Source organism: Biomphalaria glabrata, chromosome 1 (genome assembly GCF_947242115.1).
Source record: "Biomphalaria glabrata chromosome 1, xgBioGlab47.1, whole genome shotgun sequence".
NCBI classification, from domain to species: Eukaryota; Metazoa; Mollusca; class Gastropoda; family Planorbidae; genus Biomphalaria; species Biomphalaria glabrata.
Genome location: NC_074711.1, coordinates 80,036,339 through 80,167,021, shown reverse-complemented (window position 1 = coordinate 80,167,021; position 130,683 = coordinate 80,036,339). Strand labels below are relative to the sequence as shown.

General features: G+C 37.4%; 3 protein-coding genes across 7 annotated transcripts; all 3 read left to right on the top strand.

The window, feature by feature from the left end:
• Positions 1 to 9,620: 9,620 nt before the first annotated feature.
• Positions 9,621 to 76,515, top strand: LOC106079033 (glycoprotein-N-acetylgalactosamine 3-beta-galactosyltransferase 1-like). Of its 3 annotated transcripts, none has more exons than XM_056017712.1 (7): positions 9,621 to 10,030; positions 43,690 to 43,961; positions 45,878 to 46,019; positions 47,841 to 47,976; positions 58,629 to 58,750; positions 61,289 to 61,547; positions 67,143 to 76,515. In XM_056017712.1, exons 2-7 carry the CDS (start codon positions 43,721 to 43,723, stop codon positions 67,290 to 67,292), a joined length of 1,050 nt encoding a protein of 349 aa, XP_055873687.1. In that variant the 5' UTR covers positions 9,621 to 10,030; positions 43,690 to 43,720; the 3' UTR covers positions 67,293 to 76,515. The 3 variants fall into 3 exon arrangements, with proteins under 3 accessions (XP_055873687.1, XP_055873704.1, XP_055873694.1); XM_056017729.1 differs by lacking the exon at positions 9,621 to 10,030 and adding an exon at positions 18,429 to 18,595; XM_056017719.1 differs by lacking the exon at positions 9,621 to 10,030 and adding an exon at positions 32,262 to 32,414.
• A 12,719-nt stretch (positions 76,516 to 89,234) lies between these two features.
• On the top strand, positions 89,235 to 104,848 carry LOC129924055 (glycoprotein-N-acetylgalactosamine 3-beta-galactosyltransferase 1-like). 2 transcript variants are annotated; one of them, XM_056017750.1, is made up of 7 exons: positions 89,235 to 89,309; positions 93,037 to 93,314; positions 95,457 to 95,598; positions 97,141 to 97,276; positions 99,225 to 99,346; positions 101,419 to 101,677; positions 104,022 to 104,848. In XM_056017750.1, exons 2-7 carry the CDS (start codon positions 93,071 to 93,073, stop codon positions 104,160 to 104,162), a joined length of 1,044 nt encoding a protein of 347 aa, XP_055873725.1. In that variant the 5' UTR covers positions 89,235 to 89,309; positions 93,037 to 93,070; the 3' UTR covers positions 104,163 to 104,848. The 2 variants fall into 2 exon arrangements, with proteins under 2 accessions (XP_055873725.1, XP_055873716.1); XM_056017741.1 differs by having other exon boundaries at positions 89,262 to 89,352.
• Positions 104,849 to 108,614: 3,766 nt separating this feature from the next.
• LOC106064835 (glycoprotein-N-acetylgalactosamine 3-beta-galactosyltransferase 1-like) lies at positions 108,615 to 126,691 on the top strand. 2 transcript variants are annotated; one of them, XM_013223460.2, is made up of 7 exons: positions 108,615 to 109,329; positions 111,000 to 111,225; positions 114,511 to 114,658; positions 122,276 to 122,411; positions 123,795 to 123,916; positions 125,138 to 125,396; positions 126,229 to 126,688. In XM_013223460.2, exons 2-7 carry the CDS (start codon positions 111,018 to 111,020, stop codon positions 126,358 to 126,360), a joined length of 1,005 nt encoding a protein of 334 aa, XP_013078914.2. In that variant the 5' UTR covers positions 108,615 to 109,329; positions 111,000 to 111,017; the 3' UTR covers positions 126,361 to 126,688. The 2 variants fall into 2 exon arrangements, with proteins under 2 accessions (XP_013078914.2, XP_055873744.1); XM_056017769.1 differs by lacking the exons at positions 108,615 to 109,329; positions 111,000 to 111,225 and adding an exon at positions 112,827 to 112,933 and having other exon boundaries at positions 126,229 to 126,691.
• Positions 126,692 to 130,683: the final 3,992 nt, after the last annotated feature.

Here is a 130,683-nt window from a genome sequence, read left to right as displayed (position 1 = left end):
TATAACATTTCCTAAACATACCCGTGAATTTAAGTATCTCTGTTAGTCACCTTTCGCTGTATATATAAAATAAATTTTTTATTTTGGTCGAAACCCCCTGCCCTCCCCCCCCCCCCCCACGTTCTTCTTCTTATTTTTTTAAAAATTCAATGCATTATTTATGATAGTTTTCTGAATGCTTGTTTAGTTTCATGACTGCTCAAGTAAAACTATTTAAAGAAGGAAGAATAATGTGTTCAAAACATGCATTTTAATAAAAATTCCAAGACACTATCATCATATTTGTTTTTCGGATAATGTGTATACATTTCGGTATATTTAAGACACCCCGGATTCTAAACTAAACTCTAATGGGTACCTGATATTAGTATTGGAAAAGTAAAGGCGATTGGTTGTTGTGCTGGCCACATGATACACACATTAACCGTCGGCCATTAAAAACACTGCGCTATAGATTGCAAGGTCTGAATGGGGAACTTTATTTTATGAACGTCGAAGAAAGTATAAATTTCCATCCTTATATCTTTACTACAGAATCTTCATCTTTTAAGTCTTGCATCTTGTGGCTAATACGTCTTTTGAAGTTCTGCTCTAATCAACACATCTGAGCACATGTGTTTTGTAAAGGTAAGACTGACTTCAGCGTCCATTATTCAGTTAATACAGGGGCCAAAAACCCAAGGTAGGTGAAAAAATAAAGACTGCATAACAACCAGCAATCCACCTACTTCAGACCTAATAGAAGAGTTTTCATCTGTTCTAGTCAATGTCTCTAGAGTTTCTATACATTTTTTTTAAAGAATCTATAATTATATTAACTTCTCCTCTGGCGCTCCAGCGCATTTTAACCAAGCTTTTAAAGTTAGTTTCAGTTATTTTGTTGAGGACGTCCTAGCGTGTGCTGAAGTCGATAAAAAGCTGTGTAAACGGTCCAGTGTACCGAAAAATGTTACTGAATAGATTTCAGCTTGAGCCCGAATTCCAGCCAAACTCAGAGAATGGTTCGAGCAGATAATGAATGAAGATGATGTCAATGAAAGACTACAGAATTTGCACCCGGTCGTTATCCATGACAAGTAACCTCAACATTTTGAAAAATTGATCCAGTTTTGTGATGTCAGGTAAACTGTTAAAATATTTGGCTCATTATCATCCGATATCACAATAGGTTCGTTATGTATTTGTGGAGACATGTACGTGTTTGGTCTGGAACTAAGCTTAAGTCGAAGCAAATGTTCTCTCAGGCGTGGATCATAGACTACTTGAATAGTATTTCACAGACCCCTAGAAAGGACCTAGTTTGTGTCTTTGTCATTCTTCTTCCACTTGTTCGCGATGCCCATTAAGTGCCAGGTTCTGCTAGTTTACAGTCTACTCTAAGACATGTATTTATAAGCTCTAGATCTAGATGAAACCAGCGTACTGAACTATTCATCTAGATGAAACTAGCGTACTGAACAATTTGCACAATGTGCACCAGCGTGTAAAAGTGCATTGCCTTAAGAGATTTAAACAAATCTAGTAAATTTGATTCGACCTGGTTATAAGCTTACGTTTAATTTAAGAAAGAACTTAGGAGATTGATTAATTAATTAAGTAAATTAATTTCTAGCAAGCATTTCAAATTCAGTAGTTTATCTGTTCATGCATGTACAAAAAATTAGAAAATGTATCCTTAGTTTGATGCCCCTTCACTTAATGCCCCGTGCGGCCCGCACCACTCGCACATGGCTTAGCTACTCCACTGTCTGTGTGCATGGTGGTGTATGCGTGTGTGTGTGTGTGTGTGTGTCAGAAAGGGAGAGTTAGAAATTTCTTTCGCGATGGAAAAAAAAAGTTGCTCAACGAGGTTTTCATGATATTGTTACACGTGGATCTAGATTCTAGAGTCACTCTTTGTGCGCAGAGGTTTCAAACAGAAGAGAGCGATACGAAAGTGCGCAGAGGTCATGGGATAATATTAGAATTCTTGGCTCCTATTCTCAAATGCAACATACGTCTCTCTCTCTCTTTCTCTCTCTCTCGGGTTACTGGGTCACCACGTTACTACAGTATTCGCTCGTGGGGTGGGTTGGATACAACGATTCCCTACCGTTGAGTTTCGTCTACAGAGTCTTGGATTTCAGCAGCACAAGGAATATTTTTTTTTTCTGACGCCTCTCCAGTGGCGTAGCTAGGGTGGGGGAAGGAGGGTGGAGAATTTGAAAATCCCCCCGGGCCCCCACTTGAGGGGGGGGGGCTCAAATGAGTTTTGAAATATTTTTTTTACATTAAATATTAAATATTACACAAAATGCAGGGGCCCCCTAAGAGGTCAATCCCTCCCCCCGGTCCCCAAATGATGGTAAATTCCTAGCTACACCTCTGAGCCTCTCTCCAGAATCAACGTATGAGCGGAGCAATGGAGACTTAGATCATTCATAGCAACGACTTTTCTTTCAAGTTTTGTTTCTGTTGCCAACTTTAAATCCGTGTTATTCTGGTGTAAGGCAACAGCCTAGTCACATGTTATGTGTGTTTTGTCATTTTGTTCCTGGGGTGTTCATATAGGAGAAAAAAAGAAACAAGTAAGGAAAGATAATAATGTGATTTTTTTAAATTCTGTAACATCTATGGACTAATATTAATGCATAATACCTTAATTTATATGTATAATTAATACAATAAAACAGTTAGCTACAAATTGACTGCTTTTTCAAACAATAACATAAAAGAAAAAGCTGTCTACATAAAAATTCTGCCCCTTATTTTCTAACATTTAATATGCACATTAGGACTGAATTATGTACAGATCTCCTTTTCAGACGAGGTCCTGTGCGCCTGCAGTCACCCCTGTCTATCTTCAGCTAACTACGCTGTAAGTTTTCTAATAAGAGGATTCTATCAACGTGTAACTGGGGAGTAAGCTAAAAATCAGATTATTTATTCCCGCCAAGACCTGAGCCAGTTTGATGAAAGTTTCCCTGAGATCATGCAATATAGGTAAGCTCCCTTAGCTTAGTGACCACTTAGTGCATTTAGTGGATACAATCGGACGTTTTCACATTTGGACCATACGATGGTTTCAACAATTCTACACCGAAATATTTATTTTTTTTTAACATAGGTCTTACATCGAAGAGTAGAATATATATAATAATTTAAATTTGATAAACAAGGGCACGAACTCGACAACTAACCCCAGAGCCCAAATGCTAAGTTACGTCCCTTAGAGCTTTCCTTCGGACTACAAACGAATGGAAGAATGATTTCAAGCTATTTTTAAAGTGAAGGTTTGGGATGTGGTGAAGGAAGTTATAAAAAAATAAGGGGTGGGGGGGGGGGGTGAGAGTACCTTATCAGTACAGGGGAATGAGAAATCATAATGTATATATTCTCTTCAATACAAGTGCATTAAGCAATAGTAATAAATTTAAAAGGATGTCGAATACGTGAAACAAACAAAAAAGAATGATTTTACATTTAATCTCCTTTCAGCCCCTTATTTTCTAACATTTAATATGCACATTAGGACTGAATTATGTACAGATCTCCTTTTCAGACGAGGTCCTGTGCGCCTGCAGTCATGCGCTGTCGTACTTTTAAATATCAAAGACGGACACAACACAAATGATACATAGATCTAGTTTTTTCAACTCAGTCATTAGGTGTCAGTGAAATAAGAAATTATACAAAGATCTAGTTCTTTCAACTCAGTCGTTAGGTGTCAGTGAAATAAAAAATTATGCATAGATCTAGTTCTTTCAACTCAGTCGTTAGGTGTCAGTGAAATAAGAAATTATACATAGATCTAGTTCTTTCAACTCAGTCGTTAGGTGTCAGTGAAATAAGAAATTATACATAGATCTAGTTCTTTCAACTCAGTAGATAGGTGTCAGTGAAATAAGAAATTATACATAGATCTAGTTCTTTCAACTCAGTAGATAGGTGTCAGTGAAATAAGAAATTATACATAGATCTAGTTCTTTCATCTCAGTAGATAGATGTCAGTGAAATAAGAAATTACACATAGATCTAGTTCTTTCAACTCAGTAGTTAGGTGTCAGTGAAATAAGAAATTATACATAGATCTAGTTCTTTCAACTCAGTAGATAGGTGTCAGTGAAATAAGAAATTATACATAGATCTAGTTCTTTCAACTCAGTCGTTAGGTGTCAGTGAAATAAGAAATTATACATAGATCTAGTTCTTTCAACTCAGTAGATAGGTGTCAGTGAAATAAGAAATTATACATAGATCTATTCTAGTTCTTTCAACTCAGTAGATAGATGTCAGTGAAATAAGAAATTATACATAGATCTAGTTCTTTCAACTCAGTCGTTAGGTGTCAGTGAAATAAGAAATTACACATAGATCTAGTTCTTTCAACTCAGTAGATAGGTGTCAGTGAAATAAGAAATTATACATAGATCTAGTTCTTTCAACTCAGTAGATAGATGTCAGTGAAATAAGAAATTATACATAGATCTAGTGCTTTCATCTCAGTAGATAGATGTCAGTGAAATAAGAAATTATACATAGATCTAGTTCTTTCAACTCAGTCGTTAGGTGTCAGTGAAATAAGAAATAACACATAGATCTAGTTCTTTCAACTCAGTAGTTAGGTGTCAGTGAAATAAGAAATTATACATAGATCTATTCTAGTTCTTTCAACTCAGTAGATAGATGTCAGTGAAATAAGAAATTATACATAGATCTAGTTCTTTCAACTCAGTCGTTAGGTGTCAGTGAAATAAGAAATTACACATAGATCTAGTTCTTTCAACTCAGTAGATAGGTGTCAGTGAAATAAGAAATTATACATAGATCTAGTTCTTTCAACTCAGTAGATAGATGTCAGTGAAATAAGAAATTATACATAGATCTAGTTCTTTCATCTCAGTAGATAGATGTCAGTGAAATAAGAAATTATACATAGATCTAGTTCTTTCAACTCAGTCGTTAGGTGTCAGTGAAATAAGAAATAACACATAGATCTAGTTCTTTCAACTCAGTAGTTAGGTGTCAGTGAAATAAGAAATTATACATAGATCTAGTTCTTTCAACTCAGTAGTTAGGTGTCAGTGAAATAACAGCCGTAGAGTGCGAAGCTTTAGACTTGTCACAGACATATTACCAATCGATATCCGTTTGGAGATTTATCACCAACTGGCGCTTTTCTATCACGCTGCACGTGACAGTCACGTGTTTGTCTGATGACGGACTCCGCAATCGCATACTACATATTTACTGAATGGTCAGGAATGTTCCTCTAGTTCAGCGGTTCTGAACCTTTTTGGCTCCGCGACCCCCTAATACAATTTTTCACCAGGGGGCGACCCCCAACCATAAAAAAAAAATTGTCATAGGTCTAGGTAAATGTGATTTAGCTAATGATATGGTTATCAAAATGTATAAAACTTATATCCATGATGTTAATTTAATTGTTACAAACGTAGCCTATTTATTGAATGTACAATAAATTTGTTTTAATATAAAAAGCAGATTTTATGATTTTTATTTATTTATTTTTCATGGCGTGTTTATCATATTCACATTACATACATACTTTATAATTTAAAAAGTATTAAATCATGGAAACTGTTAAGACAGTATATTCAAACACGTCAAAGTTAGTGCGAAGGTTGAGCTTGTTTTTATTTCACTAGTTTAGGAATTCACATCCTGTATTTAGAATTGATCATTGACAGGCTGAAAAAAAAAACCCATGTTTCACAAATATACAATGCTGGAAATGGAAGAGGAAGTTTTGAAAAATTGTCATATAGAACAGAATGACTGCAAACACTTGATCCAGAATTGTGTCACTGACATTGAAGAGAAATATTTGGATGCATTGCTATTGACTTTGATAATATATGTTGATGAATCATTCATGAGTTACAATGGATTCTTACGGTGACTCATTCTGTAGCAAACATTGACATCCAGGCCGACATCCTATGATACTTAGAGTACCATCTGTGTGACAAAGTCTGTAGCAAACATTGACATCCAAACCGACATTCTATCATACTTAGAGCACCATCTGTGTGACAAAGTCTGTAGCAAACATTGACATCCAGGCCGACATCCTATCATACTTAGAGCACCATCTGTGTGACAAAGTCTGTAGCAAACATTGACATCCAGGCCGACATCCTATCATACTTAGAGCACCATCTGTGTGACAAAGTCTGTAGCAAACATTGACATCCAGGCCGACATCCTATCATACTTAGAGCACCATCTGTGTGACAAAGTCTGTAGCAAACATTGACATCCAGGCCGACATCCTATCATACTTAGAGCACCATCTGTGTGACAAAGTCTGTAGCAAACATTGACATCCAGGCCGACATCCTATCATACTTAGAGCACCATCTGTGTGACAAAGTCTGTAGCAAACATTGACATCCAGGCCGACATCCTATCATACTTAGAGCACCATCTGTGTGACAAAGTCTGTAGCAAACATTGACATCCAGGCCGACATCCTATCATACTTAGAGCACCATCTGTGTGACTCAGTCTGTAGCAAACATTGACATCCAGACCGACATCCTATCATACTTAGAGCACCATCTGTGTGACTCATTCTGTAGCAAACATTGACATCCAGACCGACATCCTATCATACTTAGAGCACCATCTGTGTGACTCAGTCTGTAGCAAACATTGACATCCAGACCGACATCCTATCATACTTAGAGCACCATCTGTGTGACTCATTCTGTAGCAAACATTGACATCCAAACCGACATCCTATCATACTTAGAGCACCATCTGTGTGACAAAGTCTGTAGCAAACATTGACATCCAGGCCGACATCCTATCATACTTAGAGCACCATCTGTGTGACAAAGTCTGTAGCAAACATTGACATCCAGGCCGACATCCTATCATACTTAGAGCACCATCTGTGTGACAAAGTCTGTAGCAAACATTGACATCCAAACCGACATTCTATCATACTTAGAGCACCATCTGTGTGACAAAGTCTGTAGCAAACATTGACATCCAGGCCGACATCCTATCATACTTAGAGCACCATCTGTGTGACTCAGTCTGTAGCAAACATTGACATCCAGACCGACATCCTATCATACTTAGAGCACCATCTGTGTGACTCATTCTGTAGCAAACATTGACATCCAGACCGACATCCTATCATACTTAGAGCACCATCTGTGTGACTCAGTCTGTAGCAAACATTGACATCCAAACCGACATCCTATCATACTTAGAGCACCATCTGTGTGACTCAGTCTGTAGCAAACATTGACATCCAAACCGACATCCTATCATACTTAGAGCACCATCTGTGTGACTCATACTGTAGCAAACATTGACATCCAGACCGACATCCTATCATACTTAGAGCACCATCTGTGTGACTCATTCTGTAGCAAACATTGACATCCAGACCGACATCCTATCATACTTAGAGCACCATCTGTGTGACTCATTCTGTAGCAAACATTGACATCCAGACCGACATCCTATCATACTTAGAGCACCATCTGGGCTGACACCACAATAATGTTTTCAAGAAGACTTTTACTTTTTCAGATTTAACCAACTTTGTCAGTTACATCACGCGCTGTAGAGGTCGTTTATAGAGGTTTGTACATAAAACTTATCTTTAAAATCGCCATTACGTATATATCCTAAGTATACATGAACTAGTAGTTTTGAACAATTTACAACGCCTGTGGATTCATCAAGCTGGATGCTAAATATTGTAAAAAAAAGTAGACATTTTCTTAATATCAGAACTTATCTCCTGTGTATATTGTCATCAGGTATGGAAATTGCACTAAATGTATTAATAATTTACCTCCAATCATAACGAGCAATGTCTTTGGCCCCTGAAAAGAACTCCTTGGTCATGGTGTGAGGTTTCAGAACTCTGGCAATTCTGAGAGCCACCAAAATAAGAAGCTTCATAGGCTGATATGTTTTAATTATGGTACTTGCCATCTAAGTAAAGTCAGGATTCATAACTAAACTACTGAATGTCGTTATCGGCAAAGCTCAGACGTTTGTTCGGCCTAAATACATACGTCAGAGAGAACTTCAGTACAAATGCTGCATAGTGGTCTCTGAATTCCTTCTTGAACTATTGAAGTAAAACTTTACCGCCAAATGATCGTCATTCTCTTTTCTTTTATTATCTTTCTTTTGTTCGAAGTCCGTGAGTTGTTCCATAATGATTAATTTTACATTGACTATAACACGTGACGAGATTAGATCTTCACCAAAGAAATAGTGATCCTGCAATGTGGTTTCGACGCATTGATGGACAGTCAATTCATTTGTTAAAAAATGTATTCTGCAACAACGGAGATGTGGTCTGTAAGCTAACATCTAGTTTTGAATAACAATTATACAAACAAAAAAACAACAAAGAAGAACCAATTAAAAAAAAAAACATGTCTACTTTCTAACAAGGATGATACATTGACTAAAAGTGCCCTCGGTATCCTCTGGCAGTATGTCTTTGTTTATATTTGTCACCCACACTTTTTATTTATTTATTTTTTTCATTCAAGCTTGACGATCGTTTCATAATTTATTTGGTAACAATATAATTTGAGTAATGTCCTGTACCATTACCACTAGTTACATAAATCAAGATCCACTATGGTACAAAATACAAATATGCTTGTTATAACACATTAGAAACAAAAAGATGCAAAAAAAAAAAAATGCCAACTATCCCCCCTCCTCCAATTTTCCAATGGTCATTCGACCCCCAAATGGGTCGCGACCTACAGGTTGAGAACCCCTGCTCTAGTTATAGATCATGTTTCTTAAAGCTAATACTTTAAAATCTAGTTCTCAAAGAAAAAAAAATAGGAATACTTGTAGCGGCTCTTGTTTAATAGTGAATATTAGAATGCCATTTATTGTGTTACATTATCAGTGGCGTGGCTAAGGATTATGGTGCCCGGGAAGCTTGACCTCTTTAGGGGCACCTGCATTTTGACATTCGACACAATGACATGAGATAAAGGTGTAATATTTAATGTAAAAACAAATTTCAGACACTCATTTGGAGGCCCTCCTCAAGTGGGGGCCTGTGGGGATTTTTAAATTAGGACATTCCTCCACCTACCCCATTAATGGAGATATCACGAAGGTATGGATTTTATTTGTTTTTGTCAATGAACTGTAAGCTGGATATGGAAAAGGTTTTCATTTGCTTCCTTAATTTCTAATTTTTTATATATTTTTTTATTTATCCTAAACGTTTCTGTATAATATTTAGTGACAGTGCTGCCATGATGTCTCAATTAAAAGTATTTACTATTATCTGTAACGTAAAGATGTTGAAGAGGCAGAGACACTAAGGTCGAGGTAATTGTACCAAATCGAACGTTCTTAATTACCGTTACTAAATCTATTATCTCCCCCTGTTTTTAATTTTTTTTTTAACTGGTCTGTTTCCCGCGTAGTTCGAATCTGCATAGAAAAAACAAACCAGGATATAGCAGTGTTTTATTCTAAGCAGTGCAGTTTTGGGAGTTAGGTCGTGTCAAATGAACCTGTCTAGTGATATGGGAGAGACTAAAGATAAAGAGAGAGTGAGAGAGAGAGAAGGAAAAAAAAAACGGTGTGGGGGGGGGGAATGTGCAGTACTGTGTTGAATACTAAGTCCAATTTTTCTTTAATTTTATCTTGACTTTTTCTTTCACTTTAAAAGCATGATCTAATGCCCAACTAGAAGACGAAGTTAGCTCGCTGTGTGTGTGTGTGCGTATCCACTATCGTCTGCTCGACATGCAGCTCTGTTGACAAATTGTGTTGTTTTGTTTTTGACCGCTACCTGAGGGAGAAGTAAAGAGATAAAGAGTGTCTTGTAACACACTATCTCTCGATGGACTTAGTTCAAAACAGACCAAACTCACAATGCCTGCTGTGGTAGTACTTGTTGGAAGGAGATAGGTACTTCGGAAGGTTCACTAGACTTCAGTGTGGCTCAACATTCTTAGATCTGGATTAAACTTGCAACGTGTCCAGCCCACTGAGGTTTTTTTTCAACACGGTAAGTCAACATATTATATAGGGCGTAGAGCAGGGGTTGAATATCCAACGTTATGTCAACAGACTATACAGGGCGTAGAGCATTGGTTGAATATCCAACGTTATGTCAACAGACTATACAGGGCGTAGAACAGTGGTTGAATAGCCAACGTTAAGTCAACAGACTATACAAGGCATAGAGCAGTGGTTGAATAGCCAACGTTAAGTCAACAGACTATACAGGGCGTAGAGCAGTGGTTGAATATCCAACGTTAAGTCAACAGACTATACAGGGCGTAGAGCAGTGGTTGAATATCCAACGTTATGTCAACAGACTATACAGGGCGTAGAGCAGTGGTTGAATATCCAACGTTAAGTCAACAGACTATACAGGGCGTAGAGCAGTGGTTGAATATCCAACGTTAAGTCAACAGACTATACAGGGCGTAGAGCAGTGGTTGAATATCCAACGTTAAGTCAACAGACTATACAGGGCGTAGAGCAGTGGTTGAATATCCAACGTTAAGTCAACAGACTATACAGGGCATAGAGCAGTGGTTGAATATCTGTACAGGGCGTAGAGTATTAGCGGCCCATTCAACGGGCCGCATTAGCGCAAAAAAGTCGACTCCAATATATCCCAATATATTCAAGTCAATCCTAGTGTATCCCAATGTGTCCCAGTGTATTCCAGTCAATCCCAGTGTATTCCAGTCAATCCCAGTGTATTCCAGTCAATCCCAGTGTATTCCAGTCAATCCCAGTGTATTCCAGTCAATCCCAGTGTATCCCAGTGTATCCCAGTCAATCCCAGTGTATCCCTGTGTATTCCAGTCAATCCCAGTGTATCCCAGTCAATCCAGTGTATCCCAGTGTATCCCAGTCAATCCCAGTGTATCCCTGTGTATTCCAGTCAATCCCAGTGTATCCCAGTGTATCCCAGTGTATCCCAGTCAATCCCAGTGTATCCCTGTGAATTCCAGTCAATCCCAGTGTATCCCAGTGTATTCCAGTCAATCCCAGTGTATCCCAGTGTATCCCAGTGTATTCCAGTCAATCCCAGTGTATCCCAGTGTATCCCAGTGTATTCCAGTCAATCCCAGTGTATCCCAGTGTATCCCAATGTATCCCAGTGTATCCCAGTGCATCATGCCAAAGTCGGATATGGCCCTCGGGTGGTAGTACGTACATCACTGCCGTAGAGAGTTCACATCTGGTGGCGTCAGAGCTCAATGGACCTGATTCACCAATCGTAAACAAACAGCATTTAGTCACGTGATAATATTGATAAAACAAAGGAAAAAAAACTGTCACGTGATAGCCATTGTGTATTAAAATTAGATCGTAATTTGTATAGAAGAGATAGAGAATCACGTGGCTAAAAGTTGTTTGTTTATGATTGGTGAATGAGGTCCATTCGTGTATGTGGGGGGGGGGGGGGAGGACAATGGGAATGAGACTAGTTACCTTGTGAATGACACCACACTTTGCCTTTTGCTAGTTCATTCATGTCTCTTATTAAGCGACCCATCTCTTATGTTGCTAGTTACACCCAGGCCTGGCTTTGTCTTGAGTGAAACACTTGCGACTACTAGACCTATAGTGATGAACAGTATTGCATTTCAATAGAGCCTTGACAAAACATTGGGGACTATTTATACACTGTTACGTTTTGGTTGTTCCAATTATACTTAGGGTTCGTAAAATATTTTCTCTCCAAATTTATTTCTCACCCCCACGGCCTATTTAAGAAGACTCTTATTAAATCTGTTACTGTTTTGTGGCTTAACTATGGAAATAACACACACACACACACACAATCTTGCAAAATAAAAAATACAATTAAAAAAACATGGAGATTACGTGTTTACAGGAGTAATAGTTGAATACGTGTTTACAGGAGTAATAGTTGAATACGTGTTTACTGGAGTAATAGTTGAATACGTGTTTACAGGAGTAATAGTTGAATACGTGTTTACAGGAGTAATAGTTGAATACGTGTTTACAGGAGTAATAGTTGAATACGTGTTTACTGGAATAATAGTTGAATACGTGTTTACAGGAGTAATAGTTGAATACGTGTTTACAGGAGTAATAGTTGAATACGTGTTTACAGGAGTAATAGTTGAATACGTGTTTACTGGAATAATAGTTGAATACGTGTTTACAGGAGTAATAGTTGAATACGTGTTTACTGGAGTAATAGTTGAATACGTGTTTACTGGAATAATAGTTGAATACGTGTTTACATGAGTAATAGTTGAATACGTGTTTACAGGAGTAATAGTTGAATACGTGTTTACAGGAGTAATAGTTGAATACGTGTTTACAGGAGTAATAGTTGAATACGTGTTTACAGGAGTAATAGTTGAATACGTGTTTACAGGAGTAATAGTTGAATACGTGTTTACAGGAGTAATAGATGAATACGTGTTTACAGGAGTAATAGTTGAATACGTGTTTACAGGAGTAATAGTTGAATACGTGTTTACAGGAGTAATAGTTGAATACGTGTTTACAGGAGTAATAGTTGAATACGTGTTTACAGGAGTAATAGTTGAATACGTGTTTACTGGAATAATAGTTGAATACGTGTTTACAGGAGTAATAGTTGAATACGTGTTTACAGGAGTAATAGTTGAATACATGTTTACAGGAGTAATAGTTGTGTGAATGTGGGTGTTCCGGAAAGGATGTTGTAATTGAGACAGTTTTGGAAATGTGTGTGTGTGTTTCGGAAACGATGTAATAGCTTGGGTAATATGGATTGTGTGCGTGTGTGTGTGTGTGTGTGTGTGTTACAGAAATATTGTAATATATGATTTGTGTGTGTATGTGTGTGTGTGTATATGTGTGTGTTCCAGAAATCATGTTGTAGTCAGGGTAGCGCGTGCCTCTGATGTAATCCTATGTAAAGCCAGGCGGATAATACTGTTGTATAGGTTGGATGGATTTCACGAGGAGCTCTTTCGTACTTGGGGTTATAAATAAGGAAGTGACAAATCAAACGTGTGTGTGTGTGTGTGTCTGGGGGGGGGGACAAACGAGAGTCGAGGAAATAAAGATGTATTTTTCAGTGATTTGTTTTACACATCCTTATTTCCCTTGTGTTTTTACGTACATCTAATTAGAACTTGAAGCTGTGTATATTTTTTAAAAGCTACATAAATTTTTGTTCAGATAGAAATTTGCTTAAAGTTTATTCAACTTCTACTATGAGAATTGAATACGCCTACTAACGATTTAGTTTGTACTAGCTGTTTGGAGCTACAACCCAACGACAGTGTATCAACACGATTAAATATTTTGTGTGTACTGAATGTTGGAGGCGCGGTGGCTGAGTGGTAAAGATCTTGGCTTCCAAACCGGATGGTCCCGGCTTCGAAATCTTGTGAATCCAACTTGAAGACTGGGATTTTTAATTTCGGTACCTTTAAAGCGCCTCTGAGTCCAGCCAGCTCTAATGGGTACCTGACATGAGTTATGAAAAAGTAAAGCCGGTTGGTCGTTATGCTGGGCACATAACACTTTCGTTACCTGTGGGCCACAGAAACAGATGACCTTTACATCATATGTCCTATCTTCTTATCTTCTATGATACAGACGTTACTTCAAAAAGATGATTACCTCCTACGCGTCATGCATTTAATCATGCCCTATAGACCGCATGGTCCAAAAGGGGAACTCTGTATTGACTGATGTACAGAAACTAAGATGCTGTTGTTAGTGCCGGGTATACAAGAGGAGAAAGTGCAATGAAAGGCAGAGGGAGACGATGTGAGACTCTACTGAATGGTGAGAACAATTAGAGATAAGTGAGACTGATGTACATCTTTTAACATCTCGTGATTTCATTTTGTATATTCTACGCTGTTATTGCAAGCCTGCAGATATGTGTACACAGAGAGGACAGAGTGAAATGGAGAAAGACGGTTGACAGTTTTTGTATCAGGCCCTAACCGTCCTAAAGACTAAGACAAAGGTGAAGGTGAAGAAGATATTCATTTTTATTTTACAAAGCTTCACTCTGTCTTCTGTCTGGTAACAAGTTTGTAAACGTTATGTCTACGACACCCAATCTCGGATAAATCTGTAATTTTGAGAAATTATTACTTTTACCTGACAACACAATAATCAATCGAAAACAGCTAATTAGCTAATTAACTTTTAGTAATTAATTATTTTGTTTGGTATCATAAACAAAGTAAAGATTTTGTACTTGACTAAAGTGGCGGTATAAGCTGAATTAGTCCCCTTTATAGGTCGCCGCTTTAAAGTTTGAAACAAACAATACACAACTATAAAATCTTCTATAATCATAAGCACCTCATTAGCAGAGTGGTTAGTATACTGGCTTGAGGAGGCGTCAGCCGTAAGTTCGAATTCAGGTCGTTCCCCCCTCCTTTTTTTTTTTTCGTAAATGCTTTTAAAAAACATATTGCGGAAAAATTCAACCAGCTGTCCATTCTTTCTTCACCCCACCCCTTTCTATTGTTCCAACTGGTCCAGATAAGCGATAGAAGCATAGCATATTGAGAAAGCTAAAAGCATGAAATAGCGCTGAACAAAAACAATTGGTAAAAATATTTCTAATCGTTTATGTATTGTTGTTGGCCTAGAGTCTAGATCTATTACAAATTTAAAGAAAATCTACTATACACAAAAAAACAAAAACACAACACAAAATAACATACTTATAGATACAAATGTAAATGACACAACACAAAATAACATACTTATAGATACAAATGTAAATGACACAACACAAAATAACATACTTATAGATACAAATGTAAATGACACAACACAAAATAACATACTTATAGATACAAATGTAAATGACACAACACAAAATAACATACTTATAGATACAAATGTAAATGGCACAACACAAAATAACATACTTATAGATACAAATGTAAATGGCACAACACAAAATAACATACTTATAGATACAAATGTAAATGACACAACACAAAATAACATACTTATAGATACAAATGTAAATGGCACAACACAAAATAACATACTTATAGATACAAATGTAAATGGCACAACACAAAATAACATACTTATAGATACAAATGTAAATGGCACAACACAAAATAACATACTTATAGATACAAATGTAAATGGCACAACACAAAATAACATACTTATAGATACAAATGTAAATGACACAACACAAAATAACATACTTATAGATACAAATGTAAATGACACAACACAAAATAACATACTTATAGATACAAATGTAAATGACACAACACAAAATAACATACTTATAGATACAAATGTAAATGGCACAACACAAAATAACATACTTATAGATACAAATGTAAATGTCACAACACAAAATAACATACTTATAGATACAAATGTAAATGACACAACACAAAATAACATACTTATAGATACAAATGTAAATGGCACAACACAAAATAACATACTTATAGATACAAATGTAAATGGCACAACACAAAATAACATACTTATAGATACAAATGTAAATGGCACAACACAAAATAACATACTTATAGATACAAATGTAAATGTCACAACACAAAATAACATACTTATAGATACAAATGTAAATGACACAACACAAAATAACATACTTATAGATACAAATGTAAATGGCACAACACAAAATAACATACTTATAGATACAAATGTAAATGGCACAACACAAAATAACATACTTATAGATACAAATGTAAATGGCACAACACAAAATAACATACTTATAGATACAAATGTAAATGGCACAACACAAAATAACATACTTATAGATACAAATGTAAATGACACAACACAAAATAACATACTTATAGATACAAATGTAAATGGCACAACACAAAATAACATACTTATAGATACAAATGTAAATGGCACAACACAAAATAACATACTTATAGATACAAATGTAAATGGCACAACACAAAATAACATACTTATAGATACAAATGTAAATGACACAACACAAAATAACATACTTATAGATACAAATGTAAATGGCACAACACAAAATAACATACTTATAGATACAAATGTAAATGGCACAACACAAAATAACATACTTATAGATACAAATGTAAATGGCACAACTGCACCTATTTTTACCCTGCTCTTTTGACGTGGTATTAATATTACACATAGGACTGGTCACCAGAATGTAAACAATGTGTTTGTTATCAATGTGTGTCATGTTGAAGACTGCTAGGCTCGTGCATCCTGGAGCTACACTTGACACGTGACATACATAAATAGCACAGATTGACTGGACTCCATCTTTAGCAGACAAAATATATATATTTTAAAAATACTACAGTATACTGCACTTTATCGTGGCTACATCAAGATATCCAATTTGAAATATAACTACGTCGCATAACAGATTTCAAATATACAAGTCTTTTAGAATAAAACTTCACTACTAAAATACGTCACAGCGGGTAACAATAAACTTCAATAATACGTGTCCAGCTCAAAGTACAGAAAACAACTATTGGAAATGCGTGTACTGTCTCAAGTCCAGAGACGACTCTACTCAACTGACTTAAGGTTACTACTCCCCTCATCTGACCAAAAGTTACTACTGACTAAAAAGTCAATTTAGTCTTCTTACTTCCTCTTTCTATCTCAGAGGTTTCACGTGCCTTTTCACCCTTTTGACCCGAGGGGAACATATAACAGGCAATGCCTACCTAGACTGTGACACTACAGCAGGACTCCATTTATGGACGAGGATAAAAAAATATACTTTCCTTTTTATGAAAGGCTAGTTTTTTTTTTTTCAATATTATTATTGTGTAAGGCAAAAGTTCCAGAATTTGAAATGTAATCTGCTAGATTGAAGCGACAATAACCACTGATTCATCGATCACGAAATCTCTCAAACTGTCGGACGCATGAAATTTCGTACACAGGTTCCTTTTACCTCCTAGGTGCTCACTAAGAACGGTTTTGGAAAGATTCGCAACCTGAGGACCGCTATTAAAAACAAAAGGAATGTTCCTGCCAAAATTAGCAATATAAAGCCTGGGGACGATTCCTGCCATTATAAACAATAGAAAGCCTATCAGCGGGTGTAGCCGGTGCGTACTGCTAGTCTATTGATATTAGAAAGTTGTTCATATTTTCTTTTGTTGTTGTATATGCCTCAATTCTTTCTGCCCCCACCTCTACTTCTGTGACTGGTTAGTCTTATGCCATGAGATCGCTAAGAAGGTCAAGTTCATATGAGATAAGAAACAGACCAAGAAGAATGCAAGCTATGGTTCGTATGCCTTATTACATATCTAGCCAGCTTTGAAATCTTTCTGTTGTCTTTTTTGTTGTTGTCAGAGAAGTCTTTCTTCTGGCGTGAAGATTGGATCCTCCCTCTCGTTTAAGGATTTAGATCTACTCCTAATTGACTTAATTTTCTTTAATCATACGGTAAGAAGCTAATGTCTGAATAGGTTCTTTCTTTCTCGGAAAACAATAGATTTGTTTTAGAGAGTTTATAGCTTGGGTCCTTATTGGGCCATGAATGTCAGATTTATCAAGGAGTTTATAGTTTAAAAAATTTGGCGCACACACACACACGCACGCACGCGCACACACACAGACAGACACACACACACAGAGGCAATGATATTTGCAAATAAAGGACAAAAAAACAACAAAAAAAAAAAAACACACCTTTTCTAAACAGTTTAAGTGTTGGATTCTCTCCCGTATCAAACCCTTATTCCAAGAAGTTGTAAGTAATGAACTTTTCTTTATACCGCGTGAATAAAACTTAAAAGTTTATCACAACCTACAAGACGGCGGGGGATGTCGGCGGGCAGGGTGCGAACCCGGGACTATCGAGAATACAGCTAAGAGCGCATACACGACCAGGCAGCCAAAGCAACTTAACTCTTCTAACATACCAATTAGACCCCAACAATGATTTAAAAAAAAAAGTTTTTGTTTGACTTTGATTCTAGCTTTCGACTTTTTTTTTGTAGATTGAGAATAAATATCAGTGCGTATTGCAGTCATTACACTCCAAGGGAATGAAATTCTATGTTTAAATACTCAGAATAAAATTCCTACACACAGAGCGTGTTTGTTTTAGATCAAGAACACGGCCCGGCAAGTTGGGTCATTCAGGGGAAAGCGTGAAAACAAGGGAAACGATTTCCTACTAGACCGGACAAAAAGGGGGTCACGAAGGTCATGTTTCCACTTTTCCCCAGTCTCACTTATCAGCATAAGCACCGAGGCGACCTACAAGAGAGGAAGGTTTAGTGTGTGTTTGTGGGGGTGGGGGGACTGTGGAACTCGCATCATTACCTTCAGACATCTCGTAAGGTCGGGCTTCCCAGTTTCCTAGTCTTCACTCTGTACATATCTCAATCAAACTATCACCCCCCCCCCCCGCCTCCCCACATACTCCATTTTTTTGTGTGGCTACAAGTTACTCGGAGCTGTTGAAAGTTTGAAGTATCGAACTTGACAATATCATTGACCACTGGCTAATCAATGTGAATTCGATAGAACTGTCTCATAGGCTTGTGTACCAAAGTGGGTTTGTGGATAGATTTTAGAGTTGAAGGTAATGTTGTTTTTTCTTTGGTATATCGCACTGTTCGTTATTGCTATTTTAATTTAATAATTAAACTAACTAGTATGTGCTAACAGTGCTTACAGCATCAGTTGTAGAGACTCGGACATTAGGTCTACTACACCGTAGAGACTCGGACATTAGGTCTACTACACTGTAGAGACTCGGACATTAGGTCTACTACACTGTAGAGACTCGGACATTAGGTCTACTACACTGTAGAGACTCGGACATTAGGTCTACTACACTGTAGAGACTCGGACATTAGGTCTACTACACTGTAGAGACTCGGACATTAGGTCTACTACACTGTAGAGACTCGGACATTAGGTCTACTACACTGTAGAGACTCGGACATTAGGTCTACTACACTGTAGAGAGTCGGACATTAGGTCTACTACATTGTAGAGACTCGGACATTAGGTCGACTAAATTCTATCTATCTATCTATCTATCTATCTATCTATCTATCTATCTATCTGTCTGTCTGTCTGTCTGTCTGTCTGTCTGTCTGTCTATCTATCTATCTATCTATCTATCTATCTATCTATCTATCTATCTTATCTTATCTTGTCTTATCTTTATCTCATCTCGTCTGTCTGCCTGTCTGTCTGTCTACCCGTCTGTCTCTATGTGTGTTATGTATTGGCGCGTGTTAATAGAATTTAATCGCACACAGCTTTATACATGTTTAAAGCTTTCTTCCCAAATACAATCTTTCGAAGTCATGTACATCTGAGAAGATTTTTGCTGTCATTTAGGAGGCGTTCTTGCTGCACGGTTACCACATCTCAGGGGAGATAACAGTGAAATTGATATCTCTTTAACGTCGACCCTGACTGTGTGACAGAAACATCGTGACACGGGGATAAATACTAAGCTGTGTTCCATAGAAATACAATACCTGGGTGAATCCATACAATACCCGAAAGAAATAATCAGCCCCATACTTTTGAAGATTAAACATGTCAAAGACAGACATTTGTGGTGTTTGCGTTCAATAAATTGTTATAGCTTATGTTGTCTATAAGTAAATCCATCACTGCACGGGGCCACCACGAGTAAGTCTTTCGGGTGTTGTTGACAGATAAGAATGCCTTAAAAGTCCACAGGTTTTTTTTATTATCTCCCTTGTCTATTACAGTGGATTGCATTGACAATTTTTTTTTTAGGGTGAAAGGTCCTCAACCTTTTTTGGCCTTGGGGTCACATGGTACACGTGTCACAGGCCGCACCGTCGCAAAAACAAACAAACAAACAAACAAACAAAAAAGGACGTGATCTAGTCGAGTCCTTTGTGTGCACAGTAGGCCGCAGGTGATGTAAAGGTCATCTATTTCTGTGGCCTTCAGTTAACGAGGGTGTCATGTGGACAGCACAACGACAAACTGCCTTTACTTTTCCCTAACTAATGTTAGGTACCCATTAGAGTTGGATGGACTCAGAGGCGCCCTAAAGATCGCGAAATCAAAATTCCTAGTCTTCACCAGGATTCGAAACCGGGACCTCCGCTTCGGAAGTCAAGCGCTTTACCACTCAGCCGAGATAAATCACTAAGTGTGAAATCTTTGCTTAAAAAAAGATCACATTTTATTTTTGCTTCCAACTTACACCATTTTCCATCCATAAAAAAAGTGTAAGCGAATTGGAAAATGTAAAAGACACAATTTGACAGCGCCTGAGACGTAGATAGTGTTGTATTGACTTCTTTCCCCTGACACTGAAATATTGATGTGATGAATGATGTTTCAGATGTAATGAATGATGGTTCAGATATGATGAATTATGTTTCATATGCGATAAATGATGTTTTCAGATGAGATGAATGATGTTTCAGATGTGATGAATGATGTTTCAGATGTGATGAATGATGTTTCAGATGTGATGAATGGTTCAGATGTGATGAATGATTCAGATTTGATGACTGATGTTTCAGATGTGATGAATGATGTTTCAGATGTGATGAATGATTCAGATTTGATGACTGATGTTTCAGATGTGATGAAGTTGGGGAAGTTTTTGGTAGTGACTATATAGCATGCTCTAGATACCAAACGCTGAACGGGGAGGGGGAGGAGTCGCTGAAGTCTGATACTTGTGTCATATGTATGCAATGATCAAGCTGAATGGCGGAAGTTAGCTGAGAATGGCAGATCACATTTCATGTAAATATCTGCTGGGGTAAAGTAGTTTGAATTCACTTGAAACAATTTTCCTTTAGTCTTTATCAAAGGTAAGAAGTATACACCGACTAGCCCGTTGATTTATTCCCATGATTTGATTTTTTAGGCCGGATCATCCCCACCTTTTCTTTCTTTTTTGAATCTTCAATAAACCGACACATTTTAACGATTTCCCCCTAACAGACTTTTTAAACCCCGACTTTGTGTATCAGACTACTGTAAACCTTTGATGGTAAAGGATTATAATACTTTACCTCGGGATTTGACAGGGAACAAAATTGTTATTAGATGATTGGAAATGTATCTATCTTATGTTAGTTACTAAAGTTATTGGTCTTTAAATATAACCTTGCTTTCTCAACTAGAAATATTTTTTAAGGTATTAATTATATTACCTCATATTGCCCCCCCCCTCTCCCGATGCACACATGAACTTATTTTTTATAATGATATCTGCAGGTTTGTCTAAAACACTTCTTTAAACTTCTTCAACGGCTGACAAAACCAATGCCACCCTATAGTGTGGGTTTTACGGATTTGCTAGAGAGTAAACCGATAGCGGAGATATTATAAGACGCTCGCAGACTTTTACTCTCTCTGATGTTAAACCTAACACTTTGTCCCCTGTTGCTCTATTCTGAACTTTATCTTTGAGTGTTCCGAAGTATTTCAAATCTTTATCTATTTCACCAGCGTGCCTTCTTCTCAATACACCCTGTAACTTCGATAGTTTCATAGCGTCATTACTTACATAGGCACATAGGCTATGAAGCCAAATTTAAAATATAGTTCCATGTATACACTGTACTATTGAACTTTCTTTTTGAATTTGACAATGTTTAATGTTAATTTCATGTAGACAAAATGAAGATATTTAAATAAAATCTTAACAGTTACAAATAAGAAACGATTCATTCTAATAACAGGGTTGCAATTAAAAAGATTTCATTAGGAACACATCTTATGTGTATGTTTGAGTCAATTCAATTAATAAGTAGTTCATTTAAAAGGAGATCCACTATCTCAATCATTTTTTCATTCTCGTAGACCCCTGGGGGTATATAAAAACCACTTTGGGAATCACTTTGGAAATCCTTGCTTTAGCCTGCGAATCTGTCAAAACCGCGTCTTAAGAGGTAAGAGGTGAAGGGACCTGTGTACGAAACAGGACCGCCACGCACCTGGCATAGGAGAGGGAAATATAACAAAATTCATTAGGTACTGCCAGCCTCCTTTCATTTTTATTTCTACACAGAAGATGGATCACAGTTGGGGGGGGGGGGCACAAAATATAAATATAAATATAAATTTAAGATACGACCCATTTGTGCTATAAATTTGTATTACTAATATATGCAATGTGCAATAAGCGCCATTCTCAGCAGACTGAAACACCCGCTAGCCTAGCCCCCCCCCCCCCCAGGTAAACTTAGGGTCTCCTTTATATCCCGAATTCAAATATTCATATCTCACTAAATTCAAATTTGGCTAGCAATCCTCCAGTTCTCACGTGTCATGCTATACGTGTACACCAGTCTTGCAGTTTCACACGTCACGTGACGCACAAGTATCATCTAAATACATAAAGTCATCCATACTTGACAAATATCAACACCTGGGAATCGCTTTCTTCAAATGTTAAGAAAATAAACAGTGGAGGATAATCGGGGGCTAGGTGGCGAAGGAAGGGGGCTAATCCTGTCGGTTTTGAACCTTGGTCTTTTCAATAGAAGGAATATGATCTGCACCACAACCATGATTGGCCGTGAACTAATTGTAGCCACAGAAGCGGATGCGCGTTTGTGAGCAGGAAGATAAATGATATAATCCAAGCGGTTTGGGGTTACGGTATTCTTATCGTTCAGCACAATGTTTAACTTAGGGACTATTGTATTCAGAAGTCTGAATATACAAGTAAACAAAGGTCATAAAATAATGCGCTGGATGAGGATATAATTAACCAGAGGGCTTTTTGATTTAAAGACATCAAATTTTTTTTCTCCTTCTGTGTTCTTATTATTAGTTTGGAGGGTTCAGCCGAGAAGTTTGGAAGTTTCAGCAGAAAGCAATGGTCATAGATGGCATGAACACTCACACGCAACGTCGCAACCCGTGGGCAGGATTGTACAACGCGGCAACGAGCTAATGGTCTCCACTGCCAACAGGTTGTGACGTCGCAGGTCAGTGTTCAGGCCTGCTCTAAAGATTGATCTGTGTTCAGCTAACCAGTCGTGTATCTAAACTGTGTAGGGGTTTCCAGACCAACTCCTCTTGCATTTTTGTTTCCAGAGGGGGGTGTTTTCGGACCATTATCTTGATTGGGGCTCCTGGTTAAGTATGCGGCTTTGAAGGACATTATCAGCATTCTATGGAGACACATTAGAAGGATGTTTCACCCTAGATCCATTATTCATCTTCCGGACCTTGTGTTGTGAAAACTTTTCGAATCATAAAGAAAAGAAAAACGTGCAATCCAAATTAAAAATGGTGTACCGTTCCTGAAAAAACATTAAAATCATGTATATTGCTTTTATTCAAAAACAACAGAACAAAACAAAACATTTCGCTTGTAATCGACTTCAGTTCATTATGGTTTCTTTCATGCTATTTCTGTTGAGATGTTCTCTGCAGAAAATTAACCGATACTTATTGTCAGTTGTATTTTATGTCACGACTGTGGAATTCTTGATCATTAGTATACACTGGCCTTACAGTTTGATTCTTGTGACGCTAAGATAATCGTAAATCATTGTTTTTGGTCGAACTAATAAGTCCACCTAGGTCTTCCCGCCTCTGTTAATCAAGACAGTGTAGAAAAAGTAAAGGCTATTCATTGGGTATTAGAGCATGGAATGGGTTGCTTGAGCCAGCCAGGAAAACCAGTGACTTGAAAGAATTTAAGTCATTGGTTAACATGCATAACTAGATGCATGACGAGTAGGACCTAATCATCTTCTTTTTAAATTAACATCTGTATTATATAAGATAAGATAAGATAAGGTAGTTGTTGAATCACAATGTTTTTTTTTGCCGATCTGTTATTTAAAAAAAAGACTTCACTTTTTACTAGACTTGTTTGATAGTTAGAAGCATAAATGATAGTACAACTATTGGAACAACTGATTGAATTAAAAGTAGAATAACTATTGGGAAAACTATTGGGAAAACTTGCGAAATACAAACAAGAAGAATCATTTTGTGTGGCAATAGGGGGATAAGGGTTAATAAATCCAAGGACTAGCTGGATAACTAGAAGGATATTTCACAGCATTGACTAACCACGATTCAAGATTAACCATCATTTTAGATTTAACATCTAACAGATTATACATCATTATAAAGATATTAGATTTAACTTCATTTAACATATTAGATTTAATTTACAGTATTTACTATTTAACATCATATGACTTATTAAATGTAATATAAGAATGATATAAGAATGATGATTCATCTCTCATGCTGGTACAAAAGAGATAGAGTGAGAGAGAAGAAGGAGAGGCCAAACATAAAAGCAGTTTAACAAATCTGTAAGATAACCCATCAAACCTAAGGATGTGCTTGCTTTGCTAAAAGAAAGCACCTCAGAATTCATGGCAGGGTTGGTAAATAATGTTAGAATATCATCTCTTTATCTTGAATTGAAATGATGACATTAGACTTTTGACTGTAGATCATAAGACTTATATAGGCCTATACTACTCTAGACTGGACATGGAGATTTTTTAGCACTACAAAAAAATTCGTCAAAATTTTTTAGAAAGTTGGATCAAGGCGTTGTTTTGTAAAGTAGTTAAAAGAAGTAAAGTCTTTTTTTTTCAACCCTAACCTATGTAACATATAATTTAATTTTTAGATCTAGTAATTGAACATCAAAAATAAGAGTACTCTCGTCTCATAATTATTACTTTACAATGTTCAGATACATAACCTAGAAAGATCTAGGTAAACGATCTATTTAAATGTACATAAGATGATTTAAATCAACATGAATTATTTCGATCTAGGATTTTTGAAACATTATCTCAATGGAAACAAACAGGAAATGGCTTTGTTTCATATATTTGCGTGAATATCCGAGAAATGATTTTGCGTTATTTCTAAACTTTGAAAACTAAAGATCATTACTTTATCTAAGACAGAAAATATTGATTGGAGTGACTCCCCTTAGAGCCTGAAAAAAGAGCTTACGTACATAAAAATCTATATATATATATATATATAAGTCTGTGAATCGATCAGTCGCGGATAAGAATTTATTTCCAGTCTAGATATAATATATAAGTCTATGCTGCAGATATTTTTACTAGCAGTGTTTATTTTTGGGAGTCGCCATACAGACACATAAATAATACAGAAAGAAATACCCAGAGAGAGAGAGAAAGAGAGAGAGAGAGAGAGAGAGAGGAAAGATGAAAGGGGATAGAAAAGTGTGGAGGTAGAAAGAGATATGAGATAGTGTGAGATAGTGTGAGAAAGACAGAGAGGAGGGGGAGCAAGTGAGAGAGAGCGAAGGCAGTTAAACAGAGAGAGAGAGAGAGAGAGAGAAAGAAGGGAGAGAATGAAGAAAAGAGTGGTCACTGCCAGCTGAACCCACTAGAATTGATAGGGGATGTACAATTAGTAAATTGAGTATAAGTAAATATATAGTCAATTAAGCACCTTTTCAAGATAAGCTGATAAAGGTGTTTAAACATAAGGCTTTGTTTAGTTACTTCAGTACATTAGATTCTGTACTCTCAACTCATTGTTCTCTAAGCAACTACAGACCTTGTTCCGATGACAGTGTATTTCAAGCCTTTGTTTCATTGTTCCGATTACATAGTGTATTTCAAGCCTTTGTTTCATTGTTCCGATTACATAGTGTATTTCAAGCCTTTGTTTCATTGTTCCGATGACATAGTGTATTTCAAGCCTTTGTTTCATTGTTCCAATTACATAGTGTATTTCAAGCCTTTGTTTCATTGTTCCGATTACATAGTGTATTTCAAGCCTTTGTTTCATTGTTCCGATGACATAGTGTATTTCAAGCCTTTGTTTCATTGTTCCGATTACATAGTGTATTTCAAGCCTTTGTTTTATTGTTCCGATTACATAGTGTATTTCAAGCCTTTGTTTCATTCTTCCGATTACATAGTGTATTTCAAGCCTTTGTTTCATTCTTCCGATTACATAGTGTATTTCAAGCCTTTGTTTCATTCTTCCGATTACATAGTGTATTTCAAGCCTTTGTTTCATTGTTCCGATGACATAGTGTATTTCAAGCTTTTGTTTCATTCTTCCGATTACATAGTATATTTCAAGCCTTTGTTTCATTGTTCCGATGACATAGTGTATTTCAAGCTTTTGTTTCATTCTTCCGATTACATAGTGTATTTCAAGCCTTTGTTTCATTCTTCCGATTACATAGTGTATTTCAAGCCTTTGTTTCATTGTTCCGATGACATAGTGTATTTCAAGCCTTTGTTTCATTCTTCCGATTACATAGTGTATTTCAAGCCTTTGTTTCATTGTTCCGATGACATAGTGTATTTCAAGCTTTTGTTTCATTCTTCCGATTACATAGTATATTTCAAGCCTTTGTTTCATCGCTCGTGTTTCGGTGTAATATTTTTTTTTTGGTAAAATTCTCATCGTATTGAAGCGAGAACAGAAATAGCACTATTAAATTGACGGTTAATATTGAGCAGGACAGTTATCACCATTTACCATCAGCCCTCATCAAAATAAAAAGCTCGATTTTTATTTCTCTCCCTATGGTAGCCTTAGGGTAACGTTACAAAAAACATAATTCATTTGTGTGTGTCGCTCAAAGTGAAAACTTGTTGATGTCATGGTTAATGTATTTGCATTTTTATTACAATACCTCTATTTAAGTCAGATCTTCATGGAACCATCAGAAACCTGGATCCAGGAACCTGGATAGCTGATCTCAAAAATGGCTCTAACGATTTTCCTCTAACGATTTTCATAGAAATATAAGTTTGTGTATATCGCTGAGAAAAGAATTACTATCTCGTTGGCCACACGGGGAAAACTCTAGTTCTTGTTACCTAATTTTTCAAATTAAAAAAAAAAGATAAATGTAAATTTGGCTAGATACTATATCTAGGTCTTGAGCCAACATGGTGTAGTCATTCGTATTACCGTAATTATGCGATAACAGTAAATTTAAAGTCGCTTCACTTTAATTGAATTTTATAAGAGTTGCTTAAGTAAATTTAAAGTCGTTTCACTTTAATTGAATGTTATAAGAGTTGCTTATATATATATATATATATATATATATATATATATATATATATATATATATATATATATATATAATCTTCTTATCTTATTTAATACAGACGTTACCTCAAAAAAAGAAGATGGTTACGTACTACTCGTCATGCATTTAGTCATGCATATTAACCAATGACTTAAATTCTGCCAAGTCACTGGTTTTCCTGGCTAGCTCAGGCAACCCATTTCATGCTCTAATAGCGCTAGGGAAGAAGGAGCATTTGTACAAATTGGTCCTAGCATATGAAGGAATGCGCCTTTATCTTTGTGTCTTTCTGAGTATTTTATTAAATTTTGTTTTTGTATTTGAAGACTATGGTTCAGTATTTTATGTATAATTGCTACTTTACTTTTGAGTCTTCTGTCCTGAAGGCTTTCTAAATTTAGTGATTTTACTAAAGGTGTTACTCTAGTCAAGTGTGAATATTCGTTTGTTATGAATCTCACTGTTCTATTTTGTGTCTGTTCCAGTTTCGGTTTTCATTAGTATAGCGCGTCTTCCAACATGTCACATGCTCAGCGCGCTATTGTTCAATCTATTTGTATGTGCATTAGTGTGTGTGTGTGTGTGGGGGGGGGTGTGGGTGTGGCTATCTGGGAACTGCCATCACGTGTATTTAACGTGAACTGTACATCACGTGTATTTAACGTGAACAGTACATCACGTGTATTTAACGTGAACTGTACCCCACATGTATTTAACGTGAACTGTACCCCACATGTATTTAACGTGAACTGTACCCCACATGTATTTAACGTGAACTGTACCCCACATGTATTTAACGTGAACTGTACCACACATGTATTTAACGTGAACTGTACCACACATGTCTTTAACGTGAACTGTACCCCACATGTATTTAACGTGAACTGTACCACCCATGTATTTAACGTGAACAGTCAAACACATGTATTTAACGTGAACTGTACCCCACATGTATTTAACGTGAACTGTACCCCACATGTATTTAACGTGAACTGTACCCCACATGTATTTAACGTGAACAGTCAAACACATGTATTTAACGTGAACAGTCCAACACATGTATTTAACGTGAACTGTACCCCACATGTATTTAACGTGAACTGTACCCCACATGTATTTAACGTGAACTGTACCCCACATGTATTTAACGTGAACTGTACCCCACATGTATTTAACGTGAACTGTACCCCACATGTATTTAACGTGAACAGTCCAACACATGTATTTAACGTGAACAGTCCAACACATGTATTTAACGTGAACAGTCCAACACATGTATTAAACGTGAACTGTCATTCAGTTTTTAAAAATATGTGTGTTTTATTCCTATTAAAAGACACCTGCTGTCATATAGCTTCGTTAAAACATTGCCTCCAACTGAATGTTTGTATAGATCTATTGATATGCGTTAGTTTGTCCTACTTTTCTATAAATAGATCGTTCTCCGCTGTATGTGGACTCTACACCCTAACTTTTGAGGTGTCGCCAATCTAGTGTCCGACCCCCTTAACTTTGAAGTGTCTCCAATGCTGGTGTCCTCACTTGAACAACTTTTTCAGACATCCTAGTACTAATCGCGTCCTTTAACTCTACAATAAAACAGAAGACTAAAATGTAGAAAGTCCAGGTCCGAAAAAAATACTTAGAAAAAAAAGGCTTATCGAAGGGCAAGAACTCCACATATACAACCGTATTGTATTCTCAATATTGTAAGATTTTTTTTCCCCATGGCGATATTTAAAATTAATTAATCTCCACTATTTAATTTACTAATTTGTTGGTTTCTGATTGATGATTGTTTTGTTAGGAGCAATAAATAATTGTGCAAAGTTTCAACTTGGTTCCAAATTTAGAAGTGTCAGAACTAACGTGTACAAAATCTGTTTTCAGACAGACGGAGCGAGTTGATAGAAGCTTCCTAAAGATTAAACAAACAACAAAAAAAAAAAGCACATTTCCATATTACCAACTAGCAGACGTCTGTCACATGACTGGCACGCTTAAAGCAAACATGGGGTCGGTGTAATGAGCAGACAACTTTAAAAAAAAACTTAGGACATTTCAATGCTACTGTAATCGCTTTTCTTAAAGCAGGCACATTTTCCCTTGAATTTTTAGATTGGACTTTATTGTTTGAGCTACACTGTTCTCTTGTATCGTATTAGTGTTTATTAAAAAAAAATAATCTCTCTTCGACTCTATATACACGTGTAATGCACAATGATAATCACCATTATCATTTCAAACTGTCGTTAGATTTGATAGGCTATTGAAACTCTGGACTAGAAGATTCAATCACAATATGTGTCTACGTATCACACCACTATTTCCAGTGTCCCGGGAACTCCGGACGCTCGTACAAGAAACGAGTCTGGAAGCCGAGTGCACCGTAGACACCCACCATTTTCCTTCTCTATACCACGTTAACCGTGCTATTAAAAAAAATCTTTCAGGATCGAGATTCATTGAAAGGGGAACAAATTCGTTGGTTCCTTAAGAATGCCGTCTGCGACATTTTCTAATGGTCTGGCAGCAACAGTACTGCCTTATAACAGGTAATGAGAATCTTCCTAGGAATATTAAGGGTCACCATGTACTTGCAAAAGACACAATGTATTTCAAGAAGACAGACTGTATTACTAGAAGACACACTGTATTGCTAGAAGACACACTGTATTACAAGAAGACACACCTATTTCTAGATGACAACATGTACTTGCAAAAGACAAACTGTATTTCTGAAAGACACCATATATGCCCGAAAAGACACCATACACTTCCAAATATTGATTTGGTTAAAGAAAAATAGCTTAACAATCAAGGAAAGTGTATTTAAAAATATCCTGCATGGTATAACCTATTGGATAGTCTAAAAGCTTTACTCTTGAGGCAAAACAGTGAACATGCAGTAATCCTTGCTGCGCTCCCCACCCCCCACCCCCCTTTACCTCACATTAAAAACAGACTTTATTAATAGCAAGAAGGAAGCTTTACCCAGCTCGTCATTACATTGTCCAACCAATGAATCAATTTATTGGCAGTTTGTTAGTTCTCTGTAGTTTGTACAGTATGTCGCATTCACTCTCAGCCCACTTGCGCTGTCATGGACATTGATGCTATCGCTTGGGTACTCTGAAAAGCCTCTTCAAAAGTCTACCACCAATTCACTGATTGCTCTTCTTTGCCACAGTTTTTTTTTTCTGAAGTGCTATAACGATTTTGATCTCATACCAGATCATAACAAAAGTTTCGATTCTGCCAGAAAGAAACAAAAACAACAACATTCCTTTATTTTTTACAAAACTTACATCAACTCACTCTGTCTGTCTGTCTGTCTGTCTGTAAAAAGTTTAAACACGTTATTTCTTCCTCACCCAATCTGAGGGTGAAATGAATCTGAAATTGTGCACATATCTATATATATAGTTCTCTTCATGGCTCAATGGTTCGGACAAGAAGTAAAGGAAAGATCACTCTTTTATTTCTGCAAGTCGAACTAGAGTTACCCTACGAAAAAAAAAAAAGAGGGGGGGGAGGTGAGAACAAGTAGTATTCACCCGTCACTAAATATCAGGGCCGGACTTAACCATTGTGACCAAGAAGTCATGGACAGAGAATAAGTAATCTACTCTGTATTCACCCGTCACAAAATAGCAGGGCCGGACTTAACCATTGTGGGCCCAATGCGAAACGGATTTGGGTAGGGATAAGGATAATAAGTGAAAATTAAGAGTTTGTATTAGAAAATATATTAGTCTTTGCATTTTATTCATTCTTTATTACGCACAGAATTACTTTACGAGCCTTGCGTGTAGCGAAGTCATACAGTATATCATAAGAATTATGTTTCCTACATCATTGGCCTCCTTCAGTCGTAGAACGACTATGGTTCATCTCAGAGCACACTTCCTCTTGTGGCTGTGGAGCCCTATTTTGGAGAGACACTATCGTCCACAAATATCGCAGGTTAAGGTGGCTTTTTGCTTCGGTGGTAGAGAAGCTGGTTATTTTTCGCATTGTCCGTTTTTCTTCCGGGGCTGAGGCCCATGTTCTTTCGCTATCCATAGCTTTCTTGGTCACTGTCTCTCTCCATCTGGTGCGGTCTAGAGCTATGTCTTCCCAATGGTCAGCATTGATGTCCACTGATTTGAGGTCCCGTTTTATTACATCTATGTAACGGAGGTGGGGGCGACCAGTTTTTGTTGAGCCAGACGCGAGTTGTCCTTAGAGGATGACTTTCGGGATGCGTTTGTCCTCCATCCACCCTTCCTTCCAACATAGATTACGCTAAATAGCAAGAATTACCAAAATGTTTCAATCTATCTACGAGATTGTTGACCTCAAGTAATTCTTCATTAGTTTGAGGCGCTAGAAGCTTCTTTCTCTAAATTCCACAGTTACGGGTATTGCATAATGCCGTTTTTTTTATCGCGCGTAGGATTGTCGTTTTTCACATTGAATGACATCCCAAAATGACAATTTTTGTCTATATATTTCAGGATATATGTATGAGTTTTCTAAAGATTTAATAATTTCCGGATATTTCCAGGACTTTTCCGTATATTTTGCAATTTCAGGAGATTTCCAGGAGCTTCTGGTAAATCGACAGGAATTCTGATATAAGTTATAAAATGGTTTAATTTAATGATTTATACATCTAGAATTAGCGCGGGTCCTGTGAAAGTGCGGGTCCTATGAAAGTGCGGGGCCCACTACAGTCGCATAGGTTGCAGTGGCCTAAGCCGGCCCTGCAAAATAGCGGCGTATGCTACGCCGCCGGTCGACCAGTTTATTATGTTCAGCTTAACCATATATATAATTACATAACTGATCCAAACTAATTAATACAATTACACTTAATGAAACCTTTTTTCTTTATTTTAAAGTATTTTGTATATGTTCCTCTTGTTCCGTCTCTAATGGTCAAGCATTATGATCGATTCAATATTTTAAATGCGGTGCAGCTCACTGGAAGACATTTCTTAACGCTTACTTGAATTTGAGGTAACACATTATCACCTGGAATGAAAACGATTCTCTTTTACCGCGACGATGTCGAGAGGGTTGCGCTAGTCAGAACATAGGAGAATGCTCGGCCACGCACAGCACGATGCGCAAACGCTTATGAAATAAATGTTCACAAAATAAAATGCGCATATTTAATTGTAAGGCGACTGGTTAAAACTGGTTCTGAACGCGAGTAGAACAAACAAAGCCTCTAATTTATACAACTGTGTTCTGCAGCTGCCATATTAAATAGCGTAAGGCACAAGAACGTCTTAAGTTAATGTTTGACTGATGCAAATGAAAGTCTACACCGAGTAATTTATTTTTGTTTCACAATTTCAAAACAAAGGTAGGCCTAAGGTTAGAATGTAGAGCTAGATCCAGCTATCTGTGTAAACGAAGCTATTTGCTAATTAACAAAAGAATTTATTAGATCTAGATCCTTTAGGCTTTATTAAAGTTAATTCTATTTACGGCGTTTACGCCAGTTTAGAGCAGGTCCGATGTAGACTGTGTCTGGAAGCAAGTGTGCATCCTGAATGTAGGGGTGGAGGGTTGGGGCGAGTGAGGGACACGGATAACTAAAATGCAGATGTAAATTTACTTTGTAAAAGTATCATTTGAGTAAAAGTATAATTTGAGTAGAAGTATAATTTGAGTAAAAGTATCATTTGAGTAAAAGTATCATTTGAGTAAAAGTATCATTTGAGTAAAAGTATCATTTGAGTAAAAGTATTATTTGAGTAAAAGTATAATTTGAGTAAAAGTATTATTTGAGTAAAAGTATCATTTGAGTTAAAGTATCATTTGAGTAAAAGTATCATTTGAGTAAAAGTATCATTTGAGTAAAAGTATCATTTTGAGTAAAAGTATCACTTGAGTAAAAGCTGTTGCGTTCCCGCTTGACACGTGACAAGTTGTTTGTTTAAACTTTCCTGACATAAGAGTGGCACGTAGATTACGTCAAGTAACTTAATAACAGGAACACTATAACCCCTGACTGTTCTGAGCCATTAAATGACAGTGATTTCTAATACAGCAACTGACACTTCTGAATCTTTGCAGTAGTTTCTTATGACTATAATAAATCATTGGCGACATTGCTGTGATGTCTATTTTCTAATTGATCTACTGCCTAGTCTGAACCAAACCTTCGTTAAGTGGTTTGTTGACACTAAGAAATTATTTCAGTTAGGTTTAGTTGGACATTTCCACTCCCCCCTTCACCCGCCACTGTAAATATATTATGTTAAAAACACAAATATATATATATATCACAGGAGGTCCGGGAAGGGGCGGAAGGGGCGATGGCCCCCCCTTCCCACTCGGCCGAGTTCTGAACCCAAATATTATTTTCCTAGTCACCTTGTTCCAACCTTTACTCATACTGATATTTTTCTATTGTATCAAATAATTTGAGACTATACCTCACAATATATACTCGAAACCTAAAAATGCAAACAATATAGAGTAGAATCGAGTTGGTCCACTTTATTTCTCCTCCCAGTTCAGAATTTTGTTGTTTAGAGCTTTGAACTATAGTTCTGTAACAAAACAAAGTTACAAACATGCCCTTTGAACAAAATGTATTACTTAACAAATGAGTTGTTTTTTTTAATATTATTTTTCGAATAATTTTTTTTTTTTCGGCGGCGATCCTCAAGGTCTTAATTTAAATATGTGGAGTATCTTATCTTGTAAAGGAACAAATCGGTTGTATTTGCAATGTAGTAAGGGCCTGTAAATTCATATTAGAATATTTTTCAAGTAAAACATTATTCAAAAGGCCCCCCCCCCCCTTTTTGAATGGAATTAAAAATAAGAGACAATTAAAGATTTATAAATTCTTTATTAGAACTAATATGATCGAATTATTATTGCCTCGTGGGTTTCTGGTCATCGTTAAGTGACTTCCAAACATGACACTCACTTCCAAAGTACTTGGACATTTTTTTTTTGACTTAACGAAAAATGAAAATTTAATTTCCTGATTTGTCATTTGATAACCTAAACCCTATGCCCTTATACTTCTACATTCCATTACGTTTTTAGGGGCGTGGAGAAATTTTTCAATTATTTTCATTTGGATCTCGTTTTTAGTTACGGAAATGTTACACACATCAATCAAAAAATTAGTTCATTAATCGTTGGTGATTAATTATTTTGTTTGATTTCGAAATAATGGAAATAAATGCTACTTGATGAGAGATGTAGATTTGAATATGGATTTAGTCCACTTATTTCGTGTTGACACTTTTTTCGTCACTTCCCATTCTCGGAGCAAGTGGAAATTTGGAATAATTATTCATAACCATAACAATACAAGAATCAATCTAAAATTAACAATTAGTTAATCATTTAATAATAATTAATTAATTTTGTTTTATATAGTAAAAAGCGAGACAAGCACAGTAATTTTCAGATAAATGGCAGTACTTAGCGGTTCCTTCCCTTCTAAAATGTATTAATTTTTTTATTGCTTGTTACATAATACGTTCTGTAATTTTCTGTTGTGTAACATATATTATAGTATATAACTTTAAATTAACTGTTTTATGAACCACTAACAGGTAATAAATGTACCTACTGAGTTATCTAATTCTGTAATTTGTTTTCTACTGGATAGTTTCTTACTTCGAGGCGCGGAAGCTTCTTTCATCAGATTCCACAATTGCGGGTATTGCATAATGCCTTATTTTTTATCGCGCGTAGAATTGTCGTTTTCCATATTAAATGACACCCCGAAATGACATTTTTTAATCTATATATTTCAGGAGATTTGTATGAGTTTTCAAATTTTTTAAATAATTTCGGAGATTTCCGCGACTTTTTCGTATATATTTCAATTTATGGAGATTTCCAGGAGCTCATGGTAAATCAGGAAATCTGTTATAAGTTATAAAATGGTTTGATTTAATAATATACACATACGATCAGCGCGGGTTCAATGAGAGTACAGAGCCCACTCGGGTCGCATAGGTTGCAGTGGCTTAAGGCGGCCCTTCAAAATAGCGGCGTATGCTATCAAGGCCGTGGGTCGACTAATACTTTTTATTCCCTAAGTCATTTACTGGAAACTTTGAGTCTTCTGGGATGTGTTCAGGACAAAATATCTCGGTCTTACGCTATCCGCAGTAGCGTGTCAGAAAGAAAGTGCATCAACTTTGAAAAAAAAACAAAACAACAACACTTTTCTACTATGAGATCCCTCTGAGGTCCCCCGAAGAGCGATCACGGTTTATGACTCACTGCGGCCCACAACAGGTGTTAGACTCAGAGCGGTCATTTATAATGTACATGTCTGGGGACATATTTATGCTTGTACATGTAAATCTATCTCACAAGCCCCCTGGTTGCTTAACTCAATCAATGGGGATTGAATAACTTTCAAAAAAAGGAAATTATGCATCCACGTGTGCAGTAAGAATTAAGATTAAATCGTTCATTGAAAACGATATTTTTGTTTAAAACGTATTTCAGTACGACCCTAAAAAAATCTACGAAAAGGTAAATATTGAAACATTATTTCTTAGGGCGTGCTGCATTCACTTGGTAAAGCAATGAATAAACTGTAAAGAAAAAGAAAAAATAAACTTTTTTATATTTTGCGGTCTATAGGGCAGACGTTGTAATAGTCGTCTGTTTCCGTGGCCCGCGATTAACGAAGATGTCACGTGGCCAGCACAACGAGCAACCGGTTTTACGTTACTCAACTAATGTCAGGTACATATTACAGCTGGGTGGACTCAGTCGCTCCCTGAAGATCCCGAAATTTAAAATTTCAGTCTTCACCAGGATTCAAACCCGGGATCTCTCGGTTTCGAAGCCAATAGCTTTACCACTCAGCCACCGTGGCTCCAAAACGGTAAATACGTATGCTAATTTTTCGTGGCATCAAATTAAAAGGTTGATAAATTATTTATCCTCTCTTTTAATTATTATGCTGTGACTAATATTGTCAGATTCCCACTAAACTTGTAACCAATATTGACAGATTCCCTCTAAACTTGTGACCAATATTGACAGATTCCTTCTAAACTTGTGACAAATATTGACAGATTCCCTCTAAACTTGTGACCAATATTGACAGATTCCCTCTAAACTTGTAACCAAAATTGACAGATTCCCACTAAACTTGTGACCAAAATTGACAGATTCCCACTAAACTTGTGATTAACTCAACAAGAAAAATAAGCACATAACGTAACAAGAAAAACATATAAATACTTTTGTTCTAAAAACAGTGTTTCTATTGTAGATAATGTATCAATAGATAATGTATCAATTAATTTGTATTAGTCATGTATGTTATTAAATGTGTAAAAGATCTAGACTTACTGTAAAAAGGCATATATATAAAAAAAGGGGAACAACCTGAATTCGAACTCGTGGCTCAAGCCTTCTCAAGCTTCTATTACTAACGTACCAACCATTTTGCTAGTGAAGAGCCTATGAATTTGAAAGATTGTAATGATTCTATAGTCTTGTCCTATTTTTCATGTTGACTAGACTAGACGACGATGTATAAAGGGAGCTAATTCAGCTTATATCACCACTTCAGTCAAGTACTAATTCTTTCCCTTGTTTGAGACACCAAACAAAATAATTAATTACCAATAGTTAATTAACTAATTGGTTAATTTTTTAAATTGATTCTTGTGTTGTCATTTAAAAGAAATAATTTTGCGAAATTCCAGCTTGATCCGAGATTGGGTGTGGGATAATTAACGTATAAACGTTTGACCAGACAGACAGACAGACGGACAGACAGTGAGTTGATATAATCTTTGTAAAAATCATTGAGCCTATGTTGATACATTACAGCCTGATGACATTTTTAAAAATGTCTAACCAGTTTAGTTAGACAAAAAAATGTCCTTAATAACTAACCATTTTTTTTTTATACCCATTGTCCTTGCGTGCACATCAAGTGATAACTTTGTTTTCATTATCCAACTCTGCCGTGGTTGGACACTGGGGATAGATTCTAGTACCTTACATTAATTTCCCGCGTCCATTTAGGATCTTTCCGTTCTCAGCAGGGCCGGATTTGTAGTTAATAAGACCCTAAGCTATGGGACACCGTCACACCCTGTAATCAATAAGAAAAAAATAAATCTCCATAAACAAGCGGGTGCCCTAAGCTATAGATTATCTTACCTATAAGGTAAATCCAGCATTGGGTTTAAATCAGACAACAGCTCTCTTGTGAAGTTTTACACAACAATAGTTTCATTATCTCTTGTTCTGTTTTAGCCACTTCAGTCGTGTTATCTCAGTTACTGACCTGCTCTGTTCCCAATCGTTCATTTCACCTCAGATTATCTGTTCAGGTTATCTGTTCAGGTTATCTGTTCAGGTTATCTGTTCAGGTTATCTCAGCTCTCTTCGAGGCCCGTCAGAAGCTATCGAAAAGGCTTTTAATCAGCGGTCGGTTTCATTGAACTCTAAGATTCAATCTAGTCCGTCTGAAGAAAATAAAGAAGCACCGACTTTACAAAGAGATTCTTTCAGGGGCGGACTGGCTATATGGGCATTCGGGCAAATGCACAGTAGGCAGTTACCCAAATGGCACGAATTGTTTAAAGGTTTTATAACTATCTCTAATAAACCCTTTCAGCGTCGTTTTATAAAAAAAAAACAAGAAGATTCTGCAATATAATACTACTTTAAATTAGTTAGATTAAATTAGTATTACACTGAACACATTTTCCAAAATAATGTAACGGCCTACATCCGTAGAAAGTGCAACAAGTAGACTTCATCCTACATACTTATCGAGTAAAAAGCAACATAAGGCCTATACATCTTATAAGGATATAGTGTTCGTATTATGCATCTGTACATTTATCGCTGTACTATAAAACATATTGATTTTGAGGACCTTATGATATACAATTTATCAGCCGGATTTTATAGAAATGCCCGGGCCGATTTTAACACCCAGTCCGCCCCTGGATTCTTTGTAAAGTTATAAACAAAAGGCGTTATGTTTTTTTTTAACTCAATATAGATTTATGATACATGTTTCATCGATTCGAAAAGGGAAGTAATTGCAATCTTAAATCATTCTGCTGTTACAAACATACGACCTATTATTTATTTTTAATGTCTCTCAAATCTATTGGATGTAAACGTGAGCAATGAAGGGAATGGATTAACTTGAAAACAAAACAACAACTTGATTTTCTTTTAACATATCAACAACATGAACTGATAGATTTAGTCGCACGATCTAGTCGAATGATTCAGTGGAATGATCTAGTCGAATGATTCAGTGGAATGAGTTAGTCGAATGATTCAGTGGAATAATTTAGTCGAATGATTCAGTGGAATGGGTTTAGTCGAATGATTCAGTGGAATGGGTTTAGTCGAATGATTCAGTGTAATGATTTAGTCGAATGATTCAGTGAAATGATTTAGTCGAATGATTCAGTGGAATGAGTTAGTCGAATGATTCAGTGGAATGGGTTTAGTCGAATGATTCAGTGGAATGATTTAGTCGAATGATTCAGTGAAATGATTTAGTAGAATGATTCAGTGGAATGGGTTTAGTCGAATGATTCAGTGAAATGATTTAGTCGAATGATTCAGTTGAAAGATTTAGTCGAATGATTCAGTGGAATGGGTTTAGTCGAATGATTCAGTGAAATGATTTAGTAGAATGATTCAGTGGAATGGGTTTAGTCGAATGATTCAGTGAAATGATTTAGTCGAATGATTGAGTTGAATGATTTAGTCGAATGATTCAGTGGAATGGGTTTAGTCGAATGATTCAGTGAAATGATTTAGTCGAATGATTCAGTGGAATGGATTTAGTCGAATGATTCAGTGGAATGATTTAGTCGAATGATTCAATGGAATGGGTTTAGTCGAATGATTCAGTGGAATGGGTTTAGTCCAATGATTCAGTGGAATGGGTTTAGTCGAATGATTCAGTGGAATGATTTAGTAGAATGATTCAGTGGAATGATTTAGTCGAATGATTCAGTGGAATGAGTTAGTCGAATGATTCAGTGGAATGGGTTTAGTCGAATGATTCAGTGATATGATTTAGTCGAATGATTCAGTTGAATGATTTAGTCGAATGATTCAGTGAAATGATTTAGTCGAATGATTCAGTGATATGATTTAGTCGAATGATTCAGTTGAATGATTTAGTCGAATGATTCAGTGAAATGATTTAGTAGAATGATTCAGTGGAATGGGTTTAGTCGAATGATTCAGTGAAATGATTTAGTCGAATGATTGAGTTGAATGATTTAGTCGAATGATTCAGTGGAATGGGTTTAGTCGAATGATTCAGTGGAATGGGTTTAGTCGAATGATTCAGTGAAATGATTTAGTCGAATGATTCAGTGGACTGATGTAGTCGAATATCGTTTAGAAATCACGTCTGCCTTCAATATAGTCACATTAGTGCCTACGCAAAGGCGATACATTGAAATGCATATTCGTATGTAGACCTGGCATTGAGTAAATGTTAGGACGTAATGTTACGTACATGAATACATTGTAGGACGTTACATACATGAATACATTGTAGGACGTTACGTACATGAATACATTGTAGGACGTTACGTACATGAATACATTGTAGGACGTTACGTACATGAATACATTGTAGGACGTTACGTACATGAATACATTGTAGGACGTTACGTACATGAATACATTGTAGGACGTTACGTACATGAATACATTGTAGGACGTTACATACATGAATACATTGTAGGACGTTACGTACATGAATACATTGTAGGACGTTACGTACATGAATACATTGTAGGACGTTACGTACATGAATACATTGTAGGACGTTACGTACATGAATACATTGTAGGACGTTACGTACATGAATATATTGTAGGACGTTACGTACATGAATACATTTTAGGACGTTACGTACATGAATACATGGTAGGACGTTATGTGACGTACATGAATAGATTGCAAGACGTTAAGTGACGTACATGAATACATTGTAGGACGTTAAGTGACGTACATGAATACATGGTAGGACGTTTAGTGACGTACAGGAATACATGGTAGGACGTTAAGTGACGTACATGAATAGATTGTAAGACGTTAAGTGACGTACATGAATACATTGTAGGACGTTAAGTGACGTACATGAATACATGGTAGGACGTTTAGTGACGTACATGAATACATGGTAGGACGTTAAGTGACGTACATGAATACATTGTAGGACGTTACGTACATGAATACATTGTAGGACGTTAAGTGACGTACATGAATACATGGTAGGACGTTACGTACATGAATACATTGTAGGACGTTAAGTGACGTACATGAATACATTGTAGGACGTTATTACATGAATACATGGTAGGACGTTAAGTGAAATACATGAATACATGGTAGGACGTTAAGTGACGTACATGAATACATTGTAGGACGTTACGTACATGAATACATTGTAGGACGTGACGTACATGAATACATGGTAGGACGTTACGTACATGAATACATTGTAGGACGTTACGTACATGAATACATTGTAGGACGTTACGTACATGAATACATTGTAGGACGTTAAGTGACGTACATGAATACATGGTAGGACGTTAAGTTACATCCATGAATACATTGTAGGACGTTAAGTGACGTCCATGAATACATGGTAGGATGTACATCTACGTTCTCCCTTCATGTGATTTCAATGACTTATACAGCAACGTCCCCGCCTAACACCAAACATTTTTTGTTCCAATAGTTTTAGTTCAGAACAAACAGAACATGCCCAAGAGCTGGACAGTCGCTCCTCCCCTCCCCCGATAGGTCAGTGTAGTAAGATCATATCGACCTATGGTTTTCGATGTCAGAAAAGGCTTCCCAAAGCATGTACCCCCCCCCCCCCCCCCAGATCTCAAGTCCTGCTAGGGCCGGCCCTTAGAAGAAAGTCATTAGATTACTTTCAACAATGATGCTTTTGTGTTACCTTTGACTTTGGTGTTATGATTGTCAAATCGATAGCGCACGATAATTACAATGTATCTAGCCATACATCTGTTGTAAAGTGTGTTTAGCTGTCCAGCACATGATTGAAATGCACAGTTTCCTTCAAGGAGTACCTTGTTTATATTCCTATGTTTATATTTCATGGTCCCAGCCACGGGCGAAACATTGTCTTTTTTTTTTTCAATGGATTTTTTAAATGGATTGCTGTTAGTGTTTCGTTTAGTGATCTCACGAAAAGCCTTGGGATAGCCTAGTAGGGTCACAATGCGTTGTCAAAAAGAATGGCGTCTAAGAGCTTTCACATTGGTTATGTGTCGTGTTTAAAACTATTTTAGTCCCGAGTAAACCACACTGCTGTGGTCAGGTTTCGCCCTCAGTAATTGGAAATATAACTCAAGTGCTTAGCTATTTGACGATAACACGTACATTATTTTAGGTTGTTAAACCTCACTATTTTTTTACAGCAATACTAATAGCCCTCCTCCCCCCTTTAAAACACAATTGAACAATACACTTACACAGTATTTTTTTTAAATTTTTTTTGTTTACATTTTTTCTTACTTCTAGCCAGGCTTTTAAACACACAGCAAACATTAAAATACGCAAACAAAAACGGATGTTGATATGTTTAGAGTGTAATAAAGAAACATGTCTGTTTAATAATGATGATATATTGTGCCACTCGTGTCCCAAACGAACTCGTCTATAAATTCCTTCTGTAAACCTTTTGACATTACTCTTATCTAAGATAATGTATCAATTTTATGACAATTCTTTTCATCCCAATGTATACATTTGATTACACAAATATACCAATGAGTTAGTGTCTCAAGTGTAAGAGACAACCTTTACTGCAATAAACTACCTCTAATCATACCTACGTACTCTTTCATTTCATCGCGTTCAATTTTCTTTCACCTATTGAACTAAAATGAGGAAATCTGAATAGTGGGGAACAAAACGCAGGCTCCATTATAACATCAAGACACGACTGGTCGATTTAGTCTCTACACGTGTTCTGATTATAACACCAAGACACGACTGGTCGATTTAGTCTCTAAACGTGTTCTGATTATAACATCAAGACACGACTGGTCGATTTAGTCTCTACACGTGTTCTGATTATAACACCAAGACACGACTGGTCGATTTAGTCTCTAAACGTGTTCTGATTATAACATCAAGACACGACTGGTCGATTTAGTCTCTACACGTGTTCTGATTATAACATCAAGACACGACTGGTCGATATAGTCTCTACACGTGTTCTGATTATAACATCAAGACACGACTGGTCGATGTAGTCTCTAAACGTGTTCTGATTATAACATCAAGACACGACTGGTCGATGTAGTCTCTAAACGTGTTCTGATTATAACATCAAGACACGACTGGTCGATTTAGTCTCTAAACGTGTTCTGATTATAACATCAAGACACGACTGGTCGATTTAGTCTCTAAACGTGTTCTGATTATAACATCAAGACACGACTGGTCGATTTAGTCTCTAAACGTGTTCTGATTATAACATCAAGACACGACTGGTCGATTTAGTCTCTAAACGTGTTCTGATTATAACATCAAGACACGACTGGTCGATTTAGTCTCTAAACGTGTTCTGATTATAACATCAAGACACGACTGGTCGATTTAGTCTCTAAACGTGTTCTGGTGCCGGCTGTAGTACAGGTTTGGTATTTCGTTTACTCATCTAGACCCCCCCCCTTTCTGTGCCTGAGGCTTGCTTTAAGCTGATTGCAAGCAGCCCAACATTGTTACCATCAAGCTAATGTAAGATTACAGAGACCAAGATGCTATTGTTGGTTTCGCCTTACATGTTTCGGATACTCCTTTAGATATGAAGATTGTAACATCCTAATCCTAACCCAAACCTCACGTAGGACGGCAGGGGATGGCGACGGGCAGGGTTTAAACTCCGGAACCGAACTCGAGACCATTGAGACGACAGTCCAGAGCGCATAGCACACAATCAGCTAGCCTTCCATTGCATGTGCCGATTGTTAAAAAGGTAACGGCCAATGAAAGTGCAGACACGTGAACGCAGCAGTATATTTAAATAAAGTGAGAGATTTGTGTCGTTCGACACGGACAGCCTGTCAATACTGGGTTGTTGGTTTTTTAAAATCAAGCGGTTTTCTTGTGCATCAAAGATTTTGTAGTGTTTGGTTTTTGCTGTCAGGAGCTGTATGTCAACATAGATGTCCAGCAATACAAAAAATTCAATCCTTACGATTACTTTATTCCACTTTGTATTTCATTACATTGTTTCACTTTACATTGTATTTTATTACACTGTTTCACTTTACATTGTATTTCATGACACTGTTTCACTTTACATTGTATTTCATTACATTGTTTCACTTTACATTGTATTTCGTTACATTGTTTCACTTTACATTGTATTTCGTTACATTGTTTTACTTTACATTGTATTTCATTACATTGTTTCACTTTACATTGTATTTCATGACACTGTTTCACTTTACTTTACATTGTATTTCATTACATTGTTTCACTTTACATTGTATTTCATTACATTGTTTCACTTTACATTGTATTTCATTACATTATTTCACTTTACATTGTATTTCATTACATTGTTGTCTATTTCGTTACAGGTAGATACAGTTTTGAACCTAACTCGAGACAATGAACGCACCCCCAAAACAGTTTCTACTCGGCCTGCTGGCCGGATTGTCCTTGACTTTTCTGATCTACAGCTATGTCCACCTCAGCTACCGAGAGCCACCACACCCGACAGAATTCCGGTCAACTAGCCTTCTAGACAGCTTGTCAAAAAAGCAGGACAGCCACGAGCAATTTGATCAGGTCATCGCCCGTTCCGCTCTTCCGGAAGTCCATCTTGATGAGGATAAGCACATGCATCATGGTAATACTGTGGTATATGTGGTCATTTCTTAACAAATAGATTATGGTCATTTCATTCTAGTTGTTAAATAGGTTGTGGTCACTTCTTTTAACTAAAAAAGATCGTGGTCATTTCTTGCTAGTTAAAAAAATCGGGGCCATTTTTTTAAAATATAGATTTCTTATGAATGTTTTTCTTTGATTATACTTATTTTAAAGTGAATGATGAGTTCATGGTTGGTTTTAGTTTTTTTCCCCCCAAAATCAGTAATCGCATTAAGTAGACCACTATTTATTTTGATGGGAGCATCATTGCATGTTAATATCATGGGCTCAGGGAGGACTCTGACATTTCTTAGAATGTATGTTTTACATGTTACGGATGTACCCTTAGAATTGAAGATTATCACACCCTAGCCCCCAGCCCAAACCTCCCTCAGGAATGCGGGTGTTGAGGCGGGCAGGGTTCGAACCCGGGACCGTTGAGACGACATGCCCCGAGCACATGTCACACGGCACACTACCTGGCATCCAGGCATCTAGAGTTCGTGCTTTTATATATTAACGTCAGAACCTCCCGCACCAAAACGGCGGCGCCAAATCGATCATTGTGACAAAAAAAAGGCGGCGCCAACCTATGACGTTGCAACAAAGCTATTGGTTTAAGCTGCCTTCAGGTTGCGACGTTGCAGGTCAGTGTTCAGGCCTATAACAAATGGTCTCGGGTAGTGGCGATGTACGTAGGTCACAGATGGGCCTGCACTCTTCTAGAGATGGGTCTGCACTCTCCCTTACATATGGGTCTGGACTCTTCTAGAGATGAGTCTGCATTCTCCCTTACATATGGGTCTGCACTCTCCCTTACATATGGGTCTGCATTCTCCCTTACATATGGGTCTGCATTCTCCCTTACATATGGGTCTGCACTCTCCCTTACATATGTGTCTGCACTCTCCCTTACATATGTGTCTGCACTCTCCCTTACATATGGGTCTGCACTCTCCCTTACATATGTGTCTGCACTCTCCCTTACATATGTGTCTGCACTCTCCCTTACATATGGGTCTGCACTCTCCCTTACATATGGGTCTGCACTCTTTTATAATCTCTGACATTTTTAAATGTTAATAATGGAATAAAGAATCAATTGTGGAGACCTTGCTAGTTCTACTTCAAACTTTATAAATACATAAAATACACACACGGAAACAACGAAACAAATGTTAACAACAAAATTAGAAATGACTAGCCCTAGGCTAAATTCAATTTATCCTATCCAATACTTTAATCTTTCATTGCAATACCGAGGGAAACAGATCACAATTAACGGAGAGATCACAGAGATAAATATTTTTTTTAAAAAGTAGTTTGAAAATAACGAAATTAATATTGTTTTTTCTTTAATATAGGTATATATTTGCCGGTACATGAAAATACGCAAAATTGTACAGTGTACACTTTAAAACACAAAAAACAAAGCTTGTACGAAGTTTGATGGTAACAACTAGTTTGGATCAGTCTTGTCAATAACAAGTTTTAATTGAATTTGTAATAGATCTACACCAACAACAATACATTTGTGCGATTAACACTATTTTTAACCAATTGTTTGAGCACTATTTACATGCTTTGAGATTTCTTAATACACTATGATCCTATCACTTGTGTGGACCAGTTAAAAGAATGTGTTTTTTTTTGCCAGCACTACGTCCAACCGTCTTTACTTTCCCCAACTTATGTCAGGTAGCCACTGGAGTGGAGTGGACTCAAAGACGCCATAAAAATATAAAAATTCCAAGTCCCAATCTTCGCCGAGATTCGAACTCAACACTACTCGGTTCGGGGGCCAAACGATTTACCCTCTCAAGCACCATGTCCCCAGAATTGGAGGGGATGTAACTCTGCTTTTTAATTATGATTTCGCTACATTCTTTGCAGACGATGACAAGGAGGCCAAACAACTTGCTGAGAAAATTAAAGTTCTGGTCTGGGTCATGACCAACCCAAACAATCTGAAGAAGAAAGCCAAGATCGTAAAGGAGACTTGGGGCAAGCGCTGTAATAAGGTGATCTTTTTCAGGTAAAGAGGGTTGTGCATAGTTGATTTCTGACAGAAAAAAAAATTTGTATTTCGTCTTTAAAGATAGTAATACGCTGGTTAATAGAATCTGACTTGTAGTGCTTAGCTTAGTGCTGCAGTTAATGTGGTGGTCAATGCAGTGCTTCGTGGAGTGCCTTTAATATAGTGCTTAATTTAGTGGTCAGTGTAGCGATCAGCGTCGTGTTCAATGAAGTGCATAAGTGTAGCAGCCATTGTAGTGATAAGTCTACTGGTCGGTGTAGTGGTAGGTAGTGCAGTGAACAGCGATAGTGATTCGTGTATGGAGATCTTAGTGTAATGGTGTGATGCATAGTGTAGTACTTAAGGCTTAGTCTAGTGACCAATGTGTAGTGTAGAGGTCAATGCAGTAATGGGATGATTTTAAAACCCTCTCCGAAAGGGAGGGGGATGACGTTAAAACCCTCTCCAAAGGGGGGGGGGTGACTTTAAAACCCTCTAAAAAAGGGGGGGGGGGTGGAGGTGACTTTAAAACCCTCTCCAAAAGGGGGGGGGTGACCTTAAAACCCTCTTTAAATTCTTTTTTTTTTACCTTAAAACTCCTTATTCAAAGTAAGACTAAAGATCTCTGGATCAAATTGAAACTTTACACAGTTATTCATTGCCCATAACAAAACATGAATCAATAAAAAATTAATTAATAGATTACAGGTAATCAATTAATTAATAAATAGGTATATAAAAAAAGGGAAATATTTTTTTTTTCCATTTTGAAAGCTATGTCTGTAAGTGTGCAGTTCTTTCCCTTATATAAGCTTTGCTTCTAAAAGTTTTTTATTTTTAATTTGGCTTTTTGTTACCGTTCAGAACAGTACCACAGCACTACATTGAAATGGGCGCTGTTGACCTGTCTGACCAGACACTTCGATTAAAGGCACTTCAATTCAGGCGCGATAACAAAGGACTCATTTCATCGATCGTATCGTTAGCCTAAAGTGTGTGTGTGTGTGTGTGGGGGGGGGGGTGTTGCAGAGGAAACAAATGAACCAAGCCGAGAATATTGAGGGAACCAGACCGACCGAACTACAAACATTTAACTTATTTAATCAAAAAAGCTTGGATCAGATATCTTCCAAAGGTCGTGAATAATCAGTTTAATCTTAGAATTATTTGATCTTCCTTTTAAAGTCGGAGTATTACAAAGGATACAATTTGAGATTAATAACAAAATATTCTAAATTATGAAATGTTCATGTCTATTCTGTGTAGGTGTGTCAATGTGATTGCCTAAGGGCGTCAGTGTGAATGCTTGTCACTGTATATCCGTGTCACCATGTGTGTCAGTGTGAGTCTGTGTCACTGTATATTCATGTCACTATGTGTGCGCGTCACTGTGTCTGTATCAGTGGGAGTTTGCGTCACTATGTTGGTGTCTCTATGTGTGGGTGTCACTATGTGTGAGTGTCACTATGTATGCTTCAGTGTGACTGTGTGTTACCATGTGTGTCAGTGTGAGTGTATGTTTATTGTGTGTACTATCCTGGACGCATGTAGATGTTGACCTATCATTGGTCATTTTCTTTGATCTTCGCCATTTAACTCACTGAGATTTATATGTATATATATATATATATATATATATATATATATATATATATATATATATATATATATATATTTAAAAATAATGTAACCGTCAAGTTATAGAATTTAAATATAGAACTGATAACAAAGAAAAACACTTTGGGCGGTTCGTTGTAACAAAGGGTGAAAAAAAAATTAAAACATAAAAAAAAACTCTAAGGGACAATTGACTATCTAAAACTGTTATTCTCTAACTAGCTCAGAGACCAACAATGACTTTCCAACTATTGGATTGGACGTACCGGAGGGACGCGAGCACCTGACAGCCAAAACCATGCGCGGCTTCCGGTACGTGTACGAGCACCACTTCAATGATGCTGATTGGTTCATGAAGGTGAGTGACGTCAGCTTCTAAATCAATTTCAGTCGTTATTGTTTTTCCCTTTTCCTTGAATGGATCTATGGAGTCGTGTATTCGTGCGCCGTGCTCTTCATTCAGAAAGAACAGTGTTTCCCAAACATTTGACTTATCTGTACCCGTTTCATAATTTTTATAATGTTGAGTACTCCTTGCGCCCCCTCCCCCATTCCCACTCTGATCTATTAACAGAACATAATAAATGGATATTTGAAAAATCTACATAGTTAATGGGGTGCAACGTGTACCCCCTCCAAAGTTTTCCTGTACCCCTGGGGGTACGCCTACCCCACTTTGGGAAACACTGAACGTCTCAATTTGTTCCAAATTATATAAAAACACTATTGTCAAAACAGTCGTAGCTTCAAACATTGCATTATTTAAAACTTGATACTATATAAAATTACTTATTGGCCTTATTTTTGAAAAAAAAAATAATTGTGGCCCTTTTTAAAAATTGACCTTTTAGTTTTCAGCTCGCTACTAACAAATGTTGCACATCAACGAAATTCTGGCCACAAATCTGAGCGATTACAGTGACAATGATAAAATGTTTTTATTCAAATAAAAAAACAACTTTCTCAAACTAGCACGTAGACTATGTGTTACAGATAAGACTCTGTTGTTAAACCTGCTTGTGTCGGCTGTGTGACTGCAAATGTATCCACTTAAGTAATTTGTCTTTCCTTGACCTACTAGTAGGCTGCAACTGTGACAAGAGTCATTTAAAGTGTCGCTTAGCATGTGATATGTTCTTTCTCTGTCCTCCTCTTTTCTTCTCTCTCTCTTTACCACTTTCTCTCCTTTTCCTTCAAGTCTCTTGCCTTTCTCTTTCTCATTCATCTTCTTTCCACTCATTCTTATTCTCTTTCTCCTCCTCTTTCTTTTCTTTTCCCTCTCTTTCCTCTTCTCTTTCAACCCCCCCCCCTTTTTCTCTTTCTTCTCTTCCCCATCTTTCACTTTCCTCTCCATCTTTATCTCTTTTCCTTTCTCTTCCCTTATCAATCTCGTACCTTTCCTCTCCTATTTTCCTAGTTTTACTTCTCATTCCGCCCTTTATCCACATCTTGCTTCTCTCTTCCATTTTTTTCTTCTTTTTTTTTTCTTCTCTTTATTCCTTTTGAAGTGTTCGACTTTTACCCTGACCTCTTTAATAAGTAGGACTTTTCTTTTTTCTTTCTTTTTTCTTACTTCCTTTTTTTTTCTCACAGAATTTATTTCAGTGTTCATTTTATTTCACGTCTCTCTCTCCCCCTCTCTCTCCCCCTCTCTCTCTCCCTCTCCCTCTCTCTCACCCTCTGTCTCTCCCTCTCTCTATCTCCCCCTTTCTCTCTCTCTCCTTCTCTCTCTCCCACTCTCTCTCTCCCCCTTTCTCTCCCTCTCCCCCTTTCTCTCCCTCTCCCCCTTTCTCTCTCTCCCCCTTTCTCTCCCTCTCCCCCTTTCTCTCTCTCCCCCTTTCTCTCTCTCTCCCCCTCTCTCTCTCTCCCTTTTTCTCTCTCTCCTTCTCTCTCTCTCCCACTCTCTCTCCCCCTTTCTCTCTCTCTCCCCCTTTCTCTCCCTATCCCCCTTTCTCTCTCTCCCCCTTTCTCTCTCTCTCTCCCTCTCTCTCTCTCTCCCTTTCTCTCTCTCTCCCTCTCTCTCTCACTCTCTCTCTCCCCCTTTCTCTCTCTCCCCTCTCCCCCTTTCTCTCTCTCTCCCTCTCTCTCTCTTTCTCCCCCTTTCTCTCTCTCTCCTTCTCTCCCCCCTTTCTCTCTCTCTCTCCCTCTCTCTCTCTCCCTCTCTCTCTCTCCCCCTTTCTCTCTCTCTCTCACTCTCTCTTTCTCCCACTCTCTCTCTTTCCCACTCTCTCTCTCTCTCACTCTCTATTTCCCACCCTCTCTCTTTCCCTGTGTGCTACCGTGTGTCTTGACCTCGTCTATGCCATATCTCGTGTCGTCAGCAGCGTGACATGCTTCTGTCACTGAGCGTGGGCCACACATTCTTATCTCCCTTCCCCGACATTGCCAGCCTGGCCCTCCCAGGGCTTTCATCTTTTCATCTAGGGTAACAACGTAATACATACTTTGAGAAACAATGACGTAACGGGTTTCGGGAAAGCTTTGAATGATGTCATTACTCGTGCTGCTGATGTAGCTATTTTCTATCTTCAAATAGATGTAGCCAGCTTTGTCTGAAGTAGCGAACTAGTTTGAAAAATTTCACTAAATGAAATAAACCTACATAAGTATACTTTCAAATAAAAAAAAAACCGCTTTAAAAAATATACAGGACAAGAACATTGGTTTCAACGGTAAGGCCAGACGATCAGATCTGTCGTAGCTGTTGTATGTGTCTGCAGTTTCGTTTCGTTTCTATTTAATTAAAAACAAAACGTTTAAGGTATTTGTCGTTTAATCTCGCTATCAAAGTGAATCACTCCAAATGTGAGGTTCTACCCCCAATGTGCCTGGTATTCGACTATTCGGGGAAATATTCACAGGCTAGTTGGTTAAAAGAATGGACACTATAAAATATTTAACAATGGCAATTGAAATATGAGGAGGTGCGGTGGCTGAGCGCTTGGCTTCCGAACCGGGGTCCCAGGTTCGAATCCTGGTGAACACTAAGGTTATCAATTTCGGATCTTTGGCCGCACCTAAGTTCACATAGGCTCTAATGGGTACCTGACATTAGTTGGGGAAATTTAAGGCGGTTGGTCGTTGTGCCGGCCTCATAACACCCTCGTTAACCCGTGGGCCAAAATAAACAGAAGATCTTTACTTTATAGATGGCAAGGTCCTAAAATGAACGTAACTTCATAGAAATATCAACTTCAACTTTCCCTTCTGTGTCATTTTACGTCTCGAGAGACGATCTTTTCCCTTTTTGAAGTACTTGCGAGGGTGCAATCCAGGCTGACGTAACTGACCAACTGAGAGTAAGTTTCACAGTAGAATATTGTCTTACACCCACCTCCAGGTGTTTTTCTGATAATGCAAACACTGCAGCCTTTAGTCTTTCTATTTGGGAAGTTAGCTGTTAGTTTTGTTTAGTTTCTGGTCGAATTCCCCCACCACCCGGCCCCGCCTCTGATGCTGTGAAAAACTATCTTGGTCTAGCAATTTTATTTATATTTAGAATAATTTCATGATTATCATTTACTTTCTGCTTTTAAAAAAAAGTAATTTAAAATTTAGGAATCAGGAAGTGGAAAAATTTTTGTTATATTCAACTTAAATTCGATCCTAATTATTATGGTCCACTGGGTGGGACATTCGACCAGAACGGGAATAAAAACAATGTCCCACCCAGTGGGACATTTGACCAGAAAGGGTTAAAATACAAAGCCTCATTGATGTTCAGTCAATAGAACAATACAAGAGCTACGCTTCTGATGAGAAGTGACTGGTTCTGCCTGTACAAAGCTAGCTATTTAAAAAGAAAGGAAATCCCTGTTAACTTTAGACCACACGCCAGGTAATAAAGTTCCCAACTCATGAGGCCTCATTTACAAGCAGTGGCGTCACTAGAGTCGGTGTCACCCGGTGCTACCCGCATCCCCCCTCCAGTGACGCCACTGTTTTAAAGTTCCTTTATGTGGGCGAAAAGACGATTTGATTCACGATTCTACCATTTTGACCATCAGAGAGATTTTTATTTTACGCTGGCAATATTATCATCGTGCGTGGTGTCTGATTTCTATGTTGCTTGGCTTCCCAACCGAGGGTCACGAGTTTGAATCCCGGTGAATATTTTGAGCTGATTTTCAGGACACCCCTGAATTTATTTATTTTGCTGGCTGCGTGACGCCCTCGCGAACTGTCGGCCATAGACGCATATGAGATTTACATCCTCTGTGCCCATAGATCGCAAGGTCTGAAACGGGTTCCTTTTAAATTCAAGATATAAAAATAAAATAAGCACTATCGTTCCTAGTTAGCGAAAAAGTCCTCTCTGAAGTCCTCTTTGAAAGTCCTCTCTGAAAGTCCTCTCTGAAAGTCCTCTCTGAAAATCCGCTCCGCCCCTGCACACCTTTGTGTTCCCCAGGTCCCCATATGTTGAGCTCTACGAGTGTTTGCCCAAGTGTTCACCTGATACTGACCAAAAGGTTTGTTTCGTTTGCTTTACGTGACCAGGTCTTTCATATGTTCCCGTTTTTGTTTGCGCCACTTGGTTACATCGAAGGCATGTATCTAGGTATTTATATCGCTGACCTATCGATCTGGGGGATGAGAAGACCGGTCTATGAGGTACAACAATAAAGTCGATCTGTAAATAGAAACTGAATGACGCCTTTTTTTTTTACTTAGCTTACATCAATTCACTCTGTCTCTCTGTCTGGTAAAAAGTTTGAATACATTATTTCTCCCACACCCATTCTCGAATCAAGTTGAAACTTTGCACAATTATTCATTGGTATAGACAAGACATGAATCATTTTTAAAAATTACCAATTAGTCATTTCATTACTGGTAATTCATTATTTTGTTTCATAGCAACAGGGGAAATTAAATCCTTCCGTATTCACAGATACGGTTAAATGTAGAGTTTAGTCCCCTTAGATAATTAAACACGTTATTTCTCCCACACTTATTCTCGGATGAAGTTGAAACAAAACATGAATGAAATGAAAAAAAACAACATTTGTCAATTAGTTATTTGTAATTAATTATTTTGAGTTGATATCAATTTGGAAAATAACTTTTACATTATTGAGATATATAGTTGTAAGTGCGGAGCTCTTTCCCTTAGATAAGCTTTGTTTGTTTTTTTAAAGAATTTTGAAAAATATATTTTGATTTTTAGATTTTTGTTTTAGCTATTGCATTGGGTTTAAACCTAAACTGTTGATTTTTAAACTAGATTGTTGGGCTTAAACTTAGATTGTAGCTGTGCTGTTCACATTGCTTACTTGAGGAGACATCGGCGGATCTTGAGAAAAAAAAAAGGGGGGGGGGAGAAGAGTTACAAAATGTGTATATAATTAGTTAATAATTTACAATATGCATGTATATGATATTTAAAAACAAAATTTTTTTTAAACATCCCCCCCCCCCTTTTCCATTTCTCAATCTAAACACTGTCTACGTTTCAAAAGTAAACTCTATTCAACAAGAAAGAGGCAACAATTTTGTTTTAAACCGTGAGCCAGTGATGTCCAACCCAATTTGGCCTGCGGGTCATTTTAATATCCGACACTAACCTCGCGGGTCGGATGACAGAAAAGATATAAACAATGAAATAGACAAAAATTAATCATTTTTATTAGAAACTTTTGTATCCAGTTGTTACATTATTTAAGGGGTGTCAGAAGTTGATCAGAAACTAACTTTTGAATTTCCCGCTGCATAAATAAGACTCCGAGTCGTCGAATTGAATCTGGATGACGTAATAACATAAGATGGTAAAAGTTTGTATTTTTTTTTTTGGACGTGGGGAGGGGGGAAGACATTTAGAACAGTTTCTGCAAGCAACAGGGAGTCTGCATCGCTTGAAATTTAACATGTCTGACTTTATAAGATTATCGGTTAAAGTGGCAGATCCGTCAGAGCATTTTGCCATACTGGCCGCTTATGAATTTTCGAATAGATTTAATTATTTCAATCGTCAAATCATGAATATTCAAAAATCTTTCACTGAACCTTCGATGTTGGCTTCAAATGCATTCTTCCTTTCAAGAGCCATTTCTTGCATCGCTGCTAGCAAGCAATCTTTTTATGCATTCTCCGTCAGAAATGGCTTCATTGCTCTATTTAAAAATGTAAGCAATTCTGTAGCGTGCCTTGCCTGATATTCTTGTCTCTTCTCGGAAAATAGGTTCGTCAATCCTCCAATCTTTAGGCTTAACATGGCAATCTTGTCTTCGCTCTCTAACACAAAAAAAAAATAGCGCCATATTTGTTGAAGTCTTTGGTTTCATATTGCCGTTCAGTGCTCCGTTTCTCAAACACAGCCATACTTTCTAAACAATCAACTATGTTGGCTTATTATCATGTGCACAAAATGGTAAAGATCTGTCTTCTTTTTTTTTCGGAAGTTTCTACTCTCAGAGATGCACTTTTCGTTTCTTCGGCTCTTTCATTCCATCAACGCATGAATCTTAAAAGGCATTGTACCACTTGCGCTAATACCAACAGAACACCACCCACAATGATGTAGAAATGATGTCCTTTGTTACACACAAGATGTTAAGGGCAGGCTACCTCAAGTCAGAAACGTAACATTCTAGGAGCCAAAAGTAACTGCCAACTCGTCTCCGAAAAGATCATCATTGCTTTCTTACCAGGAAAACAAAATTTATCTGAATAGACGAACAAAGATTCGACTGAAATTCAACGAAGAAAGAGATATAACCCTAACATAGGAAAAGAATAATTTTTCTAACTTTTTTTTTGGGGGGGGGGGGATTTTCTACACGTTGTGCCGTCGTTTCGAGTCGTAAGCTATTCAATAAAATATAATTTTAAGTATTGAATAATGACATTTAAAACAGTTTTAGATCTTCCTCCTCTTTCTTTCCCCCCAAATTAGTTTTATATTTGTTCTCTGATTCATTCGCAGTTTATATATATATCTCCTCATCAAACATTCCAGATGCAAAAATCAAACATCTTTCTAATCTGTTACATTCGCAAGAAGTTCTATATTTCGACATAGTTAATTCAATATGTTCTCCCATTAGTATAGTCGTCCCCTCTAGTGCTGCCTTTCTTTATATCTTTATATATATATGTAACACATCATTCATTGTTTCACATTAGTAGTTTCATTGTTAGCTTTGAAACCTTTCAGACCATCGTTGTATAAGGCACTGGCGGATCCAGGGGGGGGGGCGGTAGGGGCGATCGCCCACCCCCCACTCGGCCGACCTCCCTCCCCCGAAGGGGGGGTGCGGACGAAATTTAGTATAGAATTAAACACAATTTGTATACGAATTTATTACTTATGTTAATAATATATACTAATTATTTATATTTCAACTTTTTTAAAGATTATTTCGCCCCCCCCCCAGTATGTTATGGAAGGGGGATGGCATCAATCCCGCCCCCCCCTTCCATAAATTTTCGAGTGGGGAGGGGCGGTCCAATTTATTTGTAGAAATCAAAGCTTGCTAACAATATCAATTAAATATCTTTATGATTAAAACTTGTTATTAGTGTTTTAACCAATCTTTATATTATGTCGTTCCCCTGTTGGCCGATTTGGGGGGGGGGGGGGGGCGAATACTTCTACTGCCCTTCCCACCTAAACCCTTTGAGTGGGGGGGGGCGGTCCTACTTTAATGGGGATATCATAGTTTGTAAACAAAATAAGTTGAATATCTATATAATATAAGCTACATTTTGATATGTGAACCCATTGTATATTATGTCGCACCACACTCTAATATCAAATTTTATCATTAGTAAATATAAAATGAAAAAGGTTGTACCAGGTGGGAGGGGCGATTCATGCAATCACCTTCCGCCCATCGGACAAAACAATACTTTTTCTTTTTTTTTGTTTTATAGTTAAGATATTACAATTTTTTTTATAAAATCTGTCACTAATATTATTTATATATGCTATAAATTTAATTCTTATATCGAGTCGCCCCACCCCTATTCTTTAATGCCAAATGCAATCAATAGTAAATATTATAAAAAGTAACGAGGATTAATCGTTTTCACTCTACCGCCCCTCTTTTTCCAGACGAAAACGTGATGTTTTAAAACAGAAAAGTTAAATATTTTTTTATCATAATTTTTTAAGGAAAGACTTTGCTTTGGAAAATTTGGAATTCATACCAAATTTCTCAGTAGAAGAATAACGATTGAGATGAGTTCTCAACACAAATATTCTTTTCCAATCCGCCTTTTTTCAATCTTTACTCAATCTGCAATTTTTCTAGTTAAATTTGGGACTATAGCTCACAATTTATGCTTGAATCCTAAAATTGCAAAAAAATTTAGAGTAGAATCTAATTGGCCCACTTCATTTCTCCTCCCACTTCAGAAATTTATTTTAGAGCTTTAGATTATAGTTCTGTAACAAAACAGTTACAAACATGCCTATTGAAATAAATGTATAACTTACAAATGAGCTTTTTTTTATATAAATATTATTTTTCGAACTTTTGTTTTCGGCGGCGATCCTCAAAGCCTTAATCTAAATATGTGGGGCATCTTCTAATAGTTTTATTTGCAATGTAGTAAAGGCCTATAAATTCATATTAGAATATTTTTCAAGTAAAACATTTTTCAAAAGTTCCTTTTTAAATAGGATGAATAATGAGCTGTAGATGTCATGGAAATGCGTTTCTGCAGTGAAGAATGCAAGAAATCGCTTTTGGCGTCGGGGCTTCGCCCCGAACCTCACTGATAAGTAATGAGATGTAGATACCATGAGAATGCGTTTCTGCAGTGAATTATACGAGAAAACGCTTTTGGCGTCGGGGCTTCGCCCCGAATCCCACTGATTACTAATGTAATCAGGTTGTCAGGAGAATGCGTTTCTGCAGTTGAGAATCCAAGAAAACGCTTTTGGCGTCGGGGCTTCGCCCCGAACCCCAATAATTAATAATGAGCGGTAGATGTCAGGAGTATGCGTTTCTGCAGTGAAAAATACAAGAAAAAGCTTTTGGCGAACCCCAATAGTTAGTAATGAGCTGTAGATGTCAGGAGTATGCGTTTCTGCAGTGAAAAAGAAAACACTTTTGGCGTCGGGGCTTAGCCCTGAACCCCACTGATAAATAGTGAGATGTAGATACCAGGAGAACGCGTTTCTGCAGTGAAAAATACAAGAAAACGTTTTTGGCTACGGGGCTTCCCCAGAACCCCAAGCTATCAAGAGAAAGGCCTCAACATGACTTTTTTTTTTTTTTTTTTTTTGTTAAGAAACACTGCTTTTTTTTTTTTTTTTAATGTTCATATATATATATATATGTATATACACACACACACACACACATATATATATATATATATATATGTATATATATATATATATATATATATATATATATATATATGCTGTACGCACGTTTATGCATAGGGTTAGGGTTTACTGGGCTTTAGGGTTAGGGTTTGGAAAAAAATCGCCCCCCCCCACTCCGAAGTTCTGGATCCGCTAGTGGTATAAGGTCTATATAAAATATCAGACTTTTCAAAAGCTGTAAATCCGCCACTGAGCCCAGATGGTGGTGTGGATTATGACTCCATTGTTTACTATTAAACCCTCAAGTGGCTCCTGTAGAGACAGCTGTAAAGACAATAAGATGATGCATGGAGAGCTTATCTCGATAAATTGAGCTTGTGAACTCAAATGTGAAGGCGTGTGTTGAAAATACGAGTGAATTAGATTGTGTGGGCGTGTATGTGTGTAAGACTAAAGCGAGAGATTGTTTTCTACCCAAAGACATATCCCACTACAGATGATAAGGTCGTGCCTTTTTGTTATTCTGTGTTGCAAACTACCACACAACTGTTATAAAAATTGTCTACTTACTAACAGAAATTGAAATGCTTTAAAACAAGCAAAATATCAAAAATAAAAAAAATAATAACTTGCCATTTCTCTAAATACTGCAATATTTGTTTTCCTTTATCTGAATATCAAAACATTAATTAATCACCACTAATTAATTTACTAATTGGTTAATTTTTTTGATTGATTCGTGTGTTGTCATCGACAAGGAATAATTGTTTTCAATTTAAACTTGATCGTAGAATGGGGAGTGATAGAAAAATGTGTAAAAGAATCCACCCAGACAGACAGACAGACAGACGGAGTGAGTTAATATAAATATATGCTTTAACAAAAAAAAAACTGTATTAGTTTGTATATACTATAACTATTAAGAAATTTAGTTCCATATAGCTGATCTGTTATGAAATGAAGCCATGCGTCACAGATCACAAGAAAGATGATGCCTATTGTAAGCTATCCCGACAATAGATCAACGTCTAATCTTTCGACTCAGGTCCGGACACAACAGAATAAAACACATGTACCAGAAGCTCAAAATTGGAATCACTGAAATCTGCCCATGTGGAGTGTCACCAGAGAATGCTGACCATGTCATTCAAAACTGCTTTCTTTACCAAGAGGCCCGAACAAGATACTGGCCCCTAAACACCCCAACAGGAAGAAAACTATATGGAGAGCTCCCTGATCTGGAAACCGAGTATCACCAGAGAATGCTGACCATGTTCTCCAAAACTGCTCTCTTTACCAAGAGTCCTGTACAAGACACTGGCTTAAAAAAAACACCCCAATAGACAGAAAACTATATGGAGAGATCCCTGATCTGGAAACTGAGTATCACCAGAGAATGCTGACCATGTCCTCCAAAACTGCTCTCTTTACCAAGAGTCCTGTACAAGACACTGGCTTAAAAACACCCCGATAGAAAGAAAACTATATGGAGAGATCCCTGATTTGGAAACCACTGCACAGTTCATCTCATGTATTGGTCTAGTCATCTGAACACTCCAATATAAAAATGAGAATGAGAAAGAAGAAGACAGATCTGTTTATACATTTAGATTGTATTATTCCATAGAACAGATGACATTTAAGTCACACATAACGGTTATAATCGATTTAAACTTGTGAACCAAAGTTGTAAAAAAATAAGATTTAAAAAAAAATATATTTTCTTCTCACAGGCTGACGATGACACGTATGTAATCGTAGAGAATCTCAGGTACTTTTTGTCTGACCAGAACACTAGTGAACCCATTTACTTTGGACATCACTTCAAGACCATTGTCAAACAGGGCTACTACAGGTGAGTCAAAGGGACAAATCGGAATTTATGTGCGTATTTAATTGCTTTTATATAGAGCATCGCCTATATCATAGCATGAGCTCTGGTCCAATCTCTCTTTTCTGGACAAGTGAGGGGAGGGGGGTATCTGGGAGAAGGTTTTCGCGCTGCCTTTAGTCGATCATCAAACACAACTTACCTCGGGATTTGAGCTCAGCCCTCTTGATAGGTAGCGAAGCGGTTTATGACACTCATCCACACTTAAATTGTGTTTGTATCCTGTGGTCGGAATAAATTATAGAGTTCCTATAGGTCAGTGTTTCCCAAAGTGGGGTACGCTTACCCTCCAGGAGTGCGGGAAGACTTTGGAGGGGGTACGGGTTGCACCTCATTAACTATGCTGATTTTTTTTAAATACCCATTTATTATTGTTCTGTCTAATAACAAGTTTTCACAGTATAAATGCCTTAAAACACACCCACTTATTCTCACTATAAGTTCTAAATAAATAAACTCTTAAATACTGATAAGTAAAACAGAGAACTTTAAAACGATTCGAACACTTACACGTATTCAACAGTTTAATTTTGAAAACGATTGTTCGCTACTGATCACTGACACTGATGTAGTTAGAGAGATTCGCACTACAATTACTTAATTTGAAAAAGTTGCAGTAGCGTAGCTCGGAATTAGCCATCATTTGGTGGCCCCCCGGGAGGGGGGGGGGCTTGACCTCTGAAATTTGACATTCGACATCAGATAATGGCTAAATATTTAATTTATAGAAATAATTCGAACACTCATTTTGAGGACCCCTTCAAGTGGGGACCCCGTGGGAATTTTCAAATTCTCCTCACGCCACTTAAAAGTTGAGAATAAATGATTATTTACAACTATATTCCAGTACTTCAATGAGGCCCAGTTCAGGTTTCAAATCAATGTGTATTGCTCTCAATTCTTTATAACGTTTTTTTTCATTACTATCTGATTGCCTTTCAGTGGGACAAGCTAGATCTGAATGTACAATTCAAACATGTTTCTGCAAAACTTCGTTGCTGCTATTTTTAACGCTGCTTAGTTTGTTATTGTATAAAATTTCAAAAATGTCCGTAGGCTATGTTTAACATCTCCAGTATTTCATCTAACGCATTTATTCTTCATCAAATAAGGGAAGGAAAAATACGTTTTAAAAATGGATTTTATGGCAATGAAAATAGATTGTCTCTGGTCGGAAGAATAAGTGTAGTGATGACTTCCCCTGATCAAGCTGAAACTGCAATAGAAAACTTCAAAAGACAAAAAGCGCTTGGTTCATCAGAAGTCATTAAAATGGGTTTACTTCTCTGATGGAGAGTATATGCTGGGACGCAACCATCACATCTTTGTACAAACAAGCAACAAGTGGGACAGCTCTAATTGCCATGCCATTATTGTATTGTCATTCGCAAACTAAAATCCCATCCAGAGAACTTGTTGATCCAATTCCATAGTAGGCCCAAACGATGTACTTTCTGAAGCCAATTTGATTTAGATCTAGTAGAAGTATATCGGACATGATTTTCATTTACCATAACTCTTGAAATCAGACCTGAATCTTTTTCTTAATCTAGAATTATTCTAGATATTTCGGATTGTGTACATTCTGTATCAGCGTCTATAACACAAGCCAGATATCTTGCTCCCATATTAATATTATCGAAATTTTTATAGGATCTTAAGTCTACAAAATAATTTTTAGTTTTTTCATTGCTGTTAAAAAATGAATTTTGGCTGCTGTAACAATTTACAGAGGACGTTGAGTGTATTTTTATATACTATGCCAAACAACAACAACAAAATATTTCATTATGTTACACGTTGGTTCAATAAGTAGACCATTTGCCACTGTATTTTTTTTCAAACTTTTTTTTAAAGGATTACATTTACATAACTTTTTGGCAGCCCCCAAAATGTGGCCCCCATGCGTGCAATCCACATTTGCACAATGGGTAGGGGCGGCCCTGCTCGAGGTGTCTCTCATACTTTATATTTAGTAATTGTAAAGAAATGAAAACAATGGTCCCTGCTATAAGCCGAAGAATAAATGTAACTATCTCCAAATTCGGTTTCTTGCCTCCCTTTAGTTACACTGTATTGCCTCCCTTAGTCCCAATGTATTGTCTTTCCTTAGTTACATCGTATAGCCTCCCTTTAGTTACACTAATTTATTCTACAACATAATTAAGTAATCTGTAAATTGCAGATTGCTAACATGGATTGGTACTTGATATCGGAACTAAAATTTGTTACATCTAGAAACAATATTAAAAGTTACCAGTATCAATATAAAACCTTTATTTTACATTATTTAATACTTACAAAATGTCGGAACGCCGTGTCCTGTATAAAATAATCCATTTATGGCTTTAGTACCCTAAAGAGATTTCTATATTTTATTTTGCTCCAACTTTCTTGTGAAATCTAAATAAACCATCGAACAACGGAAGTCATTGAAATGACTAAATTATCCATTTATCACAAGGTCCCACTAATCTAATTTGACTAACTCACTCTCCACAGTGGCGGAGGGGGCTACGTTCTTAGCAAGGAGGCCCTCAGAAGGCTGGCCGAGAAAGGAAACGACTCCAACACTTGCAGGCAGGATGGAGGCGCAGAGGACGCCGAGCTTGGGCACTGCATGCAGAAACTGGGCGTGAAGACGGCCAACAGCACAGACGCTCTTGGCCGGAGCAGGTTCCATTGCTTTGACCCCGAGACACATCTCTTCGGTGGTTACCCGGATTGGTATTACCAGTATGATGCCAACGGAGCTAAAAAGGTAAAAGGTTTACGTAGTCTTTTGGGGTCGAGCACAAATTGTGTGCATAGATCTACCATGGCGTGAAGCGCAAAATATACATGGAAAATTTAGAAAGAAGAACTTTGATAAAGGCACATTCCTCGTTCCATATGCTAGGACAATTTTGTACAAGTGCTCTTTCTTCCCTAGCGCTATTAGAGCATGGAATGGGTTGCCTGAGCTAGCCAGGAGGCAGAATTTAGGTCATTGGTTAATATGTATGACTAAATGCATGACGCGTAGGACGTAATCATCTTTTTTTTTGAAGTAACGTCTGTATCATATAAGATAAGAAACGAAAAATGTGGACATTGATAATCGAAATCACTTTCAGACAACTTGTTGGTGTCAGAAAAGATTCAGAGTATGTGAGTTTGGGCTACATTTCTTTGGCCCAATCAAAATGTTTCTCTCTGATCAAAGCTCTTAGCAGATGTTTCTGTGTAGGTCTTAGATCTACTTTAAATGAAAATGTCTATTCTTCCGTTGTTTCTGATTGGTTTTCTTCTGGATAAGTCTTTACAGCAGGGGAGGACTGGGCGTCAAAATCGGCCTGGGCGTTCCTATACAATCCGGCCCACAAATTAGATGCCACATGAAGGGCATACATTACACCTGTCCTTAACAGCATTGTGTAAAGTTTAACAATGCATCGAAAGTAATTAGCTATATGAGTAATTTATTAGATGATTTTGAAGCTATCCGATGAGCAATATTTATAAATGAATGAAGTATAACAGTTGAATTGGTGAATCTCTTAATGTGAACGAATTCCTGCTACCATACAACGAACAGATTGTTTATGATACAGTTTCACTCCTCGCCATTTAGTCAGACATATGGACTTTTTATTTACAAATACCACTCTTCAGCCTTTATTATTCAACTGCCCATCTCACAAGGATATGGGTGGTTAAGCGCTTGGTTTCTAAACCTGGGGTCTTGGGTTCAAATCTGGATGAAGACTGGGGTGTTTGAATTTTTGGAATTTTAGGGCGCTTCTGAGTCCACCCAACTCTAAGGAGTATCTGACTTTAGTTGGGCAGGTGGTAAAGGCGGTTGGTCTTTGTGCTGGCCACTTGACACTCTGCTGGTTAACCGATGGCCAAAGAAACGTATGACCTGAACATTATCTGTCCTGTAGGAACTTTACTCACAAGGTCATATACTGCTTTCTCAATAACTTGGAAACCTAGTTTGACTGTCTGCATCTTAGAGCGGACTACACACACACCACAGAACATGTTCACACACACCACAGAACATGTTCACACACACCACAGAACATGTTCACACACACCACAGAACATGTTCACACACACCACAGAACATGTTCACACACACCACAGAACATGTTCACACACACCACAGAACATGTTCACACACACCACAGAACATGTTCACACACACCACAGAACATGTTCACACACACCACAGAACATGTTCACACACACCACAGAACATGTTCACACACACCACAGAACATGTTCACTTCTTTGAAGGTAATATAATATCATTACGTTCAGTAAAACAAATGCTGTCAAGTTCTGTTTCATATTTAAGCAAAGCCTCTTTGTATTTCAACATTAGTCTATATCTTTGTCGTCTTGGCATTAGTGTTTCTTGAGGCGTTGAGCCTGTTCATTCATTAATGCTGTCATCATAATGTTGGTGAATCTCTAGTGCTTGCGAGAAAACAAATAATTTTACTACATTCTTTAGCACAGGATTCCAGCCTTTCGTCTTTGACTATTTTCTGATCCTTCTTTTTTGATTCTTTTACATTATGATTCCAGTCAACGCATTGCTACACTGTTCAAGATAATAATTGTGATTTATGAAGGACTTCATAGTGGGGGTCAACTGGAGATCATTCAACAATTCCACTATACCAATAAGAACTCGTATGTGACTGGACATGTCATCTATTCGACTTGGAACAGTGTTGTTGGTCCCTTTATAGATTTATCCGAATTTACTCACACTAACTTCGATCTCTATAAGAAATAAAGGTTTCTTGTTTAGTATGTATAAGAAAAGCACTAGAAGCACTATATACGGATTTAAGGTATTTACGACAATGCTTTAAATTAGTATTACACTTTAAAATGAATGTGTTTTTCTAAAAATCTCTTTGCTCAAAGTGTTGCTTTTAAACAGACCAGTATACAATCTTAAAACATGTGGCCCTACCGGCCCAATTGGGTACCGGCCCACCGGGCATTTGCCCGAATGCCCATACGGCCAGTCCGCTCCTGCCTCAGAGTAAAGACAAGAGCCAGCCATTAGTCTTTATCTGATCTTTTCAGACAGCGTTGTGTTTATCTTGTGCTCTAATCGGTTTAGATTTCACATATCCCAATCTGTGACTGGTATCACGTGACATAATCTGAGCTCCGAGTTCTAATAATTTTCTACGTTCTTTTTTTGTCTTCGCGGTACGTACTTTGGGAAAGTTATTAAAATGCACTAAGAAGATTATGAAATATAGATGTAGTTACTACTGGGAAGAAACAGAGTACGTTTATATTTCTTCATAGTTGAAGTCATATCGTATTCTCAGGCATTGATCTGTGGACTTAAACATCGAGCACCTTAAGTACTACAAACAGAGGCACATATTCGATGTATCGCATTACAAAGCACACAAGCGTATATCAACAACGTGTGTCGACAACGTATGTGACGCTCGTCCAGTCGTGTTTCCTTCAACGTAATAGACTATTTAAAGCTATCACAGCTTTTAGCCCAGGCTGGCGTGTGTGTGTGTATGCGTGTGTTAAAAAAGGGTGGAGGGGGGTTTAAGTATGTGTATGTGTGAAACAGCTTAGCATTTATCCCCCTTTTCTGTCCCATGATCTTCACGGTCCTCGTTTTTTTCTATCCTTTAGTATCTTTTTATGTATTTTTGTGTGTGTTTATTTTGCTCTTTTTATATAGATATTTTGATGTTGGATAATTTCTACCTCTTGACCATCGGCATCACTCTTTCCGGTTCCTTTCTATTTTTCTATTTCTTTAAATAATTTCCCCTCCTCCCTTCTCATAAGATACTGTCTGATGTGATCATTTCTCTCCATCTTTTTCCTTCTATCTAAAAGTATATCTTTGGAATTCTTTTCTTTACTTCTCTCATTGAATCCAGATAAAGTGTAGTCTGATTCTCTCCTTGGACCCTTTCCATTTCTAGCCTCAAATCATCAAGCTTCATTTCTCTCTTTTGATCCATTCCATTTCTAGCCTCGAATCATTAAGCTTCATTTCTCTCCTTTGATCCATTCTTTCCATTTCTAGCCTCGAATCATCAAGCTTCATTTCTCTCTTTTGATCCATTCCATTTCTAGCCTCGAATCATTAAGCTTCATTTCTCTCCTTTGATTCATTCTTTCCATTTCTAGCCTCGAATCATCAAGCTTCATTTCTCTCTTTTGATCCATTCCATTTCTAGCCTCGAATCATCAAGCTTCATTTCTCTCTTTTGATCCATTCCATTTCTAGCCTCGAATCATTAAGCTTCATTTCTCTCTTTTGATCCATTCCATTTCTAGCCTCGAATAATTAAGCTTCATTTCTCTCTTTTGATCCATTCCATTTCTAGCCTCGAATAATTAAGCTTCATTTCTCTCTTTTGATCCATTCCATTTCTAGCCTCGAATCATAAAGTTTTTCTTCTCTCCTTTGATCCATTCTTTCCATTTCTAGCCTCGAATAATTAAGCTTCATTTCTCTCTTTGGACCCATTCTTTCCATTTCTAGCCTCGAATCATTAAGCTTCATTTCTCTCTTAGGAGCCATTCTTTCCATTTCTAGCCTCGAATCATTAAGCTTCATTTCTCTTTTTGGATCCATTCCATTTCTAGCCTCGAATCATTAAGCTTCATTTCTCTCTTAGGAGCCATTCTTTCCATTTCTAGCCTCGAATCATTAAGCTTCATTTCTCTCTTAGGAGCCATTCTTTCCATTTCTAGCCTCGAATCATCAAGCTTCATTTCTCTCCTTGGACCCATTCTTTCCATTTCTAGCCTCGAATCATCAAGCTTCATTTTTCTCCTTGGACCCATTCTTTCCATTTCTAGCCTCGAATCATCAAGCTTCATTTCTCTCTTTTGATCCATTCCATTTCTAGCCTCGAATCATTAAGCTTCATTTCTCTCCTTTGATTCATTCTTTCCATTTCTAGCCTCGAATCATCAAGCTTCATTTCTCTCTTTTGATCCATTCCATTTCTAGCCTCGAATCATCAAGCTTCATTTCTCTCTTTTGATCCATTCCATTTCTAGCCTCGAATCATTAAGCTTCATTTCTCTCTTTTGATCCATTCCATTTCTAGCCTCGAATAATTAAGCTTCATTTCTCTCTTTTGATCCATTCCATTTCTAGCCTCGAATAATTAAGCTTCATTTCTCTCTTTTGATCCATTCCATTTCTAGCCTCGAATCATAAAGCTTTTCTTCTCTCCTTTGATCCATTCTTTCCATTTCTAGCCTCGAATAATTAAGCTTCATTTCTCTCTTTGGACCCATTCTTTCCATTTCTAGCCTCGAATCATTAAGCTTCATTTCTCTCTTAGGAGCCATTCTTTCCATTTCTAGCCTCGAATCATTAAGCTTCATTTCTCTTTTTGGATCCATTCCATTTCTAGCCTCGAATCATTAAGCTTCATTTCTCTCTTAGGAGCCATTCTTTCCATTTCTAGCCTCGAATCATTAAGCTTCATTTCTCTCTTAGGAGCCATTCTTTCCATTTCTAGCCTCGAATCATCAAGCTTCATTTCTCTCCTTGGACCCATTCTTTCCATTTCTAGCCTCGAATCATCAAGCTTCATTTTTCTCCTTGGACCCATTCTTTCCATTTCTAGCCTCGAATCATCAAGCTTCATTTCTCTCCTTGGATCCATTCCGTTTCCATTTGACTCTGGATACTTTCATTCCCATTCCTTGGATTCTCTCTGTATCCTCATTTCGCGCCTTTATTTCCATTATTTTTTTATATTTTTTTTTTGTTGTTGTTCTTTTTTTTTTGTTGTTGCAATGTAACCTGATCATGAACTACTGTAATTATCGACATTTCATGGTTGAATCACTGTGTACAGGCCTCAGTAGTGACTTCCTCGAAGATGTAGGTCCATTTTGTGTATTTACTGAATGAGCGCGTATATCACTGATGGTCACATGTGGTATGAATTGTGATGGCAGTAATAGTAGTAGTAGTTTTCCAGTAGTAAATTTTAAAACAGGTGAACGCTTTTCTACGTTTAAAAAAAAAATCTTTTTCTCTATTTTCTTGGAACAAAGACAAAATTCAGCTCTTATTCTCTGACACGAAATGGAACGGTGGTGCCTTGTGTATTTTTAATGTCTGTCAAGCGGTTCGTAATTACATAGGTCATTGTAATCAAACACTGGGTAAATTGTTATTCCTCTACTGCAATTGTGATGGTTCGCGTTAGCGTATAGAAAAGAACCGGGAAATCCATACAAAACGGGTAAATATGTTACTGCATAAATAGTTTCCACTTAGGTTTTTCTGTAACATTAATTCATTTTTGTTTCTTTCTCATTACTTTGTATCCAGGGAAGGGAGAGTATCAGTGACTACGCCATCAGCTTTCACTACGTCCCACCAGAGAAAATGCTGACGTTGGAGTTTTACATCTACCACCTGCGTCCTTACGGAATTAATTCTGGAAGGCAAAATTTGAATCGCAAAGCAGACGGCGGTTGAATCGGGTGCAGCAGAACTAGTCAATCAAATTGTTGCCTTTTATATTGGTTTTTGTTTTCAAAAAGTATGTATGTGATATTTTAATATATATTTTGAAGTCCATAATTCTGTTTCAGTAAATAGTGGCTATCTTTAACGCTTGACAAAGTCATAGAGATTTCGTATGAAAGGGTATCTCTATAAGAGCACAATTCTGACATTATCCGCTTTCTTATAAGGGTAGTGGCTGATAACAATATAGGTTTCTAGTTAAATGGTTGAGAATGTGACATTAAACTATTGAAAAGGGCAAGTACTTCAATGTGAGACACAAACTATTTTTTTTTGCATTGCTTAATTGGCATTCCTAAAAGATCGCGATATTATAACATTTTGTGTGACGTACGTAATTCGGGATTTATTTTGTATTATTTTTTGTTGGGGGGGGGGGGGGGGGAGCAGAAAGGACGCTAAAATTTTCCGCGTATTATATCATACGATTATTAGGGATGACAAAATAATGAAGTTAGTAGTAGTGGGATAATACTTGGCTTTAGTTGCACGGTGTTGAAACACTTCCGGTGTCTTTATGTCCACGATACAATGAAGACAACGCCTACCTGATCATCTGCAGAAGTAGTATGTTTAGTAAAAAACACCTAACTATGACATACATTGAAACCTGCTGATTGTTTGTATTTATCAAAAGTCAACAAGGTCATCTTACTGCCTTTAGTGGTTTTATTTTTTCTAACTCTAAATAATTTGTTAATATTGAAAGAGATGTATTTTTGTAAAAAATAAACATAAAAAAAAAAACAACAATCTAACCAAACAAAGGAAAAAAACTATTTAAGTCTAAATTGTAGAACTAACTATGTACTAATCCCACAATGAACTGTGTAAAAGTCTAAATTACCACTTCAGGGTTAAGTTTCTTTCTGTCTTGTAAAAATAAATAATATCTCTTTACGTTTCACATTCCGCCATGGGTTGCTATAATCACGTGACAGATTACTGAGTGCGGTTAGCCAGTAGACCCATAGAAGATTAGCAAGTTTTTTTACGGTTTGAGACTTTTTAATTTTTATTTTGGCAGTCTCCAAACACGGGCCAAATGTTGTTTTTTGTAGATCTAGATTTAATCACGTCTCACGAATTCAATGAAGATAATTATGAACAGCAAAACTTTATTGCTAGACTTTACTTCATTTAGGTGGCAATGAAATAGTTTTAATTTTATTTTTAAATGTGTGTATACCTTTTCGAGACATTCAAAACTTTTGAAGCATGGAAAAAAAAAAGGACCACCAAATAGGTGTGATCATCATCATTATATGTTGTATGACTTTCGTCGTAGGGGGCAATGGCACAGCCAGGGATTAAGGGGCCCGGGCCTTGACCTTTTTCGGGGCCCCTGCATTTTGACATTCGACATCGTGACATGAGATAATGTGCTTAATGTATCATATCATCTAGATCAATGCTTTCTAGCATTTTTTTTTACTCCACGTGAATAGGAAGATTACATGGCAGTGATGGGCCCGCCTCAAGTGGGGTCCCGGGGGACTTTCAAATTCGGACCCCCCCCCAACCCTCCACTGGTAGAAGGGATAGTAAGGGCCCTCCCCTCAACATTTGATCAATTATAGTTATTTAACAGCAATAGTGCGGCCCCAAGGAGTAGATTTGTAAACCTAATGTTTGAACAATAACTACGAACTGTTCTAGCTACTTCTAACTTGTAGAGTCCACAACTGTATGGGACTTCACAGTTGAATTGACCAACAAAGTGTAAAAAAGCTTTGTACTTAGATTTTAATGTACATTCAATGTTACATATCTACTGAGCTTGCGGGCGTGCTTTCAAATCAATTTGCCTTCAAATTTGGGAAGGGGGGGGGGGGTATGCAAAGAAAGTCAATAGGGCTTCAAAAGAAGAGGACCCATTCAAAGCAGAGACACAGAGACAACAAATACCTATTTGTGTCAACTCAGTTGGTTTCAGATCGAGTCCCGAGACGGTACTTAATGGGAAAAAAAAGACAACTTTGACATAATCTTTCTTTTCAACTTTTTTTCTTTTAAATGGTTCAGTAAAAGTTGGTGACTCTGGTGATTTGTTCACTTTCTCCTTGTACCGATCACATTGAATGACTGAGTGCACTAGGTCCACCTAGACTCGTCATTTCGTTACTAAAGAAATAAGGCACTAACGCATTCAAATACAGATATTGACTTTCTCAAGTATCATGGTCTCAAGACCATTCCTACATTCACAATTTTAAACTGGCAATCAGACAGAGCAGCAGTGTCAGCGGCGGCCCCATTTAGAGGGAAACGACACATAGACGTTGGATAAACGTAATTATGCGAAGTGAAATGTTTGCATGATGTTGGTCTTCGCTCTCAAGTTTAGGTGGAAACTTTCAAATTCATGCAGCAATTAAACAAACACTTGGTGACACGACTTGATATTCACAACTTTCTGGAGAATTTCTTAGTCTGAATCTGAGTAAGAATGGACTCATGATAAAGTGTAACTAAACATACTTAGGGTGGCTGCCTGAAAGTGTAGTATGCGCTCGGACTGTTACGATGACTCTGCCGTCCTGCAGGATATTTAGACTCTAGGGAAAAATGTCTCTGTCGGGGGAACTTGTAAATGTTACACGAGTCAAGTCACACTTCTTATAAAGCACAGAAGTTACTTCACAAAAGAAGATGATTACTTCCTTTGCATGTACCAAGGTGAATCTAGTCCTGCATGTTAATCAATGACTTAAACTCTGCCAAATCGTTGGTTGTCCTGCCTGATCCAGGCAACCCATTCTATGCTCTAATAGCACCAGGAAAGGAGGAGTATGTCCATAAATACTCTTTGTTCTTGAAACTGAAGGATGTTTCTATTTCTGCGTGTCATCTAAATTTAGTTGTGTTTTTCTCTTTTACACCAGACTATCATTATTGGTTTAAACATACATGACCGGTGGCGAAAGAAACATGATCTTAACATTATCTGCCCTATAGACCGCATGGTCTAAAAGGGGAACTTTTTACACCTGAAAGATAAAGGAAAAGAATCCCCCCTTTTTCAGATCTTGCAAACTATAGGGCAGATCTTCTGTTTCTATAACCATGGTTAACGAAGGTGTCATGTGGCCAGCACAACGACCAACCGCTTTTACTTACACCAACTGATATTATGTACCCATTAGAGTTGGGTGGACTCGAGGTCATCCATAAATTCCCGAAATTTGAAATTTCTGTCTTCACCAAGTTTCAAAGCCGAGACGCCTAGGCTCAGAATCCAAGCGCTATACTACTCCGCCACTACAATCTTGCACACCTGAAAAGCAAATTCGAATATGTGTTTTCCGTATGCGTGCTTGACTTGAGAGGCACGCTTTAGAAAAAGTCTAGGTATTGAGAAGCCTGAATTAGGTCAACAACATAAGCAACATTTGTTTTCACCACCAGCGACATCGTTTATGTGTTCACACAATACAGAAGTTTACAAACAGCTCTTCGTTTTCTAAGCTGACTTGCTGGCCTTCTAAAGTGTGTATTATTTCAAAGTCACACCGCCCCTAGAGTAGCCATGTCTCTATGTGAATAGTTTAGCATGCATTATCATGTATTATTTGGATTCAGACAGGTGTATGACGGCTAGTAGACCGGAACTGATTCACCACCTCTAGTGATAACATAGTGATACCCTGTGTGAACTGGTGGGACGCAGTGAGTGCTTTGGAGTAATGGATTCTTATTTCAATATGGTTGCCGATATGACATTCAATGGTTTTCTTCTGCGTGTTGCCTTATATGCTCTCTCTGTGTGCCAGGAATAGGCTGTGCTTTATGAATAGCTTTTTGTCTTTCTCTGCCTAGAAAGGGACGTGTCATTATGAGATCATTTGATTATCTGGGATTACTTAACACGGTTGGGTCTTGGTTTGAGTCCCACATGTGTTCGGTATAACTGTAGTTTAGGATAGGTGGATGTGTTTGTATGTCAGTGGTTTTGAGTGTTTGTGTGTAGGTATTTATTGACATAATTAGATCTAGAGCGGTGAGTATTTGATCGAATGATTTCGATTTGTTTGTTACAGATGACCGACCATCAGGGGCGGACTGGCTATACGGGCATTTGGGCAAAACCCCGGTGGGACGGTACTCCAAAGGGCCTAAAGCGCCTCATGAATGCCACTATGGCACGCATTAAATTGTTAAAGGTTTTATAATATTCTCATATATAAGGGGTTATATCTTTTTATATATCAATCTTTTACAGACTATAGTGTAATACTAATTTAATCTAACACATTTTCAAAGATAATGTACTAGGCTACATCCGTAGACAGTGCTATTAGTAGGCTTCATCCTGTTAGGGCCTACAAACCTAACGATTAAAAAGCAACCTAAGGCCTATATTTCTTATAAAGATATAGAGCATGCATACAGTTATCGATACATAAACAAAAATAACATAATAATTTTGAGAAAAGAGAGGCCTATAATTGAAGGCCCATCATATGATATACAATTTATGAGTTGTACTGTATAGAAATGCCTGGGCCGATTTTGACATGTAGTCCACCTCTGCCGACAATTCATATTTAGTTCTCATTACGTATTCGTGGATGACGTTTCATAATAAGTTGACTTAAGTTGACTATAACTTACAATTTACCCATTCTTTTTTTTTAGCTTACAGCCAGCGTGTGGGGAGAGAGAGAGAGAGAGAGAGAGAGATGGAATGGTGTGTATCTCTAGCACAGTACATATATCTTTGTAGACATGCATAGTTTGTTTTATGGACGGCTACTTTGTCATCTCAAAACAATGATGATGTCATTGTCATTTCATTCGTTTGTGTCTTGATACCATGTCTTTGCAAGTTTCTGTCTTGATCTGATGTGTCTACAAATTTGTGATTGTGTTGATAAACTGTGTCTAGAAGTAGGGACTGTCTTGATATGATTTGACAGCAAATGTGTGATTTTTGTTGTCACATTGTGTTTGTGATTGTGTTGATATAATGTCAGTGTGTCTAAAAATGTGTGTCTTGATTCAATGTGTCTAGAAGTTTGTGTTCGTTACTATACAGTGTTTCTAAAAGGTAGTGATTGTGTGATACAATGTGTCTACAAGTTTGTATGTGTAATAATAGTCTGATACAGTGTCCACAAGTGTGTGACTATGTTGATACAGTGTGTGACTATGTTGATACAGTGTGTCTACACATTTGTGATTCTGTTGATACAGTGTGTCTACATGTGGGATTGTGTTGATACAGTGTGTCTACAAGAGTATGATTGTGTTGATACAGTGTGTCTACAAGTGTGAGATTGTGCTAATACACTGTGTCTACAACTGTGTGACATTGTGCTGATACAGTTTGTCTACAACTGTGATTGTGTTGACACAGTGTGCCTTCAAGTGTGGAATTGTGTTGACACAGTGTGTCTACAAGTGTATGATTGTGTTGATACAGTGTGTCTACATGTATGATTGTGTTGACACAGTGTGTCTACAAGTGTATGACTATGTTGATACAGCGTGTCTACAATTGTGGGATTGTGTTGACACAGTATGTCTTCAAGTGTGGGATTGTGTTGACACAGTGTGTCTACACGTGTGAGATTGTGTTCACACAGTGTGTCTACAAGTGTGATTGTGTTGATACAGTGTCTCTACAAGTGTGTTATTGTGTTGATAAAGTGTGTCTACAGGTGTGTGATTGTGCTGCTACAGTGTGTCTACAAGTGTGTTATTGTGTTGATACAGTGTCTCTACAAGTGTGTTATTGTGTTGATACAGTGTGTCTACAAGTGTGATTGTGTTGATACAGTGTCTCTACAAGTGTGTTATTGTGTTGATAAAGTGTGTCTACAGGTGTGTGATTGTGCTGCTACAGTGTGTCTACAAGTGTGTGAGTGTTGTTACCATGGGGTCAGAAGAAACCTGTCCCTCACACTTGATTTCGTTCCAAATGTTTACTCAGCGGTTACATGCAGTGGCGGCAAGTGTGTGGACTAATGAAGGGGTGGCGAGGGTCAAATAATGTCCACATGTGTTTGAATGTGTGTGTGAGAGAAACGTGACCGCCCTGGCGAGGGAATGTTGTCCCCTACAAGGTAACCAAAAGTAGACCTTCTTGATTTTGAACTAACATGAACAACCCAACGACTTTGTTAGAAAAATGTTGAACTTGCCATGTTGAGTCCCAGATAACCGGTCCTTGGTTCTTTGTTTATTTGTCCCTCGACTTACAGACAGCAAGCGAATTACACTATAAACAGAGGCGGCGCTAGGATTTTAAAATAAGGAAGTTATACATTTGAAGAAGAAGATAAAAGTGTTTCGTGGGAACTGTCAAAATGCCCCAGAGTATTTCGACGAGCAGAACATAATAAGAAAAAGAAATATGGACTACAAAATTGAGACAGAAGTGTCTTCTATTGGTGCCCTCCTTGATCTCTAAAAAGTATCGACACTGTAACGTTGAAAGGATTAGAATAGTTCTGTTTTAAAGCACATATCCTGGTCAGACAGAGGACGGAGCTGTTTGCAGTTCGCAGCTAAACGAGTAGAGGGACGGCGTTGGTTTACGCCAAACGACTGCCTGGGAAGTGTCAATGACGAGTTTCTATGTTAGGGTCAGTTTGGTCTGCTTTACAATGTTTGAGGTTAGAGGTTAAATGCAATAGATTCCCCAGATCCTCATAAAGAGAGAGTGTTGTGAGCTATTGTATGATTTGTTTAGAGGCGTCCCCCCCCCCCTCCCCTACTTTCTACGTGGCTCCTCATCGAGCTACAAACAGTGAAGTCCATCAGTCACTTAAAAGATTGTTCATTCCTGCACTCCATCAGTCACTTAAAAGATTGTTCATTCCTGCACTCCATCAGTCACTTAAAAGATTGTTCATTCCTGCACTCCATCAGTCACTTAAAGGTTGTTCGTTCCTGCAGTCCATCAGTCACTTAAAGGTTGTTCATTCCTGCAGTCCATCAGTCACTTAAAAGGTTGTTCATTCCTGCACTCCATCAGTCACTTAAAGGCTGTTCATTCCTGCAGTCCATCAGTCACTTAAAGGTTGTTCATTCCTGCAGTCCATCAGTCACTTAAAGGTTGTTCATTCCTGCAGTCCATCAGTCACTTAAAAGGTTGTTCATTTCTGTAGTCCATCAGTCACTTAAAAGGTTGTTCATTTCTGTAGTCCATCAGTCACTTAAAAGATTGTTTATTTCTGTAGTCCATCAGTCACTTAAAAGGTTGTTCATTTCTGTAGTCCATCAGTCACTTAAAAGGTTATTCATTTCTGTAGTCCATCAGTCACTTAAAAGGTTGTTCATTCTTGCAGTTCTGTTGAGTACATGGAGTACTGAAACTTTGGTGTCTGTGTTCAAATCTGTGTTGATACTATTTCTTAGAACATACACATTTTTTAGAATACAAAACTACACATTTTTTAGAATACAAAACTACACATTTTGCTGAAATAGAATAAAAATAAATAAACTTTAAAATAGATAGGTCTTAAATCCTAGTAATTACAGTACATAAGAATACATAGATCTTAAATCCTAGTAAGTACAGTACATCTCACGTAGTACATTCTCCGTATGTCATATAAATCCCTTGTTAATAGGGCCTCAATGCTTATAACTCTGTCACTAGCGTTAATAAATTAGCCAAGGCCAAGGCTCTCACAATTTCTAAGACCATTTCACTCTTACAAACTATGTTTTATGAAATATCAATTATGCTATAAAAGGATTAACACGTGATCCATGTTATAAAATACGTACAATATGTTTCCAACTCTACTTCGCTCTAGACGTCTCAAAATGCTGAATTAGATTTAAGATAACAAAATGTAATGGATTGATTGATTGATGGATTGATTGATTTACTAACAATTTCAACGTTGAGTAGTTGTTTTTCGTCTTCAATTACAGCCCCTTATAAGTCTGATCTAAATAAATCAGTTGGTTTGGTCATGAAGTTCTCCTCAAAACAAAAGTCAGATCAAACATTGATTTATACACACTTGCTTTACATGGGTCCTGGCGAAACCAAACTGTATTTAGCTCTTATGGCACGACGTTTTCCCCCTCTTCTTAAATTGTCCCTGCATTAAGGGGGCGTTCACATAGGAGAGACAAACACGCCGGTAAGCTCGTGTGAACGTGGACTAATAATGCGTCGTTACACTCTTATTTCGCCTTTTTGCTCTGTCAGTCTCTTTATATTAAATATGCTGTTATGTGACGCTGTCAAAATTATTATTTTGTTTTTGTACTACGACGAGGACACATTTTTTTGTAAAGAGTGGAAATATGATAAGAAAAGTAGATAGTATGTAAAGAGATTTGATGAACACCTCCCTACCGCACCTGCCTCTTTCTCTCACCGCCCCCCCCCCCAAACAAAAAAAAAAGCGCTCAGACATGTGACCGAACCCCTATAAATAATATTGTGAAGTTCTGATGCCAGATTGTGCTTTGTCAGCTCTATGCATAGTACACAAAGGAATAACGAAGCGCTCAATGCCTTGGATTGCAAACCAATCAGCAGTTGAATATTTATCTTATCATATCTTTATCATATGAACTATGTGTACTATGTACATGACATTTTTACTTGTATGTTGGTTGTTGTTTTTTTGACCTATTTATTTGTATTCCTCCGCCGTGACAATATGTAATCATGCATTTATCTGAAATGACGGTGTCGATTTTTTTAAAATTTCATTTCATATGATAAGGTCGTTACCAACATGTAATCATCTCAGATGCCATTCTGTATTCATATAACACGATAACATTGTGTGTTCATCTAATTTTATGAGATCTTTATGTGTTCGTTTGACACGCGGGATAAAATTGGGGATTTCTCTTGCATAACGACTTTGCACAGAGGTTAAAGAGCTTACAGCTCAGCTCCATATAGCGGAAGAAGAAGAAATATTAGATAACGAAAGTGTTAAATATAACCTTGTAAATAGATCACTCTAGAAATGTATGAGTCACGTAGTGCTAACATGATGTATGTATCTCATATGATGACAGCATTCTGGGTGGATGGGCCAATACGTGTACACTACGTCTGCAGTTTTAGAAATTAGATTTGGCAGTGTGAGATTTTGAGACATTTTCTCCCATGACATTTGTTGTTGTCATTGCTATTGGTGTATGTTGAAATTTGAAATAAAAATTCTATTTTGAGTAAATGAAACTTTGGAATTGAGTCATTTCATTTTATCTTTCTGTAAGTCACATTAACAAATAGCAATATTTATCAGTTGAGCTCGATAAAGTGTCAAATCTTTCTTGGTCCTATTGGTCAATGAAGAAGAAGGAACTTGTCAATGCTCAGAAAGCGGAAAGGATTAGGACAATGTTTAGATAAAGGAAAGGTACGTGTCAAAGCACAAGAAAGGAACAGAGAAAAGAAAGGAACATGTCAATGTTCAGAGAAAAGAAAGGAACATGCCAATGTTCAGAGAAAAGAAAGGAACATGTCAATGTTCAGAGAAAAGAAAGGAACATGTCAATGTTCAGAGAAAAGAAAGGAACATGTCAATGTTCAGAGAAAAGAAAGGAACATGTCAATGTTCAGAGAAAAGAAAGGAACATGTCCATGTTCAGAGAAAAGAAAGGAACATGTCCATGTTCAAAGAAAAGAAAGGAACATGTCAATGTTCAGAGAAAAGAAAGGAACATGTCAATGTTCAGAGAAAAGAAAGGAACCTTCTATTTAAAAAAATCACAGATCTAATTAAGTCTTATAAGAAGAAAGCCACACTGGCCCTTTCTATTATGTTAGAAACAATGATTTCCAAAGTGGTCTATATAGACCCCCAGGGTTCTACGAAGACTTTCAAGGGGTCTACGAAAGTTAAAAAGGGAAATGGGGGTCTATGAGATGTGCACGGGGGTCTACGATAAAGAATCTTAATTCAGCATGAATTTAATTTTGACAATTGGAATTTCTTTCATACACACATTTATGATTTGTACCTAAGGAAATCTTTAAAATTTTTAGCCTGCTGATGGAATGAAAAATTGTTTTATTTAATTGAATAACTATATTTGAATTCTGTAATTTTGTCTAGTTATAACTTTAACAAATAGAAATGTAGACTGTACAGTGTTAAGTATTTGAAATTGAACTTCATTACTTCATTGTCAACAAGCGAGTGTTAATGTGCCATTTTTTTTAATGCTATGAAACCAATTAAGCTGGTGGATCATTTGAGATGATGCCACTCTGATAAAAGATAAAGGTATGCAAAACTTTCAAACACTCAAAAGATAAAGTCCAGAATACAATCACAAGATCTCTCTTTGACCTGACATTGAGAAGATGATGATGAGTGAGCGTTTTACTATATCTCTTTACTTCTAGCAAAATACTAAAAAACCTCACACGATAGGCAAATTATTGATTTCAGCATTAAAAGAATTTCATGTTTGGGTTTTGTGGCCGGTGCCTTGTTTAGGGCCACTTGATGAAGAATGCTATTTTGAAGACATGGTCGGCATTCTCTGGTGACACTCCAAAAGAGCTAATTTCAATGGTCCCAATTTTAGCTTCTGGAACATACGTTTTCTCATTATGATGTGTTCGGTTCTCATGTGAAAAATTAGAAAGGGCCTTAGTGGATAGTTTATAATAGGTGTCATCTTTCTTGTATATCGAATGAGAGCTTGTCCACTTCTCGTTTTTACAATTCACAATTAGTTTCTTCATTTCTTCCGATGAAAGGGCGATGTTCAAGTGTGTATATGTGTGTCAGCCTTCTATTTCCTTCTGTTTCAACATTGGAGAACAGTGTTCTTGCAGCTGTTGTTGAGCTTTACAAGGTCACACAATTATGTCTTGTACAAAATCTTTTGGATGTTCCTCAGATTATGTGGATAATTACATCCTAGCCCAAACCTCCCGGCGGGCGATGCAAGCAGGCAAGGTGACCACCAAACGTCAGTCCAGGCATCATGAGGCATTTAGGAGTTATCAGAGTTTGTCAAGCTTTGAAGGACTATTTTTATATTGGTCACGATAAAAAATTAACTGTTTTGGCGACCTGGGCTGCTTCGCTAGCATGGTAGCTGTCACACACTGGGTTGGACACCCCCCCCTGGATTTAACAAACTCCCTCCACTTGGCCCTGAAAACCGTAGGCGGAGGAGCTCCCAGTTAGCCAGGTTACTCTTCAGTGTTTCTTTATTTCGTATTACAATGAACAATGACTCGAAACTGCAAGGGAGTCTCGGGTGAACTAGAGAGCGACATTGCCTGACATTCGATCATCATAACTAATTGACCCGTATCCTCAGCCCGTTAACTAAAAATTCAGTTGCACAATACATCCACAGGGCCTTACACCAGGACATAGTGTTGGATCGGTCTTAATGTTGGATCGGTCTTAATGTTGGATCGGTCTTAATGTTTGATTGGTCTTAATGTTTGATTGATCTTAATGTTGGATCGGTCTTAATGTTTGATTGGTCTTAATGTTGGATCGGTCTTAATAAAACCTTGAACATTTGGGTAAGTGAACTTTCGTAACAGTAATTTGAATAGAAAGTTGGCAACACTGATCTTCCCATAGAACGAGTATCTTAGCCTTAGTTTCGAATATTAATCTCTATCATTAGATCTTCTTTTCGTTTTCTAACGCTCTTCTTTAGGTTCCTTTCTATTGTTGGCACATTTCTTTGCATAATTTCATGTTCCCTTTCCCTCCTACTGTATCTCATTGCTAACAAATGTTATCAGGAACTTCAAAATCAAAATGAAATTAAAGAGGTTTATTGTGATTAGCTTATCAATAAAAAATAGTGCAAGAAACATTTTTTTTGGTTGACGTTTACAGGATAAAATAATACTAAGGCTTGTCTTCGAGTCCGAAGATTAATTTGGAATGCAGTATTTCCCGTATCTACGTAGCCCCCCCCCCCCCCCCCCCAGAGGCGACCTACATATTTAGCCACATCTAGGGCAGGCATAACCATTGTCCGCCGGTGGTCGATTTAGATTTTCCTTTCGCCGTCTACGTCTGTCCTAGGCTGCGGATTTTATTTTGGTTTCAAAAGTGTATTCCAGGGCCATTGTAAGCAGGGGCGGACTGGCTATATGGGCAAACGGGCAAATGCCCGGTGGGCCGGTAACAAATGGGCCGGTCTGGTCGCGAACAAAGAAAAAATCATTTTTTTTTCAATGCAGACAACTTTAAAAAAAAATACAGCAGCGAGACACAGATGCCCGAACACGTTTCCTTTTTTTTAAAATTTATTTATTACTCTTAATTTTGTTTGAAATTCAACAAGAATTTTTAAAAAATGTACACTATACACTGTAGCCTACCTATTATCATTTGCAAAACGTTAGACCGTACTTTTTGCTATGCACGAGCGGCATTAACTTCAACACTTCTTTGATGTCTTCGAGGTTGTGTTTGGCCTAATTATTTTGCTGGTCGGCATATACGTTTGATGACACTCCCTTTTGTTTTTGCACCTTCCCTCCTCCGTCTTTTGATCGTTCCATTGGCAGTTAACGAAAAAGAGGGATGAGAGAGGTTAAGTTAGAAAACATTGATATAACGCAGAAAAACAATTGAGGCGACAATTAGCTCTTTAACGGATAAAACAGATACCCACACATATAGAACTAGAAGGAAATGAGAAGGCTGACACACTCGTCAAGAGTGGGACAACAAATTCACAATTAAATTGCACTCGATCCAGAAGAAATAGTAAATAAAATAAATGAGAAATGGTCACGCTCTCATGCGAATCACAAGAAAGATGATGCCTATTATAAACTCTAATCTTACGACTCAGAACCGGACACAACAGAATGAGACAACATGTCCTTCAAAACTGTTCACTTTACCATGAGGCCCATACAATACACTGGCCCCAAAACACGCCAATAGAAAGAAAACTATATGGAGAGCTCCCTGATTTAAAAACCACTGCGCAGTTCATCTCATGTCTTGGTCTAGTCATCTGAACGCTCCAACTTAACAATGAGAACGAGGAAAAAGAAGAAGCTCTTTAACACTAGGCCCCTACTTAATAGGAATCAACTTTAACACACACACACAGCCACGAAATTGCAAACCACTCAACTTATTCACAGCTCGATATGAGATTTGTACAGAAAAAGTAAGTTTCCTTTTTGTTAGCGGCCCCCGCTATTAGGTTTGTGCAAAATGTCCGTCTGTCCGTCTGTCCGTCTGTCACACTCAGATCTCGAAAACTAGAAGAGATATGAAAAATATTATTTCATCATTAAATCCGGCTTGAAAAGTTTAGGTGCAACGGCTACTTTTGGTTTTCTAAAAGCAAACCGTTTAATTTATAAAATTAATTATGCAAGCGATTTTTTCATAAAAATACACCAATTCTAAAACAATTACGTAAATGTAAGCGAGGCAATGTTACAATATGCTAACAAAGATGGACTGTTTTTGTGTATTTTCAGTATCACCAAGTCAAATATATTTTAAAAATGTACAGGAAATGTTTACAACAAATATAAATAATAGTTAAAGACGTTTTTTCTGGTCAACTAGCTGCTAAAATTAAAAGAAAACATTTCTGTTTGTTTATAGAGGCTAATAATGCACTTGGTATGTAAATATCACGCACATTTTTTTAAATGGACTTTTTATGCAGCGATTTTTGTGCAGTAGCGTAACGTCGCAACATGATCAGGTGCTAAACCAATTCCTTAAAACTTTTTTTAAAAATAAGATTTTATTTATTTTTTGTTTAGTGCCCCCATCCGAATAAAAGAAGCTTATGTTTGTGCGTTTTGTCTGTTGGTCGGTCTGTCCGTCACGATTAGATTAAAAAAACTAGAACTGTAAGCTAGAATAGAACTAGAAGCTATTGAAAATCTGATTTACCCTTTAATGTTCCTCCCATAACATCTCAATAGTTTTAAGTATCTAAAATTGATTGTTCCGGATTTTTTTGTGCAAAACTAATCAACGCCAACAAATGTTTGTTTGCTCTTCTAATTTATATTACATTCAATTTCCATGCTTAAACGTTGCAAAACACATTATCAATAATATGTTGCTCCGTTTTTTATGTAAATAGCATATTAATGCTAAATCAAAATCTCTATACTGATTTATATTTCATTAAGTGTAAAAATGTTCCGGATATTGTTTTATAAAACATGAATTATGCCTAATGATTGTTTGAAATCGCATAATTTACTAATATTACACTTATATTATTTGACAATGAGTCACTATAATTTGGTTATCAATATCAAATTGTTTCGTATTTTCATCTTTAAACAAATTTTTAAACTATCGACAATAGGTTGTTCAGGGCTTTAAAAAAAGTAATTTACTAGAATTAATTACTGAAAATTACTTTTTAGACTTAATTTTCTTGCTGAAACATAACATAGAAGTTTTGTAATCGATTAAGAATGTTCCGGATTTCGTTTCTTACAAATCGTCGCCAGAAATTTCAGAATTTATTTAAAAATCTACTAACGCCAAATAATTGTTTGAACTCCCTCTTCTAATTAATAAACAAATAATTTTCTCATTTACGAAATAATGTTTTTACGGATTTTTATGAAAAATATTTTAACTCACTTCTCTCTTACAGTACATTTAACTTTCTACCTAAAACATTAAAAAATTTAATTATCTTTAATATTATGTTCCGATTTTTAAGGAAAACAGAATCCAAACACCAAAGTAAGGTATGAAAATCTCTCCACATGGCTGTAGTACATCTAATTTTTATACGAGACCATCCAAAAAATTTAATTAACGGTATTACATTTATCTGAAATTCTCTTTTTCTTTTACTATTTATACAAACATCCGGAACAATCTATTATATAAACTTTTCAATTGTGTTCATACCTAAAAATTATTGCGATGTTTTGAAACGTAAAATAAAGGTTAATCAATTTTTAATAACTTTTAGTTGTTGTTTTTTTATATCAAGATGACGGACAGACCGACTGACAGACAAAACGCAAAAACAATGTGGCTTTTATCCTCTTGAAATAAATTCTATTAGAACTCAGTGCACCAATGTCTATGAACCCTCGTTAAATATCTCGTGTAAATAAAGACATTTTTTTAATGGTACCGGTACTATTACCCTATTGTAAGGTAATGGAATTTTTTTTCCACGACGTCATATGAATGGACTCTTTAAATGTAATGCTAAAAGAACGCACTCCGTGCACCAATGTCTATTAACCCTCGAAAAATTGCTCGTATTGATTAAAACATATTTTAGTCTAACTAAGCCGTGTGACGTAGTGTTTTTTTTTCCTTTGACGTCATATGGAATGAATTCCATTCGTGCGGTTAGCGCGCTGGACTGTCGTTCGGATTTATCGACGGTCGAGGGTTCAAACCCTGCCCGCTGCCATCCCCCGTCGTCCTGCGGGAGGTTTGGACTAGGAAGTAAACTATCTTCAACTCTGAAGGAACATCCGAAACATGTAAAACATTTTTTTACACTTAAGGCTTACAAAAAAAATATTATTTAATTTTAAAAAGACAAATCTAGATCTAAATAATTTTTTTTACTATTATAATTAATGGCAAACTTATGCTTAGCATGAAGTCATTGATAATGTATAGGCTTATAGCGCTGTCCCATCCGATACTCAATGAAAGGATCCACATATTCACATATAGAAGTTAATTCGGTTCGGCTTCTCTACTCACTTAAAAAGTTTGACAACACTTTCTAATCTATCAATAGAGATTTATGCTTAATTTGAAAACTTACATACTGTATTGGTAGACTTTGTTATAATTGTAGGCTACTCATTAATGCACCACAGAACGTGACAGATGTATCACCAAAGATCTATCTAGGATGAACATAATGACTCTCTGTACGACAACTTATCGAACATTCATATTCCTGTAGAGAGTACTGTAGACATCCACCAAGCGACTATGTACACGTTAACATTCACCGGTGAAAGTCGACAGTCTCCGACTTCGTTGTACTACGGTTACAGCCTCACGGACAAAAAAAAGTATTTTGCTTTTACAATAAGAATTTTAAAAACAAACAATAAACTTTTTGTTTCCTTGGCCAGTCTATGGTATATGTATATCTGCCCTGGCCTATAGTGCGCACTAAATGACTAACAATAGGGTTGGGCAGAAAAAAAAATTGAATGTTAATTTGAAGCATTTTTATTTCATGAACGTTTTCTCGGAGGTTCTCGTGAATCTATTTGAGTCAAAACATGAATGTAAAGTGTAGGGGGAGGGGGCCACACTGACACTCACCACCCATAGACTACAACGACATGCATCAATTATACGTAGCGGTCATAAGACAAAACAGAGTCCAGCTTCAGACAGGCCATGCACATGCACGCAAAACACGTCCACAACTTAGGCTTCCACGCATGCGTCAATACAACATCCTAGGCCCGTTATTTGAACAGACAGACAGGTAGAAGACAGACAAGAAGAAGACAGACAGGTAGAAGACACACAGGAAGTAGACAGACAGGTAGAAGACAGACAAGAAGAAGACAGACAGGTAGAAGACAGACAAGAAGACAGCAAGAAGAAGACAGCAAGAAGAAGACAGACAGGTAGAAGACAGACAGGTAGAAGACAGACAGGTAGAAGACAGACAGGTAGAAGACAGACAAGAAGAAGACAGACAGGTAGAAGACAGACAGGTAGAAGACAGACAAGAAGAAGACAGACAGGTAGAAGACAGACAAGAAGAAGACAGACAGGTAGAAGACAGACAGGTAGAAGACAGACAGGAAGAAAACAGACAGGTAGAAGACAGACAGACAGTAGAAGACACAAACAGACAGACAGGTAGAAGACAGACAGGTAGCAGACAGACAGACAGGTAGAAGAAAGACAGGTAGCAGACAAACAGACAGGCAGATAACAGATAGTTTTAGACACAGACAGACAGACAGGTAGAAGACAGACATGTAGAAGACAGACAGACAGGTAGAAGACAGATAGTAGAAGACACAGACAGACAGGTAGAAGACAGACAGACAGAAGACAGACAGACAGGTAGAAGACAAACAGACAGGCAGAAGACAGATTGTTGAAGACACAGCCAGACAGACAGGTAGAAGACAGACAGGCAGTAGAAGACTCAGACAGATTGGTAGAGGACAAACAGAACGACAGACAGACAGGTAGAAGAAAGACAGGTAGAAGACAGACAGACAGAAAAACAGGTAGAAGACAGACAGACATTTGGAAAACAGACAGACAGGTAGGAGACAGACGGACAGGTAGAAGACAGATAGAAGACAGACAGACAGTAGTAGCCACAGACAGAAAAACAGGTAGAAGACAGACAGACAGTTGGAAAACAGACAGACAGGTAGAAGACAGACGGACAGGTAGAAGACAGATAGATGACAGACAGACGGAGCACTAGGCTCATAATCACTAGGTCTCCACTACTGAACAATTCTAGCACGCACTCCAGGACACGAGAATACGCAACGGACGTGAATAACTTCTCTTTGAAGGACCGTCTGTGATTCATAAGATTTAGAAGACAGAAGACAAATTATTTTACATATACATTGCAGAGGGGGGTAGAAAAAATCCCCCCCTTCACCGAAAAACGCCCATGATATGACGCCATTCATTTGTGGGCCGGTTTATATGGTAATGCCCGGGTCGATTCTGATACCCAGTCCGCCCATGATTGTAAGTGACCTCCATCTGTCTCGTTCAAGTTGGCGCCTAAGTTGGTCTTGCGTTTCCGTGGGGGCGCCTCTGTTACGTCGACCACCTTTCAGCTCACCAAAAAAGACTGCCTTTCATACTTTCGTCCCTCCATACGGGACCCGTCCCCTGCCCAGCGTAACATAAAAGATAACAGGACAACATAAAGAAACGAGAACGCAGAAAACATTTTTCTTATTTTTAGAGGAAAACGGTAATCAAATTTACAAATACATTTGTAGTAACTAATTTTATAAATACATATCTAGGCTATATACCCTCTCCCTTCTCTCAACCGATTAGATTAAAGACGTATCGTAATAAATTTCACGGGGAGACAATTCGGGATCCAGCACGTTTTTTCTCTATTCAGTTACCTTCCCTTGTGAGCGTATGGGTTGTACAAACAGTTAATGGATCAAGTTGGTAGCCAACCAGGCGGCAAAATGTATGAGAGAAAAAAAAAAGAGAAAACGCAATTAGATGTTCAGAACTGGATTACATCAGATCAAGTTGTCAGACTGACGTAAGACTCTTAGTGATGTAATAGATTGTACATTTTGGGAGTTTATCCTAAATAAAAATCTCTAAACTTTGAATTAATAGACAATAACAGTGAACCAAATTCTGATAGCAAAGATTTCAATATGTTAGCAGCTAGGGCGGCTAGGCTGTTCGTCTGCTAGTCCTAACATAGAACTGTTGGGCTTCTATCTACCTACATGCACATCTACTGACCTTTTTTTCTTCTTTGTCTCTATCTGTCTCTGCTTGTATGTGTCTCTCTTTGTCTCTGTCTCTATGTGTCTCCCTCTGTCTCTGCTTCTATGTGTCTCTCTCTGTCTCTGCTTCTATGTGTCTCTCTTCTGTCTCTGCTCAATGTGTCTCTCTTCTGTCTCTGCTCAATGTGTCTCTCTCTGTCTCTGCTTCTATGTGTCTCTCTTCTGTCTCTGCTTCTATGTGTCTCTCTTCTGTCTCTGCTTCTATGTGTCTCTCTTCTGTCTCTGCTTCTATGTGTCTCTCTTCTGTCTCTGCTCAATGTGTCTCTCTCTGTCTCTGCTTCTATGTGTCTCTCTTCTGTCTCTTCTCAATGTGTCTCTCTTCTGTCTCTGCTCAATGTGTCTCTGATATGTGTCTCTCTCTGTCTCTGATATGTGTCTCTCTTTGTCTCTGCTTCTATGTGTCTCTCTTCTGTCTCTGCTTCTATGTGTCTCTTTCTGTCTCTGCTCAATGTGTCTCTCTCTGTCTCTGCTTCTATGTGTCTCTCTTCTGTCTCTGCTTCTATGTGTCTCTCTTCTGTCTCTGCTTCTATGTGTCTCTCTTCTGTCTCTGCTTCTATGTGTCTCTCTTCTGTCTCTGCTTCTATGTGTCTCTCTCTGTCTCTGCTTCTATGTGTCTCTCTTCTGTCTCTGCTCAATGTGTCTCTCTCTGTCTCTGCTTCTATGTGTCTCTGATATGTGTCTCTCTCTGTCTCTGCTTCTATGTGTCTCTCTTCTGTCTCTGCTCAATGTGTCTCTCTCTGTTTCTGTGTCTCTCTGTGTCTCTGATATGTGTCTCTCTCTGTCTCTGTCTCTATGTGTCTCTGATATGTGTCTCTCTCTGTCTCTGTCTCTATGTGTCTCTGATATGTGTCTCTCTCTGTCTCTGTGTCTCTCTGTGTGTCTGTCTCTGTCTCTGCTTCAATGTGTCTCTCTCTGTCTCTGCTTCAATGTGTCTCTCTCTGTCTCTGCTTCAATGTGTCTCTCTCTGTCTCCGCTTCAATGTGTCTCTCTCTGTCTCTGTGTCTCTCTGTGTGTATGTCTCTGTCTCTATGTGTCTCTCTCTGTCTCTGCTTCAATGTGTCTCTCTATGTCTCTGCTTCAATGTGTCTCTCTTCTGTCTCTGCTTCGATGTGTCTCTCTCTGTCTCTGTGTCTCTGTGTCTCTGATATGTGTCTCTCTCTGTCTCTGCTTCTATGTGTCTCTCTCTGTCTCTGCTTCTATGTGTCTCTCTCTGCCTCTGTCTCTATGTGTCTCTGATATGTGTCTCTCTCTGTCTCTGCTTCTATGTGTCTCTCTCTGTCTCTGCTTCTATGTGTCTCTCTCTCTGTCTCTATCTCTATGTGTCTCTCTCTCTGTCTCTATCTCTATGTCTCTCTCTCTGTCTCTGCTTCTATGTGTCTATCTCTGTCTCTATTTGTCTTTCTCTGTCTCTGTCTCTGTTTCTCTCTCTGTCTCTGCTTCGATGTGTCTCTCTCTGTCTCTGACTCTATGTGTCTCTCTCTGTCTCTATGTGTGTCTCTCTATCTCTTAGTGTTCAGGAGGCGCAGTGGTTGAGCGGTAAAGAGCTTGGCTTCTGAACCGGGGGAGGGGGGTTCGAATCCTGGTGTAGACAAGTTTATATATATATATAACCCTAACCCTATTCTGATATAGACTTTCAAAGTATATATATATGTATAGTTTAGAACTTTAGACCAATAGCTCGTTACCACTTCACAGGACTGTACGACAAGGCGACGAGCTAATGGTCTAAACAGCCCACAGGTTGTGACGTTGAAGATCAGTGCTGTGGCCTTCTTTAGCGAATGGTCTTGATTCAGTACACTATTGAACGGAAGTTGGAACTTATTTTTTTTTTTGTCATAAAGAACAAAACCCTTTTTTTTTCAAAGCACTCTTGCTTAGAACAGGCTCAGGTCCACTTACTAGTACATTAGGGCTAGACTATCTGAAATTGATCTCAGTATAATATGTTGCTAGTGTCAATCGTTTGGAACATGAAAAGTTATAATAGCTGCAGGGGCTGCTTTCAATTATCACTGTGTGGAACTATGTTGATCAGCAGATATACATAATGACACTTAATATAATCCTAACGCTATTCTCATATAGACTTCAAAGTAACCCTAAAACGTAGATAAAACCAAAATAAGAAAAAACAAGGTTAGAAAGACAGTTTGTGTGGAAACACAAACTCGAAATGGTCCACTCAGGCAGGAAAAAAAGGCAGGTTTCAATATTTTCAGAAATAATATCATAATGAATTTCAATCAAAGGCAAATGACAGAGAAGAATGGAGAAAGAAGGTTGACAGATCCTGTTTGGTGCCCCAAAGGTCCAGCAGACCAAGGGATAGGTAAAAGTGAATGTGAAGTTAGATGTGAACCTGGTCTAACTGATGTCTAATAATGAGTATCTAATTGATCTAATAGTTTTGTAAAGGGTCAATCTCCTATTCAAAGCCTGAAGAAGAATAAACATTTTCGTAAAAAAAAAAAATCCTTTAGTTTTGTGCTTTACAGTTATTGTCACATGGTACAGTTCACGCGATAATATGAAAAAGTACTTATTAATTGTTGTTCTAAATTATGTCCCACTTATTTGCAAAGTAAATAGTTTTTTTCCCTTTTAAAAAAAGTTAACATTTTTTTTTGTGTAAATGTAGTATTTAATATTACAGAACGTACATAAATTAGCAATACAATTGTAAAAAACAAAATGTTTTGATAAAAAATCTAAAACCATTTAAATGTGTTAAAAAATGGTAAATTGCTATCTCCCTTACTAAAAAGCATCCAGTGTTTGTTACTATTAATAGTGAATGGTTGTAAAAAAGGTGTATTTTTATGAAAAAACTGCTTGCATAATTGATTTAAAAATTAGATTTTTCGCTTTTAGAAAAGAAAAAAAGTAGCCGTTGCATCAGAACTTTGAATGGTCTAAAGTATCATGATGTCCGATTTTCATTTTCTCTTCTAGTTTCTGAGATCTAAACGGGACGGACGGACGGAAAGACAGGCCACACAAAACTAATAGCGTCTTTTCCCCTTTCGAGGGCCGCTAAAAATCAGTTGCGAAAATTCTAACATACAGAGATGATACAAGAAGGATACAGACATAAGACAAATATACAAGAAGGATACAGACATACGACAAAGATACAAGAAGGCTACAAACATAAAAGCAAGATACAAGAAGGCTACAAACATACGAGAGGAATAAAGAGTGAGGTAATTTAAGCGTAGTAAAAGCCATCTCCTTCTCTACTACTAAAACTAGAGCGTCGCCCTTAAACATGTGAATGTCGTACTGGTCAAATGATTGAGTGAATTCGAGACATGAAAAAAAGAGAGGTGAATTTTAGAACTCTTGAGATCCATACACCCACACACGCACACACAAGACACCCACACAGAAATAAATCGATGCTGTTACATTTTGTCTTATGCGCCATGCATACAACACGTAGTGTTCAAATAATCACAGTCATCGTACAGAGGCAGAGGTGTTCAAACAACGTAAAGGTTTCAGTGTTTTTTTGGTGTTTTTTTTTAGAATAATTTGTCTGTAAGTAGTTTTTAAAAATCATTTAATGCATTACATTAATCGGTGCACAGTATATATGCTTAAAAAATTTATTCTTGAAATTATTTTTTTTAAACATAACATGCTGTTCGATTGATCTCCAAACATATTGGAGATAATAATTTTGTGTTATCAACTTTACAGTCATTTTGTCGATCACAGGGCCACCTTCTGTTATCCAAATTTCAATTTGCAACGAGTTGTTTACTTAGTGCAGTGTTATGCTAACTCCGATAGTTCTGACCTGAAGGTGATAATTTAGGTTGTCTTACCTTGTAATTGGAGGTGCGGTGGCTGAGTGGTGAGGCGCTGTTCCCGGGTTCGAATCATGTCTGGGATTTTTAATTTTTTTTTTGATCTCTAGGGCGCCTCTGAGTCCACCCAGTTCAAGTGGGTACCTGATATTAATAAGGCGATTGGTCGTTGTGCTGGCCACCCTCGTTAACCGTCGGCCACAGAAAGAGATGACCTTAACATCATCTGATCTATAGCTCGCAAGGTCTGTAGTTGTCTTAAGAGTTCAGTCGAAAACTTAGGGAACTATAAGAAGTTTCCCGCTATCAAGCTGCCTGAACCATCCGTCTGTCGGGAAGTGGGGTGGGGACGTGGGGACGTGGGATCAAAGCAATGTTCATTTCTTTCATTCCTTTTACTGATGGATCGTGTCCCAAGACGCTCGGGCTAGATAGATGAGGACACCGGCAACCTCAGCCACATTCCTTCTCTGTATCTTATCAACCGTGCCTGTGTCCATCATAAGGCGGCCCCTTAGGGAGCGAAGTGGGATCAATGTCAGGGTTGTTGGGGGGTGTCTACCATCCCCGCAAGTGCAATGGACTCGGTTTTTACACCCCATAGGGGGGTTCTCATTTGCTCCCCTGTTGGCCTAATCGTCTTCCGGAACGACCGATTTTATCAGGGCACCACGTTGAGGTCGAGAGGCGTTACCGGGTGTTTTTTTTGATGAAATTAGTTGGCTGGACTAAAGATCACACTTTTAAACGAGTGATCCTTTGCTACACAGAACACAAACCGCGAGATTTAATACCCCAGTAAGCCAGTAACTAATTATTTTGTAGAAAACAAAAAAGTACAAGGCCCAGATTTATGTATTTTATCATAAAAGACACAATTAGGCCTATCTTTTAAGGGAGAGCTAAACATCCACCTCTCCCCTCCCGATCTTTATTTTATTATGTAGTTCTTGACACTCAATTTTTTGATAGACATTGACCATTTTCAAGCCAGAATAGAACAACACAAAGTGCTAAGAAAGCACACTACACTGTAAATAAATATTACGTTGATTTATTTTTCCTAACGTGTTAAATTGAATATTACAGTGATTTAATAATAATAATAATAATAATAATAATAATCTTTATTATCCGTAAGGAAATTTGTCTTACAATTTGTGCATTACACCAAACAAAAAACATTATAACTATAAGAAACCAAAGTGTACATTCACACCAGACGCACTCATAATTTACATGTGACAAAGTTTATACCAGATTGTTCTTATTTAATGATTTGATTGCCAGGGGAACAAATTTGATAACGATATTGTGAATAATTTGGGACGGTCAAGCAACTCCTTGTTATTACTATATTTTGTACTTAGATGCTTACTTAGCCCCTGTGTATCAGGCCACTGGGCCAGGACTACGTTTTACACACCTGACACCCATAGGCTTACTCTCGTGCTCATTTGTAACAGTTACAGAAACCAAGATAAAATCAGTAATATAGTAATAATTAAGGAAGATGTTTCTTACATATGTTCTTTGCACTCAATGTTTCTTACATTCGTTCTTTGCACAGTAAAATACAACAAAAGACGTGTGTGTATTTTTAGCCTTGTATTAAAACCTTTAGAAAGGGAGCTAATTTCATTGTTTCATTCTTTTGACTTACAATATAACGGACAACCTTACAGTTAAGTTTAAAGCGCAGAAAAGAAGAAACACTTGACCTCTGTGACTAGTGGACGGGTATAATTTATCTACATGCTTGACTGACCATGTCAATGTGTTATTTTTTTTTGCCTGACCACTCAACACTATTGCGTATGTCCAAGGAAAAAAGAACGCGTGATGGTCAACACCATCAACTCTACACACTACACTAGGACTACATGCGTAGGCCCACTACTTCTTTCTTGCGAAGTATATAAGTAAGTCGAACACACTGTGTATTTATGTTTTTCTGGTAGGGAGGGTGTGGATGCATTTTTTTTCTTCTATAGTTGGTTTTCCTAATGCTCTTAGATCCATACAACTGTAGATCTAAACATAGATATCAATAATGGGCCTACAGACACAAAATAGAGCAGTGAGATTCATAACAAACGAATATTCACATTTGACTAGAGTAACACCTTTAGTAAAATCACTAAATTTAGAAAGCCTTCAGGACAGAAGGCTCAAAAGTAAAGTAGCAATCATACATAAAACACTGAACCATAATCTTCAAATACAAAAACAAAATTTAATAAAATACTCTGAAAGACACAAAGATAAAGGCACATTCCTCGTCCCATATGCTAGGACAAATTTGTACAAATACTCCTTCTTCCCTAGTGCTATTAGAGCATGGAATGGGTTGCCTGAGCTAGCCAGGAAAACCAGTGACTTGGCAGAATTTAAGTCATTGGTTAATATGCATGACTAAATGCATGACGCGTAGGACGTAATCATCTTCTTTTTTGAAGTAACGTCTGTATTATATAAGATTAAATCTATGCTTCGGCACCATCTAAGGCTCAATCTATAAATGGGTATAATTGATGTTCCCGCTGTTAATAAAATATCATCTGCCGCAAATGAATAAATTTAAAACAATAAATATTGACCTACTACGCTTCAGATTCCAACTATTAACAAACAGCTATTATCAGTATTAAGCCCTTGAAGCCAGAACCAGAAGCAGTCCTTGGACTTCCAATTACAAGCCTGATGATCCGTTCTTGGTCTAAAATTCATGAATGCGTACATTACACACCATGCAAGCAAGATTGCACTTTACATTTGAGAGATTTACATTAGTGACTAGTTAAATATATATACTTACATATTTTACATTGACCCTTCCCAACACACCCTTTACAGTTGGTGGCCTCGTACATAAGCGCGCACTCGTGCTACACAGATTGGTAAATTGGGACTATCTGTTTATAAATAATATTAAGATTTAGTTAAGCTTTACAGTTGGTGGCCTCGTGCCTAAACACAAACTCATGCTACACAGATTAGTTAATTGTGACTATCTGTTTATAAATACTGTTAAGCTTTAATTCATCAACCACTAACAGAATTTAAAACAATAAGGTATATAAAAGGAAAAACAAAATTAATACGATTATAGGGATGTTATTTAACAGTTCTGCAAAATGTTCGGCAACACACGCTATTTTCAGGACATGTAGGTGTCCGGCTCCGGCTCCGGCCGAATATCATATTTTACTATTCGGCTCCAGCCAAATATCAAAGGGTACCATCCGGTGCACCCCTAGTACATTCCAAGTAGCGATGAAAGATTAAAGTGAATTTGTTCATTATCAATATAGGTGTCTATTTCGAAAAGCATTTTGTTTCTTATGTGATTATTTCATGATTAAATACAGGTTTTTGAGAACATTCTTATTTATAATTTACATTTCTAAAGTCACAGAGTATGTTCGTCAATGTAACACTCCAGCATGCAGTTGTTGGCCAGACGGTATCTATCGGGTGTACTGCTTGGGGTCCTTCTGGTGTGTATCTTAAACAGTTGGCTCAAACTAGACCACGGCTGGTCACAGGGCAAGCTCCGATGGTCAATCAAAAACCTCAACTGGTCAGTTCTCAACGACATGGATACCCATAAGAAATGGTCATTGACGACACAAGCATATCGCGAGCTACCAGACATCCATCTTGATGGGGATAAGAATATGCATCATGGTAGGACCACATCTATTATCTTTTCTATAAATTTGTTCTTGATATGCTTAGCGACTTCTAACAGATAAGTAGATAAATCATATCGAGACTAACTAATCAATAGCTTCAACTTAATTGTAACATGTTAACTTAGCGCAATTCATCTTTGAATGCCCCCTTCCTAGTCCACCTTAGGCAGTCCCTACTTCCACTACAGCCCAACATAACCAACACTATGTGCGGCAGTGCTGAACAACTGAAGAAAACTGCACACTATTTTTTCCTTGGCACAGTCTGCAAAAGAGCTCACAGCTCAGCAGCAAAGAAGTTGGCTAGAAGAAGAACTGAGCGCAATACATAGTGATGAGGCTTTTCATGCCCCACTCTCAGAAACATCTCAGCCGACGCCAGTCAATAGCTCAAATTTAGATTTGATGTACGCTATGAGCTTTGTCATTTCCGTTCGCTGTCTTGTAATTACAGAGATCTCCAAAATAATTTATTTAGAAATCAATATTTTCATATTGTTGTAGTATGAACTGTTCGAAAAAAAGGGAACCTCTTTGCAAAGCTTATATCAACTCACTCGGTCTGCCTGTCTGGTAAAAAGTTTGAGCACGTTATTTCTTCCACACCCAATCTCGGATCCAGTTGATATTTTGCACAATTTCTCATTGTCGAAGACAATACATGAATTAAAAAGAAATTAACCAATTACTGGTGGTAATTAATTATTTTCATTTATACTAACAAGGGAAATTAATCAGTATTCAGAGATATGGCTAAATTTGTGGAGTGTTTTTTCCCCTTAGATAGACATTATTTCTCCCACACCCATTCTTGGATCGAGTTGAAACTTCAAACAATTACCTAACAAAAACTGAGTTATATTTAAAAAAAAAAAATCAACTACTTAATTAATTTTTGAGCATTAATTTTTTTATATCGAAATCCGGAAATAACTTCTACATAATTGAGACTTACAATTGTAAATTTGGAGCTCTTTCATTTAGATAAGTTTTGAATTTTTTAAAGCATTTTTATATTGTGCATGTTTCCTCTGTTAATCAAACTTTACATCTATTTACTGTGACAATAGCTTCATTGATATGTTTTTCTTACATACAAATATTCAAATCTAAGTATTTAGAAATATCTTTTGAATCTTATCACTGTCTTCAAGGCTTTTTTTTTAAAATAAAAGTACAACTCCCAATTCTCTAGTTTAGACTGTATTGTCTATTAAGCCTACTTCAATGCTAGAAGATTCTGTTTTCTTTCTTACTTTGAAGTATTTTATAAGATAAGAAGATAAGATTTGAGCGAGAAATACAAAGCTGAATTCATTTCAAAGCTGAGAACGTTGAAGCTTCTCCTAAACTTTGACCTACAGCCTCTTTGTTTTTTTTTTACAGTCTGTCATTACAAGGTCCACTATTAACGAAGCCATGAATTGTTCATAGCTCAAAAGTGTAATAGCTTCTTCACAAACTTTTTCCAAAAGGGGGGAATAAAAAGAAGTTTAAAGAGTCCCCATCTTCACCTTCATATATTGTTAGGCGCTCACGCGCTGTGTCTAACGCAGATACACCGAATGGAGGTAACACTCAAATCTCGAACTTCAAGAACACGGGCAAAAGGCCAAAGATAAGACAACTCTGTTACTGAATGTCGAACAAGAAGTTTAATTATAACGAAGGAAATTGTTGAATGTCGTCAAGCTAGATCTCTACGTTCATAAAAGCTTCTTATTCCGAAAGCGTCAAGAGTAGTCTGTTTACAGGTTTAGATCGTTTGATATTTCGCTATTCTTCCTCAAAACCTAAGTCTTGTTTTTACTAGCGTCAGTCTCTATGTCAAAACTTCCCTTATTTACAAAACAAATAACTAATTTCTAATATCCATTTGTCTGTTTTAGCATTAGGGCACCACACAAGATATGTCTTTCTCCGTTTCCCTGTCTTTTGCTTTACTAGAATCTTGGTAGAAAGTACTAAAAAAAAGTATTTGTTGTTGAGAAGTAAAAAATGATGGCTGCTCCTCTTTGGACAAAATGGTACATCCGAAACATGTCAAACATTTGACAAACATTTTTACTTTAAAAATCTATTAGAAACATTTCCTGATAGTCTGTTTATTCAAACAATATTTCTCTTGTGTTAGACTCAGACACTGTGGCCCGGAAGCTGATGGAGGAGGTCAAAGTTCTTGTCTGGGTGATGACTAATCCCAAAAACTTACAGAACAAAGCCAAGGCTGTGAAAGAGACTTGGGGCAAACGATGCAACAAGGTGATCTTTTTCAGGTACTTAAAGGTTGAAGGTGTGACTGAGTTGTGATTCGGTGGTTCGGGACTTGAACCCCAGAATGTTGAATCTGTCTCTCATAGTACAAAACTCTTTCTTAGTACCCGGCATTTTATTTTACTTTAAGCTGTTAATCGCAGGACAAATAATAGCAGTTAGGACGCTGGCTTTATAGGGGAATGCCATTTACTTAATTGTGATTAAAAAAAAATACGTCAGACCTGTGACGTGGCAACGCGCTATACGTCTTAACTGCCCACGGTTTCGACGTGGCAGGTCATTGTTGAGGCCTTCTTTAACTACTGGTCTCGGTTTCAGTCGACGAAACAAAGAGGAAAGACACAAAAATTAATCAGCGAAAAAACATAAAGCAAAAGAAGAAATACTTGAACATAGCCAACCTATCCAAACCTTGAGTGTACTAACCTATCCAAACCTTGAGTGTACTAACCTATCCAAACCTTGAGTGTAATAACCTATCCAAACCTTGAGTGTAATAACCTAGCCAAACCTTGAGTGTACTAACCTAGCCAAACCTTGAGTGTACTAACCTATCCAAACCTTGAATGTACTAACCTAGCCAAACCTTGAGTGTAATAACCTAGCCAAACCTTGAGTGTACTAACCTAGCCAAACCTTGAATGTACTAACCTAGCCAAACCTTGAGTGTAATAACCTAGCCAAACCTTGAGTGTACTAACCTATCCAAACCTTGAGTGTACTAACCTATCCAAACCTTGAGTGTACTAACCTATCCAAACCTTGAGTGTACTAACCTAGCCAAACCTTGAGTGTACTAACCTATCCAAACCTTGAGTGTACTAACCTAGCCAAACCTTGAATGTACTAACCTAGCCAAACCTTGAGTGTACTAACCTATCCAAACCTTGAGTGTAATAACCTATCCAAACCTTGAGTGTACTAACCTATCCAAACCTTGAGTGTACTAACCTAGCCAAACCTTGAGTGTACTAACCTAGCCAAACCTTGAGTGTACTAACCTAGCCAAACCTTGAGTGTACTAACCTATCCAAACCTTGAGTGTACTAACCTAGCCAAACCTTGAGTGTACTAACCTAGCCAAACCTTGAGTGTAATAACCTATCCAAACCTTGAGTGTACTAACCTATCCAAACCTTGAGTGTAACAAACCTAGCCGAACCTTGAGTGTACTAACGTAGCCAAACCTTAAGTGTACTCGGCTTATCAAAAGGAAATCTGGCTTTCACTTAAGAGATAACGAGATGGTAGTCAACTTGACCACGAAGCGGATTTTTTGTCTTAGTATTAAAGTAACAAAACACCGTTAGAAAATTACTTAATAGAACACTCGAAAACACACAAGAAAAATACGTGATTCTAATTGAATATTTTTTTTTATTCATTGAGATAAGGCCATTTGGGCACTTCCTAACTCAGCTTAGGGTTCCAGTTTTTCTGAAACCTCTTTTAAAAGAAATCACTGTAAACTAGTATAATTACATAATATGAATTGTCTCTTCGTATTCATAAACACGTCATTTAACACTCGGCAATTTCAGTTCAGAGACAGACCAAAATTTCCCAACCATTGGTCTAAATGTGTCTGAAGGTCGCGAGCACTTGACGGCCAAGACAATGCAAGGATTCCGCTATGTCTACGATCACTTCTTCAACGACTTTGATTGGTTTATGAAGGTGAGTCCTACCCCGTCCCTTCCCGCATGTTTTATTAGCCTAATAATGGTTGAGATAAAGAACAGACTACTCCTACTGTTGGTCAAACCAACGTGACATATATTTGATATAGGCTCACTTTGAATATCTGTTAGGAAACAAGTTTCTTGGTATCCAACCTTAACACGCAGTCAGGGCAGACAACGTTGACGTTGAATTCATATAAGTCTGAATGTAAGATGTACGCATGTAGGTAAATAAGAATGCACGATTGTTTGTACGTATTTATACATGCACGATTGGTCTCGGTTTAGCCGAGATCATTAGTTACAGAAGGCCACAACTCAGACCTGCAACGTCACAACCCGTGGGCAGTTTAGAACAAAAGCTCGTAGCAACGTCTTAGAGACCTGTGACGTGGCAACGAGCTATTGGTCTAAACTGCCCACAGCTTGTGACATCGGAGGTCAGTATTTAGGCCTTCTATAATGATTAGTCTCGGTTAAGCAAATTTGATAACAGTAAAAGATCATGTTTGTTCTTTAGTAGACACCATGACTTATAGCCTTAGTTCCACCAGTCCTTTCTCACAAATCTTTATCCAGACCAACGACACACTTTCCAATGCAGCTTTATGTCAACACACTCTAGTTCTAAGGCAGTAGAATGAACGGCAATTTCATACCTAAGTTACAGAATTCCAGACTCTCTTTCTAGTCTTTACGGACTGATGTCAACTCTGTCTCTCTATTGTCAGGTGTTTTTTTTTTCGGGTTTTTCTAGGGCAGCGGTTCTCAACCTTTTAAGCTCGGCGACCCCTTTTAAAATCCCCCACTCGGCTGCGACCCCCCACCCCACCTCCCCCCACACACAGCAAAAGAAGAATAGACAAAAACAATCCATATTTTCGATGGTCTTAGGCGACCCCTGGCAAATCGTCAATCGACCCCCAAAAGGGTCGCGACCCACAGGTTGAGAACCCCTGATCTAGGGTATGATGTACTTCCCCGGGCTCCCCACCTACGCTGATCATTAATTTCCTGTCGGGGTTAAAAATTGGCCGTGGCTCGTCTGCTCGGACACCCCTGATAGTCTATTCGTTAAAATGTTAATATGTTGCTAGTTATGCAGAACAAGAACTGGTTCTAAGTTATCATATATCAGTCAACAACAAGAATTTAACAGTTTAATGACTAGATGGTATAATATGACCTGAGTGATGAGTATGTACACAATATTAAGTGACAATGTCATATACACGTTACGCAAGTCATTCAACCTAAATAAAGCACTCCTTGAAAACAGTCGAATTAGCCTCACGATGACCAAAAGACAATGCCAGGGTGCTAGTCAAGTAACGCATCTCACAGATCAACTTTGACCCTCGCAGAGTCTCAAGCCTGCGTCCCTGAACAAGAAAATTACGCATTCCTTTTGAACGCCATTCACAATATTATAGTAATAACGATTTCAAAACTACAACGCGAAGAATAAAGCAAACTAAACTAACGTACACAACACTGGGGAAGAAAACAACAAACGAAAGCCACAGCAAAAGATTCGCCATCAGCACAAACACAACAGAAGCAAAATGAATGCTAAGACATCAATATAGCGAATCCTGAGGAACTATCACACAAACCATTATGAAGCATAAAAGAAAATATCACACAAGGAGCAACTCTAGATGCCCACGACATCTATCAACCGTGTGTTATTTGTCCAATGTTTGAATAGTGCACTGGTTCGAACTATAAGCGCCGATGCAGGTCAGAGTTACAACAATAAATAGGCTTATATCGTGACAAATGAAATACAATCATTGAAATGTATAAGACATTCGTAGAAACAAGAACAAAAACAAAAAAAGAAAAGAAACATTAACTGAGAACGAAAACACCGTTTTAAAAACTTTTTAGTGTGGGGAAAAAAAACTAACCTATTCATCTATATTACTCTTTATTTTCAGGCTGATGACGACACATATGTCATTCCAGAGAACCTGAGGTACTTTCTATCTGACCAGAACACAAGTGAACCTGTATTCTTTGGTCACTATTTCAAGACTCGTGTCCCACAAGGCTACCACAGGTCATTCTCATGTCTAAAGTATAAATGTATTTAGAGAGATATTCAGGTGTATGTATAGACAGGTGCATGTAGAGAGGTGTATAAATACATAAATTAGAAGCTTTTATATAGGCCTACTTTTTGATTATAGCATGCTCAGACCGCAATGATCCAATTTCATTTTTTGGACCAGTGGGTGGAGGGGTATCTGGGAGAAGGTTTTCCGTGCTGTTAGGCGCTCAATAAATACAACTCTGCTCGAGTCGGGTGACGACTATATTATCTTTATATATAATTTTCGTCATGGCTCAACCATTCCTGACACCACCAAGAGGTCACATAAAGATCCCTCTTTTATTTCTGCAAGTCGGCTAGAGTTACCACACAACACAACAAAAAAAAAAAAGAGGGGAAGAACAAGTAGTATTCACCCGTCACTGAATAGGAGTGCCGGACTTAACCATTGCAGAGCCCGATGCGAAACGGATTGCAGAGGGCCCAGTTTGGTTAGGGATACTGATAATAAGTGAAAATTAAGAGTTTGGATAAGAAAATAAATTCAATATTTACTATGTGCAGAATTACTTTATGAGCCATGCATGTAGCGAAGTCATACATACATACATACATACGTTATATCATAAAAATTCTGTTTCCTACAAAGATCACGCTCAGTAGTAAGAATTACCAAATGTTTCAATCTATCTTCGAAAATTGTTGACCTTAAGTAATTCTTCATTAGTTTTAGGTGCGAGAAGCTTTTTTCACCAGATTCCAAAAATATGGGTATTGTATAATGCCGTTTTTTTATTATCGCGCGTAGGATTGGCATTTTCCATATTGAATGACACCCCAAAATGACAATTTTGTCTATATTTCAGGAGATTTTTGTGAGTTTTCAAAAATGTTTTAAAATTTCCGTATATTTCCAGGACATTTTCATATATTTTACAATTTCAGGAGATTTCCATGAGCTCCTGGTAAATTAGGAGGCCTCGGAAAATCTGTTTTAAGTTATAAAATGGTTTAGTTTAATAATTTCAACCTCGGACTAGCGTAGGGCCTATGAAAGTGCGGGGCTCACTGCGGTCACATAGGTTGAGGTGGCCTAAGGCCGGCCTTGCAAAATATGCTATTCCGCGGGTCGACTAGTATTATATATTATATTTATTAACCGAGACTGATAGGTAATTATAAAACGTACTCTTAAATCATATTAATTTCTTTATGTGTGATATATAGTGTATTCACTTCTTTTTTTTGTCTGAATTGTAAGACAAACCGTAGTATCTCCGTCATGTGTAGGCGAATAAGTGACATTGTTACTAGTTAATATAATTTGTTTTTATTATGAAAGCCCCACTGCCCGGTCCCTTGCCTCCCCCCTTCCGGAAGTGCCATGAAGATCAACTCAGACGCCATTTTGCCATCTTGGCATAGAGGAAAGGAGCCAGCAGCAGCCTCTGAAAGAGGCTGGTGGAGGGCTCTCGTGAAGGCCGAGGGATATACATTTGAGGCCCAAAGAAAAACCCTAGCCGTAGACAAGCACTAAAGACAAAAACAGGAAAAAGGCTTCGTATGCATTAGATATGACAATATATTCAGGTCGCAACTGGGCTTGCGTGGTCATGTGAAATACTGCATTCATCCTTAATCTTCGGAAGACATTGCCATAGCTAATTGTGGTTTTTTTTACGACAAGGGACATAACTCATTAAATATTAAAAATCGAAAACAAAAACTATTTTAGTATTTATTGAAATTTCAAGGGAGATACTAAGACAAAAGGATGTGGGGGAGATATGGGAGAAGAAAAAAAAAGGTGAGAAAAAAAAAGAGGGATGGAAAGAGAGAAAAGAGAGTTAAAAAGAGACATCTCGAATAAATGAGTAGAAAGAAAAAGGGATACGGTAGACATCAGTTTAGCGAGCGAGAGTGTGGGAGGAGAGAGAAATATGAAGCAGAGAAAGATAGAAAGAGAAAGAAAAATACAGAAACGTAGAGAAAGGAAGAGAAAAGGAAGAGGAAAGGAGTGTAGCAATGAGTCACTTTAGTAGTAGTGATATATTTCCAATGACATTTTCCCTCTACAGCGGGGGAGGAGGCTACGTGTTAAGCAAAGAGGCTTTGAGGCGACTTGCAGAGCGAGGCAAAGACCCCAAACTATGCCGTCAGGATGGGGGCTCCGAGGACGTTGAGATAGGGCGCTGCATGCAGAACTTTGGAGTCAAAACAGGAAACAGCACAGACGCCCTAGGCAGGAGTCGGTTCCACTGCTTCACCCCGGAAGGCCATTTGTTCGGATCATATCCGGATTGGTATTTCAAATATGACGGAAATGGCGCCAAAAAGGTGAATGATGTTTGATACATTAAAATTCAAAATAGAATTCTGAAATTAATTTTTAAAACTTTTTTTTATTACCCCCTCCCATTTTTATAAAGCTTAGGCCCTTCATCAACGCACTCTGTCTGTCTGTCCATCTGTCTGTCTGGTAAACATTTGTACACGTTGTTATTTCTCTCTCGGATCAAGTTGAAACTTTGCACAATTATTTATTTTGTCTAACAAATCCTGAATGAATCAACTATTTAATCAATTAATGGAAATTACTTATTTTGTTTGGTATCGAAAAGGGGAAATAATTGCTACTTATTGAGAGATCTGACAGTGTATATAGAGTTATTTCCCTTAACTCTGTACACTTTTTGTCCCCCTACCCATTCTTGGATCAAGTTGAAATTTTGCAAAAGTATCCATAGTCGATGTCAATACACGAGTCATTAAAAAATATGGATTAGTGATGATTAATTAATTGTTTTACATAAAAAAGGGAAGCTATTCTTGCACTATTGAAATATATTCCATAAATTTTGCGGTTACTCTAAGATAAGCTTTTTTTTTTTTTATTAAATATTTTTTATTTGCTTGTTTCCCCACAATAGAAATGGTGTATAGTTCTTCATTCTAAAATTAAACTTAACAAAAGTCTTTCTAATAATCAATATTAAAACATTACATTCGATTGATTTAAGAGGACGAAAAAAACGAGGTTAGAAAGACCGTCTGTGTGGTAAGACATACTCTATGCCAGCGGTTCTCAACCTTTTAAGCTCTGCGACCCCTTTTTACAATCCCCGACACTGCCGCGACCCCCCCCCCACACACACACACTCACAGCAATAGAAGAATAGACAAAATCAATCCTTATTTTTGATGGTCTTTTGCGACCCTTGGCAAATCGTCAATCGACCCTCAAAAGGGGTCGCGACCCGCAGGTTGAGAACACCTGCTCTATACCATCCTGAAGTGGTCCACCCAGGCAGGCAAAAAAGGCAGGTTTCAATATTTTCAGAAAGAATATCAGAATGACATTATATAGAAAGGAAACGACACAGAAGAATGGAGAAAGAAGGTTGACAGATCTTGTGCGGTGCCCCAACGGTCCAGCAGACCAATGGTTAGGGGAAAGTGAAGAGGTTGGATGTGAACCTGGCCTAACTGATGTCATATAATGATTATCTAATTGGTCTAATTGTTATGTAAAGGGTCAATCTCTTATTCAAAGCCTCAAGAAAAAAAAAAAATTTCGTAAAACAAATAATGCTCATCTTCCTTTAGTCCGCTCTGGAACCTCGCTTGCCCGTGTTTGTATTACATACTACAATATGAGCAACTACTTATTAATTGTCGTTTTAAATTATGTTCCACTTATATGCATACTAAATAGATTTTTTCTCTTTAAAATAAAAGTAAACATTTTTTTTTGTTGTAAATGTAGTAGTTAGTATGACAGAACTTATTTAACTTAGCAATACAAATGTGAAAAAAAATATCACAAAAAATCTAAATCCGTTTGCAAAAAGGTATTTAAAATACGGTAAATAGTCATCTCCCTTACTAAATAGCCTCCCGTGTTTGTTACTATTAATAGTGAATAGTTGTAAAAATTGTGTATTTTAGTGAAAACACTGCATGCATATTTGATTTTAAAAAATTATTTTTTTCGCTTTCAGAAAAGAAAAAAAAGTAGCCGTTGCATTAGAACTTTGAATGGTCTAAAATAGGATATTGGATGTTCACTATCTTTTCTAGATTACGAGATCTAAACGGGGACGGACGGACGGACCACAAAAAAACTAATAGCGTCTATTCCTCTTTCTGGGGCCGCTTAAAAGCATTATTTCACGAGTTTACACACACACAAAATGTCGTATATAAATGATATCTACATTACGTACCCAAATGAAGCGGTGTCTACTCTTGTATGGTACGTCTCTAGACGCTCATTCTGCTAAGAAGATTAGTTCTGTACAGTCCAGGTCTCGTGCAGTACAGGAAAGGATGGCAGCGGCCAGCATTCAAACCCGGGATCACTGAGACAACAGTGCAGATCGCATGCCGCAAGGCAAGGAAGTCATCTTCTCTATCGTAATAAGTCATGTCCTCGAGTCGTGCAGTATTTCAAGTGGCTACAAAGTCCTAGCTCCTGATCTACATATTATGCCACATCCAGCACAGACATAATTGTAGTCTTCCGGGGGATAGGTTTAAGTTCTCAAGACGCCGTCTTTCTGTTCATGTATTTTCTGAGTGTGTAGACTAGTGTAGAGTCTGAACCGAAAGCTTTTAGAAAAAAATTCTTTTCAAAGTAAGTCAAATATTTCCACTAATAGCTCTTTCTATTTTTTTAAAGGGCACTGAAAGTATCAGCGACTACGCCATCAGCTTCCATTACGTGAATCCAGAGAAAATGTACAGCCTGGAGTTTTATATCTATCACCTTCGACCTTACGGGATTATTTCTGGACACCAAGCTTTGAACAAAGTCACGTGATGAAGGCAGGCGAATAAAACCACGTGGTGAAGTCGGACGGAGAGATTGCCAAGAGAAATGAATACAATTGAATAATAGTTGAATTAAGATTTTAAAACCCGCAAATGTTTGTTTCATAGATTAGAATAATGAATACATTCTAGACCTCATAACATAATATACAATGTTACAATAACGCCCTTTCCAAGTTCTATAACTCTTACAACATGATGAAATGATGAATAGATCTAAATACTTTATGCATTTAAGCTATAATTGCAACTTTTTAAAAACGTTTGCTGACATCTGGCTGGAAAAAAAAATACAAAATACAACCCAAAAATTTATTTTTTTTTAATTTCGATTTTTTAAAAAATTTAAAACAATAGTTCCTGTTGTGTTCAACCTCCTTTCAGTGTATTTCTTGAAACATTGGAAGTCTCATAGTCAGCTCATCATTTTCAAATCATCATATCTGGTGATGTCGGTATTGGTGTCCGCAGGCAGGTGCATGAGGGGTGCACGTACACCCTTTTGGATCCTGAGCCAAATTTTAGCTCTCTTTTGCCCATCAAATCAATTAACTTCTGGCAGCTTCAACAAGTATTGACTCTACTGCCTGTGTCAGACGTCGTTGTCAGCAATGCTACGATGGTTGCTCCGTGATGGCGAGCGTTCAGCGTTCAATCAAGAAAAATATCCAAAAACAGCCTTTGACTATTGAGCGTCTGAGAAACTTAAATTTATTTTCAATGATCTGAATGACGTTTCGTCCTCAAGAGGAGTTTCCATTTCTTCCGTGCCAGTCCCAAACGACTAGCGATGTGTGGGGGCGAGATAATGATAATGTAAAAAACCCGTTAGAATATGAAACGAGAAAAGATTGGTAGAGAATTTGAAATAACAATTTCTATATTGAAAGATCTCTATTGTCTGTTCTTTAATAACTTTTGTATTTACACTCTATTGATTAAAATGTAGTATCTGGAATACTCCAGTTTCACCTTTATTGTGGAGGACTCCTTTATGTTTCAAGCTATGGTGTAGGGAAATACTGCACTCCTCATTAATCTTAGGACTAGAAGACAAGCCTTATTATATATATATATATATATATATAAATAAAGTAGAATGTAAGGAGTATGTATATATGTATTTACTATGTAGTATGTATGGATGTATGACCCGCATAGAAATTAATCTTGATAAAATTTTGCATAAATGTTCCTTAGATCATGGCGGAGACTGTAGTGTATGTTTAATGTCCCTTCCACAACTGGAAGGCCCTAAAAATAAAAAAAAAATACATATATTTATCTCCATTTAAGAATGACATTTTATTATATATTTGATATCAGTATGTTTGCTAAACTGGTATGACTGATTGCATGACGCGTAGGACGTAATCATCTTCTTTTTTGAAGTAACGTCTTTATTATATAAGATAAGGTAAACCCATTTCACACTCAACTTTTATTTTCGTGGCAAAAGAACAAAAATTTTCAGGGCACATTCGCCATGTTTGACAGTTCAATACATCAGTAATACCCGAACTAGGGCCCGCATGCCGTGGGTCATATACAGCAGGAAAGATGTGTTAGAAAGTTAGATCTACAAGTCGCTAGTTTTGAAATTAAATAGTTTAGTTTTATTGTTCATTATTATTGTATCCTGTATCTACTTTACATATGATATGTATCTACATTCGTTGTTTCAAGTTTAGGTTTAAAATAATTAAACTCAAGAAAAGTTCACCAGCTCTGTGTCGCTTCATTATCTCTTTAATTGTCTGAAATATAAATATGGCAACTCTAAATCCGCATATGTCATAAATTAGCTCTTGAAGTAGAGGAAACAAAATAAATTTACGCGACAACTTGTTATAGTGAATAATGATTAAATGAGACGGTCACTACGCAATGTTTTCCATAAGATTTGATTTGAACAGAAGTAAATATACAACAAAATATCCCTCATGTTCTATCAAGTTGAACTAATTCTTTGATTGCTATGCCTCTCATTTCATCTCTGCCTTTGGTCCAGTCTGGGGTTTTCTCCAGGCGCGTCGGTTCTGGGCGAGTCTCTCCAACTGTTCCCACGTCTTGCCCACCTGCATGGCATCTGCTTCCAAATAGTGCCATGTTTTCCTGGGCCGTTTCCTCGTCCTCCAGTGAGGGCTTGCCTTGTTATGTTGGATACAAACTTGCAAAGGGTATCTTGTGGTTGAGAGCTGAGTGTAGTGTACATGATGTTGAACAATCTATTTACTTCAAATGAAATGTTATTAATTACAGCTGCGAGTTCTTAAATACAATTCACCACAGAACAAATATTATAAAATTACATAATCCGGCCTTCGAGATCTGGCCAGCGGATCATATGAATCTACCTAAGGATGATATTGATTAACACCTTGATTTTTTTCATGGTGTTGATGGTGGCTCTCCAGGTCTCTGGTCCATAAAGTAGTATTGGCTTAACAATGGTGTTGAAATGCCTAATCTTGGTTGTGGTTCTTAGATTACTAAATCCCCATGTGTTCTTCAGCTGATCTAAAGCTGCTCGAGCTTTAGCTATTCATCCATGATTGTCTGGGATGATGCCGAGATAGGTGAAACTTTCCACCTCTTCCAGCGCCTCACCTTGGATTGTAATGGGTGTATTGTTGGATGCCTTTATCTTGAGCACTTGCTCTTCACTCTATTTATGGTAAGACCCATTCGAGCTGACCTGGTACACAATTACCACTATAACATTAAACATTTTCTGTTAGGATCTCTTTAAAGTTAACTAAGGTGGGGATTTTCGCGATAAACTTAACAATGTCAAGGATGCTAATTTAAACTTCATATTTGTCAAACTAAGTAAAAACTCTGTAAACAGAAAAGCTACAACGATTAATTATACGGTGTAAACTGTGCATAGAGGTTATTTTTAAGGCTTACAATTTAAAAAAACATAGCTTATCAACACTTAACTTGCATCCCGAGATACGAGGTTTAACTTGCATCCCGAGACATGACGTTTAACTTGCGTCCCGAGACATTACGTTTAACTTGCGTCCCGGGACATGACGTTGAACTTGCGTCCCGAGACATGGCGTTTAACTTGCGTCCCTAGACATGACGTTTAACTTGCGTCCCGAGACATGACGTTTAACTTGCGTCCCGAGACATGACGTTTAACTTGCGTACCGAGACATGACGTTTAACTTGCGTCCCGAGACATGACGTTTAACTTGCGTCCCGAGACATGACGTTGAACTTGCGTCCCGAGACATGACGTTTAACTTGCGTCCAGAGACATGACGTTTAACTTGCGTCCAGAGACATGACGTTTAACTTGCGTCCCGAGATATGACGTTTAACTTGCGTCCAGAGACATGACGTTTAACTTGCGTCCCGAGATATGACGTTTAACTTGCGTCCCGAGACATGACGTTTAACTTGCGTCCCGAGACATGACGTTGTTTAACTTGCGTACCGAGACATTACCAATCCCAAGTCTCCACGTGGAGGCTAGAGAACTCCCCATGGACAAAGTGAAAAAAGCTTGCAATGCAGTATATAAGTCAAGCTAAAATCCAACCCCAAGAACCTTGCTTTCGACTCCATACTTAACCCTAAAGATGTAGAACTATACAATTGAAGGTCTAACGTCATACGTTCGAATGAAAGAATCCATCCGAAATAATACCCCACCCATTGACCTAAAAATTGACCTCTAAAATATAAAACCCACAGAACCATCCTTGGTTGATAAATAAACCCAAATTACATGTATTTCTTCTTAATTTTAAAAAAGAAAATACAGACCCAAACTCACTACAAGTCCACTTAAGGGAACTGCATAAGAGCTACGGAGATTGTGGCACCATTTACAATGACGGATCCAAAATAGCTGGAAAGGTCTCATGTGCCTGTTCTTTTCAGAACAAAACAATCTCCAGTAGACTTTCCGATGGATGCTCCATCTTTACGGCCGAATTACATGCAATATCCCTTGCACTCATGGCCGTAAAAGCATCAGACAGGAGAGAATTTCTCATATGCTCCGACTCCAAATTTGCATTGCTTGCTTTGGGGCGGATGAAGACTCACATTTTATTGGTACGTAAGATCCTAAAGCTTTTAGACCAAATAACAACTGACCATAGAGTTGTCACCTTCATCTGGATTCCCTCCCATGTGGGCATAGAGGGAATCGAAAAGGCAGACAGAGAAGCAAAGAGAGCCCTAAATCAAGCTGCGTCAGGGACCCAAATTCCCTGCTCGGGCACGAAACAGAGTATTGCCTCTGCTGCCTATCGAGAGTGGCAGGATTGGTTGGAGGTTGAGACCCACAGCAAACTCACACAGATTGTGGCAGATGTCAGTTGGCGACCCACATCTAAAAGTCTGACAAGGCGTAGAAGCACGACCATGTCCAGACTTAGGATTTGCCACACTTACATCACACACTCCTTGGTACTGAAGAGAGAGGAGCCTCAATTTTGTGAGTACTGTGACTCTTGTTTCACCGTGGAACATATCCTCATTGATTGCCCCAGATACCAGGATGTTAGGATAGTAGGATATGCAACTTAAAAACATCGTTTGATAATGCCGATATTAGGACGGTACTGGGCTTTGTCCGGGAGGTGGGATTGTCTGCGAATGTTTGATCTGTGATAGGGCAAAGAAATTGTGAATATATAATATTTACAAAAGATTTTTATTAAATTAATAAACTTTTACTATTTTTACTATCTTAACTGGTGAATGGACCTTGTTTTTTGATGACTTGACTGTATAAAGTTTAGCTCTTGCGATATGAAAGGAGTATAACCCTTGAGGGATTATTTACATGACATGGCCTCAATTGTGCCGATGTGCTAAAAACCCGGATACAACAAAAAGGTATTTATTTTTAGGTTTTCCGCCACGTATTAAAATCTTCAATACTTTCGTCTTTTGTTTCCCCTTCAGACCAAAGAGCTTTCTATTGGAGGATCTGCTTCCATGTATGAACATCTTAACAATACACACACAACACACGCAATACACTCATTGAAATAAATCAATCGTGCTGGATATTGTATATATGCATGTTGCTCTACGCGAAGTTTTCATAAGATTACCATACACTTAGGGCGGCAGGTGCAGATGACAAGGAACAAAAGATTGGAGGATTTTTAGAGCGATTTCATGTAAGCCTTTTTTTTAAATCTAAACGTTACATTTATTTTTGTAGTTATTTTTTTTTTTATAATGAATTGTTTTCAAAACATAACTAGCCTTTCGAGCAATCTCCCGTGCGGATCATTAAGTCGTCTGCAAATTTCATTTTTATTTCTAACACGATGCTTAACAAAAGCAATAAAAAGACAATACGATGCTAAGGGTTATAGATTTGGTCAATGTTCCCCAGAGCAGGGTCTTTTACCGCTAAGTCTTAAGAGTTAGGAAAAGTTCTGCTTTCAAGTTCTTGATATCTATGCATGCATGCAGTTGATGTAAATCAAATCTGTTTCTATGGCCGACGGCTATCGAGGGTATAATGGGGCTATCCCATCGACCAACCGCTTTTACTTCCTGAGCGTAAATCAGATACCCATTAAAATTGAGTGGACTTATGACACCATTGGTAACCTTTAATCTATACTGGGACTCGAAATCATTCAGCCTGAGTGTCAGGACTTAAAATATTATTAAGTAATACAAATGTATTAACGTGTGTATTATTAAAAATAATTAATTTCAATTACCATATGATTTAATGATATTTCTACAATGAAAATGATATATGATCAATGATAATAATAAAAAAAATATAATTGCATATAGTATGATGTGAGAATTCAATACTTATACTTATAGTAAAATTTTAGTAAATACCTAAGTATTTAAAAATAAACAAGAATAATTCACCTTAACTTCTAAGGTTCAGTAATAGTGTCGACACAGTGACAATCTTTCAAGACAACAACTGGCAATACATGTAGATCTATATTCCAGCCAAGAAACTGTTCACCGACGATCCATAAGTAAAAGTTTATAGTAGCATCAAAAACTCACAACTTCACAAAGCACCACCAGGTCTGGATATAGCAATCCGCAATCTGGAATCTGGAACCTCAGACTCGAACCTCAGTCCCGAAACTTGAGACGAAAACCTCAGACAGGCAACCTGAGATGAAAACCTCAGTCCTGTAACCTAAAACTGAGACTTGAAACTGAGACTTGAAACTTGACACTGAGACTGAAACTTCACACTGAGACTGAAATCCTATAGAAAGATAAAGAACAGATTCTTCTAATCTATATACAAAATACGAATACGATCGAATCCATATACTAAATTAACTATACAATATGAAATAAAACTCACCCTAAACAGGGGTCAAGATATTCCTTTAAAATATCTACCAAGGACAACGATAAGGCTATCCAATATCAGATTCCAGGAGAAATCAAGAGCTGACCAAAATATAGCTTGCTTCAGTCTATCAACATGACGTGAATGCACCAGACGAGCTAAGACAATTTACGTCATAAAAAATTATGACGAAGCGACAAGGGGAGATCAGCTACTATACCTAATTAAAATAACGCAAATTGCGTCATCAAGAGTTGATGAAAGCTGCGCTATTAAATAAAGAACAATTTTACTAAGCAACTAATTCAATAAGTTCGACACTTAGCTCTTTGCCACCACGCCCCATATGATTTTCTATTATTAAGAGATTATTTAGCAACGCATGATTTAGCTTTGTTTACACATTAGAATAATAGTTTCTCAAATAAAACCTAAAAATGCTATATTTAAAATCAACGTTGAAAGCAATGTACATGAATTCTTTTCATTTCAAAACTACAGGTAGATATATGAACCAGCATGCATTTTTTTGCGAGAAATTATCTACAGATTCTTCTGTTTGGTTTCGTTCTGATTTGTACCTTCTACGGTTGGCGAAAACTAGGCTACAGCCTATTGCAGGGCATGTTTGATGCCAGAAGCCCCTCAGCTATCATCGACAACGACAAACTGATGAAATGGCAACTGGAAGGGAAGGTCCATCGCGAGCTTGGAGGTGATCGACACGGTGAGAACATAAGCATGCAGTCATGTTAAGAGCAAGACCTTTTTTTTTTTTCATTTAGATTGAGTAGTTCAATGCAAGTTCAATAGAAGAGGGATTTCTCAACCTCAAAAATCCCCCTTTTTTTAAGCCCATGTCCCTACCGTTCCGACGACGGTGGATGTAATTTTTACATTTTAATTATATTTATATATTCTTTGAATAATTTTTGGTAGCCAAACCCATGCATTATGTTGCCAAGGCTGATAAAAAAGCTGCGGATTAGTAATCAGCGTAACGCCATTCTTTCTAATCTGTTGCCAAAATTGTTGTAAGTTAATTGTGAACTACAACACTCCCTTGTAAATATTGAAATATATGTATCTATCATTCCTAGTCTCTTTAAATAACGGGGATTTGAATATACAAATTTCACATAAGAAATCTGTACATGCACTCGCATGGGCGCCCGCAGGATTTTTTGCAGGGGGGTGCAAGCTGCCACCCATGGCTAAAAGTCGCATCCTCAACTTTCTTGTTATAGTATTAAAGAAAAGAACTGCCCTCCTCCCATTCGACTTGTATACAGTACCTGATCGATATTAAATGAGCAGTAAATTTTGTTTTTCATGAAATTAAAAAGATAAGAAACTAAATACTTGAACAAAGTATTTACTGTACACATTGTTATATTGATACGTCAGGCCCGTGCTTGCCTACGTTCGATCAAACAAAAACCGCAAATGTTGACTGGGGTTGCAGAAACTCAATAACTTTATTAATGAATTTTTTTTAGTCGCGATGGACAAGCTGGCGATGAGCGCTTATCACGCAGTTCTGATATTCTTCTTTGCATTGCAGAGCTAGCATCGTTTTATGATGAAGACAAAAAACAAGTTGGACTGACCATTATTATTGCTCGTAAAGCGAGACGTAATAAAATTGAGACTTAAAGCTCGAATAGATTCGTATTTTTCAGTTCATTGTGTCTCACACAAATGAGGTAAATTTAGCAACAACGCTATCGCTAGGGACAGTTACGGAAAAAAGAATGCTAGCCATCACGGGGAAGCCATGACCAAGTAGTTTGTCCATGTCTAGACTGTACAATGACATTAGACACATGCATCACGTCTCTCTGAAATACAAGGAACTAAACCAATGAAGTCGAATACAATCGCAATCAACAAACCAAACACTCAAGGAAATCTGCTCAGTGCAGGAGATATCTACAGTTTCCTCACTAAAATACCCAACAAATGCAGTTAATTCAAAATGCTGCAGCTCGTATTTTATTTGGATTCTAGCTGCTGCCGGTGCTCCATTGATCTAAATCAACGTTTTGACTCGAACGATGTCATGTGAAGAACTTTCTAGTATCTCCTCTATTGTAAACTGGTGGACGTGTTTAACCTGCAGTTTTATCGAGCACTGACACTGACAGCAACTCCGAAAGACTCTTTAATTTTGTTCAAAGAAAATATAACATTTATGACATCGAAAGATCATTGGCAATAAAAAATATTCTGAACTAAAGATAAAAAAATATATAATTGTGGCATTTTACGTCACGAGACGCTGTTTTCACTTTGCAACTTTTTGTGTGACTAAAGCGGCCAATCCTTTGTACTTTCACTCTTCTTTCTACTACTATTGTGTATGGCATTTGCAATCTGGGACACTTCCTTTATGCTTGTTCTTCATGTGGATTCAGTGCCAGTTTTCCCCAGCGGTTAGTGTCGTTTTTGAAGAGTTTTATGTCACGTTTGCATACATCAGTATACCCTAGTAGTGGACGACCACCGGATCTCCTGCCTTCTGTTAAATCACCATACAGAATGTCTTGTGAAAGTCGACCTTGTGACATTCATAATAACTATAGCTATGTGCAAATATAAACAAATCGTCACGACTAACATAATATAGAATATGTGACATCCTTTATATAGCGAAGAATTGCAAGCCTAGAATAAATCGTACACGGTCGGACATGAACTACAGATTTGCCTATTCTAGTTACAATAATAACATATCTTTACAACTGTACGTCAGTGGAAGCAGTACTTGTCAAGTTACTACACTTTATAATAGTCCAATGATAGGCCTTTAGATTTAGACTTAGAAGACGATGCGCAAAGTTTTCCTGAACATTAAATTATTAAAATTTTGAATCAATTATTCATGGACACCCACAGAGGGGTACATGGTGGTGCACTTGCACCCCCCCCCCCTGGATTCTGATTACATCTACACTTACGCAATTAAAAAAAAACAGATCTGGAAGATGTATTTCATTATAAAATATAAAAAAATGTCTAAAACGTGGCTACTCAGAATTTAGAGGCCCGCACGTACATGGTTGGCCATCTATTTCATACGCCTAGGTTAATCTACTCATTTCTACTACTACATTAACCAGTGGAAGCACGACTTGTTCAGTTGCTACTTAGAAGTGAATTGATTTGATGGTACGAAAAAATGGCTAGAATTTGGATTCTCAGAATCCAAGTGCACCCCCTTGCACCCCCCTGCGGGCGCCCATGTGCACTCGTATAGCATGACCTGTTTAAAAGTATATGAATTAATCTAATGCTCAAACCTGGTCTGTTTACTTCAAGGGCAAGCTATAAGCATGAAAGTAGCGCTATATAAAAGCTATAATTAAATTTAAGTTAAATGTATGTGTCTTTCTTAGACTCACTAAGTCAATTTTGTAGACGTCTCTAACAACTTTGACCTTTAAAGACTTTAAGACTCTTTTCATCAAAGTACCAAAGTTGGGAGGCGCGGTTGCTGAGTGGTAAAGGGGTCCCGGGTTGGAATCCAGGTGAGGAATGTTTTGTTTTTTTTATTTCCGGATCTTTAGGACGCCACCCAGCTCTATTTGGTACCTGACATTAGTTGGAGAAAACTAAAGGCGGTCGGTCATTGTGCTGGCCTCATGACACCCTCGTTAAATGTTGGCCAAAGTAACAGATGACCTTTAGATTATCTACCCTATAAATCGCAAGGTCTTTACTTTTTAATACTATATTAGCAATGTGTAATTTACAGACTTATATTTTCAAACTGCACACATATTTTTAATAATGTTAAAAGTATAGTTTTCGTTTATTTGCTAGTTTGAAATCTGGGACTGATGTCAACAGAACTGATTCTAAGCTCACGGTTGCAAGTTTTGTCATTACAACTTTCAGGACTCTCCAATAGTGACAGAAGAGCTGACTGACGGACAGACAGACAACTCAAAGCTAATCTACTGCTTTACTTTCGAGAAATGTAGAAATAAACTTTTCTTTTGTGTTACAGATAATACTATCGTTTCCCGGAAACCAAAGGATAAGGTCAAGGTCAAAGTTCTTGTTTGGGTCATGACTAGTCCAATGAACTTACAGACCAAAGCCAAGGCCGTCAAAGAGACCTGGGGTAAACACTGTGACAAGGTGATCTTTTTCAGGTAATTAAATAACCAATGTGGCTGAATTGCTGTTACTTGGTTCGTTGAAGATGTTAAACCAGACTCGCAGACATTACAGAGCTCCCCCTGAGTATCTGACATAAGACACTAATTGTAATTTAATTTATAGTGCGCTGTTAACAAACGTAATGTAGGCACAAGGTTGCTATGACAACAAAAGACATAAACACGAGAATTCAAATGACAAAGTAATCCACACAAAAAAATGAGCAGCTAGGTCTTAATGTTCTTCTTGAATGTAATGTAGCATTTTGTCTGTCTGAGATCAATGCGAAGCGAGTTCCAAACCTTTGGTCCGTGTACTGAAATGGCCCTTAAACCGTGATTTTTAAGGGAGAAACGTTGTATCACTAGAAGCGTTGAGCCCTTGGAGTGCAGGGCTCTCTGAGGGACATATGGTGGTGATCATGTCACTAGAGTACAAGGACATTTCTTTGTTGTAGATGCCCTGATGACAAAGTGGGGGCCACCTTGTAGTCGAGTCTTGCATTCACTGGAAGGCAATGGAACATACTCAAGAGAGCAGTAGCAGGATCATGTCTTTCTTTTTCCTAGGACTGTTCATGCTGCGTTGTTCTGAATTCGCTACAACTTGGCGATTTTGTCACCTGGTCAACTTGCCAGCACGACGTTGTAGTAGTCAAGGCGGGAAAGTAGGAAAAGTATGAATTTCACGGCTAGCTGTTTTTTGTTGACTCCCTTGTCAAATAAAGGGGGGGGGGGTGCGGTGGTTGAGTGGTAAAGCGCTTGGCTTACAAATCTAGAGTCCTGGGTTCGAATCTCGGTGAAGACTGGGATTTTGAGTTTCTAAATTTTTATTGCGCCTCTGAATTCACCCAACTCTAATGGGTACCTGACTTTAGATTGGAGGAAGTAAAGGCGGCTGGTCGTTGTGCTGGCCATATGAAACCCTTCTCGTTAACAGTTAGCCAATGAAACAGATGACCTTAACATCATCTGCCATATAGACCGTGAGCTCAAAAAAGGGGAACGGTCTGATTTGGTCTAATCTTCGCAGCTGCAGATAGAGACCCTGGCACGGCTGACTTGTGTAAGTGGAAAGAGAAGAGAGGAGTCAAAGAAAACTCCAAGATAGCGAAGTGCATGGACGAAAGGAAACTTGCACTTTGAGCTCAATAATGATTTTGTACTCTCTCCAATTGTCATGTTGTTTTGAGTGTTACATTGAATGACTGCTTTCTTATCTTTCTTCATATTGAGTTCATGCTAATCCATCACATGGCTGACCCTTGTATCATTTCCTAACCGCTGTTGATTCTTAGGCACTGCTTAAAATAAACCCAATGGCGACTTTGCTTTCAAGGATAAATAAAAATGTGCATAATTATGATCTAATCAACGGAATATTTTCAAACTTGCTTTGTTGGTTGTGATCAATATTTCCATCTGTTGTTTTTTTTTTTAAAGATTTGACTTGTAATGGTTATTTTACTCTTTCTCTCCTAACTGACGATACCAGCGTTGATTCCACCAGAATGTGGTAAATAATTACGGAGAGAAAGAGTTAAACAGTATATCACGTTTCCAACAGCAGGGGAGGATTGGCTATATAGACATTCGTGCCATAGCACGGTGACCTTACGCCCAATGAGTCGGTAGTGTTGCGGCCGAACTGGCCACTTTGAAATGTAAGTTTTGTGAGCGATTTAAAATATGCTCTCATTACTGGGGGCTATTGGAGCGCCGTGATAGGCACGTGCTTTGGCTTTTATAAATGATCTTTTTACAAACTTGATCTAACTAACCTAACACATAATGTAACAGCCTCTACCCCTCCTGCTTAGCTTCATTCTTTTATACACACAATAAGATGAACAAAACAAAAATCGATACAACTAGCGAAACGAAGCCTATTCAGTAATTTTTAAGGGTTCTTTAAAAAATTCGATTTAGTGTGAACATACAGGTGGTGGAAGTGTTTTGAGATGCTGACTTGAGACATAGTGTAGTTACATGTAGTCACATTCGTTTTATACACAATTTAAATCGAGTCCTTCTGATGAATTGAGAACTGTATTGATGATCGCAAACTGAAATCCGTCTGTGCCTTTCAGACAGCAATGCCAAACCTCGGCTGTTCCAACACTCGGTTAAGTCTCGATAAGACGGATGTAACGCTACGAGGGCCTAAATAGTAACTGTCCTTTTATTTCCCTATGCGGTATTTCGTTATGCGGTATTTCATTATGCGGTATTTCGTTATGCAGTATTTCATCATGCGGTTTTCGTTATGCGGTATTTCATCATGCGGTATTTCGTTATGCGGTATTTCATAATGCGGTATTTCGTTATGCGGTATTTCATCATGCGGTATTTCGTTATGCGGTATTTCGTTATGCGGTATTTCATAATGCGGTATTTCGTTATGCGGTATTTCATAATGCAGTATTTCGTTATGCGGTATTTCATAATGCGGTATTTCGTTATGCGGTATTTCATCATGCGGTATTTCATCATGCGGTATTTCGTTATGCGGTATTTCATCATGCGGTATTTCATCATGCGGTATTTCGTTATGCGGTATTTCATCATGCGGTATTTCATCATGCGGTATTTCATCATGCGGTATTTCGTTATACGGTATTTTATCATGCGGTATTTCGTTATACGGTATTTTATCATGCGGTATTTTATCATGCGGTATTTCATTATGCGGTATTTCGTTATGCGGTACTTTATCATGCGGTATTTCATTATGCGGTATTTTTTTCATCATGCGGTATTTCATCATGCGGTATTTCATCATGCGGTATTTCACCATGCGGTATTTCATTATGCGGTATTTTATCATGCGGTATTTCATCATGCGGTATTTCATCATGCGGTATTTCATCATGCGGTATTTCGTTATGCGGTATTTTATCATGCGGTATTTCATTATGCGTTTTTTTTTTCATCATGCGGTATTTCATCATGCGGTATTTCATCATGCGGTATTTCATCATGCGGTATTTCGTTATGCGGTATTTTATCATGCGGTATTTCATTATGCGGTATTTTATCATGCGGTATTTTGTTATGCGGTATTTTTTTTCATCATGCGGTATTTCATCATGCGGTATTTCATCATGCGGTATTTCGTTATGCGGTATTTTATCATGCGGTATTTCGTTATGCGGTATTTTTTTTCATCATGCGGTATTTCATCATGCGGTATTTCATCATGCGGTATTTGGTTATGCGGTATTTTATCATGCGGTATTTCGTTATGCGGTATTTCGTTATGCGGTATTTCATCATGCGGTATTTCGTTATGCGGTATTTCGTTATGCGGTATTTCGTTATGCGGTATTTCGTTATGCGGTATTTCGTTATGCGGTATTTCATTAGGCGGTATTTCGTTACCAGTTTTAAATTAGCTCCTCTACGTCTAGTCACTAGAGAATTTCGAAAATATTCTAATTTCCAACTGTCCAAAAAAAAAAAAAAATAATAAAAAAAAATAAATTAATAAGGTTTTCCCACCATCTATCTAAATCTAGACAATAATAGCTAGAGTCTATAACGGAAATCTGTTGTTATAACTCAGTATCGACTGGACGGTGTTGAAGGGTATCGTACTAGTCACAGGTTTCTACTGGTCTATAGTTTCACTCTTTCCGAAATGTCCTTCCACGTGTACGTTACAGTACTGGGTTCGTTACTGACGGAGACTTAGATCCTCCTGTGCAACAAAGCATTAGGGCGACATCCCAGTGGTGGCCTAAGCTGATCTGTATCTACAGGTACTACAAGTATTACAGATACAACAGGTATTACAGGTATTACATATACTACAGGTATTACATATACTACAGGTATTACATATACTAAAGGTATTACATATACTACAGGTATTACATATACTACAGGTATTACATATACTACAGGTAGGTTAATACAGGTATTAGAGGTAACACAGGTATTACGAGCATGGGCGTAGCCAGGATTTTTTTTCGGGGGGGGGGGGGTTGGATTTTTCTATCGACCCCCCCCCCCCCCGCGAAAAAAATAATTTATATGTATTTATGTGTGTGTGTGCGTACATAATCTTTATTACATTCTGACCCTTCATTCTTTCGGAAGACGTTTATTGTGCCCTAGAATAGGTTCTTCCATGAGTTAGTGGAAAAATTGTACATTCCCCGCCGTTACCAGCAAGGGGGTCTGGGGGAGCGCAAGGAGCTCCCCCAGCGCGGGGCTAAGCCCCGCCGCCAAGCACTATTTCTGGTATTGAAAGCCATCAAAATGCATATTCTGAGGTATCTACACTGCATTTTCCTGCTATTAAATAGTTTTATTTCAAAAACCTAATGTGCTATTCTTACTGACTTAGACCCTCCTGCGCCGTTCGGAACATTTGACGTCAAGCTGTTTCCATAAAAATCTGTCACTGGTAATGTCTGAAGCCTCTTCCCACCTGCCATGAGGAGCTCCATGAATGAGTGACGTCAAGTTGTACTAGGATATCATTACAACTCTTCTTATGCGTAATTCTTTTTGTCGGAGAACATGTCCCGCAAACCTCATGCGTTGCTCTCTCACAATCTTACTAAGGGGTCGACTCACAGTTCGGCATAGGATTTCCTTGATTTAGACCCGATCTCTATAACTGACTCCTAAAATCTGTCTTAGCCATCTTTGTTGAGCCACATTTAGTGTTTTTCGGCAGATGACTATTCACTGCAGTTTATTAATGGAGCCCTGCCACTGGTAAAAATGTGTAACCTCTCTTGAATACGCTCTTGGAATTAAGTGACTGTAGTTTGCTTTAGATTTTATATCGAAAAGAGAAGTTTTATCGTCAAAATCATCTGTTGGGGGTTTTCCACCTCAAAATGCTCTGTAGGGATTTTAAACTTTAAAAAAAAAGCCATCTGTAGAAGAGGGGTTTAAACTCAAAACCCCCGATTGGATTGGCTACGCTCAAATAATTTTAGTATGTAATTTGCTTTTATTTATATTGAAGAGGTACTTTTTAGCTTCCAACTCCACTGGAGGGGAGTTTAAACTCAAAACCCCCGATTGGATTGGCTACGCTCAAATAATTTTAGTATGTAATTTGCTTTTATTTATATTGAAGAGGTACTTTTTAGCTTCCAACTCCACTGGAGGGGAGTTTAAACTCAAAACCCCCGATTGGATTGGCTACGCTCAAATAATTTTAGTATGTAATTTGCTTTTATTTATATTGAAGAGGTACTTTTTAGCTTCCAACTCCACTGGAGGGGAGTTTAAACTCAAAACCCCTTTGACTACACTCATAACATTTTGAGTGTATAATTTGCTTTGTTTTTATTATTAAAGAGGTATTTTTTTTTACCTTCAAAACCAGCTGAAGTGGGGTTTAAACTCAAAACTGAGTCAAAACCCATTTAGCTACGCTCATAACGTTTTGAGTGCGTAATTAGTTTTTTTTTTTTTAATATATTGAAGAGGGGATTTATCGTAAATTTTAGAGGGGGTTTTAAAATCAAAATCTTAGTTAACTGTGCTCTTGGAATTTGGGGATTTTCGTTTGCATTTTTTTTTTGTTTAATTTTATAGAAGAGGGGGAGTTAAATGCAAAAACCGCAGGTAGGGGGTTTAAAACTCAAAAACCCTCTTAGGGGGTTTTAAACTCAAAACCCCAGGTAGGGTTTTTTAAACTCGAACTCCTCTGGTAGGGGTTTTAAACTCGAACCCCCCTTTTAAGTTTTTTTTTTACTCGAACCCCCCTGGGGGGGGGGTTTAAACTCAAAACTCCCTGGTAGGGGGTTTTAAACTCAAAACCCCTTTAGTTTAGCTGGGGAAAATGATGGTTTAGTATTAAAATCTCCCCTAAAATAAACAAAATCAATGCAAAAAATCAGTCACTAAATTCCTGGGGGGGGGGGAATTTCATTTCGGGGGGGAGGAGTTTGACCCCCCAACCCCCCCCCCCCCCGGCTACGCCCATGATTACGAGTACTACAGGTATTACAAGTACTAAAGGTTTTATAAGTACTACAGGTAAGTTAATAGGTTGCCTGAATCAGCCAGGAAATCAAATAACAGCTCTAAAATCTCTAATTAACATGCACATCACAAGGATACGGGTGGGATGTCATTGGTTTCTTTGACTGAAACTCTCTGATCGAAGCAGGACGTTTTGGCGCCGCCGTTTTGGCGCCGCCGTTTTGGCCCGCCGTTTTAGCGCGAAGGTCGTTTTGGCGCGAGCCGTTTTGGCGACGGGACGTTTTGGCGCGAAATACATTATGTACGTTTATTGTATTATTTCTTTTAAAAGAATAATTCATATCTATGTTTTGCATGAGTGTTTGTGTTAAGACATATTTTTCCCGTACTAAATGTAAATTTGTTTAACTCTACCTGCGTCAATGCGATATGTGTCACCCAAATCACCCCTACCCAATCTCAAAATATATCTTTTCAAAGTATTTTAGTGTCGTAAATTTGTTTGTATCTATTGTCGCCCAGAGTGTTTGTTTATATTTGTGGATTCACGTTAGAGTTTGTACTGACCACATTTCGTGTCTTGATCTTAACTATGTGTGGAGTTATTGTCGTCATTCAGCGTAATAGAGCTTTAGATGTTAACATGGTTTTTGTTAAATTAAAGTGTGACACTTACCTAGTTCGTATATTACACTAATGTCAAATAAAAAAAATCTTTTGGAAAGAAATCCAAAAATGTCATCCAGTGCGATTAGCAGAACTCACATATAGCATGTCATTACCATTCTGGAATCTGACTTATTATAGGCCTATATTCAGGAAATAAGCAAAACCTTTATAATTAAAAAAAAAACCAACAATTCGTTCAACGGTGTTAAAATTCATACTATACATAAAATATTATGGTAGAGTGAAATAAACATTGTTATAAAAGCTACGTGCTTATTAAATTATCGTCAAATGATATCTCGCGCCAAAACGTCCCGTCGCCAAAACGGCTAGCGCCAAAACGTCCCGTCGCCAAAACGGCGGGGCCAAAACGGCGGCGCCAAAACGTCACGTACCGCTCTCTGATTTAGAAGACTTAGTTTCTACAGATCAGCATGGCTGTAGAGTACGCATTAAGTACCTTGTCCAAAATGTTTCTGCACATTGAACTTGGTTAGGAGTTCATTCAGTTCATTCTACTACGTTTACGCCTATTCGTAAACATTTCAAATTTGTAAGTTATGACCCCTTAGTTTTAGGTATACATTGTATCTTGAATACATAGTCTTCAGTACTAAAGTGTCTCTAAATTTGGTGATTTTACTATTGTGTTCTAGTCACATGTGAATAGTCGGTTTTGTTTTTTTTTAAATAAATCTCATAGTTCTATTCTTCTAGTCTTTTCTTTGTGTTTCTTTGCTTAAATGTCAATGTTTTTTTTAAGTTTTATGCTTAAGCTAAAAAATTTCACATTTAGTAATAGAATTTGTCATCTCAGTTAATAGATCATTGCGCTAATAACGCGACTGTCGTCGGTTCGATCCGCATACAGACCAATTTTGTTATTTTATTTTTAAATTAAAAAAAAATGAATGTTTTTTTTTTCCATATAAATTGAACATGAAGAAGAAACTGATGAAAAAGAAATTACTTTTCATGTTACCATCTCAGTTCAGAGACAGACCAAAACTTCCCAACCATTGGTCTAAATGTGTCTGAAGGACGCAATCACTTGACGGCCAAGACGATGCAAGGATTCCGCTATGTCTACGATCACTTCTTCAATGACTTTGATTGGTTTATGAAGGTGAGTTCTTTCCACATACACACCAAATGGCGGCGTTTTCCATGCTGACTGCCTGAGCATTCAAACTAGCTTCATAATATTTCAGATAAAGGGGGAGGGGAAAGGGTTATCTGAGAGAAGGTTTCCGTGCTGCCTTTTCAAAAGCAATTTTTTAAAAAGTTGCTCGAGTCTGAATTCGAACTAGAAGTTTCGAGTCTCAAAAATAGAAGTCCGACATGCTATCCACTAAGCAATCCAAGTACTTATAAAAAAAGAAGTTATATATTGTTATTCTCAAATTTTTAGCCAACGCCCTAATTCTCTGCACGAGGCTTATATCCCCTTTTGTTGTTGGCCTCCTTCAGTCGTAGAACGACTCTGGTTCATCTCGAACACTTTGTCACGTGGCTGTGGGGCCCTATTTTGAGGAGACACTCCGTCCACAAATAGGCTAAATCAGGTTAAGGTGACTTTCTCTTTGGTGGTAGAGGAGCTGGCCATTTAGTTTGTAAAGTACGCCCATTGCACGTGCCCAGTTTAAGAGTGGAGCTCCTCTTTTTTCCCTTCATGTCGACTGGTACATTGGCTTTGTGCCTGCTTTTCAGATTTTGTCCTATCCTCGTGTACCCAAACGAGGAAGACAGGCTTGACGGGACAGCACCTTATTGGCTGGGGGCTGCCCAGCTTGAGGCGGGTGGTAGTTGCCCATTGAAATCCTAGGATCCCTTCCACCGACGAAAGTGGCCCCTGGCGCCCTGCTCTACGTCAATTGAGCATTTGAGCTTATAACCGTTGACTGCCACTTCCCGTGTTTGGCCGATGCCAAAGGCGAAGCTGGAATGTCCTCTCCAGGTTAGCCAAGTAATGTCTATATAAAACAAAATTAATTAATTAATCACGACTAATTGGTTATTTTTTTCGAATTATGCTTCTTTCAGTTGTCTTCGACAATGAACAATTGTGGAGTTGATCCGATAAAGGGAAGTGCAAGAAATAACGAGACACAATTCAGACCGACAGACAGACGGACAAAAAGGGTGCGATATAAGCTTTGTAAAAAATGATTCATTTCGATTTAAAATAAAAAAAAGGCTTCAATAAATTAATTTAAATAAAACATTAAATGATTCGCTTTCAGAAGACAAAAAAAAAAAAACAACATTTGTCGCACCTATACGTACCAAGCTACAAAATATGAAATCAGACTTTCACTTTCTAGTTGTTTAAGACCTAAACGCGACAGACGTACGTACGGAAAGAGTACACAAACCAAAGTTGGCATTTCTCCTTTCGGGGGCCGCGGCAAAAAAAAAAAGCGATAATGGGTTATCGTTTCAAAAATAACATTTGTACTACAAATAATAATAACAAAATAAGATAATATATACGACACTTCTTTTTCAGGCTGATGACGACACTTATGTAATTCCCGAAAATTTGAGGTACTTTCTATCTGACCAGAACACAAGTAAACCTATTTTCTTTGGTCACTATTTCAAGAACATCGTTAAACAAGGCTATTTCAGGTCAACCCTAAGTATCTATCTATTTATATAATCTGTCTCTGTCTGTCTTTCTTTATGCGAACGCCGGCATGGACAGTATAGAGGGACTTCTTATGGTCCGAGAGTTACGCTGGGTAGGGCACGTATCCCGTATGGGAGACGAACGTATGCCAAAGGCTGTCTTTTTTTGGTGAGCTAAAAGGTGGTCGACGTAACAGAGGCGCCCCACGGAAACGCTTCAAAGACCAGCTTAGGCGTCAACTTTCCTTGGCTGACATAGAAGAGAGCACCTGGTTGCATGCGGCCTCAGAACGAGACAGCTGGAGGTCACTCACGAAGGCCTCGGGATACCAAAAGAAAATCCGCTGCCGAGGACAAATGCAGACGGCGAAAAGAAAATCTAAATCGACCACCTGCAGACAATGGTTATGCTTGCCCTGGGTGTGGCAAAATATGTAGGTCACAGCTGGGGCTGCGCAGCCACGGAAAATACAATCTTCGGACTCGAAGACTAGCTTTATTCAGGGACAATTTTATATTGTAGATAGTTAAAATGTAAGCAATAATCACACGTTTCGATGTATTTTTATCCACACTATTTCCGAGCAAAATTCGCGAAATTATTGATTTTATTAATAAAACTGCTTGGTTTAAAAAAAAAAACAACAAAAAAAACAACAGAATAATGAAAGTCAAGATTCACTTGAAGAGAAGCTTTTTCAAAGAGTGAAATAATCATTTTAAAATTTTTAAAGTTACTTGAACCGGAATAGGGAGACAAACGAGAGAGAGATAGAGAGAGAGAGAGAGAGAGAGAGAGAGAGAGAGAGAGAGAGAGAGAGAGAAAGAAACAGGACATAAAGAAAGAGGTAATAGAAGTATCAGGGAAATAAAGAAAAAGAGCAAAGATAGGGAGATATACAGAAATGGAGGTCAGGGAGAGAATCAGAGAAGGAGAGTGAGAGAGGGAGAGGGAGAGAGAGAGAGAATATTATAAAGGGTTGCGAGAAAGAGAGAGATGAAAGAAGAAGAAAAGAGCAAATAGAGAGAAAAAAAAAAGAAATGAGGATAAAGAAAGAAGGAGAAGACGGTAGAGAAAGGAGAGATGGGAGTAGAACGAGAGGATGAGGTTGTAACATTTGTCTTTGCAAACTTTTGTGTTGTTTTTTTTTTTTACTTTGTTATTTCGTCGCTCATTGTTTTAGTGATACAAACAAATCTCATGGAATGTTTCCTTTACAGTGGAGGCGGAGGCTACGTCTTAAGTAAAGAGGCTTTGAGGCGCTTTGGTGAGAGAGGCAAAGACCCCAAGCTATGTCGTCAGGATGGGGGCGCCGAGGACGTTGAGATTGGGATCTGCATGCAGAACTTTGGCGTCAAGGCAGGAAACAGCACAGACGCCCTAGGCAGGACGCGATTCCACTGTTTGACCCCAGAAGTCCATCTGTTAGGACCGTATCCTAAGTGGTACTTTGAATATGTTGGAAAGCACGCTAAATGGGTTAGTACTGTCTTGATCTAACAATAGTCAAAAATATTATTTTAGATAAGTTGTTTTTTTTAAATTGTATTATTAACGTTTAGAGGCGCCCCCCCCCCTCATTTAATATAAAAAGTCTGTTTTTCAAAAATAAATTTAATTATCTGAACTTAAGAATGGCCTTTAAGATTGAGGAATAGTTTTGTACGTCACCAGCCTATATAATTAGTCTTACCTGACGCACACTAAGCCAGTCTAGTTTGGGTTGATTTTAAACTAAAATCTTCTTCCTTATCTTAAAGTTTGCTGAGAATTTTTTTTACCGTCATCATTCTCACACACACACACGCACGCACCTACCTTTTTATCTATATCTATTTATATATCAAATATAGCTTTGTGTGTGTAGAGTTTGATTAATATATCAGAAAACTTTTAAACTATGTTGTGGCTCTTCCGCCGTGTCAAATACAAACAATGAAATAAACAGGAGGTAACCTTCAAACACCGGCGACATTCCAAAACAATCAAGAAATGTAGTCGACGCTGATGTTGGTCTACAAATATGTTTACTGATCAAGAAGGGAATCGTCCGATGTCAGCTATGTCCGTAAACTACTTCTTATTCTTGCTGTGATATGAAAAGCGTCTTCTCTCTATCAAATCCTAGAGCGTTCTTACTTTTTAACAAACTTTACGTCACTTGTCGCTAAGTAAAACTTTCCTCCTATTCCCGAAACAAATAACTAAATCCTAATCATGTCATAACAACTATTTTTGAAGCTAGGTAAAAATACAGTTTTGAGTTTCAAAAATGTGACATAACATTTCTTTAATTTTTTTTTGTCTCAAGGGCACTGAAAGTATCAGCGACTACGCCATCAGCTTCCATTACGTAGATCCAAAGAAAATGTACATGTTGGAGTTCTACCTCTACCACCTGCGACTTTCCGAACAGCAGAAATTGATCGAAAACAAGAGATGACTTCAGACTGTTAAAGAGACGTCACATTTGAGTGAAAAATTAAGTCTAGAAAATCAAGCAACAGAAATTCTAATACAGTGTTCTCTCGTCACTTTACGGATTAGCTATATCGAATATAGAGTTTGTTTATTGCAATATTATTACTGTACAGTACTAGTTGTTTTTTTTTTCTTTTATGGCCTTTTACTATTTTGAGAATTTTTCACGGGGTCGAAAAACAAAAGTAATTCTGGCTAATGGGCCACACCGGAAAAGCTCCACCAAACCGAAGAATGGGTTAGGGTAGGCGGGGGGGGGGGGAGAGACATCTAGTTGCAACATGATGTAATAAATTGGTTTAAATATAAATAATGAATATATATATATATATATATATATATATATATATATATATATATATATATATATATATATATATATATATATATATATATATTTTAAGAGAAAGTAAGTCATTCATACAAGTGTTCTGTGAATTTTCAATAAAAAAAGAAATATTTCTTATCTGCTTCTATGTATGTATTGAGATATAAGCTTTTAAAAAACTTTAGTTAATTTAAGAACTTTTTGAGATCGATGATATATAGGCCTATAAAGTACGGTATTTTACGAAAGTTAGCTGTGTTTTAGACATGTTCTAAACCTAACAGTATAAAGTAGCTGTGTCTCAGACATGTTCTAAATCTAACAGTATAAAGTAGCTGTGTCTCAGACATGTTCTAAAGCTAACAGTATAAAGTAGCTGTGTCTCAGACATGTTCTAAATCTAACAGTATAACGTAGCTGTGTCTCAGACATGTTCTAAACCTGACAGTATAAAGAAGCTGTGTCTCAGCCATGTTCTAAACCTGACAGTATAAAGTATGCTGTGTCTCAGACATGTTCTAAATCTAACAGTATAAAGTAGCTGCGTCTCAGACATGTTCTAAACCTAACAGTATAAAGTAGCTGTGTTTCAGACATGTTCTAAAGCTAACAGTATAAAGTAGCTGTGTCTCAGACATGTTCTAAACCTAACAGTATAAAGTAGCTGTGTTTCAGACATGTTCTAAAGCTGACAGTATAAAGTATGCTGTGTCTCAGACATGTTCTAAAGCTAACAGTATAAAGTAGCTGTGTCTCAGACATGTTCTAAAGCTGACAGTATAAAGTAGCTGTGTCTCAGACATGTTCTAAAGCTAACAGTATAAAGTAGCTGTGTCTCAGACATGTTCTAAACCTGACAGTATAAAGTAGCTGTGTCTCAGACATGTTCTAAACCTGACAGTATAAAGTAGCTGTGTCTCAGACATGTTCTAAACCTGACAGTATAAAGTAGCTGTGTCTCAGACATGTTCTAAACCTGACAGTATAAAGTAGCTGTGTCTCAGACATGTTCTAAACCTGACAGTATAAAGTATTCTGTGTCTCAGACATGTTCTAAACCTGACAGTATAAAGTATGCTGTGTCTCAGACATGTTCTAAACCTAACAGTATAAAGTAGCTGTGTCTCAGACATGTTCTAAACCTGACAGTATAAAGTATTCTGTGTCTCAGACATGTTCTAAACCTGACAGTATAAAGTATGCTGTGTCTCAGACATGTTCTAAACCTAACAGTATAAAGTAGCTGTGTCTCAGACATGTTCTAAACCTAACAGTATAAAGTAGCTGTGTCTCAGACATGTTCTAAACCTAACAGTATAAAGTAGCTGTGTCTCAGACATGTTCTAAACCTAACAGTATAAAGTAACTGTGTCTCAGACATGTTCTAAACCTAACAGTATAAAGTAGCTGTGTCTCAGTGTTGTAAGTATCGTAGGTAGAAGGAAAAAGGAATATATTCTTATAAATGTGCTAAGCCTGTAACTTTATTTTACTCTGCCAGTCACTTTACTTACCTCTGCTTGTAACTAGAAACTTCTAGGGCATACTGAAAGTCTTCAATATGTTAAGGATGTATGTTATGAAAATAATTTCTGCTTTTTTCCCGATAGGGGGCACTGTAATTATATTCAAGTGCTACAAGTTTTCTTGTTTAATATTGAGGTAAGTCATAGTTGCCTGCTCCTTAAGTTTTAATTTTTTTTTATAGTCTGGATGGCGCTCTGTAAACAATAAATAAAAATTTAAAGAGAAAAGAAAGAGAAATCGATATGGAAAAGGTGGGGGACGCTGTAATGGAACCTACGCCAGACAATGAAAAGCAGAAGATGTAGAAATATCTAGATGTCAAGGAAGCTAAATTAAAATGTCCTTATAGCAAAAATGGAAACCAAAAATGAAATACTAAGTAAAAGTCTGTTTGTTTAAACGCTCCATTTTCTCACAGTTAATATGTATTGCCACTTTCACGATTTTGTAGTGAAGAACTAAATGCCCATCAAAGTCATTACTTGATTAATGTATTATAGTATGAATGTTAAATGATTAATGTATTGTAGTATAAATATTAAATGATTAATGTATTATAGTATAAATTCTGTTTCTGTGGTTTTTCTTACAATAAATTATCAATTCAACTTCTCTAGCGCTTATATCACAAAATATTTCAAATTTCATATCATATAACATACGTTGTTTTTTTTTGTTTTTGTTTTTTTGTTAAATAAAATTAATTCTGAAAGGGAGAGCATTAAGTAACAAGAAAATCTTTAACAAAGTCAAGCATACTTATTCCCCTTTTTTGTTTAACCCTCACAGCGCAAAAACTGTTAGAACGTCAATGATTCTGGATCAAAATACCGGGCATAACCGGTGCATGAAGTCAAGTTTTAAAAGCAAAATTAACAATATGTAAATAAACAATGTAAGGCAAAGTATATATTCATAATGTGGTACGTAGTTTGAATACAACGGTGATCAAATTTAAATGTGTACACATTTCACAATCAAACAGAGTCAAACAGGCAAATGTCATTTTGAATACATATTTATATCAAGCAATTTTAAACTTCTTTGTCTGTCTGTCTGTCTGTTGAAAATGTTTTACATGTTAACTCTCCCAACTCCCATTCTCCGATCAAGTTGAAACTTTGCACAATTATTCATTGTCGATGACAATACGAATCAACAAATAACAAGGTTACAAAGACGGTTTGTGTGGAAACACAAACTCAGAATCGGCCCACGAAGTGGTCCACCCAGGCAGGTAAAAAGGCAGGTTTTAATATTTTCAGAAAGAACATCAGAATGGTGTCTTATAATGAATATCTAATTGATCTAATTGTTTTGTAAAGGGTCATGCTATTATTCAGATCCTCAAGAAAAAAAGTTAAGTGTGCTATTTACTCCTTTTGCACGTGATAATATGAAACCTACTAATCATTTTTTTTTTAAATTATGTCCAACTTATATGCATACTAAATAGAATTTTTCTCTTTAAAAAAAAGAAAACTTGTTTTTCTTTAAATTTAGTAGTTAGTATGACAGAACTTACAGAACAAAGCAATAAAAATGTAATAAAAAAAAGTTTTTGACAAAAAATCTAAAACCATTTACAAATATATGTTGAAAATATGGTAAATGGACAACTCCCCTTCTAAAGAGCCTCCCATGTTTGTTACTATTAATAGTGAAAAGTTGTAAAAGTGGTGTATTTTTATGAAAAAAAAAAGCAAACTGCTTGCATTTGTGATTTAAAAAATTAGATTTTTCGCTTTCAGAAAAGAAAAAAGTAGCCGTTGCATCAGAACTTTGTATGGTCTAAAATATTATGGTTTCAGATTTTCACTATCTTTTCTATTTTATGAGATCTAAACGGGACGGACGGACACATGGACAGACATTCCACACAAAACTAATAGCGTCTTTTCACCTTTCAGGGGGCCGCTAAAAATTAACTAATTAGTTAAACAATTAGCCGTAATTAATTACTTTTGTTTTCTATGGAAAATGTACTAAGCTAATGGGAGATAAGACTTACAATAAAGAGTGGTATGGCAGCGATTGAACGGTGCTCTCCCCTTTGAGAACAGCAGAAGAGTAAATGTCGCAAAAACCAGGAGACTATATTTTTTATTGATTCAAAATTAGTGATGCAATTTAATTCAATACAAGCCAGGTTTTTAAAAAAGTATTTTTTAAAAATTAATTTGCTTTCTCGTTAATAATGATTTAAAATGGCTGTTTAAAGCTATCACGCAAAGTTATGTAACTAAACTTTGAAGAAATAAATCATTGTGCGCAATTTAAAGAAACATTTCAAGTGAAAACGAACTTATTAAATAAACTTTGCTTGTCTAATGAAGATTCTGAGATAAACAATTTGCTTGTCTAATGAAGATTCTGAGATAAACAATTTGCTTGTCTAATGAAGATTCTGAGATAAACAATTTGCTTGTT

Coding starts and splice junctions, on each gene's coding strand:
- LOC106079033 (XM_056017712.1), top strand. CDS start 43,721: ATGAACGCACCCCCAAAACAGTTTCTACTCGGCCTGCTGGCCGGATTG. Junction 46,020..47,840: donor AATAAGGTGATCTTTTTCAG/GTAAAGAGGGTT, acceptor TTCTCTAACTAG/CTCAGAGACCAACAATGACT. Junction 61,548..67,142: donor ATGCCAACGGAGCTAAAAAG/GTAAAAGGTTTA, acceptor CTTTGTATCCAG/GGAAGGGAGAGTATCAGTGA.
- LOC129924055 (XM_056017750.1), top strand. CDS start 93,071: ATGCAGTTGTTGGCCAGACGGTATCTATCGGGTGTACTGCTTGGGGTC. Junction 95,599..97,140: donor AACAAGGTGATCTTTTTCAG/GTACTTAAAGGT, acceptor CGGCAATTTCAG/TTCAGAGACAGACCAAAATT. Junction 101,678..104,021: donor ACGGAAATGGCGCCAAAAAG/GTGAATGATGTT, acceptor ATTTTTTTAAAG/GGCACTGAAAGTATCAGCGA.
- LOC106064835 (XM_013223460.2), top strand. CDS start 111,018: ATGCATTTTTTTGCGAGAAATTATCTACAGATTCTTCTGTTTGGTTTC. Junction 114,659..122,275: donor GACAAGGTGATCTTTTTCAG/GTAATTAAATAA, acceptor TTACCATCTCAG/TTCAGAGACAGACCAAAACT. Junction 123,917..125,137: donor GTTAAACAAGGCTATTTCAG/GTCAACCCTAAG, acceptor TTTCCTTTACAG/TGGAGGCGGAGGCTACGTCT.